The sequence below is a fragment of the Paramisgurnus dabryanus genome, chromosome 11 (genome assembly GCF_030506205.2).
Source record: "Paramisgurnus dabryanus chromosome 11, PD_genome_1.1, whole genome shotgun sequence".
NCBI lineage: Eukaryota > Metazoa > Chordata > Actinopteri > Cypriniformes > Cobitidae > Paramisgurnus > Paramisgurnus dabryanus.
The window spans coordinates 27,429,277-27,551,172 of NC_133347.1; the positions used below are offsets into that span (position 1 = coordinate 27,429,277).

The 121,896-nt window shown below is 36.5% G+C and overlaps 3 protein-coding genes across 3 annotated transcripts; all 3 read right to left on the minus strand.

The window, feature by feature from the left end:
* Window positions 1-33,918: 33,918 nt before the first annotated feature.
* On the minus strand, window positions 33,919-41,389 carry LOC135729938 (uncharacterized). The gene is made up of 12 exons (XM_065247844.1): window positions 41,194-41,389; window positions 39,156-39,326; window positions 38,691-38,794; window positions 37,013-37,964; window positions 36,747-36,847; window positions 36,519-36,569; window positions 36,014-36,398; window positions 35,789-35,926; window positions 35,336-35,465; window positions 35,103-35,229; window positions 34,880-34,969; window positions 33,919-34,257 (listed from the first exon to the last, which is right to left on the minus strand). Exons 1-10 carry the CDS (start codon window positions 41,387-41,389, stop codon window positions 35,208-35,210), a joined length of 2,250 nt encoding a protein of 749 aa, XP_065103916.1. The 3' UTR covers window positions 33,919-34,257; window positions 34,880-34,969; window positions 35,103-35,207.
* Window positions 41,390-63,483: 22,094 nt separating this feature from the next.
* On the minus strand, window positions 63,484-66,822 carry LOC135730177 (serine/threonine-protein kinase pim-2-like). Its single transcript, XM_065248011.1, has 9 exons — window positions 66,324-66,822; window positions 66,058-66,158; window positions 65,830-65,880; window positions 65,325-65,709; window positions 65,098-65,235; window positions 64,645-64,774; window positions 64,412-64,538; window positions 64,189-64,278; window positions 63,484-63,571 (listed from the first exon to the last, which is right to left on the minus strand). The coding sequence occupies exons 1-7, from the start codon at window positions 66,820-66,822 to the stop codon at window positions 64,517-64,519; spliced, it is 1,326 nt and encodes a 441-aa protein (XP_065104083.1). The 3' UTR covers window positions 63,484-63,571; window positions 64,189-64,278; window positions 64,412-64,516.
* An 8,280-nt stretch (window positions 66,823-75,102) lies between these two features.
* slc25a37 (solute carrier family 25 member 37) lies at window positions 75,103-118,148 on the minus strand. Its single transcript, XM_065247669.1, has 4 exons — window positions 117,843-118,148; window positions 86,265-86,493; window positions 83,055-83,111; window positions 75,103-81,387 (listed from the first exon to the last, which is right to left on the minus strand). The coding sequence occupies exons 1-4, from the start codon at window positions 118,032-118,034 to the stop codon at window positions 80,837-80,839; spliced, it is 1,029 nt and encodes a 342-aa protein (XP_065103741.1). The 5' UTR covers window positions 118,035-118,148; the 3' UTR covers window positions 75,103-80,836.
* Window positions 118,149-121,896: the final 3,748 nt, after the last annotated feature.

Consider the following 121,896-nt stretch of genomic DNA (forward strand, 5'->3'; position numbering starts at 1 on the left):
CTTTTGTGGATAATATGTTTGGTATTTTAGTTTATTGTTTCCCTTACTTTTTCTTGAGGAAGTAACTGCCATATAGGCCATTAATCACCTTTCTTTAAAGAGCTCTCAGGCATAACCGGACCTCTTTAGCTAAATCTACAAAGTGTAAGTATATGGCTTACATGAATAGAAGAAATGTTTGTTACGGAGCTGTTAAAGTGAGGTATGCATGAATATTTAAACTCACCTTAGTGTTATCGCTAGCTATATAGTTTTGAATATGATGTTATTTATGTGCAAGCATAAGCATGTAGATTCCTATTTGTCAGTCTGATTATAACAAACATTTGTCTTTTCAAATCAAAATTTTATAAATTGTGTTATGAGCAATTTTACTGCGAAGCAACAACAAAACAGCACAACTTATGTTGTTTGCTTGATATCGCTTTCATTTTTAGCATGTTACACGTGTCATTCTTCTTCTGTATGTGATTGATTCAAACCATTGTGATACTTTATGGATCAGTCAGATGAAAAGAAATTCACCACTTCCCATTTCAAATGAATTAAACCGGTTTCAGTTATTATCTTAAGCTCGAACCTGTCTGGTGAAGAGTGTGGTTTTGACATCAAACTTGTTCTTGATTCGGCCTCTTTCTTTCAGTTGAAGTGAGCTTACAGATCCACCCTTTTAAGGTATATCCACCCCGCATATTTCTATCTCCACAACAATGTCATGCCACTTAATAATAGTAATCTGTTTGACGACATTGTTTTGGTTTGAGAGATAAGAGCGGGCCGTGATATAGGGGCTCTTCGTAAAGAGCATGGGTTCATCTGGAATGCCACCCACTTGGCCTGGCTCCAGAGTTACTGTGGAATTTTGCGTGTTTATCCATTTCTTACTATTTAGACCAATAGTTTCACTTACAGAACGTTCATTCTTTTCATGAAGCAAAAATATTTGGGAAACACCCCATTTGATATTAAACTCTACTTTATATGCGTATGCACAGCGGAATTCATTGTGATGTTGTGTGAAAACGTATGGGATTGGCTGCAAAGCCAGTCCCTTAAATATGTCAAAGGTGATTAGTCAATTGACTAAGAGAGAGAATGAAATGCAGTCTGTCATCATTAATGTCTAGAGACAAAGTTAAATCGATTAAATCTTACAACATGTATTTATAAAATGTAAAAACTGAATTGACATTTTAAAAGGCATAAATTCTTGCATGCCAAAGATTATATCATTATCTATACAAGTCAGACCAAGCTCACATGCTGCTACTGTCTTTACAGAATAAAGCTAAAATTTCATGCAAAGCATTCTGGGAATCTAGAGGAAAAAAACTGAAAAGGTTAATGAAGATTTCTGGTTCTTTGCATGAGACTGTTATTTTGTAGTTTTATTCTGTAAAAACAAAGACTAATGTTCATTCAAACTGTTTCCAGTAATTTACATACATTTAAATCTACAGTAAGTAACTGGTAAACAGCTGCATAACTACAGCAAAAATTTGACAGTGCTGGCATTTGGGATTTTAGAGTCATGTTAAAGGAAAACACCACAGTTTTTCAATATTTTACTATGTTCTTACCTCAACTTAGATTAATTAATACATGCTTATATTTTTTCAATGCGTGCACTTAATCTTTGTACAGCGCGTTTTGAATGTGTTAGCATTTAGCCTATCCCCATTCATTCCTTAGGATCCAAACAGGGATGAATTTAGAAGCCACCAAACACTTCCATGTTTTCCTTATTTAAAGACTGTTACATGAGTAGTTACACCAGTAAGTATGGTGCCACAAAATAAAACTTTTGTTTGGAGCCATAGGAATGAATGGGGCTAGGCTAAATGCTAACACATTTAAGAAGCGGCTTACAAAGATTAAAAGTGCGTGCATTGAAAAAAGATATATGTTTTAATTATCCAAGTTGAAGTAAGAACATAGTAAAAAATTGAAAAACAGTGGCGTTTTCCTTTAACCTTTGACAGATTTGTTTACTCTGAACTTTCACTGCATGGAAAAACGTAAATTTAATTTTTTTTTTGCTCATTAAAAAATAGCATGCCAGTTATTCATGTATAAACTCTTCCTCTAATCTATAAGACAATAAAAGGGACCACAGCGCTTGCACGGGCTTGTGGCACTCGTGTCAGAGATAGCTGTTTTTCTCCAATGAACCTGTTGTCAAGCCACACCTTGATTATTTGTTTTGTCTGCTTGTCAAAGTGTATTATGTAAAATGATCTTACCCAGTAATTACCAAAGCACTTGCCTCTTTAATTTATTATCCTTTATCCTGTGCACGTTGAGTACCTGGTAATACTTGATTATTTGAGGCTTTAGCACTCAAAAGCAATGGTAATTTATCTGCGAACAAGCAAATAAAAGTATCAAAAAAGAAAATACGAGTAAATATTTATTTTATTAGTAGCCTGCATGTCTCAAATGAAATTCATTAGTGAACTGGTGTACAAGTGAATTGGATGAGAGGGATCGCTTGCTCTGTCAAGAGCTTTATCTGACACTTGACAGGTGGAGGTCACAGTGGGTGGAGCAGGTGACCCCCATAGGTGTGTGACGGAGAACGAACAAAGCTCTTGATAGTGACTCAGTCATGTTAACTTACAACTGCCAATCAAACTTGACTGCACTCTCACGCAAATACGGGTGGAGTTAACTGGTTAGATAAAACAAATTCAAGCAGATAATCAACCCACATGTTGGGCATTAAACTTTCAGGTTGAACAGCCTTGTTGCTTTGGTACGGCAAATCTGCATAAACATCTATCAAATTTTAAAGTTAAAAAGAGTCTATTTAATATTTATTGTAATGTTTATTAAAGTGCCAATATTATGCCCATTTTAACAAAATGTAATATAAGTCTTAGGTGTGCCTAGAATGTGTCTGAAGTTTCAGCTCAAAATACCCCACAGTCACAGATCATTTGTCCAAAATGCCCCTATTTGAGTGGGGGCAAAAAAAGTGGTGTATTCATGTGTGTACCTTTAAATGCAAATGAGCTACAGCTTTCAGTTACAAATATATCTAATTCATGTGAATACAGTCTGAGAAAATAGTAGCCTATGTTTAGTTGCATTAGTGCTACAACATGCTAACAAACACAATTGGGCGTTTTCAGACCTGTAGATCGATTGCTTTGTTTCGAAGTTTCGATTTCTTCCAGCTATTTGGGGTTGGAAAGAACCAATAAATAAAATAACCAAATATTTTTCTTTGAACATGGAGCAGTGTAATTGTCCACGTTTGTGTACAACAGGTTCCAGTTACACAGAATTAAGTATTATGGTGCAAACAACAACAAATGGGATGTCCACGTATGTGGAAACACCAGGTCTTAAGAGGTTAATTGGTCGGAGTGCATCTGTTTATTTTCTGATTCCACTCAAAGTTGTCAGACAGCAGCTTTGCCGGATTATTGTGTGGCTTTTTTGGTAACTGCAGTTATTACTTCATTACTGTGAGCAGGAATCAAAACTTTCAACATTCTTACCATTTACCTATTGCGGAGAAGAGCAATTAGCAGAATTTTAACGGTGCCCTTTGGTTTTGAATGGCGCTGAAATGCTCACCAGAACTCGTCACCAAATGGCCATCAGGTATGTCCATGGTTAAAAAAGCAATAAGATAGCCTTTTTGTTGGTCCGTTGGGTCGGATTGCTTCACCGGACTGCTCCAGAGTTCGTTTGCAGTCGGGCCAACACCACCATCTCGGAACGGTTGTTTTGGTGCGGATCCGAGCACGATTGCCGTGTTCACATGTGCCTAAACGAACCGAACCATCAGCTTCCATAACAAAGGCTCAGGTCTGAAAACACCCTTACAAAAGCTTTTGGGTAAAGTGAACCAGTCAGTCAGTCGCTGAGGGCAGGGCTTTATCAGTGTGACATCACATTAACAAGAGAATGAAAACAGAATGTCTAATAAGACTGCTTTGGTTAATGAGGTTTAAAAAAGGAGAGAGTGTTTTTAATTTTACTGTCAACACAGACCTAAAATCCTAATATGAGCTCTTTAACTACACACACTCATATATATATATATATAGAAGAGAAAAGTTTTGTCTAAACATGTTTACTATTATGTTATCATGTTTTTATTCTGTTTTATTGGGCTACTTAGCTGTATTTTTTAGTTATAAAAAGCTTAATTCAAAACAAACCAATTGCCGTTTGATTGATTGATATTAATTTGAATGCACAATCAAAAAACAAGATTTTTTTTTTTTTTAAAGGGCGCATTGCTGCTGGTCACACCTCCTCCAGCGCCCACAGGTCTGCAGGGTCATTAGCTGAACCACCATTCACCAAAGTAGATTGAGCAGATGAGGAAGCTGAGCCTTGCCTGCGGGATCTTCCACATGTCTGCCCGGGTGATGTTTCAGTTGACAACTTCCTCCTAAGTTGACAAGCTTGTCCCATAGTTTACCTCCATTCTTAACACCTCCGCCACCAGCATCTCCTTCCTCTCCTTGTGGTTGGCCTTGGCCCAGAATCTTGGTCGCTTCTGTTCCTCCAAGCTCTGCTTTTATATATTTAATATTATATTAAAACACTGTAAAAAGTTTTTCTGTGCCTTAGTAGATTTAACAAGAATAAAATAAGTAAACTGTATTAAAAAAAATTAATTCGTGCTTTTTAATCAAAATTTGAGTTTAAATAACATAAAAAGTTGAACAAATTGAGTATTTCTAATACTCTATTGAGTAAATTCAGCTTTATTTTATCATATAATCCACTTAAATTTGTAAGAAGGAAATTAACTTAATAATTTTGTGTTGAAACTACATGGGCCCTATTTTGATGATCTGAAACAAAAGTGCGAAGCGCAATGCGCAAGTGACTTTGTGGGCAGATCTTGGGCGCTGGTACTATTTTCCCGGTGGGAGAAATAATTCTTGCGCCAGGCGCAAATCAATAAGGGGTTGGTCTGAAGTAGGTTCATTATTCATAGGTGTGGTTTGGGCGTAACGTCAAATAAACCAATCAGAACGCTATCCAACATTCCCTTTAAACGCATGGGCGCAAGTTCCATGGCGGGTTGCTATTATTATGACGGATTTACCAGGCGCATGCCAGGAGCGGCTCACAGCCGAGGAGACCGCCGTTCTTGTAAGAGCAGTCAAAGACAGAGAAGTTGTTTTGTATGGGGATGGGAGAAACCCGCACAAATCAGCGTCGGTTAAACAGGCGTGAGAAGAAATAACCACAATTGTCTCATCAGCTGGCATCCCCATCGTTGCGGCAAGCGCTACAATGATGTCAGGAGACGGGGGAATCCCAAGCTTGCCAGCATAAATCGGGCACGCCGTGTAACGGGAGGTGAATCTGCCTCAGGACCTGACGCCAGCAGAGGACATCGCTGCGTCCACCCTCACCGCTGAAAGGGTTTGGGGGCTTTGAAATCGGACCCAAGAAGCGCAAGCAAGGTCCAACCCTAAAGTACATTTACAAATCAAGTTCATATACATTAAGGTTTCTTATGAAAATATTTTAATCGTTATTTGCATGAGAATTTTTTAACGCAGCCACACAATAAATAAAAACTATCACAACAATGCTCACCACTATGATTCCCCTTATCTCATGTGTTAAATATTTTTATTGTAACAATTTATGATTTGCAAAAATAACTGTTGCATCTGTGTAGATTAGATAAGCAAAGTGTGTGTGCGTTGTGCACGCTATACACTATGGTCAAGCATGCGCCCTTTAAATAGCATAATGAACAACGCGTAACGCGCCACTGACTTTAGACTAGTTTTTTTTGGTCAGTGGCGCAATTGTTTTTTGAAACTGCAAAATAGCATCAGGGATGGTTTGCGCCGCAACACGCCTCCTTTTTTGCGCTGAAGCGCCCAGAGAGCGCAAGTTCATTCCCTAGTTTGCCGACGTGCGTCTGTGGAGGGAAAAACCCTCTGTGCGCCGGTGCTAAATACGAATGATACATGCGTCACTGACAAAGTCAATTGCGCTGGGTGCAAGATAGGGCCCCATGAATGATTTTAGTAAACATAGCTAACTAGGCAATAGACTCGTAGTTCCCAGCATGCTTTGCATGGGACTGCATTTGGACATTGAAATTTAAATTTAAACGCTATTTTATGTGTTTTTAACTAAAAAGAAAGACTTTTTAGTGTTTAATGTTCATTCATTTTCGAGATTTAGAAGAGTTTTTGTTTCATCTTTGAATTTCGTAGTTACCATTGTTCAGAAAACTGGTAATTGTGCATAGACTGCATACTGAAGTATGTCACGCTTTAAAGCTGCCCAAAACTAAACTGGGTGGGCACGTTGATTGAATAAACAATTCGTGCCCTCATCTCACAGAAAGAGGAAGTCTAAATCAATGTTTATGGAAACAACAACAAACCATAAAAAAGTTACCTGGTGAAAAAAAGTGATACTACAACTATTAGTTAACTCAACTTAATTTTGTTGCGTTTGTATTAAGTAATATTACACTGTTTATTATACTTAAAAAAGGCTGCAAGTTGACTCAACTTAAAACATCCAATGCAGCCACTTGCCTCAATTTTAATAAGTCAGATTTAGGTATTACTTTTTACAGTGTATAGTTTCACAGCTTATTTAGGAAGGTAAACAAATCAAAATTACATTTTTGCCACATACACCACAGCATATATCCAAACATATCAGTCTCAATCAAATAAAATATGAATGTAGTTTTAAATAGCTTCTCTATGGCAGTAATAGGATTAAAAACAGACAATTGCTTTAAACTAGACTGTCTGATGTTTTTTCCAATAACTGTCTATTACGTGCTCTGTTGTTTGTTTATTGCTCACTATACTTTTTGTCTTCGTCCCTGACAGCCACATATACACCAAATAAAACCTTAAATCACCTAAAATTTACTTAAATCATCACTTCATTTTGTTGCATACCACTTAAATATCTACTGTCACTAGGGCTATACTCTTTTAGAAATTACACCTTAACACCTGAAGAGTCATATTTTGTGCTTCATATTTACATATTGATACAAATGTATACATATATGTACCAAATGGAACATATAAGGACCTTTTTAAAGGGTACTGCACCAGTGACAGATTGGGACAATTTTTTTTTCTTTGACAGTGTGACTCACTGATCCATTCCCTTTTGAATTAAACATGTTAAGCTTTAAAAATAATTGTGCATAGGATTTTACTTAAACAGATCATTCAGAGTAACGTTGAAAAGAACATATTAATATGGACCCAAAAGGTGTAATTTATAACTAGCCAACATCCAAAACTCTGTACAACCGAAAACGTAGCCACCTAACATTTCTTATTTATTCAACCAAAGCATTGATCTCTTTCTCCCTCATCTCAGTGTGGTGATTCTTTAAGCAACGCCCTTTGGGCCGGAAGATGCTGTAGTCTACGTTTAAGGATAAACAGGATTAAAACCTTTGCTTCTAACTGATCCGGTGTCTCAGTCACTTTGGCTCCATCATTAAAGGATTAAAAGAGTTAGAAATCCTGATAAAGCAGATTCATCTCTCTCTCTCTCTCTCTCTCTCTCTCTCTCTCTCTCTCTCTCTCTCTCTCTCTCTCTCTCTCTCTCTCTCTCTCTCTCTCTCTCTCTCTCTCTCTCTCTCTCTCTCTCTCTCTCTCTCTCTCATGTTTAAAGACAGTTATTATCAGAAGAGTGACATTGATTCTAGAGGGGAGTGTGGCCTGTTGTGAGTGGGGATTAAGTCGTGTTGTTGCTTCCGTTATTCACATCCGTGCAGGTTCACACTCTGAGTAATGTCTATTTGCTATACAATTGCAGACAAAGATAAAATCTCTGCACGGCGAAATGGTGGCAACTTGCAGTGTCAGCTTTGGAGAGTGCTAGAGCATTTAAAAATAAGGACGGTTAAGTTCTTACACTCTAAAAATTGCTGGGTTATTTTGCGGGTTCAAAAGGGGATGTACTCAGCCATTGCACTGTAAAAAACGTGGCTGCTATGCGTGGGTTGTTTTCCATACCCCATGTATTTTTAACTTTCTAATATGAAGTAGCCAGTTTAATTAAGGCTTTTTAAATTTTTCATTGAAGAAGAGTGCCTTGGATTCATCTTTTTGATATATTTATTTGGAATTCCCTATCCCAAAGAGCACCTTCAAATATTTGTTTTTTGAACTCCCTGAGCACCCTGGAAATTCTTTTTCTCTAAAATGACTTGTAAATCTGAGTTAATAAAACTTAAAAATGTAAGGCATGCAATACATTTTTTACAGTATGGGTTTAAACAACCCAACACAGGCAGTGACGTGTTTACTATTTTGGGGGCCTATGCAAAGTCCAAGAACCAAGCCCCCCCCCATGCCCCAGCATTGCCCAAGGTTTTTCAATTGAATTGCACAAAAATAATATTCAGTATAAAATTAAGTGATATATATATAAACCGGGTTTATTTTGTTTTACACTGCTTAAAATAACACTAAATTGTTACAGTTTGCATGACAAAAATTCTTGGTTTAAAAAAAATGTTTCGCGCCCCTCTCAGATATTTCTTTTGCTTGCAAATGTATTATAGGATGTGTTTAAAACAATGTAATTAATACTGCAACTTCAGTGTCTGACATCTTACTAAAAAAACTAAATGAGGAAAAAGAGGAAGCATTAGATTAAGATTCATACTGATCTAACAAACTGAACTAACAAACACCAGCAAACAACATTGTAAGTTGGTTACTGCTTGAATTTATGAATGGGAATCACATAACTCTCGTGTTCATATTGTAAAAACAAACTTACTGTGAGACTTACGCTTGTCCACGCGCGAATAGTGTTCTGCCCCCTCGTATAGTTTTTGTGCGCCCTACTTTTGGGTCTGATTAAACGCCATAGCCGCGCATATAATTGGTTCGCGCAGCGCAGATCACTCGAGTGGCGCCGTTTCGTCCTTCTTTTGATGAGTTCGGCTTCCCACATTATATGTGCCCTCGGGAGGATGCGCGCATATATTATTCTGCGTGCATACTTGCACATCTCTCACTCGCGCGTGCTTTATCCGTGCCTTAGATTTGGGTCCGAATAAACGTAACATACTTTCGCACACCTTGTGGCCAGTAGGGGGCCCCCCAAGCCCGCGAGGCCCTACGCAATTGCGTGGTTTGCGTGGTGGGTAAACACGCCACTGAACACAGGTCAAATTACAACAAAACCTTTTTGGCCCAAGGCTGGGTTAAAAAGAACCAGCCTGATCTCACAAGAATTTGTACATATTTTACAAGTTGGCTTATTTGTATGAATTGATACGAAGTTAATTGTGCAAAAACGTATAATTCTTATGAAAAAAACAAACGAAACCGAACCCTTAACCCCGCATCTAACCCCAACGATGCAGGGGTCAAGGCAAACTGCACAAAAACTCACGAATGTGGTCAGATGAATAAATACACTGTAAAAAATACTTTGCTGCCTTAAAAGTTTTTGTTAAATCAACTCAGATTTACAAGTCATGTCAACAGAAATGAGTTGTCACAACTTACAAAATATAGTTGAGAAAAGTCAACTTAATTTCATAAGTTATAACAACTCACCTGTAGTTATAACAACTTATCTCTAGTCAAGATAAATAATAGTAAGTTGAAATGACTTGTACTGTAAATCCGAGTTGATTCAACAAAAACTTTTAAGGCAGCAAAGTATTTTTTACAGTGTACGAATTAACCAAAATATGTACAAATTCTCATGAGATAGAGTTGAATTAACCCAGAATTTTTAAAGTGTATATTTCATATATTTACATTTAAATATAATATGCATGTTTAAATACAATGTAAATAATTGTTCTTTTTTATGTTACTTAAACTAATTAAACTAATTAAATTAAGGTAAACAAGTTCCACTTGTTTTTATAAGTTATGTCAACTTATCAAGTCAAAACTTAAAATAGTAGTTTGAATTAACTTGAATAACCAAGTTGTTTTAACTTTTTTTTATTACAGTGAAAGTTTTGCAACATTTCACTGTAAGAAAAATATCTTTGCCTTAAAATTTTTTGTTGAATCAACTCAGATTTACAAGTTATGTCAACTTACTATAATTATTCTTGACAAGAAATGAGTTTATAAAATATAGTTGAATTAATTTGATAAGTTATAACTCAAATTATTCATTCAGTTTACATTGTTTTGTTTTGTATTTCAATTTTTTTTTTTTAGCTTAAATAAATTGATTGTGACTTACCTTACTTACCACTTACCTTAAAAATAAATGAGTAAATTGAATGAATCATTATTTTCAGTGTATAAAAACTCATCTATAGCTACAACAACTCATCTCTAGTCAAGATAAATAATTTAATAAGTTGAAATTACTTGTAAATCTAAAAAAATTTAAGGCAGCAAATCATTTTTAACAGTGTTTAGGGCCACGACCACAATTGCTTGTACTTAGGGTTCGAGATTTTAAATTTCTAATCTATCAATACAATCACATGGCATTTCTTATGTATTTACGAGGTGGCTAATTCCTAAAAATTCAACTTATAAAAGTAAGTTACCTGGTTGTCTTTAAATTTTAAGTTCATTCCATTTAAAAATTTTAGTTGCCACAATAGGTAACTTACTTTTTTAGGTTGAACCAACAAATTCATACATTTTTGTATGGTTTCGCTTCTGTGACGTTGGGTGTTTGGGGTGGCGTATCATTATTGTTTTTCTTTTTATTAATTCTTAATATACAGCTTTCTGTTTAACTGCAGTGCATTATTAAATCATGCAGCATTGTTTAAGAGAACATTATGTCCTTAATATTTGTGGTAATTGTTTTAGAATAGCAATAAGACTCCAGGCCATGAAGGGATTGCAGACGTCATGCATAACAACGCCTTTCAGCTGTGACATTTATCACATAGTAGAGCCTCTCATAACTTATTGTTTAAATAAATGCAGTGTGTTTGAATGGGAATCATTTAGTTTCGTGGTTTACAACGTTGCATGTCATTATCATCTGATACTTTCTTTGCATCATGGTTTTTTCACTGTTTTAAATTTTCAAGGTAAGATATTTAGAATGGTTCAGTTGTATGGGTCTGAACCTATATCGGATCACTGAAACATCATTTGTAGGAATGATGTATGGGATTTTTGTGTAGGCTGACAAAAGAGACAGCCAGCATGTCGAGTCTGAAAGATTAAGACATAAACCTGTAAACAAACTGATAAGATAGGTGGGTCAGCGGCGTACGGTATTTGGTCAAGTTCAGGTAAATACATGTTTGGAATATACAGGCGTTATATTATTTATTTATTTGGCAAATAAATCTTTTAAGATTGATAGTTATTCTTATTACGGTGAGAAATTTCTCACCAATCTCAGCAATCTTATAATCTTAACAACATTGTTGTTTGTTATCTAGTATTTTCACACACCTCCAAAACAATTCACGAAGCACATCATGTGACTAACGCTGGTTTGACCCGCCTCATTATTGTTGCATGCTACTTTTAGCACACACACCCATTATAAAAACACTCCACCAGATTGACAAGTAACAGGGAATCCTTACCTCTAATGGAGATCTATTCAATGATTGGGTGAGGCATCATTCTTTCCATATTGATTATAAGATTTCATTCCAAGTAACCACACCTGACCAGACTATCAACATTGCGCACTTGTCCATTATCACCTGTACTGATGGAAGCCATGCTCAGAATCGTTTTTCTAAATGCATTCGAATGACAAAGACATATTTGCTAAAATGAGACACTTGTCACAACTGTCTGATAATATCTTGAGTACCATCTCAGCTGCAATTAGTTTTACATGTTTTCTGAAGATTTGCCTCAACGATACAATAGGGGTTAAGCTGTTCTGGATGGCTGTCTGTGCATGCTAAAGCTTAACGTTTATGCATCTGGCAAACGCTTTTACCCGAAGGGAATGCATTACAAGGCATGCGTTTTGCATTTATCCTACAAGTGATTCCTGCATTGTCAGAAAAAATATATATAATTGGTACCCCGACTGTCACTGAGGCTGTACCCTTTCAAAAAGTACAGCTTTGCACCTAAAGAGTTTATATTAGTACCACAGGGGTATGTATTGGGACCAAACAGAGTTTAATAGCATCTCAACATATCTGTACCCAATGGTACAACCTTTGAGCTGCTATGCAATGCTGTAACAACTGAGATAGGAACAGGTTTCTTGAATGTTCGGGCAGGTTGCTAGGTGGATTGCAAATCTAAAAAGCCTCTCCTACAACCTCAGTCATGCTTGTGACGCAAAAATATTAAGGGGTATACTCCCCTACTGGTTGGCTTAGCTCAAACTGATTTTGCCAAGCGGTTGATGTCCTCAGGGCAACATATTGTGTTGACCCAAGGACAACATTTTTCTAAATAAAACCTAAACCCACCCCAAACCCCAACCCTAACCATAATCAAACCCTAAAATCAGAGGAACTTGATAAATGGTCTAGAAACAGCTAATCTAAAAATAAGCTTAAAAAAACTGTAAACTTATTTCTAAAATCTGATTGGTTGATTGAAATGTTGTCCCAGGGTCAATATAATGTTGCCCTGAGGACATCAACCACTTGGCAAAATCAGGAGAGCCTTGGTTGCTCCGCAAACACTGAATTTCCAGCTTGATCTCACAAGAATTTGTACAGTGGCAAATTTGTATGAATTTGTGTGAAGTGGATCATACAAAAACAAACCCCTAACCCCAACATCACAGGGGCAAAAGCAAATCATATAAAAATGTACAAGCCACCTCGTAAACTATATACGAATTGCAATGAGATTGCAATGGAATTTCAGTTGTTTTTCCTCTGAGCAAGTGGCTGGTGCTCGATGATTTTAGATAGGTGATGTTTATCTCACTTAAAGCCAACACAAAAGATAGCAAAAATGTAATACTTCATGACCCACAAACTATGTCTCTCTTTCCATGTATTCACATTGTTAATCTTGCATACAATGGATGCATAAGAGCACATTCACGCAAAAGGAAGAAAGCACACATTCGTACGCTTATTTTTCATCTTCAGACAGAACGAATAGATGAAATTCCAGTAAGAAAAGTTTACAGCCAGTATTAAACCAAACAGACAAACGAGTGTATGACGTTACGTTTATATGGCTACGCGGTTGCGATTCCATGTGGCCCAACTGACCCTCTCAGTGAAGAGCATTCACAGGATCACAGTAACCCTGACCTATGACCCCGTCAAGAGTGACCAATCGTGCTCAGGCAGGGTCAGATAGCGGGGGGAAAGCAGACATGGGTCTCTGACTGTCAGTTTTATCATGACTAATTCTCATACTTTAACCAGCAGTCCTGTTACAGGCCATTTAGCAGCGCAGAAAAGACATGCGAATTAATCAGGCACATGACCGATACGCACAGCGTGGAATTTGAAAAAGATACAAAACAGAAAGATTCCTGTCGGATTTAAGATCGGAATGACTTAAAAGATGAAAATGGCTGCCGTAAAATGACTACATTCATTTTAGGTGATGTCACACTAATGGGACTGTAAACATTGAGTAATTGAGTTATTGTGGATTCATCGTGGTACATAATTTAGTTTCAACAATAGTTTCAAACAAAGTAAAATTGTGTGTCCCAAAACAACCCACTGCAAACAATGCTAATATCTAAACATATAAACATAAGCACTCTTGGAATGCCGCTATGCAATAAGATGAGAGTGCCGGAACTGACTATTATATAAGTTGTAATATAATATAAGATGATCATTTTAAATTCAATTTCTGCAGAGGTCATAAGGAGTTTTTCAAGCATCTGTAGGCTACTTTATCAGCATGTTCTCATTTAATACTTAATTACTGTACATAAAAAAAATCTAGTATCTTCAGTAATTACTTTTACTCAAGTAAATTAAAAAGTTTTTCTTAAGTATCAGCAAGAAAGTAGTTTTAAATGTAAAAAAATATTTTTTATGGAATGTTGTGAAGTGAAAAGCACAATAGCATGCATCAGAATGAAGTAAAAAGTTTGCCAAAGATAAATTTAGACTAAAGCAATATGCATGAATGAGTCATTTTCTGTTTTACATTATGATTTCATCTCATGAGTAAGACTTTAAAATTAGTGAACAACACTACAAACAAAGTATTAAATATTACACAACTTGTTATTGTTGATGAAGCTGTACTTATGTGACCCAGTCTAAAGTCATTTCTTGTGATTTATCATTTTTCAGATAATAAATATAACCTTGATATCTTTAACATTGAGCAGGGTTACACATTAACATGCAATATGTGCAATATGAATATATATATACACTAAATATTTAGTAGGCTATGTCAAATTTTTGTTCAAATGTTATGAGAAAAAAATGACCTGTCATTTAAATATTTTTTAAATAAATTCACTTTGTGTCGAGGTGTGTATGGCATCACTTCATATGCTGTCCTTTTTGACTGACTGACTGGCTGTCTATTTCTATAAACAAGCAGCATCTTGCTACAAATACACAATTAAAATAAGATATGCAAATGTGTCCAGTATACTGAATTGCATGTGTAGGGTTTTCATCAGATGTCATTTCTGTATCAACTTTCCTGACATTTATTGTTCAAGTATATGATATGATGTTGTGCTTTAAAAAATAAACAAGTACTCTGCCAACACCCTTAAAGTCTCTCACTCCACCCTTTTCTTGTTATTTAAATGTCGTAACTCTAAATACTTTATTGATGAGTGCACTTAGATGCCGTTCTCTCGGCAACCAACAAAGACAAAGTAATAAAAGAGAAGCCTGATTAACTCTCATTGTCTTTTAAAACGACTGTATAGGAGCGTCATTCTCAAAGACGTCGTCAAACTGGATCTTCAAATTATGGAATGTCACATCGGAATGATTTATTAAAGTGCATTCAGAAGGTCCTCTATGACTCAAACATGCAATGCTTATTTCTATCGCTTTTCATAATTTTGCGTTGTTGCAAAGAATCGTTACTGTAAATGCATAGCCTGTATTACAGCCAAACGAGGCATAAGAAAAAAAAGTACAGAAATAAGAAAAGAAAGAAAACAGGAGGAGGAGGATCAAATGAAACAGTCTGATCCAAAATACCAATGTGCATACAAAATGTGAACACGGTCAGAAAATGGTCCAAAAATGGTCCAGTGAGGGGAGTCAGTTTTAAAATAACATTGTAACAGCAGTATATTTTTTATGTTAAGAACCCCCCCCCCCAATTTCTTGTTTTGACATCCTTCAGAAAAGATTAAGCCTTCTTTAGTGGGGTCAGACCCCCCTGCCCCCCCCCCCCCCCATAAAATGCACCCTGCAATCCTAATATGTACCATTTAGGTACAGATATGTATACATTTAGGACCAATATGTAACTCTGAGGTACTAATATAAACTCTTTACATACAAATGTGTACTTTTTGAAAGGGTACTGCCCAAGTGACAGCTAGGGATCAATGTCTGACCAATTTTTCGGAGTATACCGAAGACCAGAAAGTTATGCTAATTGTACAAGACAATGTTATTTTCTTGAGGCTATTTGTTGGCAATAAAGTAACATTTTTATTCCATGGAAATGATGCTGTACTTTGACATTTTGTAACAATTTGCTCTATATGGGGCAAATTCTCACAGTGGAACCATAGCGTACCAATATAGCTTATTACCAGTGGCGGCCGGTGACTTCTTTTTTCGAGGGCACTCACTGTGAAGTTCGTCACAACATGTATGTTGCCCGTCATGTGTGTGGTACATAATTTAAAAATATGTGTTCTGTGCGTCGAGTGATCCTATGTGTATCACGTGTCTTGTCAAAATAAGTGCCTGCTGCAGACGCGTCTAAAGGGTTTATGATTAAAGAGGCGTTAAAGGAGTGTCTTGCGTGTATTTTGTGAACGCAAGGGTCTCTTTTTTCATAAACAGTTTTGACGCGTGTGCAGCAGGCACTTATTTTGACAAAACACGGATTGCACATGGTTCACATGACGCAACAAACACATATTTTGATAACACAAGCAACTCACATGACATTCTGTACTTTTATTTTGAATTAGCGCCCCTCGGATGAGCATTCACGAACTGCCAATGCTTATTACAAGCTTTTAGATAAAAATAGAAGTAATTAACAGCAAAACACTACATTTTATGAAACAATGACAATGTAATATACAAAAATATCAAACCGTTAATTTGGCAAACATATTTTTTTCCAATGATATTTATTTAAAAATTAGCTGTATGGTTTCATTGTATTCACTTATTTACCTAAGAATACGGGAAAATACTTTTATTTACAGATAGATGTCACAAAAACAAATTTCAAGGTTTAAGATGGGTTTGAACAGGTGACAAATGTTTCCTAATTATACTGTTTAGTGCATTTACACGTATTTTTACATATTAATCCACTATTTTGTATCGGTAATTAATTTTTAGTTATTAATATAAAAATAAAATGCATTTAAATATGTGTATCAATGTATACAAATGTAAAAATATTCTTTTAAATATATCATTTTGATTCTACATTTATAAAAATGTATTGATTATATTAAAATAGGCCTAGTTATCACAAAGTAATTACACTGAATGGTTTATATAATCAGAAAAATAAACATCCTTACTGTAAAAAATTTCCGTAGAAATTACAGTGTTGTTGCAGCTGGGTTGCCGGTAATTTACCGTAAATTTACATTTATGTTATTTACTGGCAAGAGTTTAATCAAAGTTTACTAAATTTTAAATATTAACAAGTCTTTATCTTTACAGAATAAAACTATACAATAACAGCCTCATGCAAAGCATTCTGGGAACCAGAAATCATCATCAACCTTTTTCTGTTTTTTGCTTCAGATTTTGTTTCCCAGAATGTTTAGCTTGATGCTGTTTCTTTAGTTTTACTCTGTAAAGACAAAGACTTGTAAATGTTTAATGTTCTTTTAACTTTGAGCGAAATGTTGTCAGCAAAAAACATAGATTTAAATCTACGGTAAGTTACCGGCAACCCAGCTGCAATTTCTATGGAATTTTTTACAGTGTACTAGGGATGCATAACGAAAAATATATATTTTTTTAAGAAAAAATATATATTTATATATTAAGTATTTATATTTATATATAATATAAAATATAAATAAATATACAAATGTATACATTATACATGTAAACATTTCTTAAATATATACATGCATGTGTGTGTGCATTTATCTATACAATGTTATTATAAACAGTTTACACACATTTATGATGTAAACAAAAACTTTTTTGTTTAGATTAATCGCGATTAATCGTTATGCATCCCTAATACAAACAATATTTTTCAGAATAATAAATACTGGCTGAACAGATTTTAACAAAGAGATGATGAAATAATGATACAAATGCTACCCTTAAAGGTCCAAATATGCACCATTTAGGTTCAGATATGTATCTTTGAAGTACCAATATGCACCCTTTAGGTACAAAGGTGTACTTTCTGAAATTGTATCGCCCCAGTGACAGCTTTCGTACCTTTTTTTAAGACAGTGTATTAAATAACCAAAATAAACTCCTAGTTTCTAGTTTATTTAGCTACCAAATTAGCAGGCCTGTTAATCTTATATATCCTGTATAAATGTCATGTAGCGTCAAAAATCTGAATTCACCACTACATGTATTTTTTGGCCATCGAGTTTTGGTTGAAATCAAATATATCATGACTCAAGATAGTTTGTTTCTGCGGGAACCCTGATCAAAATTGTATCTGATTGGCTCTTAAGATTGAGCACACAGTGTGGTCGCAGGACCGTTATGGCCTCCATTGAGGCATGGCAAAACAAACAGACTCTCCTCCGCTGTAGCGGCGGGCACGTCCCGACTCCTCCACAAAGAGCGGCATTGTCGGCCCTCCAATATGCCGTGACTGGGTAACAAATTCACCTATGCTGATAAGGCGATGCTTAACGGCACATCCTCGCAACGATTTGTAAAGTTAATCTGTACTGACAGAGAGAAACCAAGTCCACAGAAGGAACCGAAAACTGTACAAACAAAGCCTTGAAATTGGATGTATGTGATTCTTGACATCCTAAAGGTCTGAGATGAAGAAAAGAAAAAGATGACATTTCCGCATTATGTGCGTATAAGAACGTGGCTCTTGAGCAGCCTTATCTGTAATACAGTCAGGGACACAAAGTAGGGACAATTGTGTACAGATGAAGCGATTGGCGAGGGAAATATGAGGACATTTCAGCACAGGATTATGGAAGACTAGTTTTTTTACCGCCCAGATAAACACCCATCTCATCAGAAAACAACAAACAAAAGATAGGGCCGTGTGTGGGGGGTGTGTACGTGTTTTTGGACATGTTGTGTCACTGTTTCGGAGAACAGTTAGGATGTGAGGTTTTCATTGGACGAATAAATATTATTGTATAAGGTATTGTTTAATTCTGTATAGTCTGAGGAATCTAGGGAAACCAGATGCTTGACTTTATTACAATTATTCAACTTAGTTTCGGTCCGCTGACTTGATTGGCAGTGCGTACGTATTTTACCAGGTGGCTAATTCCCATTTATTCGTTTGACCACATTTGTATTTTTTGTACGATTTGCTTTTGCCCCATGTGCCGTTGGGGGAGGGATTTGGAGTGGGGTTTCATTATTGTTTTTTTTTAAGTATTTGAAAGGGAGATTGTAAATTGTATCTACTCTGAGCTTTTAAAGGGATTGTTCACCCAAAAATGAAATTTCTGTCATCATTTACTCACGCTCATGTTGTTACAAACCTGTATAAATTTCTTTGTTTTGATGAACACGAAGGAAGATATTTTGAGGAATGTTTATAAACGAACCATTCATGAGCCCCATTCACTACCATAGTATTCTCTTTTTTTAATATGGAAGTGAATGGGGCTCATGATTGGTTTGGGTACAATTACAAAAATTCCTCAAAATATCTTCCTTTGTGTTCATTACAACAAACAAATTTATACAGGTTTGTAACAACATAAAAGTGAGAAAATGATGACATAATTTTTATTTTTTGGGTGAACTATCCCTTTATTATTTATGCACACATACACCTTTAAATAAAAACATATTAACATTTCACTGGCCCTAAACTTTTAAACATTAGCATTTAAGAGATATTTGAAATATGTGTTTAAAACCAGCATTATTGGAAACTTGTATGTATAGCCCATGGATGTGACAACTAGCCCTAGTCATCTCTAACATAACTAAACCATTAAAGCTTACTAAAGTGCCTGCTGAGAAATGCTTTAATACACAAGCCTTGTCGTTTACATTTTTACATTTACATTGATGCATTTTGCAGAAGACTTTATCCAAAGTGACTTACAGTGTGTTACAAGGTATACATTTTATCATTAAAGAACCCATTCTTGGGAAGGACTGGCGTATCATATGCATGCAAAAGCGGAATTTGGCGTATCTATTGCACGATAATCACACTGCGTGTCATTTGTACGCATCTTGTGAGAATGGATAGGATTATATGTGTTCCCTGGGATCAAATCCATGACCTTATGTGCTGCTAATGCAATGCTTTACCAGTTGAGCTACGTTTTATTGGTCACGTGGTTTTGGTACAATTAACTGATTGAGAATAGACTGATGTAATGAAGGCTACACCTATCTACCAAATGCATTGATACAAAAGTAAACACAACAACTATATCGATAGTAATGCTTTAACTAAATATGATTATTAAAATGTATTTATTGGATAGAGTTTAACATTTAACATGAATGATTGGTAGTGACTTTAATCTTAAAAAAAACAAACAAGTGAAACCTCCAGCTTGTCATATCAAAATCGGTATCAAATTTGCAGCATTTTTGTCAAATCAACACATATTTTTATGTTACTTAACTTAAAAAAAAGTTAAACAATTTCAACTTGAATTTATAAGTTATGTTAACTTTTTAAAGCCAATTACAACAGCAGGTTTGAATTTAAAGCTGTTTTAACTTTGTGCTGCATTTTTTCCAGTGAAGTAATACATCTGCTCAATGACAAATATAAATGAAATGCTCAAATGATTGATGTTTTAATGAAGCATTAATAGATACCTGACAATTTTTTCATTGTATACAATGCTTTATAATTGCTACAGTATATCACTCCCATGCATTCTTACAATTGTCAAAAAACCAATCCCTTCTTTATTGTTCATTATATAAGAGAAACAATAGGACAGACCGTCCTACTAGAATAAACATTTTGTAACTACAGCGCCCTCTTCTGACAATATACCTTCAATGACATTTCTCAATAGGCACTTTGGTAAGCTTCAATGGTTTAGTCATGTTAAAGAGGACTAGGGCTAGTTGTTGCATGGGCTAGATGCAAGTTTATAATACTACGTTTATAAAGATCTAATAATGCTGGTTTTAAACAGATATTTCAAAATTCTCTTAAAGTAAGACACGCTAATGTTCGAATGTTTAGGGTCAGTAAAATGTTTACCTTACTTATGTTGAACAAAAAGTGTATATGCACATAAATGTCTGAAATTAATTTTGAAGATAGAAATAAAATTGAGCAAAAGTATAAAGAGAAGCAGCCATTAAGTGCCCAGAATAGATACAGCTGACCTCACAAGTTTATATCCCCCTTTCAAAAAATAAAGGGAATTACACAAATTATTTAATTCTCAGTTAAATGTCATATGTTTAACCTGCAAGTCTTTAAAGGGAACAGAGAATGAAAAACCATTTTTACCTTGTCTTTGTTGAATAATGGTAGTCTACCCACATTCACAAACATACAAAAAGTGCTAGTCATGCTTAACATCTCAGTCTCATAGAAATTCCTCTTTTAGAAATGTCAGCCAGAAAACAGCCCAATCTGAAAAACTGATGCTTAGACATCACAGGCATCTCACTGCCCCTCCACTTTAAAATAATTGGCTACATTTTTTGAGTGGCAGCAAAGTCAGCCAATCAGTAATGAGATTGCAAGTTAAGCCAGTAGGGGGAGCCAAATAGGTGCAAAACCACTTGTTTAAAATCCCCCACCCTAATAGAGCTATCTGAGAGAGGTTTTTAGGAAGCTTCTAAGGCATTACAGACCCAAATAAAAACATTTTTGTCTACATGTAACATCACAGAACAAGGATAAATACTCTGTTCAATCATTCTATGTCACCTTTAAGTTGTATGTTTGGATATCCTACATCTTCATCTCCTTCATCCTCCACCTAACGTATGTTGACAATAGCACTTAAAGTGTTTACTGCAGTGGTTCTCAAACTGGGGGCAGGGGCCCCTAGGGGGGCCACGAGATGGTGCCAGAGGGGCCGCAGTTTCATGACATTTTATAAAATAAATTAATTTATCATGAATTCTGTGCAATTAAACCTAAAAAATAAGACTTTTAACCAACAGTACCATAGTTAGAAGATTGTTTGTAGTTCACTATAACTTTAGCGATATGACAAATAATGCCACTGCTGTAAATGTTTTAAATTAATAGCACGGAGAAAACTTCATATGCTTGGATAGTCTCATATTGTCCCATCAATCGTCACGACAATATGAAGTGGCCGCGGCAAGTAACTTATGGGACATATTTAATTACCTTGTCCTGTCAGAAGGAGTTGATGGAGCAGCATTGAAAATTATTAAAGTACCGATGCCTACCAATATTTACATAGTGGGTCGTGTACACCGTAGCCGAACTACACGAACAACAGCTTGGATCCGTTTCATCATGGTGCCCATATAAGGGCATAGCCGCCCTGCTGCTAAAAACCTATGGCTAAAACATGCACATAAAGATGTTTTGATGGATTAAACAAGAAGACATTAAACGCAATTGGGATTATATATGGTGCATCTGTGTGTTTGATTTTGCAATCCATAGCCACGTCAGCTCACATATGATTATTTAAAACACTCGACTTCTGTCAGTTTGTAGCAAAACAAAAATTGAATCCCACCAGTTCTCCTGTTTTGATGGTGTGCTAAGCTAATACCTGCTAAGCTAACGTGCACCTGCTAACATTTAGATATGTAAACTAGGTTCTAGGAATGATTTCAAATGGTAAAGCTCATTGAATTTAACTTTTTGTAAGAAAGGCATTTGACACAAAGTCAAAAGAGGTGAAGACATTTAATCAAAGAAAAGAGGGATGAAAACACTGTTAATAAACCGTTGTCAGTAATTATAATAATAACAAAGAATGATAAACATTTATCCTTCTGACTGATAACGCTACCATTTTGCCTAGTTTTTATTTATAGACAGATTTAATGACAAACATTTGCATATGTAGTGGGATTGCCCCTTTAACAATAGTTGGCGTAGCCCTTTAAAAGAGCGGACAGATTGCACCAGGTGCGTGGTTGCGTACGTCAGGCAATCACGTAGCTATATAGGCACAGGTGATTTCGCTTTCTTCGTGCCATTGTACTGATGTGACCTGTGGCTGTATATCGGCATAGGTGATTTCGCTTTCTTCGTGCCAATTGTACTGATGTGACCTGTTGCTGTAGGTCTTGTATCTCCTTCACTCCTCGGTAAAGGTAGGTTTGGTTAAATTGGAGGGTATAGATGGGAGGGAATTATACAAATTAGAATACGGGTGTTCGTGGGGAAGTTTATTTAATTCACAGGTGTGATTAATGTGCTTGCTTGGTGTTATTTTAGATAAGTCGGGTATATCCAGGCATCCGTTGTGAGTATGTGAGTGTTATACACGCAAAAGGTAATTTTATTTTTCCCTACCCTTCTGGTGTGATTATAAATGGGAGAGGAGTGGGGAGGAAGAAGAAAAGCAAACGAATGTATGTCTAATGTTTTTCAGAGTGCCAGTTGCTGCTTTGCTGCGGTTAAATCGGCGTTCCCGTCTGAGAAGCGGGTTTGCAGTGCACGCTCGTGGTTGTATCGAGCGCTCGCAAGTTTATTGAACATTCTTAATGCCTGTACGAGGCTCATTGGAGCCGCTCTAAACCCGTAACTTGATTTTGGGATTTCATGGGGTTCGCCACCTCGCTGGCGCAATTTTATGTATGGTTTATTAACTTAGTTATTTAGAAATCTGGGGTATTGTATTTGGGTTGCTTCCTGCATATTGACACCGCTCATTTACGGAGCGGATTAATAGTGACGCAATTCTTTTGATTTTCATTTATTGCCGATTGTATTTTGTTGGGTATGTGTGTTTAACTGAAATTGTGTGGTTGTTTGGTTGTTTCTTTATTTTATTTTCGGTTGTTGAAATTATCAGCTATTATTATTTAGATTTGTTTATTAATTGATTTAGTCATTTCAGTTATTTTGGGGTTTGTTATTTCTTTTTGTCTTCTGTATGGATACCGCTAACGGAGCAGATCAAGTGTAGTCTTTTGACCTGTGTTTATTTGCTCATTGTATTTGTTCTGTGTGTACAATGAAGTTAACGTAAGATTGTGTTTTTCTTTTACTGACATTATCTGGTATTATTATTTAGGCCTGTCTATTTATTGATTTATTTTGGTTATTTTGGATTTTGGGGTTTGTGATATTTCTTGTTTTTTGTATTAATGCTGCTCATTTACGGAGCAGATTGATTGTGTTATAATCTTTTGGTTTGTGTGTATTTGTTGGTTGTATGTGTGTGGTGTGTGTGAGTTGTATTGAAATTTTGTCTTTGGTTGCTTTATTTTTCTTCATTATTAGTATAAGTATAATAGTTTTATTAGGCCTCGTTTTTTTGAATTGATTTAGTATTTTGGTTTTGCTATTCGAGTGGTATTATTTCTTTGATCTGCTTTACATTAAAACTGCTCAAGAATGTAGTGTAGTTATTGTGGGGATTGTGTTTTCTTATTTAATTTGTCTTATTTTGATTTATTTGGTTTGTGTTTGGTGGATTTACATAATTTTGTTCTTTATTTGGTTTGAAGTGTGTGTTTATTATTTGAGCAGTAAATTGTTTATTGCAATCAGAGAAAATAAACTAACTTGATTAGTTTATTCCTTTTTTCTTTTCCTCTTCCTGTAATTTTTGAATATGTTTGTGTTGGTCAGTGTATGGTGGACGGCCCATGTAAGCCAACCACAACAAAGCCTATTTTGTTGACCTGTTTCCATTGGTCAAAAGGGTCTTTTAAATTTTACTGTCTCGCTCCATGTGGTTTTAGTAATTTAATTGATTAATAAATTTGTTATCTGTGACTTTGTCTCTGCTTGTCCTTTTCATTTGGTTGAAAGCCTGAAGTGCGGGCCTTATTAGTATGATTTGACTGTAATCCAGTCACAAGTGGCGTAGTCGGCAGGGCCGAAGTGACAAGCAGAGACAGTCACAGAGAAGAATTGTATGGTTGTGTGTTGTTGTGTTTTTGGTGTTTTTTTAGCAAAGCAGCAGCTGGTACGAAGCAGCCAGGATTGTGATAGTGGAAGAGATTTGGGTTAAGTGGTAAGGTTTTCCTTTTTTTCTTTCTCTCTCTCTCTTTTTTTTTGGGGGGGGGAAGCTTGTAGATATGGAGGCTGAATTGGAGGAGTTGAGAAGGCAAGTGCAGTCATTGAGGGGAGAAAATGAGCCGTTGCACCAACAGCAAGCAGGCCAGGCTACTGGAGCGGCGGGCCCCTCAACTGTGAATGTCCTACCTGCCCCTAGCCCCGTAGTTGAACGAGTCGTTTACGTCCCTAGGGAACGGAGGGGTCGTATGTTTAGTGGTAGAGGGGAAGACAATGTGTTTGAATGGGTGGAGGAGATACAAGCCTGCTTGCGGGTTCGACATCTGCCTTCAGCTGAGGAGACATTATTTGTTATAGATCACTTAGAGGGTCCTGCCAAGAATGAGATTAAGTATAGGGCAAGAGGAGATAGGGAAACACCAGAACAGGTGTTCTCTATCTTGAAGGAACTTTATGGGTGCTCACAGTCCTATATTGCCCTGCAGCAAAACTTTTTTTCTCGTAAACAGCTTGAGGGCGAGTCCTTGCAGGAGTATTCCCATGCTCTTTTTGCATTAATGGATAAGGTGGTACAACATACCCCTGGAGGTATGACTAATTCAGTGGTTTTACTTCGAGACCAGTTTGTAGAGCATGTGCTGGATAGTGGTTTGCGGCGGGAGCTCAAACGTTTTGTTCGATTGGACCCTGATTCCACCCTTCTGGATGTTCGTAAAGAGGCAATTAGATGGGTGGATGAGGGATTTCATTCGGAGAGGAGAGAGAGGAGTCATTCGCTCCCAGCTTCCTCTGTTCTTCAGTATAGAGTACAGGGACAGATAGATTCCTCTAGTCCATCAGAGGTAAATGTTTCAGAGCTCACAGAACTGAAGAGAATGATGAGGGCCCAGCAAGAACAACTTAATGAACTGACTCAAAGTTTACGGCAACTGCAATCCCAGAGTGTAGGTAACCGTCCCAGGCAGCCTGGCCCTATCATTTGTAGGCGATGCAATCAGCCTGGGCATATTGCTCGTAATTGTACACTAGGACAGATTCAGTTTAGAGATCAACGGGCTCGTTTGTCACATGGGAATGTAGTGCCTCCTAATGGGCAGGCGGAAAACTGCAACCCTCTGAACTGATGAGCCACAGTTCGGAAGGGATAGGGCCTGGCTCAGGGGCCCCTGCCCCCACTGGTAGTGGACCCTCTACTTTGTTGGGTAAATGCCCCTCAGTTGTAGTTAATATGGGTGGGGTTAATGTTCCATGCTTATTGGATACAGGTTCCATGGTAACCACTGTCACAGAGAGCTTCTTCTTGGCTCATTTTGAGCCCTGGGGTAAGAAAAGGTTGAATGAATGTGGATGGTTGCAGCTTCGGGCCGCTAATGGTCTCTCTATTCCTTTTGTAGGATACCTGGAGTTGGATTTTGTTGTATTGGGTAGACGTATTCACAATAAGGGTGTCCTTGTTGTAAAGGATCCTCCTCAGGTTCTTTCTACATCAGGGTTGCCAGGTCTATTGGGGATGAATGTTATAGGTGAGTGCTTTCAGGAGCTGTTTAATCAACATGGCCCAGAGTTGTTTAATCTCCCTATAGTTAAAGAAGTTCCAGCGTGGACATCGGCACTTCAATGTTGCCAGACTGGTTGCTTTCAGGGGTCAGAATTTAGTGGGGGGCCTGTACGTGTCCGGGGTAAACATGTGGTCCGCATTCCAGCAAACTCCTTGCAGTTTGTCCCAGTTACTTGTGCTGTACAGTGTGGGTTACTTTCTATGGCCCTTTACGAGCCTTTAGACAATGGGAATCCACTTCCATCTGGCTTGTTGGCATCTGTATCCCTGGTTCCGGTGAGAGGTGGTATTACTAAAGTCCCTATGGTTAACATAGGTGAACTTGATGTCTTCCTGCAACCACGACAAGTGGTGGGGACATTGTGTCAGGTCCAGCCAATGAGCTGGCCAGGGGAGATTATTGCTACTCGTCCAGGTGTTGATTGCCAACAGGCTGTTGTTTCTTCGCAAGTTGGAAGTGTTGATGGCGTAGAAGAGGTAATCCAGCAGATGGATCTCTCGCACCTCTCTGAAGAAGAGCAGAGTCAGGTGAGGGGTCTGTTGGGTAAATATAGATCTGTATTTTCAACAGATGATTCTGATTTGGGGTGTACCAACTTGATCACACATGAGATCCCACTTTTGGATTCTGCTCCTATTCGGCAGAGGTATCGGCGAATTCCCCCTTCTGACTATGTTGCGGTTAAGGAACATGTGCAAAAATTGCTAGCGAGTCAGGTGATTAGGGAAAGTAGTAGCCCCTTTGCTTCCCCTATAGTTGTCGTTAAGAAAAAAGATGGCAACATACGGTTATGTGTCGATTACCGACAGTTAAATCAGAAGACTAGAAAGGACGCTTTTCCCTTGCCCCGCATCGAAGAGACCTTAGATGCACTTTCTGGGGCTCAGTGGTTTTCAACGGTTGATCTAGTAAGTGGCTATAATCAGGTTCCTGTGGCAGAGCAAGACAAGGGTAAGACCGCTTTTTGCACACCCTTTGGGCTTTTCGAATTTAATCGGATGCCCTTCGGGCTGTGCAATGCCCCAAGTACATTCCAACGGTTGATGGAACGTATGTTTGGAGATCAACGATTCCAAACCTTGTTGTTGTACTTGGATGATATTATTGTCTTTTCCACCAATGTTGCCCAACATCTTGCACGATTGGAGTTGGTTTTTAGCCGGTTACAGCAGGAGGGCTTAAAGGCCAAACTGGAGAAATGCTGTTTTTTCCGTCAGGAGGTTCATTACTTGGGGCATGTGGTTTCAAAGGAAGGAGTTTCTACCGATCCCAGTAAGATTAGTACGGTGGCAGAATGGAGGCGACCTAGTAACGTTGCAGAGTTGCGATCATTTTTGGGCTTTGTGAGTTATTATCGGCGTTTTGTAGAGGGGTTTGCCAAGTTGGCTGCCCCTCTGCATCGCCTGGTAGCAGAGTTGGGTGGGACAAAGAAAAAGAGGGGCTCCGGTAGACCCATAGAGAGCTGTTGGACCCCAGAGTGTGAGCAGGGATTCCAGTCTCTCAAAGGGAAATTGGTGGCAGCTCCGGTGTTGGCCTATGCTGACTTTGCGAAGCCTTTTGTGCTTGACATCGATGCTAGTCATTTGGGATTAGGAGCGGTGCTTAGTCAGGAGCAAGGTGGAAAGTTACGGCCAGTGGCCTATGCCAGCCGAGGGCTGAGGCCTACAGAAAAGAATATGGAAAATTACAGTTCCATGAAGCTTGAACTCCTCGCCCTTAAATGGGCGATGGCGGAAAAATTTAAGGATTATCTTCTGGGTCATCAGTGTACCGTTTATACAGATAACAACCCACTGAGCTACCTGAATTCAGCCAAGTTGGGGGCAACTGAGCAGCGGTGGGTGTCTCAGTTGGCAATTTTTGATTTTGAAGTCAAGTATCGCCCTGGTCGGGTTAATGGTAATGCCGATTCATTATCAAGGCAGTATTCCTCCTGCATTTCGACACAGTCCTTTGGTACACCATTGCCCCAGACACTCACTACAGTTGACATCCAACAGGAGGATGAAGGTGAGTTGGTAGGTGCAGAGCAACATGCCATTGTCGCCTTCCCATTTCGTTCTAAGGAAGAGCTCCAGCAGATGCAGTTAGAAGATCCAACATTGAGTGAGTTCCTTGCATTTTTTTCCAGAAATAAGTACCCTTCTAAGGTAGAGCGACAGTCAATGTCGAAATCTGGGCTGGAGCTTTTGCGACAATGGGGTCGATTGTTTGTTAAGGAGGGATTGTTGTACCGCCACCTCCAACTCCCTGATGGTGGGGAGGAGGTGGACCAATTGGTATTACCAGAGGTTTTATGGAACGAGGTATTTACGCAGTTGCACGATGGGCATGGCCATCAAGGCAGGGAACGGACGTATGAGCTAATTCGTAGGAGATGCTATTGGCCAAATATGAGCACCTATGTACAAGAGCATTGTCAGAACTGTCAACAGTGTACTATTTCAAAGCCCAGTTATCCAGTAGCTCGTGCTCCTATGGGACACTTGTTGGCATCCAAGCCCAACCAAATAGTGGCAGTTGACTTTACCACCCTAGAACCATCTAGTGATGGACGGGAAAGCGTCCTAATTATGACTGATGTATTTTCTAAATACACATTGGCTGCGCCAACTAGGGACCAGAGAGCGACCACCGTAGCCAATGTCCTGGTCCAGGAGTGGTTTTATAAGTTGGGTGTGCCAGCCAGACTTCACTCTGATCAGGGTCGAAACTTTGAGAGTGCAGTGATTGCCCAATTGTGTCATCTTTATGGGATTCAGAAAACTCACACAACTCCATACCATCCTCAGGGTAATGGACAGTGTGAACGGTTCAATCGAACTCTGCACGATCTCCTTCGTTCCCTTCCACCTGAACAGAAACGCTCCTGGACTCGGTACTTGGCACAGGTGGTCTTTACGTATAACACCACTTGCCATCAGACTACTGGTGAGTCTCCTCACTTTTTGATGTTTGGGCAAACTCCACGGCTGCCGGTAGATTTTCTGCTAGCAGGAATAGAGGATCCAGTTGGGGGTAGTGTGGAAGAATGGGTGGCTAGGCATCAGGAGGGACTAAGAGTAACATATGGACGTGTAAAAGCCCGTCTTGAAGCCGCTGCAGAACATAGGAAAACCTTGTATGATCAGACAGTAAGGGGTCAACCACTAATCGTGGGCCAGTTAGTACACTTGCGAGAGTGTGGAGTTCGGGGCCGTAACAAGATTCAGAATTTGTGGTCAACTGTTCTGTATCAAATAGTAAGAGCTCCGCAGGAAGGTGGTCAGGTGTATAGTATATCTTCATTGAATGAGCCCACTCGGGTAAAACACGTGCATAGGTCCCTGTTGAAGCTGGCTCCCGAAACTGTACAACAGGCTTATCATGTTGATTTAGGTTTACAGGGACAAGATTGTCAGGAATGGTTGCATGAGGGGGACTCTGTGATGGTGGTTATCGAACCTTTACCGCCTGCCGCTGTGGAGGTTGTTCCAAATGTGACATCTGAAGGGACCCTCCCCTTAGTTTCTGGTCTAAATTCGCCGTCTAGTGAGGTCTCTACTATGGGGGCACAGGGCGTACGGAGATCGACTAGGACAACGGCTGGGAAACATTCTAATCGTTATCATTTGCCCAGGACTGTAATTGGTGATGTATCCGCAAGCGTTTTATTGCCCGCTGAGAACTCCCTCCCGGGACCGGGAAGGGACTGTCATTTCCGCCCTTGGCTGTAGAAGGTTGAATCATTGGGACAATGATTGAAAATCCCGGGGTAGATTGTAGTGGGATTGCCCCTTTAACAATAGTTGGCGTAGCCCTTTAAAAGAGCGGACAGATTGCACCAGGTGCGTGGTTGCGTACGTCAGGCAATCACGTAGCTATATAGGCACAGGTGATTTCGCTTTCTTCGTGCCATTGTACTGATGTGACCTGTGGCTGTATATCGGCATAGGTGATTTCGCTTTCTTCGTGCCAATTGTACTGATGTGACCTGTTGCTGTAGGTCTTGTATCTCCTTCACTCCTCGGTAAAGGTAGGTTTGGTTAAATTGGAGGGTATAGATGGGAGGGAATTATACAAATTAGAATACGGGTGTTCGTGGGGAAGTTTATTTAATTCACAGGTGTGATTAATGTGCTTGCTTGGTGTTATTTTAGATAAGTCGGGTATATCCAGGCATCCGTTGTGAGTATGTGAGTGTTATACACGCAAAAGGTAATTTTATTTTTCCCTACCCTTCTGGTGTGATTATAAATGGGAGAGGAGTGGGGAGGAAGAAGAAAAGCAAACTAATGTATGTCTAATGTTTTTCAGAGTGCCAGTTGCTGCTTTGCTGCGGTTAAATCGGCGTTCCCGTCTGAGAAGCGGGTTTGCAGCATGGGCGTAGATTTAGGGTGGGACGCTAGGGACATGTCCCTAGCAATATTCAGGGAAGACTGAATTGTCCCTAGCAATAATTTCGACCAAACAATTAATCTGTATTTATATATAACCACTAATGTCCTTCTTATTCTTGTGTTTTCTATTTTTGACTTATTATATTTTTTTTCAGGAATCATTTAAATGAGACTAGAAATCTTTTGCAATCCCGTTCTGTAAAAATGACGCTCTATGTGGTACACAAACTTTCGTTCTCTGCAATGCCCGCCTCCGTAACTCACATCGCTAATATGATTGGCTTTGCATTTCTTGAGTCCCGCCTCTCTAATTTTATTGCTAATATGATTGGATTAGCATTTCTTGAGTCCCGCCTCTCTAATTCACATCACTTTATGGGCTTGTCTTTACTCGCTACGTGTGATAGGATGGTTTCACTTTGTACAACGCGCCAAAGTTCACTCAAGACGCGCGTGATTATTCGGGCTACAGGTAAGTGAGGAAGAAAGTATTATTATACCCACTGTAACTGTTTCATTCATAAAATACGGAACAAGTTGTGTCACATAATGATTCAAGGAAAGTATTTTCACCAATACACGACAATCCCATGTTAACCTGAGGAGTTGCAAACTTTTGTCAACCTTTTATAAATGGGGTAGCAAGGTTATTTAGGGGGTCCCTAATCCCTGAAACATCCCCAACATGGTAAAAACATGAATTCATGTCATGATTGCTGAATACTTTACATTACTGCACTGTGGTCATTACTTGCACAGATGTAGACATAATGTAAGGTTGCATTTTAAACTTAAAATTATTTTTTTTCACACTGATTAACTGTCTGTTAATGAAAAGAAGATTTAATGTGAACTACAGAAACGTTAATAAACGTTGTTCAGGAAACAGCATGATATACATACCATCTTCAACACTGGGACTTTTTTGGCAAATTTAAATTAAGAATTAAATATTAATTGCATATTCTTCAATGTTATAAAGTAAATATGGTTATATCTTACAATGTGATTTTCTTTTTTTTTTTTTGACAAAGACTTAAACAGTTACTGTTTATTAGGCTCTAGGACATAACGAATTGTTTATTATAAATTTGGGATGGCCGGGGGTGGCGAGTCAGATGTTACTGAGTAAAGTGCATACTGAGTTGTCTGTTGTTTGTGTCAAGTAAACGGTGATAAACAGTTTTTGCAATGCAACCATTTTATTTATGTCCCCACCAATGCCAGAATCAAACCTACGCCCTTGGTTTGCAGTGCACGCTCGTGGTTGTATCGAGCGCTCGCAAGTTTATTGAACATTCTTAATGCCTGTACGAGGCTCATTGGAGCCGCTCTAAACCCGTAACTTGATTTTGGGATTTCATGGGGTTCGCCACCTCGCTGGCGCAATTTTATGTATGGTTTATTAACTTAGTTATTTAGAAATCTGGGGTATTGTATTTGGGTTGCTTCCTGCATATTGACACCGCTCATTTACGGAGCGGATTAATAGTGACGCAATTCTTTTGATTTTCATTTATTGCCGATTGTATTTTGTTGGGTATGTGTGTTTAACTGAAATTGTGTGGTTGTTTGGTTGTTTCTTTATTTTATTTTCGGTTGTTGAAATTATCAGCTATTATTATTTAGATTTGTTTATTAATTGATTTAGTCATTTCAGTTATTTTGGGGTTTGTTATTTCTTTTTGTCTTCTGTATGGATACCGCTAACGGAGCAGATCAAGTGTAGTCTTTTGACCTGTGTTTATTTGCTCATTGTATTTGTTCTGTGTGTACAATGAAGTTAACGTAAGATTGTGTTTTTCTTTTACTGACATTATCTGGTATTATTATTTAGGCCTGTCTATTTATTGATTTATTTTGGTTATTTTGGATTTTGGGGTTTGTGATATTTCTTGTTTTTTGTATTAATGCTGCTCATTTACGGAGCAGATTGATTGTGTTATAATCTTTTGGTTTGTGTGTATTTGTTGGTTGTATGTGTGTGGTGTGTGTGAGTTGTATTGAAATTTTGTCTTTGGTTGCTTTATTTTTCTTCATTATTAGTATAAGTATAATAGTTTTATTAGGCCTCGTTTTTTTGAATTGATTTAGTATTTTGGTTTTGCTATTCGAGTGGTATTATTTCTTTGATCTGCTTTACATTAAAACTGCTCAAGAATGTAGTGTAGTTATTGTGGGGATTGTGTTTTCTTATTTAATTTGTCTTATTTTGATTTATTTGGTTTGTGTTTGGTGGATTTACATAATTTTGTTCTTTATTTGGTTTGAAGTGTGTGTTTATTATTTGAGCAGTAAATTGTTTATTGCAATCAGAGAAAATAAACTAACTTGATTAGTTTATTCCTTTTTTCTTTTCCTCTTCCTGTAATTTTTGAATATGTTTGTGTTGGTCAGTGTATGGTGGACGGCCCATGTAAGCCAACCACAACAAAGCCTATTTTGTTGACCTGTTTCCATTGGTCAAAAGGGTCTTTTAAATTTTACTGTCTCGCTCCTTGTGGTTTTAGTAATTTAATTGATTAATAAATTTGTTATCTGTGACTTTGTCTCTGCTTGTCCTTTTCATTTGGTTGAAAGCCTGAAGTGCGGGCCTTATTAGTATGATTTGACTGTAATCCAGTCACACATAATTAAAAGAGGAGTAAAAGTCTTAACGATGATCTGTTTGCCCTAAAAAAAACAGTTTGACTTAATGGCTTTAAGTTAAGTTAAATCAGTTATTTTTCCTAAAAACTTGTATTTTAAAAAAATCTTGCAAGTGTAAAAAGTGCAAAATGTTTGGAGTGAGATCTTGTTGCTTTTATGTTTTCCCCAGCAGGTGTTTCGAGCACTTCAATCATTTCTGTGGCTTTAGCTTAAGTTCATTCTAGATTCATTTAATTGCGATTATATTATCATAAATATTTATTACATGTATTTCATAAAGTAATGTACTTTTAATCAGCTCTTAACTTTACAACAAAAATAATAGTCAACAGTGATAACAGAAATAGCTGCAGAGTAGCAGTTTAATTTATGCATGACTGATGAAATGTTCAAATCCACAGATTTAAATAAAATAAGTTAATCAAAATGTCTTGATGATTGAGAGAAATCATGCAAATTAAACTAAAACACAGAGTAAAGAAGGGTATATTTTAAGGTTTAGGTCAAGTGTACTTATTTATTTGAGTTAAAACAGCATCAGGTTAAACATTAGGTGTGTTCGAGATCATTCGGCGCTGCGCAGAACGATCGGCGAGGTTTGCCGCTTGCAGTCGAGGGAGGAACTGAAGACGGAGCCGTCAAGCCGGACACCTGCTGCTTGCCGTAGTGACGCGTGCGCCGTGTTTCCTTGTTTTTAATCGCAAATGAAGAGAATTAGATGCTGAATTTGATAAAAACAAACCTTTTAATAAAAAGTTGCAACCAGAAACATTTTATATCGAATATTTAATTGCTGCTTATACTGTATACCCGAAAATAACGGGAAACAATATTATTAAAATACCAATAGAGTTCGTTATTTTATTTTTTTATTTTATTACAAGACACAATATAACATATTTAAGCATATTAAAGTGTTCATGTTTTAAAAGAAACCCAAGTTAATCAGTTTGATCAAACAAAAAAGATAAGAAAAGTCTTCCATATCAGTTCAATTTTATTTATATACTGTAGCACTTTTTACAATTGTTTAATTATTTCAAAGCAGCTTTACATTAATCAACCTGACACCCTAAACTCCTAGGAGAACAACAACCCTAGAGAGAGAGAGCCAGACACAGCTGATTCTATAGAGGATACACTATATATTAGAAACTACAACTTTAAAATATAAAAACATTTAAAAAAAAATGTTTTTAATGTGTTCAAGGATGAGACAGGATCTGCATCAGACGTTCAGCCAGCGGTCTGTGATCATGAAGTCTGAGGCTGAAATAAAACCTGAAGATGAGAAAGAAAGGAAATGTCAACATTTAATTTTTAGTCATCATATTTATAGTATATCTAGAACCTTAAAGGCACAATATCAGTGGCGGCTCCTGACTGCTCATCCGAGGGGCGCTAATTGAAAATAAGTGTTCGGAGTGTCGTGTGTTGCTTGCGTTTTTAAAATATTTGTTTGTTGCGTCATGTGAACCATGTGCATCACGTGTTTTGTCAAAATAAGTGCCTGCTGCACACGCGTCAAAACCGTTTATGATAAAAGAGACGCTCACGTTCACAAAATACATGCAAGACACTCCCTTAACAGTAAACTTTGATTCCGCATGAGATTATGTGAGTATCTGGCAAACGCAAGTGTCTCTTTTATCATAAACCCTTTAGACGCGTCTGCAGCAGGCACTTATTTTGACCATACATGTGATGCACATAGGATCTCTCGACATGCAGAACACATATTTTGAAATAACGAACCACACACATGACGGGCTACATACATGTTGTGACGAACATGAACTTCGCATCAAGCGCTTTCGGAAAAAAGAAGTCACCGGCCGCCAGTGCACAATTTGTATGATTTTTGTAATAAAATATACAAAGATAAATGCAGTTGTGTACTTACATTATGCAGAAAGTGTGCAAAAATGTGTTACTCCTGAGAAATTGTGGCCCTTTTAATGTCTGTGCTATTCTCGCTTTCTGGTTGTAGAAACTAGGGAGACACAAGAGGACAAATGCAGAAGTGTTGGTTAAACAACATCTAACACATAGCTGTTAGCTAATTCATTATGATGCCATAAAATAATGTGATCAAACGGATAGTTAAAAAAGCATTCATTTATTACCTTATTTATCCATAAACATGATTAGCAAACTCCATATGTCTCAGGATGATGAAAACAGCATCTCCAATCATTCCCCTATCCTTCAGTCATGCAGCTTCATCCTTTTTATTTTTGTGTGGATAGTGCCCTGTAGTGATGAAAAAGTACATTTAAACCAATCTTCCAATACAACTAACTACAGAAAATAAAAAGCATGTAATCTGCAAAATGTAGTTTCCTACTTGGTCTGTTACCTCATTTTGTATAGGAGTAGCTCTTCTTCGTCAGACTCAATTTTAAACCAGTCATGATCTAAGATCTTCTTGAGCGTCGGATGATCACTTCGATTCTTGGCCCGGCAACCTCTTAACAGATTGGAGATTTCTGTACAAGATTTAGGAGAGAGCTGGTTAGTCATCATGACGCACAAATAGCAATAATGATCATGGCATAAAGAGACGCTTTTGTTGTCATTTAATAATACTGCAAAAAAGTCTATAATCTAAAGGGACCCTGGTCACAGACAGACAGTACCTCAGGTTAAGATGATGGCACAGTGATGTAATACATTGGCGAGCCACTAAATGACTGTTTAGCTAAACACAATAAAATACATCTTGCCAGACAGACCGTATCCTCTGATAATATTTATTGTGGATTTGATCAGAGGCTTTGTGTGTGCATGTTGATCAGTCATTTTCACTCACCCTTTGATAAACGATTTCTCCTCCGATTCCTGGATTTCACGAAAGATCCATGCACCATATAGTACAGCACATCACCTAAGGCCCAGACGTTTTCTCGCACGGCCTGAATTTTTTCGATCTCAGCGCACCATGAAGCTCCTGTACACAAAACGTCATGTTGAGTCATTTTGTAAAAGAAACAGCAGGTTTCAATACTCCGCTATATATAAAAAAAAATCAGCTCACCCCTAAAGTCATAGGAATCATAGCCATCATCATGCGTCATATAAACTCCAGACCCAAAGTCAATTAACTTCAGGCTCATTGTTGATTGCTGCACCAAGAAGTTTCCGGTATGGATGTCGCCATGGAAAACTCCATTATCCAGACAGTGTTGCACTGCCAGTACCGCCTGACGCATGAGATGTCTTGCTGTATTTTCACTTAGTTTTTCTTCACGATTAACAAATTGCATCAAGGATTCGCTGTGCAGTGGGTACTCCAACACGAGCATATAAAAGTGTTTAGTCTCGTACCAGTCATACAACTGTATGACATTGGTGCATAAGGGGGCATCTCTTAACTTAAGCAGCAGCGCCACTTCTGTAATGAGCGGTTTGGGGTATCCAGGCTGGAGAAAAAATGGTCAACAAATTACAATTAGATAAAACAAATATCTCGTATTGGTGCGTAATCGCTATACTGTCTATTTTCTGTTTAGTTCACTTCATCAAATTTTATAACAACTTACAATCTGAATAGTGCTATGATTTATTTGTCTGCTTATTAGCTTGATGGCAACCTGTAAAGAGAAAAACAACAAAAGTTAATTTCTCTTGAGCTGACTGAAGCGGCTCACCTCACACTTCACACATAACTTTAAGGTTTGAGAATCTACAAGCTTTAAAACATGGTTTAGATCAAGTGGACATACAAATTTCAGCAAACATTGTGTTTGATATAAATACGAGTGCATTACCGGAGTGCCATCCGATTTACGGATCCCTTTGTACACTTTGCCATGGAAACCTTCCCCAAGCATTTCATCCTCCAAGAGTTGATATTTAGAATCAAAAGTGTCTGAAAAACACACAGAAAAATGATGAGGTGACAGTACATGTTAACATTCATATACTCACAGACGAAAGGTACAGCATACATTTCCAGGTACAGAAGAATATGATGAAGAAACCATTTCACATATTGGTGCAAACAAAGTAGGAATAATGAAGTCAGTACACTCACCTTTAGGCACTGAGGGATCAGCTGGTTTCTTCTCGCTTGGCGGTTCAAAAGCTTGTTGAACAACATCTTTAACTTTTGGCCTGACAACTTTAACATCTTCTGGTAAGGGATTTCTGGGATTTTCAAGGGCTTTTGCCCCAGGATTTCCATCTTCTTTTGACCCAGGATTTTTAGCTTTATTTGGGTCGGGATTTCCGCCACCTTTTAACCCAATATTCTCTGAAATGGCACCTATCTTCTGTAGCCTGGCATTAGCTGCAGCGATGCCACCAAAACTGGCCAGATCCGCACCACCCATGGCATCAGGAATAGCTGGATCGGCATCTTTTTTCACTTTACTCTTCCCTTTTTTTCTCCAAGGGTTGTGAAATGAGCGGCTCTTTGAAGCCTTTTGTTTGTGTTTCTTTAAGCCAACACTCTTCGATTGAGAATCTGCCAGATCAACAACTTCCCTGGCATCAGGGATAGCTGGATGGGCCTCAATCTGTGAAGTCGGCATCGACTCCACTTTGCCCCTCCGGAAGCATCCAAGCAAGCGTTGCTTCAATGTCATGCGTTTATCCGGACAAATCTTTGGTTTTGATTGGGGGCAGGCCAGATCAGGAACATCCATGCCAACAGGAATATCTGAAATGGCCTTGGGCTGTTGAGTTGGCACAACAGTCACTTTTTCTCCCTGGAGGTTAGATTTGCGGCTCTTTGAAGCCTTTTGTTTCTGTTTCTTCGGACCAACGTAGGTCTTTGACTGTGATGCAAGATCAACAACTTCCCTAACATCAGGGATAGCTGGATCCGCTTTAAGCAGGGGAGTCGGCACTGACTCCACCTTGCCCCTCCAGAGACAGTCAAAGAATGCCATTCGTTGTTTTTCCGGTTTGATCTTATTGTTTAATTCAGAGCTGGCCAGACCAGCATCATCCTTTAGATTAGGATTAGCTGAATCCGCATTAAGCTGTGGAGAAGACCAGAGGTGGGTCAGACAGACAGACAGATAAATGTTTCCAGCCATGTTTAGAAGCCATGTTTCCATCCAAGGCTTTTTAGCAAAAAATGCTTTAGCGCATAAACGCAATACCTCAAAAAATATAATTTTTTTAAATAGCTTTAACGCAAATAAATGTGATGTCACATGATAGATCTTCATCACACGCAACCTCTGAAGGGCATAACAGCAAACAATGGTCGCTCTTATTGCAGCCTGAGACTTTCTGTTTTGATTTGCAGAGTCGATCCTCCCTATACGCAGAGGGTACGCAAGCTGCACTGAACTTACTTCATGAAGTGCTGAAATGTCAATCACTTATCCATACAATGATTCATGTTTATTCTCCTTAATATTCAATTTTTTCTCCTCATAATCGGGTGCCTTTGGTGAAAGCACATTTATTTTAAATTACCAAGACCACAAACATCAGACTTGACCTGGCTAAGCTTTTATTGTAAGTGCATTAGAGAAATTAGGTAGATAATTTGCTCAAGGTCAGATTTTTTTGCGATACACCAAAACTTATGTGACAATTTGCTTACATCATTCGTGACATCACAACGGACACAATTTTAGCTCCATTTGAATAGAAAACCTTTTTTACACATATTCACTTGGTCGATAACAAAACCTGGATGGAAACATGTCTATAAATGGACAGATAGTTGTACTAAATGTAATGATGTAACAAACCTCTGAAGGAATCAGTGTTTCCACTTTATCATTATGAAGGAATGGGTGCCTTACATTCTTCCACGCCTTCTTTATTGATTTAAAGAATTTATTCTTGCATTTTTCTACACCAAAAAATAAAAACAAAAACAAATGATAAACTATTAGAACATTCATTATGACAAAAGTTGAACCGTTGTCAGTAATGATACTTAATAAACACATTTAACAAACTGTCCACCCAGATACTATTTGATCAAATATGTATATAAACACAGCAATGATTATTGCATTAATAATGCTGTTAAAATAAGAGTTTAAAACACACTAGTCAATGGTCTAAACTTAATTTCTTATTGTAAGATGCTTTATTTTACTGACTTTCATGTATTAAGATATCAGTATCTGCAAGGGCCAACAAAACTATTGAGGAACAAACATGATACAGATTTAAAGATTGTCAAGAACACAAAATTTCCATCTGACCTGTGGGGCTGTTCGCCTCCTCAAATGCAGGAGTAAACTCCTTTACTCCTCCTCGTGGATGTGAACTCCCGGCGCGTCTGTCTAACAAATGTCCGTTGTTCGGGACCATTTCAGGGACGGCACACGGAAGAACAAAATCCATTCCACCATCATCACATCTCCATCCCAACACTGCAATTCAATAAACAATGTTATGAAATGAATGCTTTAACTGAAGTGATCAATATGTGTCTAAAACTTGTCACTTATTTTAATGTATTATTTATTCAACTGTATAAAATAAATATCACATTTGCAATCATGCTGAGCAGAAACAATAAACATCAGAAAGTAACATATGGGATGCAAACAATGACATGATGTTGTGTATTGTGTTATTGTAAATCTGATGAGAAAAAATAAAACTTTTGTTAACTTGAGATAACGAGAAATTAAGTTGTGATCATGAGAAAACAAGCAAGCAAAAATAAAAATAGTACACAAGCTCGGCTTCCGTAAATAAACAAAACATTTGCAGTCTGGTATGCACTGCTAACTATTTATTAAAGCAATAAACCCCGAGAAGCAGTGGGTTACCAGTGCATTTTATAACTCCGCTTCGCGTCGTGCCTAACAACGCCCCTTAGCTGTTATAAAATGCACTGGTAACCCAACGCTTCAAGGGGTTTATTGCGTTTATAAAAATGTTACTTCATATGCATAACGTTAGAGGGATTTTATAAAATAAAACACTAATAAGTTGTAATTATATTAGTACAAATATTACTCTTCCGCCAAACAAAGTAGTTCCTCAGAATCAAGTGTGACTGAAACAGAGCGCAGTTCCCAACCAACACAGACGCAGCAAAGACACAATGAAAATATGATTAAGACTGTGGTGTTTATTTTATAAATCACCATTTATCTAATTTATACATTAACATTTATATTGTGCAACTGTTGAAGTGATCAAATATGCTTGGACGCATGCTGAACTCTTTCCCGTCAGCGTTTTTTTTAAGTTGCCACCCAGTTGTAGTTTAATGCTTGCAGAAAAATTATCTTCTTTAAATAAACATAAAATATCAAACGAAAGAACAGACCATCCGCTTTCAAAAAAAAAACAAAAAAAAAAAACGTTTCATTCATCCTACCTTCATTTGTTCTCTTATCACCTCTCAAATTTTTAGCTAAAAGCGGAGAAAATTCCATATTTGTGAAGAACTCATGTAAGAGATCAGATTCAGAGCCATCAAAACTTACACGCTGTGTTTTCAGTGTTGAGTGAATGCGTCAGTGTTTAAGTTGGGTAAGATCGCCCCCCAGTGGATAATAGCAGACATATGAACTTGAGTTATAAACTCTTCAGAGAACGTTTTCTCTTTATCGACGAGATGACTCAACAATATTTATTGACATTTATCTCGCCATTAATTGTGCAATTGTAGACAAATAAAAATATGATTATAGACTGTGGTGTTTATTTTCATAAATCAGTACGCAGCAACAGTGGCGCAGTGATACTTATGTAATGTGGTCTGAACCTTGAGGTTACCAGTGTATTTTATCACGGCTTAGAACGCGTTTCAACCAATCAAAATGAAGAACCAGAACTGCCCGTTTTATAATATGTTATACATCACTTATGAAAATTAAACATTCACATCCAACAAAACATGGTTAACGGTACTGTAGTTAAACCATTGTTACCACAAAATAACCATGGTTTTGCAAATAGAACCCAATACACCAATAAACATGGTTACTTTACCACATAAAAACCATTGTTAATTTCCGTGAGGGATATTAAAAAACAAGGCCTCATACGGCATAATTTATATCTTATATTGCGGGGATGTTTTATTCATTTTGGTCGCTTTTTGTTAAATTAATGGAGTCAAAATTTGTCTGCGTATTCTGCCGGTAAAAAAAACGGCGAGTAAAATGTCAAGTACACGAGCACCACCTGGTGTGTCTACATGTACACGTGCATTAACAACACAATAACTGTATGTAATCAGCATGACAGTCAGACTTTTTGCCTTAACTTGCATCTTACCTCTTTGGCGTTTCGCCTCATGTGTTGGATAAACATCCACCATCTCCTCCTCATCCTCCTCCTCTCCTCCACATGGATTTAAACAACCGGCAGCGCGCCCGACTTGTGACGAAAGTCCGATATCAAGGACATAGTCAAAGTTCAGCACAGCATTCGGCAGAAAAAAATCCATGTTCTCGACATCTGTTCCTTCCATGACCTTGTCGGACAATGGTGTTACAGGACGAAACATGATGTGAAAAGATAACTGAAAGACTTAACTGTGCTTAGACTCGGTTCACAGAGGGTTGAAATCTAAGTAAACTGTCTGTCTGTACACAGTGCGTCAAGCAGTTTAAAGCTGCGAACTTTTTGAAAGTCTGCAAATTCACTTGGCAATCTGTACAGTAGCGTTCGGAGTAAAACCAAAGGCAAGCGTTCAGATCAGTGAAATGATACCGGTCTCATCTGGCTGAGCCTTTTGTAACATTATGTGATGTCATAATGGTTCCATGACAACGCCGCGTTCTACAGTATGGTTGTCATGGAGTTCAATGACTCTGTTCTGTTTACGGTTCAACTGTGATGAGTTTTTTTATATATATATATATATATTTATGTCCCTTGTGTTGTTTCATTAAAACAATTTACAACTTTTGGACTTTTTATTGTAGATATATATATATATATATATATAATAATATATAAATATATATATATTTATATATTATATTTTATATATATATATATATATATATATATATATATATATAATATCAAAACTCTTTAATATGTCTTACTTAATGCTTATTACTACTTTTTAAAATGTATTTTACAATATGTATAGATGCTATTTTGTATTAATATATTTAGACCTATTGTGTTATTCATTTACAACCACTAGATGGCGCTATGTTAATTACCAGTAATGTTAAAAGAAAAAGAGTATTAGTCGATAGTAAAACACAGACATGCTCAGATTGTATGGAGATTTTATTTAAATCATTAAAAAGCATCAAAGGTCATATATTTTAATGCATGATACATACGAACGTTTTTTTCATTGCTCAACATCCTTCACACATATCAAATATTTAAACACTGGCAGTCAGTCAAAAACAGACATTAAGTTAGATAATAATCCCTCATCCCTTACAGCAGTTAAAGCATCAACAGAGTTACATATTGCTGGGTTTACTGCAGGGTTAAATTCACTAAACACTATACTTAATATTAACTCCCAAAAACATTAAAGGACATTTGACTGATGAAGAACACCACAGAGACTAAAGGGTCATGGTGGTGGACAAAATACTGTATGAGATGAGAGGAAAAGATCTTAAAAAATGTTTCCAATACCAAAATTATTTTTTCTGCCCCAAACCAATTTATGCAACAATCTCCTATCTTTGGTCAGATAACATGAAGCCTAAATTAACCTCCTAAGACCGAGCTTTGGTTTGTCTTTTTTTTCTGATTTCTACCAGCTATTTTTGGGAACCAATTAATATAATAACCAAATATTTTTCTATGAACATGAAGCAGTGTATTTGTCCATGTTTGTGTATAATAGGTTCCAGTTACACAGAATTAAGTATTACATATACATATAAGTATCCACATATGTGACATCCAGGTCTTAGGAGGTTAAATGTGGCATAATACAACTGTAAATAGAGATAGACCTTATTACAAAAATGTAACCTTATTAAAGATATCAAGATTATATTTTTACATTATAGATTTTATGTAGAAATCTCTCAAACTTGCTTCACTGATACTCTGAACTTTATTGAACTACATCTAAACACAGTTTAAGAATTATCTTCATTCAACTGTTATATTTACCTTTAAGCTAAAGAAGACTGTACCATTAATCTATATAAAGCACTGTACCATACCACCAAAAACATGTTGAAGTCATACTTTCTATTAATGCTATTCATTTTTATCACCACCGGGTGGCGACTGTAGATCAAACATGCAGTCACTGTTTCATTTCTCTGCAAAGGCTTCAGTGGAGATGAGCACGTGGACCTGTGTGATAATAATAAGAGATTATTCAAAGACAAATCACAATGATGATAACTTTGGTATAGGGATGAACATTCCCCTGTACATACCATCTTGTATATTGTCTTTTAAAAATATATATTTTCTTTTTTTAATCTATTTTTTGCATATTGTGTATTTTATTTATTCTAATTGTATTATTTTTATTGTCTGTATCCTGTCACACTTATTCTGTGCTGTAGAAGCTTCTTTCACCAAAACAAATTCCTTGTATGTGCAAACATACTTGGCAATAAAGCTCTGACTGATCCTGGTTCTCTTCTTGAAGAGCTGGAAGTCGCGGCAGGAAGAGTGGCATCTGGTGGAGGCTTCTGTGAATTACAGGAAAGTTTCAGCTTTGAGGACGCTAATGTTCGAATGTTTAAGGTCAGTAAAATGTTTACCTTACTTATGTTGAACAAAAAGTGTATATGCACATAAATGTCTGAAATTAATTTTGAAGATAGAAATAAAATTGAGCAAAAGTATAAAGAGAAGCAGCCATTAAGTGCCCAGAATAGATACAGCTGACCTCACCAGTTTACATCCCCCTTTCAAAAAATAAAGGGAATTACACAAATTATTTAATTCTCAGTTAAATGTCATATGTTTAACCTGCAAGTCTTTAAAGGGGAGAGAGAATGAAAAACCATTTTTACCTTGTCTTTGTTGAATAATGGTAGTCTACCCACATTCACAAACATACAAAAAGTGCTAAACATGCTAAACATCTCAGTCTCATAGAAATTCCTCTTTTAGAAATGTCAGCCAGAAAACGGCCCAATCTGAAAAACTGATGCTTATGACATCACAGGCATCTCACTGCCCCTCCACTTTAAAATAATTGGCTACATTTTTTGAGTGGCAGCAAAGTCAGCCAATCAGTAATGAGATTGCAATTTAAGCCAGTAGGGGGAGCCAAATAGGTGCAAAACCACTTGTTTAAAATCCCCTGCCCTAATAGAGCTATCTGAGAGAGGTTTTTAGGAAGCTTCTAAGCCAGTGGTTCTTAACGTTATTCCTCGAGGCCCATTGCTCTGCACATTTTGTATGTCTCTTTTATCTGACAGACTCAGTTCAGTTCATTGAGATCTCTTCTAATGAGCTGATGATTTGAATCAGGTGTGTTAAATAAGGGAGACACACAAAATGTGCAGGGCTGTGGGCCTCGAGGAATAACGTTAAGAACCACTGTTCTAAGGCATTACAGACCCAAACAAAAACATTTTTGTCTACATGTCACATCACAGAACAAGGATAAATACCCCGTTCAATCATTCTATGTCCCCTTTAAATTTTATTATCATTAAAGTTATATGTTTGGATATCCTACGTCTTCATCTCCTTCATCCTCCACCTAACGTATGCTGACAATAGCACTTAAAGTGCTGCAGTGGTTCTCAAACTGGGGGCCGGGGCCCCGAGATGGTGCCAGGTATCATAAACTCTTCGCAATTAAACCTTAAAAAATAAGACTACTAACCAACAGTACTACTTTGTATCATTTAATATGTTTTGTTTAATAAAAGTTGAGTTTTAGAACAGTTTCTTGTCATACATTTTCTTTTGGGGGGCCGCGAAGGAATGCGCCGTACACAAGGGGGGCGCACGCTGAAAAAGTTTAAGAACCACTGGTTTACTGGCTCGTAATCATAGGGGAACAATTTTTTGTGATAAACAGACCCTAAGTGGAACCAGTTTTTACCTTAAATCCATATTTCCACTTTTATCCACTAGGTGGCGATCTTATCCAACTTTAACACTGAAGCATGGTGCCTATTAGAGAGTCACGGAAAAGCTAAATAGAGAGGCTAAAACGAAAAGCAAATCGAATAGCAAAAAGAATAAGGAGAACCATCGGGAAAGTAAAATAAAAATGTTAAACGGAATTCCCTTTTAAGTGCCTAATTTAAACCTGTATTTGTAGTTCAATTTATAAATCCAGTTATTTATTTCTCTTTTTAAATCGCTTTATGAAATACATTTTGAAATTCCATTATTTAATTAAGAATTTATAAATGCAATTTAAAATGATGAACTTATTGAGTGTTTTATGTTGTTTTTGTAAATTGTTATATTACTTTGAACTATTTATTAGTGGATTAATATTTCATTTCTACGTTATTTTTATAATCTCACTTTTTATTGCCTAATAAAATGTTACATAATGATTTTTTTGTAACTTTGTCTATTTATTTATAGATTAATTAATGAATTTTTAATTTTTTTTATTAATTGCTATTTTATTGTCCAGGTAGTTATTAAATATTGAAGTTCTTTATTACATTTTGCATGAGTCTTGTGGTCCTCCATAAACAACGCCCCTTAACTGTTTTTAAAATGCACTTATTGCTTTATTTTATTTTTAGTCACAACATTATTTTATATCTTTGTACTACAGTGTATCGGTGAATTATATTCTCCAAACTAAAATTCCAGTAACTAAAAACACAATTGAACAGATTGACTTGTCTTATAGAGTAGGGTTTAATTTTATACACTTTATGAAATTCAATTTCTGTAAGTCAAAATTATGATTTCATAGTGTTGTATGCCACTTAAACTATGTGTTTAATGATATTTGCTTCATTAAAATTTAGCTAAAATGCTATTAAAGCAATGTAAATTCAATTTGTTTATGTTGTACCAGCCTGATCTTACGAGAACTCAAACATATTTTGTATGAATTCGTACAAAGTTAATAGTGCAAAAACTTACGATTATCATAAGAAAAAACATAATGAATCCCCAACCTTAACCACGCCCCAAACATCACGGGTCAAAATGTGGTATTTTCAATGTGGTCGTACCAAATAGAAATATACTGAAAAAAAACTTCTGGACATCGGTTGCACATTTCTTAAAATGAAATTAACATTAGTTAAAATAAATTTCATTTTATGAAAACTTAATTCAATCATGTTGAACTGGTGTACATTATTAAATTAGATAGATCAAACAATTTTTAAAGAAAAACAATTTTAAGAAAACTTAATTCAATCATGTGCAACCGGAGATTTAGCCACCTCCTAAAATCCGTACGAATTGCCATTGGGTTGGGATATTATGGTCCATACAACAACAAAATGTGATGTCCACATATGCGGACACAGGTCTTTTAAGAGGTTAAATAAATCATCAAATCAGCTAATTTCAGGTAACACAGGTACATAACCATCACAAATTTCATTTAATTAGAGAGCAGTAAGAAAAAATTATTTCATCATTGTTCATTTTATTTCAGCTCCAGTGTTACAAACTGTAGCAGCAGTTACACAAATCAAAGGTTATGTCTACAATTTTTCTTTCACCACTGTAAAAAAAATGAAATAATAAAAAAGTACTCTAGATGGCACTCTCTCACTTCTACAATGTGCGCAGAAAGCGGCCTAAACATTTTGTTGTTCATCATGTGTAGAGGAGTGACACCGCTGCACCTCTTGTGTTAAATGTCTGATACATCTCCTGTTTCTCCATGGATTGAGAGATCACTTTAAGGCAAAATCTACATACATTTGTTAACAATTTATTTAAGCAATAATGTTAACAATTTTGGCCATTCATATTTACTGTAAAACTGATTCAAATACAATATATATTTTTAAAAACAGCTGGTTTTGCAGCGCAATTACAGGTAGTGAGCATTTAAAAATGCTGGACCATGAAGAAGTAAACCCATAGGGTTCCCACCATAGCACAACATGAAGTCAAAAAGAAATGGACATTTTTCAGTGGTCATTCAAATTAAAGCTTAAACAAGCAACCTGCTTTGTATAGTCCTTGATAAAACTAAACCTTCAAACACAGCACTGTACACTTTAGTAAAAATTTCAACACTTTCAGTGCCAACAGCATTTTTAACAACTGGCAGGTCTGAAAGGTTGGTTACTATTGAAAAACTGTACATTATTACTTTTCTTTTTTTGGTTCCTCCTAGTTGGTAAAACAGCAGGACTGAAAATGCAAAGAAAAAATGAATCACTAAACATTTAATCAAAAAGAAACAAGCTCAAACTTAAGAACCTCACTGATTAAGAGATTCCGGAATAATTTTAGGGAATGTCAAACACTTTAGAGCTGGAAAATCATCAAGGGATGAGGAACTGAGAGAGGACACAGGAAAGACATTGCCGGCTGAACCAGTCAGCACTCAAGAAAAGCAGAAACTCTCTTTCTCTCTCTAACACAGTGCCGGGAATATCCCTGTCTGATGGGAATCTGCATAGATTACGAAGATGCAACGAATTCATCAATTACACAGAAACACTAAAAAATCCAAACTATGATAAAGCAATACTAAAATTAACTGAATATTTGCTAGCATATGGAAAAATAAAACTTATGTTTTCTATTAAAATACTTTCTCATGACCCAGATTAATATGCAGAAGGTAGAAACTATACAAACATGTTAATTTTGTTGAATAATGTAAATACTGCAGTGCTACTAAAGGGAAAATTCACCCTAAAATTTAAAATCTGTCATCATTTAGTCAACCGTATGTTGATCTAAACCTGTATGAGTTTCTTTATTCTGTTGAACACAAAAGAAGATATTTCGATAAATGATGAGTTGACGGTAGCCATTGATTCCATAGTAGGAAAAAAAATACTGTGAAAGTCTATGGGTACCGTCAACTTTAAAATTAAAAGATATTTTTTGTGTTCAACATAATAAACTCATACAGGCTTACAACATGCATGAGGTTGAGTAAACGATGACAGGTTTTTCGTTTTTAGGTGAACTTTTGTGTAAGCATCCTATCAGTGTGAGTTTGGGACAGGAAGAAACCAGTTTGAACGGTTAATTTTTGCAATTACATTTGCTGACACACAGTAGATATGACACTTCAGCTAGAAAACATAACAGCTTCTGTATTGTGTGTGTTTTTAATCTATCGGTCCAATAACAGGACCTCCTGCATACAAGAGGGTACCTCTTATCCAAGAGCTATAAATCTAAAATCAAAAACAAATAAAAGACCACAAAACTGTGCTTTTGTGAATAAAATACATTATTTACTATTTTATTCTGGCACTCTCTAAATTTCATGTGCGTAATTCCAGTGCAAATTCATCACAGTCCACTGTAAAAAAATGTTGTTATGCAGCTGTTTGCCAGTTACTTACTGTAGATTTAAATCCATGTTATTTATTAACAAGTCTTTATCTTTACAGAATAAAACTATAAAATAACCAGAAATCCTCATCAAACTTTTTCAGATTTTTGCTTCAGATTTTGGTTCCCAAAAGAATATGGCTTTGAATGAGGCTGCTATTTTATTTTATAGTTTTATTCTGTAATATTAATATATTTAATGTTCATTTAACTTTGAACAAACTGTTTGCCAGTATATTACATAATCTACAGTAAGTTACTGGCAAACAGCATTTGTTTAACGTGTAGTGTCAGCAATGTTTAATAGCTTAGCTAAAGGGATAAATGAAAATAGTTTTATCATTTACTCACCCTGACCGTATTGTTATAAACCTGTATGAGTTGCTTTCTTCTGTAAGTACCAGACAGTTGACAGCACCCATAGTATTTTTCCTACTATGGCAGCCCATGGGTTAGGGGTGCACGATTCAGAAAATTTCACGATTCGATTCCGATTTTTAGGCACGAGATTCGATTCAAAATCAATTTTCGATTCAAAAACGATTCTCGATTTTAAAAAACGATTCACAGTAGTTTGTAGTTTACTTTTTCCCATGTGACTGATTGTAGTAGATATACAATTTTAAAGAAAAGAAACACAACAAATAAAAAGTAGTTTGATATTACTTTATGTCTTTATGGAAAAATAAAAACTGTTATGAAGCAATTAGATGACCCCTTTAATCAAACTCTATTAAATACAATAATATAGTATATTAATGATAGACAGTGCAGGTCTGCAGATTAGAAATGTGACTGGTGTTATAATGGTTATTATTTCTATTAGATAGAGCAGAATTTTATTATAAAATATTAATGATTAATCGATAGTCGATAGTGGTTAGAAGATTGTTTGTAGTTCACTATAACTTTAGCGATATGACAAATAATGCCACTGCTGTAAATGTTTTAAATTAATAGCACGGAGAAAACTTCATACGATGCTTGGATAGTCTCATATTGTCCCATCAATCGTCACGACAATATGAAGTGGCCGCGGCAAGTAACTTATGGGACATATTTAATTACCTTGTCCTGTCAGAAGGAATTGATGGAGCAGCATTGAAAATTATTAAAGTACCGATGCCTACCAATATTTACATTGTGGGTCGTGTACACCGTAGCCGAACTACACGAACAACAGCTTGGATCCGTTTCATCATGGTGGCCATATAAGGGCATAGCCGCCCTGCTGTTAAAAACCTATGGCTAAAACATGCACATAAAGATGTTTTGATGGATAATACAAGAAGACATTAAACGCAATTGGGATTATATATGGTGCATCTGTGTGTTTGATTTTGCAATCCATAGCCACGTCAGCTCACATATGGTTATTTAAAACACTCGACTTCTGTCAGTTTGTAGCAAAACAAAAATTGAATCCCACCAGTTCTCCTGTTTTGATGGTGTGCTAAGCTAATACCTGCTATTAAGCTAACGTGCACCTGCTAACATTTAGATATGTAAAATAGGTTTTAGGAATGATTTCAAATGGTAAAGCTCATTGAATTTAACTTTTTGTAAGAAAGGCATTTGACACAAAGTCAAAAGAGGTAAAGACATTTAATCAAAGAAAAGAGGGATAAAAACACTGTTAATAGACCGTTGTCAGTAATTATAATATTAACAAAGAATGATAATTAGACGCCAAATCCAGTCTGAAGACTCCAATTTTGTGATAACTGTTTCGAAAATCCGATAGTTCACCAGTAGGGGGAGTTGATCACAAATGAGCAGTGTCTAATATGGTTTAGGTCAGGGATGTCCAATCCTGCTCCTGGAGGGCCTGCAGAGTTTTATTCCAACCCTAATCAAAGACACCTGATCCAGCTAATCAAGGTCTTACTGGGCAGACTAGATACTTTGAGGCAGGTGTTGTGAGGGGAGTTTTCAGGGGCGCCGCTAGCAATTTTGGGCCCTATGAAAGAATAGGGGGTCAGGCCCCCACCATACCCATTTCACACCAAACATCCAATCCAACCTACTGTAGCTATTCAAAATCTTTGTCTGTAATTTAATAATACAGAACTATTTATTTTGCTATTGTTATGACCACAATTATCAGTATTTATAGACACCTACAATGTCTGCAGCTAAGATAATTTATTGTTCAATGTAAATTTAATTGAAAAATACAGTACATTAATCGAATATTCAGAGAAAATGCAACATTCTTAAAGATTAAAGATAAATGTGACCATGCCTGTGAAAACCCAGCTGAAGTATTTATTTGTGATTTACTGTTTTCCACATAAAATCATCCTATATAATGTAAAGAACATTTTGTGAAAATATGAACTTGATATATTTAATGTTGACTGAGTAATGTCATGTCAGCGATTGAAATCATAGTGAAATTAATGCTTGAAATTAAACTGTGATGCTTTTTATCTCACAATAAGATTTGAGGCTTTAGTCTGATTTTCACATGCAGTCTCAGTGACATACTTGAGCTGTTACACACACCCCAGATAGCCACTGGACACTGTAACGGAACAGGACCGCAACCGCAAAACGATAGAGCCGGACTCGTTCCTGGGTCCAAACGCACAACGGGCCGAAGCCGTTTCTGGTCTGTTATTAGGGGTTGTTGCGGATATGTACCAGCGCCGATCCAGCACTGATTCAGCACCGCCTGATCATCAGTATCGGCTCAGATTCGAATTGCAGATCTGGACCAAATCAGTGTCAGACACAGCTAATGTCTTTCGGTTATCTTTGGGAAAAGTGATCTGGGCCAGATCTGTTAAAATGATATAAATACTGAACTGATGTTTAAGCTAAAACCTCTATCTGGCACGGATCTGGTTCACAATCAGAAAACGTCTCTGAGATAGAAACGGAGGCAAGGGGCTTAAAACGGATCCGGGCCAAATGTAATTGCTATCTGGGACGACATTGTAACATTTAAAAATGGCGAACAACAACAATGCATCTTTTCTATACCTTATGCCTCAAATAAGACTGGATCAAAAATGCTTGATCAAAGCCTGTATTATAATTATTAGCATTATTTATAAGGTAAAGAACAAGTTTCACACACCAGCAGCTTCAGTAAAGCAAAAATAACGACAGATCATTGAAACCGTGAACTTAAGAAAACAGCTATACTGTTATTAAATGATTCTTCAGACTCAGTGGCGGTTCTACACGGAGGCCAAGGGTGGCCCGTGCCTCTGTAGACATGTCCCTGGCCACCCCTGTGGCCACCCCGCGTTGACCAAATAAAAAAGTATACATTTATTTTGATTTTACACGCGAGCGCCAAAAGCGGAACTAATGCAACGCAACGTTCTACACGGGCAAATTAGAGCGGCGCACCCAACCACTGTAGATGGCTGCAGGTGCTGCTCGGCGAGTGTCTCAATTCGTTCCCAACCTCCCGATGTTGAGAATGTGTATGCAGGTTTGGGCACTGGTAGGGAGTCTAGCTCACTTCACATTGGGACACTGTTCACTTGTTCTCCTGTGACGTGGCTGCGTTAAGCGTGTTGTGATCATTTACAGCTGTTACTCATCAACAACCGGCAAAACCAACAACTCTCTAACTTTTAAAGTTTACACATTGTAAAAAGCGCTGTAATTATGCTCTTACATATACGTGCATAAAATTGGAGGAATATAAATAAAAATAAATATTATTTTACATGTTGATTAGATTGTGGTCCCTAACTGTCTAGCAATGTGTGTTTATATGTAAACTAAAACAAACGTTTGTCTTTATAAAAGTTTGCATTTCATAAAGTTTATTGAGTAGGCTTGCATGCTTTTCGGTTGGGGGGCTTTAGAAAAGAGCCCAGCTCCCCTTTTGCACCTGCACTTACTCTTGTATTAAATAAAAAAGTATATGATTGTAAAGTAAAATAAAGTTTAAGGGGTAGTTTCCCGGAAAGGGACTAGTTCTAGACTAAAATAAATCAATGTAAGGGGCTGTCCAAACTTAAAACAACTTGCAATGCCATATCTTAAAATACAGCTTTGTTTTCCTTCAAAATGCACACAAGTAATGTATAATGTATGTTAAAACTAGTTATATTTCCTAATTAAACTAAGGCCTAGTCCTATCTTAAACTAATTCCTGTAACCACCCCTATAATCTTTAAATATAATTTCTTGCCATTTTTTATGTGCCCCTCTGGTAAAACACTGGCCCCTCTTTGGCCCCCCTAGTGAAATTTGTCTAGAACCGCCACTGTTCAGACTGTTTATTAATCAACGGGGCTCTAAAATGAAATGAATGACAACTATAGCAGATTACAACATAGATTTCCATTGATTTCTTAAACCTGTTGCAAGGTGAGAAGCTTTAATATACATAACTGGACTAGTTTAGCCTTAGTTGCATTTCAGTTTTATCACAATCAACTCGATTCACGACTGCATAAAAATCCTTCTTTGGCATATTGCGTTGCAAAACATTGAAGTGTGTAACCGATCGCATTTCCAGTTTATGTTAATTAGCTTATATGGGCTACGTTAAATAAAACAGCTTATAAGGGCTGACTTCGCGTTAGAATCATAACACAAAACAGGGAACGTAAATCACCTTGTTTATTTTTAAACTGAGGTGAACAGAGCGAAGACTTTACAGTGGAAAGAAAACTGCATTGTATTGATCCAGCGTCACATTGTGTAAACTGCATTTTTAGTAAGGAAGTGCACATATTCAGATATCATAGGAAATAGCAGTAAATACACACACCTTGTTCTCTTCTGAAGTTCACGCGCACTGTGAGACCGTGGATTGAAGACGGCTGTCAGTACCCGATGCGTGCCGCCTGCCCGATCTGTATTGCGCATGCGCATAATTGCGTAGTAGAAAACGTCACCATTTCATTGTGCGATTGGTACCACGCATGTGTGAAACACTTTACGGCTAAGCATAACAACTGGCAGCGTATTTTTGTAGGCTACACTTTTGTGTAGTTAATAAAGACTCTTTTTAAACATATTTAAATGAAGACTTATTGGCAATTATCCAAAACCGCGTCCCAGCTAATACACAGCGGCTCATGGTTCATAATCGTTTAATCACTCTAACCTAAATGTCTTTCAACACAATAATAAACAATATACAATAGCAACTGCAAATTTATTAGTTTCAGTAAACAGAATAAATATACAAATCCATTTACATTTATCAGATGCATTTAACCAACGTGACTTACGAATAGAAACATTCAGCTTACACTTTTTTTCTGTCTCCATGCAAAAGTTTTCTATAATTTTTTACCATAATTTGCAGTAAAACCACGGTAAATATAAAATCAACCATGGTTTATTAATACATAAAAAAATAATCATGCTCTTAAACCAACATATAGTAGTGCATTTTAGTAACCACAAATTTACCATGATTTAAAATAATATGGTTACCACAGTTTCATTCCAGCATTTCAATATTGTTACTGTAGTAGAACCATGGTAACAAAACCTTGAAATAAGATCTGCAGTTTGACCATAGTAAAACCAATGCATGTTTCAAGGTTACAAAAAATCCCTTAATCAGTCCGGGGTAACAGTGACTCACTGAGGAGAATATTCTGGAAACAAAACAATATTAATATCACAATAGCTCTAAGATAATACAAGTCATGTGTTTAAAGTCATGTTCAGTTAAAAGACAATTATTATTATTATAGGGTAAGTTGGCAGAATTTCAACCCACTTTGTGTTGTTACAATGTCTGTAATTTGTAAATGAACCATTTGGATGATGCAAAACATAATTTTGGCAAAGTACTGTGGATAAAAAAAAAGGGAATAAATCAGCACAATTAACTCAAGAATAAAGAGGAAACATTTTCTGTTCAAATGTTAGCATCTATTGTATTTGTAACAATATAAAGTGGGTTAAAAATCTGCAAACTTGCGCTTTGGGGCAGTAATTACAATATTATATTTGGCAATTTTGTATGTCCATCTATAGTTGCCATCATCTAAAGTCTTTGTGAGTGTTGCTTCATCTATTGTTGCCATCGTCTTAAGTCTCTGTGAGTGTTGGCATCATCTGAAGTCTTCACAAATGAAGCTGGATCCAAAAAGGAGCTTCCGTAACCTCTAGTAATTTTAGGATGCGTATCCTGATGGGAAAAAAACAGGAAAGCAAAATTAGAAGGATTAGGATTGCTGCGGTTCATATTATTTCAAGCAAAAGTTTATGTGCACTTCTTATCATTTCATCACTGGAGAACAAGGTCATAAGATGTGTATGCGAATGCTTGGCTTAGAAGAGGTGCTTTTCTTGATTAAGACTGGTAGAGTTTAACTGTTTATGTAAAGTGCAACTATGGTCTGATTCACTTTTTTGCATTTCCTGGTGTGTAAGTGTGTATTAGTAAGTGTTAACGATATGCGAAAGGTACAAACCCCAAAGTAAAAGATGACACAAGTTATCGTCTCCAATGTAAATCTCTTTTCTTGGACAACAACAAACACACAGATTGTAGGCAACAGTTTACTTCCTGGGATTGGTGATGTAGACAAGACTGACAATATCATAATTCCTCCCACTTTGGCCTGTAAGTTTACTCCTGTTAGCATTGCATTGTGAGCGAATCTTTTAAACATGGTAAGGAGCGTCACAATGTACAGATTAGCTGGTCAATTAGGGACACAGAGCTTTTTAAATCACTGAGTTCTGTACAAAATCAATGCGTTTGAGGAAGGAGGGAAATCTAAACCTACAAAAATGTACGGTATGTGGAAAATAATGTTGTTTTTTTTACCAGAAACCACGCAAACACATTATATTATACCATATACACAAGATAACGTTGTTTTCAGCAATGAAATGGGTACATTTTAAATAAATAAAAACACAGCCATAAACCTTTGAATAGCAATGTATTAGTTTGAGGTTCTACTTACTAGTCATAGGATTCATAGCACCTTAGACATGTTTTCTGACAGGTCTGCTTCAACTATGCTGCATGGCCATCAGCATGGACAAATCTACAAACACAACATTTAATTTGTCACAAAGCAAACAATAGTATGCAGTGCGAGATTCATTAAATGGAAACAACCAAGAGCAGATGTAAAACACTGAAAAGAAAATAATAGTATACAAAAGATGATTGTCTGAAAAAGAGATGATTGATTAATTTATTGATTTACTGGTCTGTTTGTCTGTCTGTCCAATGTTATCTCAACTAACTTACCATCTACAACGAAGTGGTTGGCCACCCGCATGACTCTCTTCCAGTCAACCGCGACATCGACATCCCACTTAGTAGGTACTGCCGAAGGGCAGCATGAAATAAATACTGGTCCATGTTGGTCCTTTATACAAATTACTAAAAAAAAAGATATCTTGACTCACCATATGCTGCTACAATGTTAACACATAGATATAATGATGAAAGACTAAATCAAATTAAATCAACTTTATTTACATTGTACATTTTTAATGTGACATGCACAGACAATGAAAGGGATTAAAACAAAGATGACATGACGAAACAATAAAAATAAATTAGATAAACATAAAAAGATAGAGATTAAAACACAACCCTACTGGAAAATCCAGCTAAAACCAGCATAAGCTTTAAGGTGGCAGTAGCTGGTTTAAGCTGGTCCTCCCAGCCTGGCAAAGCTGGTGGGTCAGCTGTCTAACAGCCTGACCAGCTTAAACCAGCAAAAACAGCTGGCGGCGGTTGGCAACACTGGGTTGTGACTGAAGCTAGGATGGAAGGAAGTGGAGTGTCAGGAAGTGATCTAGATATGGAGGAAGAGGGTGATGGCGGGAGAAATGAAGTAAGCAAAAATAGTAAGTGGAAAGTAGTGGAAAAGAGGAAAAGGAGGAAAGATTGGAGCCAAACGTCAGGTACTGAAAGCGAGGGAGGAGATAATCAAAGTAAAAGAGGTAAGGAGGAATACAAGGTTATGGTGAAGTTTATGTCTGAGGCAGTAAATCAAATTAATCCATTGAAAATTACTAAGGCACTGAAAGAAACGATCGGTGTAATTGAAGGTGCTAAAATTTTGCGAGATGGAAAAATGATAGTGTTTTGTAAAGATAGTAAACAACAGAAAGCTGCTGCAGGGATTAAAACCCTTGATGGGCAAAAAGTGACGTGCAGTGTTATGGAAGGGAAAAAATGGACCCGAGGAGTAATATCGGGTATTCCCACTGATATTTCAGTGGATGTAATAAAGAGAAACATCTCAGGAGCAACGGTATTAGAAGCTAGGAGGTTGAAATACACTCGGAATAAAGAGAGACTGGATAGCCTTTCGGTAATGCTAAGATTCGATGAGGAGAAAATGCCAAGTAGAGTATTCCTTGGAGCAATGAGTTATGTGGTAAGACCGTATATTCCTCCTCCGTTGAGATGTTTTAAGTGCCAAAAGTATGGGCATGTAGCAGCGGTGTGTCGAGGTAAGCAACGTTGTGCGAGATGTGGGGGGGAACATGAATATGGGGAATGTGAAGACGGTGTAGAACCTAAATGCTGTAACTGCGGGGGAGATCACAGTGCAGGGTATGGAGGATGTCAAGTGAGAAAAAGTGCTGCTATGATTCAGAATGTCAAGGTATCGGAAGGAGTATCATATGCAGAGGCTATTAAACGAGTTAAGGATACAGAAAAAGCAACAGAAAAGATAGCAGTTCTGCCAAAGATAAGGAAAGAGAGTTCAAAAATGGAAAAGCAAAAGGAATGTGTGTTAATTGAAGACAGGCTGGCATTTCTAACTTTCATTGCTGAAGTGGTAAATTGTTCAGCTCAGACAGTAAGTAGGACTGAAAGAATTAAAATAATAATTAGAGCAGCAGACAAGTATCTAAGTATTGATGGGGTAACGGTAGAACAGGTAAATGAGAAATTAAGTGTGCGTGCTACTAATACACAGACAGAGCGTGGAGGGTCTTAATGGTAGTGACTGTCTTGCAGTGGAATGCAAGAAGTCTTATATCTAATGGACAGGAGTTTAAAAAACATGTTGATGATTTTAATGTGAAACCTCATATAATATGTGTACAGGAGACATGGTTAAAGCCTAACTTGATTTTTGTGGTTCAGGGATATTCAATAGTGCGTAAAGATAGAAATAAAGGAACTGGTGGAGGTGTGATAACTTTTATAAAGCAAGGTGTGGTCTTTAGGGAGGTAAATGTTATTGAAGAACTGGAGGCAGTGGTGGTAGAAGTGAAAGCTGAAAATCAAAATATTAGGATAATTAATTTTTATAATCCATGTAAGAGTCTAAATAAAGAGTTGTATAAAGATGTAGGAGGTGATGGGAATTGTAAGATAGTATGGTGCGGTGATTTTAATGCACATAGTACCTTATGGGGAAGCACAAATAATGATCCAAACGGGAATGTGGTAGAAGAAATTTTAGATGAAAATGATCTTGTATGTCTGAATGATGGCAGCGTTACAAGGATGGATGTAGTCAGAGGAAGGCATTCGGTATTAGACTTAACAATTGTATCTAGTGGTTTAGCAAGGAAATGTAAGTGGGAAGTATGTGATCAGAATAGTATGGGTAGTGATCATTATCCTATTAAATGTAGTATTGGGATGGAAGTAGATGAGTGTCATGAGGAGTATATTCAAAGGTGGAGATTTAAAAAAGCTAACTGGGAAGAGTTCAAAGAAATATGTGAAAGTAAAATGGCAGTTATGAAAGTAAATTTAGGAGATATAGAGGAAATGAATAATAAAATAAATAATATTCTGTGTGATACAGCTAACGAGGTTATAGGAAAAAATAAAGGTATTAGGGTTAAAAAGGCAGTACCTTGGTGGACAGATGAATGTAGTGAAGTAATTAAAATTCGTAACAAAGCGTTAAGAAAAGTGAAAAAAACATATTTATTTGATGACTTAATAGCATATAAGAGAGCACAGGCAGATGTAAGAAGAGTAATAAGGGTGAATAAAAAGAGGTATTGGAGGACTTTTTGTGATGAAATAGGTGAGAGTACAGATATCAGTGAAATGTGGAATATGATAAGAAAGATGGGAGGGATCCAAATGCATAAAGGTGTCCCAGTGTTAATCAAAGATGATAAATATATTATATCTAATGAAGAAAAGGCAGAGGAATTAGTAGAAGCTTTTGTCAAGGTTCACAGTGATAGTAACATATCAGATGATATGAGAATATATAGAGAGCAAATCATGAGTGAAAATCCCAATACAATGGTTCAAAGAGTGCCTGATGGTGATGTAATGGACGAAGGGTTTACCTTATATGAGTTAAAACAGGTACTACAAGGGGTCAGGCATACATCCCCAGGGAAGGACGATGTATGTTATGAAATGATAAAACATCTTTCAGATGTGTCCCTGAATTTTATTTTACTACTGTTCAATAAGATATGGGAAATGGGTAAACTTCCCTCTTCATGGAAACATGGTGTAATAATTCCAATTGCAAAACCTGGGAAGAATCATTCGTTAGCATCTAGTTATAGACCCATTGCTTTGACATCAAATATGTGTAAGTTAATGGAAAGAATGGTAATAGGCAGATTAAATCATGTTATAGAAAAGGGAAATCTTTTGTGCCCACATCAGAGCGGATTTAGAAAAGGACGTAGTACTATGGATTCAGTCATATGTTTAGAATCTGAAATCAGAAAGGCAATGGTAAATAAAGAAGTATTAATTGGAGTATTTTTTGATGTTGAAAAGGCTTACGACATGTTATGGAGAGAGGGACTTTTAATTAAATTAGAAAAGATGGGCATTAAAGGAAAAATATATAATTGGATAATGGATTTTCTGCTAAATAGGACCATTCAAGTAAGGGTTGGGACAAGTTACTCTAGGATTGTGTCAGTTGATAATGGCACACCACAAGGAAGTGTGTGTAGTCCAGTATTGTTCAATATCATGATTAATGATATCTTTTCCAAAGTTGGACAGGGTATTGGAAAATCTCTGTATGCAGATGACGGTGCATTGTGGAAACGGGGTAGAAATGTGGCATATGTGGAAAGATGTATGCAGAAAGCCATCATAGAAGTGGAAAAATGGGCTAATAGCTGGAGCTTTAGAATGTCTGTGGAAAAAACAAAAGTAATATGTTTTTCTAAGAAAAAGAAATTACCAAGCACTAAACTTAAGTTGTATGATAAGGCATTAGAACAGGTCTTAGAAATTAGGTTCCTTGGGATATGGATGGATTCTAGACTTACTTTTGCATTACACATCAAGAAAGTAGTGGAAAAATGTAAAAAGGGAGTTAATGTTCTCAGGTGTCTTGCAGGAGTAGACTGGGGGGCAACTCGGTATTCTTTAAAGAGAATTTACTGTGCAGTGATAAGGCCAATTATTGATTATGGTGGCATAGTATACAGTTCAGCAGCGCCTTCCATGCTAAAGAAAATAAATGGAGTACAATCCCAGGCACTGAGAATAGCATGTGGGGCATTTAGAACATCTCCAATTTCTGCTCTGCAGGTTGAAATGGCAGAAATGCCATTAGAAATTAGGAAAATTAAGCTGGAAATGGCATATTGGTGCTCCGTAAAGGGACATACAGATGCTCATCCAGTAAAAGATGTATTAAAAGAATGTTGGGAGCATGAGTATTCAAGTTTAAATAGTTTTGGATGGAGGGCTGATCAAGTTGCCAAAGATATTGGAATAGAGGGTATAGTTATGAGCCATACAGTAAGTCTACCAATTTTACCCCCTTGGCTGTACAGAATGCCGTTAGTGGATCTACAATTAAACATTATAAAGAATGAAAAGGATAGGTATGTACCTATGGATATAACAGTGGCAAATTATTTGAATCAAAACTATAATAATAGTGTTCAGATATTCACTGATGGGTCTAAAAATCCTCAATCTGGGTATACAGCAGCAGCAATATATATACCTCATATTGATCTGAGTACTGTTAAGAGGCTGTCGAATGACATATCAGTATTTACAACAGAACTCATGGCAATATTCATAGCAATTTTATGGGTGGAAGACTCTAATGTTAAGGATACAGTTATATGCTCTGATTCATTCTCAGCTTTGTGTAGCTTGAAAAGTGGAAAGTCAGATACAAGACAAGATATCTTACATGACATATTACAAATTTTGTACAGGATAAATCAAATAGACAAAAATATTACTTTTCTATGGGTACCAGCTCATGTTGGAGTTGAGGGAAATGAGATCGTGGATAAACTGGCAAAGACTGGATTAAATAAGGATGAAGTTGACATAAAGATTCCATTAAGTAAAGCTGAAGCTAAGTGTATTATAAGAAAATCTGTTATAAATATCTGGCAAGAAAACTGGAATAAGGAGTTAAAAGGGAGACACTTATATAATATTCAGGATACAGTTGGGAATGATAGGAGAAAATATGGATCCAGAAGAGAGGATACAATTATCTCGAGGTTACGCATTGGGCACACCAGGTTAAATTATTATTTACACATGTTAGGGAAAAGTGAGACAGATGGGTGCATCCACTGTGGAGTGGCAGAAACAGTGGAGCATGTGCTTGTTCACTGTCAAGGGTATAATAATGAACGAGTTCAACTTGTAGATGGACTAAAGAAACTGAAAGTAAAGTTAACAATAAAAGATTTATTTCAGAGTGCACAGGTACAGTCAAAAGTGTACCCTATATTATTTAAATATTTGAGAGATACACGGTTAATGCACAGGATTTAATGTGTTACAAAAAGAAGTGTTTAGTATTATTTAATATTATTTGTTTCATTTATATAAGTGTTATCAGTATTATTAATTTTTTTTTTTTTTTTTTTTTTTTTATATATATATATATATACATATAGTAGTTTATCCATTCCATCATCCTAGGTATTCACACTCCATCCCAGTAGGTGGCGGAAATGCACCAATAAGCTGGTTTGCCAACCGCCAATAAACTATAAAGAAGAAGAAGAAGAAGAAGCAAAAACAGCTACCAGCTTATGCTGGTTTTAGCTGGATTTTCAGTAGGGAAACCAAAAACTTGAAATTATGAAATGTAGTGGAGTAAAAATATGATAATATGCTTGGGAATGTATGTTTTCCAAAGTAAAACACTGATTAAAAAAGGAATACTTTTATGTAGAAAGTAAAATACTTAAGTAGTGTCCACCTCTGGTATCAACAAGGATTGTGGTTTACATGTCACATGAATATAGTCAGGGCCAATACACCATCAAATAAATGTAAGTTTAAACACTCAAAGTTTTCAGGTAACCGGACACACTGCATTTCATTGTAAGCCTAACCAGCCACCTAGGCTAGCTAACTACATGCTGATATGAAATACTGTATATTATGTCTTAGTGACCTTCTTGTTTATGCATAAAGAAGCCTGTATATCTGCATTAAAAACTTTTAAACGAACATTTCCGTCACTTACCTTAGCCTCCATATGTTCGCCGGTGTTGTTATATGACGCATTTCTTCACTATTTTTAAACTCCGGTTGTCGCGCATGCGTGGAACAGATCAGGTAGGGTCGTAAACTGTCGTAAAACACGTAGAGCTTCTGCGCATGCGCATAATTATGCGCATGCTCAAAACAGTTCGGGCAGGCGGCACGGATCGGGTACTGACAACGGCGCTAACACGCAGAGTAAAGACGGGGGCGGAGCTAAGAGGGCTCAGCTTAAGGGGGTTGCGTTTGCGGCACAGTCCTTGGCTGGGGCCCTCAAAAGTTAATGGGCCCTTAGAATCGTCCTAACTTTTCCCCCCTTTACGGCGCCCCTGGGAGTTTTAGCTTAACACTGCAGGACACCGACCGGCCCTCCAGGACCGACTTTGAACACCCCTGGTTTAGGTGAACTTTGGTCGGTTTTTACTTTTATAAGTTCATAAAACATTTATCCTTCTGACTGATAACGCTACCATTTTGCCTAGATTTATGTATAGACAGATTTAATGACAAACATTTGCATAATTAAAAGAGGGGTAAAAGTCTTAATGATGATCTGTTTGCCCTAAAAAAACAGTTTGACTTAATGGCTTTAAGTTAAGTTACATCAGTTATTTTTCCTAAAAACTTGTATTTTTAAAAAATCTTGCAATTGTTGTGTAAAAAGTGCAAAATGTTTGGAGTGAGATCTTGTTGCTTTTATGTTTTCCCCAGCAGGTGTTTCGAGCACTTCAATCATTTCTGTGGCTTTAGCTTAAGTTCATTCTAGATTCATTTAATTGCGATTATCATAAATATTTATTACATGTATTTCATAAAGTAATGTACTTTTAATCAGCTTTTAACTTTACAACAAAAATAATAGCCAACAGTGATAACAGAAATAGCTGCAGAGTAGCAGTTTAATTTATGCATGACTGATGAAATGTTCAATCCACAGATTTAAATAAAATAAGTTAATCAAAATGTCTTGATGATTGAGAGAAATCATGCAAATTAAACTAAAACACAGAGTAAAGAAGGGTATATTTTAAGGTTTAGGTAAAGTGTACTTATTTATTTGAGTTAAAACAGCATCAGGTTTAACATTAGGTGTGTTCGAGATCATTCGGCGCTCCGCAGACCGATCGGCGAGGTTTGCCGCTTGCAGTCGAGGGAGGAACTGAAGACGGAGCCGTCAAGCCGGACACCTGCTGCTTGCCGTAGTGACGCGTGCGCCGTGTTTCCTTGTTTTTAATCGCAAATGAAGTGAATTAGATGCTGAATTTGATAAAAACAAACCTTTTAATAAAAAGTTGCAACCAGAAACATTTTATATCGAATATTTAATTGCTGCTTATACTGTATACCCGAAAATAACGGGAAACAATATTATTAAAATACCAATAGTTTGTTATTTTATTTTTTATTTTATTACAAGACACAATATAACATATTTAAGCATATTAAAGTGTTCATGTTTTAAAAGAAACCCAAGTTATTCAGTTTGATCAAACAAAAAAGATAAGAAAAGTCTTCCATATCAGTTCAATTTTATTTATATACTGTAGCACTTTTTACAATTGTTTAATTATTTCAAAGCAGCTTTACATTAATCAACCTGACTCCCTAAACTCCTAGGAGAACAACAACCCTAGAGAGAGAGAGCCAGACATAGCTGATTCTATAGAGGATACACTATATATTAGAAACTATATTATACAACTTTAAAATATAAAAACATTAAGAATTTTAAAAAAAATTTTTTAATGTGTTCAAGGATGAGACAGGATCTGCATCAGACGTTCAGCCAGCGGTCTGTGATCATGAAGTCTGAGGCTGAAATAAAACCTGAAGATGAGAAAGAAAGGAAATGTCAACATTTAATTTTTATTCATCATATTTATAGTATATCTAGAACCTTAAAGGCACAATATCAGTGGCGGCTCGTGACTGCTCATTCGAGGGGCGCTAATTGAAAATAAGTGTTCGGAGTGTCATGTGTGTTGCTTGCGTTTTTAAAATATTTGTTTGTTGCGTCATGTGAACCATGTGCATCACGTGTTTTGTCAAAATAAGTGCCTGCTGCACACGCGTCAAAACCGTTTATGATAAAAGAGACGCTCACGTTCACAAAATACACGCAAGACACTACCTAAACTTTAATTTCGCATGAGATTATGCGAGTATCTGGCAAACGCAAGTGTCTCTTTTATCATAAACCCTTTAGACGCGTCTGCAGCAGGCACTTATTTTGACCATACATGTGATGCACATAGGATCTCTCGACATGCAGAACACATATTTTGAAATAACGAACCACACACATGACGGGCTACATACATGTTGTGACGAACTTGAACTTCGCATCAAGCGCTTTCGGAAAAAAGAAGTCACCGGCCGCCAGTGCACAATATGTATGATTTTTGTAATAAAATATACAAAGATAAATGCAGTTGTGTACTTACATTATGCAGAAAGTGTGCAAAAATGTGTTACTCCTGAGAAATTGTGGCCCTTTTAATGACTGTGCTATTCTCGCTTTCTGGTTGTAGAAACTAGGGAGACACAAGAGGACAAATGCAGAAGTGTTGGTTAAACAACATCTAACACATAGCTGTTAGCTAATTCATTATGATGCCATTAAATAATGTGATCAAACGGATAGTTAAAAAAGCATTCATTTATTACCTTATTTATCCATAAACATGATTAGCAAACTCCATATGTCTCAGGATGATGACAACAGCATCTCCAATCATCCCCCTCTCCTTCAGTCATGCAGCTTCATCCTTTTTATTTTTGTGTGGATAGTGCCCTGTAGTGATGAAAATGTACATTTAAACCAATCTTCCAATACAACTAACTACAGAAAATAAAAAGCATGTAATCTGCAAAATGTAGATTCCTACTTGGTCTGTTACCTCATTTTGTATACGAGTAGCTCTTCTTCGTCAGACTCAATTTTAAACCAGTCATGATCTAAGATCTTCTTGAGCGTCGGACGATCACTTGGATTCTTGGCCCGGCAACCTCTTAACAGATTGGAGATTTCTGTACAAGATTTAGGAGAGAGCTGGTTAGTCATCATGACACACAAATAGCAATAATGATCATGGCATAAAGAGACGCTTTTGTTGTCATTTAATAATACTGCAAAAAAGTCTATAATCTAAAGGGACCCTGGTCACAGACAGACAGTACCTCAGGTTAAGATGATGGCACAATGATGTAATACATTGGCGAGCCACTAAATGACTGTTTAGCTAAACACAATAAAATACATCTTGCCAGACAGACCGTATCCTCTGATAATATTTATTGTGGATTTGATCAGAGGCTTTGTGTGTGCATGTTGATCAGTCATTTTCACTCACCCTTTGATAAACGATTTCTCCTCCGATTCCTGGATTTCACGAAAGATCCATGCACCATATAGTACAGCACATCACCTAAGGCCCAGACGTTTTCTCGCACGGCCTGAATTTTTTCGATCTCAGCGCACCATGAAGCTCCTGTACACAAAACGTCATGTTGAGTCATTTTGTAAAAGAAACAGCAGGTTTCAATACTCCGCTATATATAAAAAAAAAAATCAGCTCACCCCTAAAGTCATAGGAATCATAGCCATCATCATGCGTCATATAAACTCCAGACCCAAAGTCAATTAACTTCAGGCTCATTGTTGATTGCTGCACCAAGAAGTTTCCGGTATGGATGTCGCCATGGAAAACTCCATTATCCAGACAGTGTTGCACTGCCAGTACCGCCTGACGCATGAGATGTCTTGCTGTATTTTCACTTAGTTTTTCTTCACGATTAACAAATTGCATCAAGGATTCGCTGTGCAGTGGGTACTCCAACACGAGCATATAAAAGTGTTTAGTCTCGTACCAGTCATACAACTGTATGACATTGGTGCATAAGGGGGCATCTCTTAACTTAAGCAGCAGCGCCACTTCTGTAATGAGCGGTTTGGGGTATCCAGGCTGGAGAAAAAATGGTCAACAAATTACAATTAGATAAAACAAATATCTCGTATTGGTGCGTAATCGCTATACTGTCTATTTTCTGTTTAGTTCACTTCATCAAATTTTATAACAACTTACAATCTGAATAGTGCTATGATTGATTTGTCTGCTTATTAGCTTGATGGCAACCTGTAAAGAGAAAAACAACAAAAGTTAATTTCTCTTGAGCTGACTGAAGCGGCTCACCTCACACTTCACACATAACTTTAAGGTTTGAGAATCTACAAGCTTTAAAACATGGTTTAGATCAAGTGGACATACAAATTTCAGCAAACATTGTGTTTGATATAAATACGAGTGCATTACCGGAGTGCCATCCGATTTACGGATCCCTTTGTACACTTTGCCATGGAAACCTTCCCCAAGCATTTCATCCTCCAAGAGTTGATATTTAGAATCAAAAGTGTCTGAAAAACACACAGAAAAATGATGAGGTGACAGTACATGTTAACATTCATATACTCACAGACGAAAGGTACAGCATACATTTCCAGGTACAGAAGAATATGATGAAGAAACCATTTCACATATTGGTGCAAACAAAGTAGGAGTAATGGAGTCAGTACACTCACCTTTAGGCACTGAGGGATCAGCTGGTTTCTTCTCGCTTGGCGGTTCAAAAGCTTGTTGAACAACATCTATAACTTTTGGCCTGACAACTTTAACATCTTCTGGTAAGGGATTTCTGGGATTTTCAAGGGCTTTTGCCCCAGGATTTCCATCTTCTTTTGACCCAGGATTTTTAGCTTTATTTGGGTCGGGATTTCCGCCACCTTTTAACCCAATATTCTCTGGAATGGCACCTATCTTCTGTAGCCTGGCATTAGCTGCAGCGATGCCACCAAAACTGGCCAGATCCGCACCACCCATGGCATCAGGAATAGCTGGATCGGCATCTATTTTCACTTTACTCTTCCCTTTTTTTCTCCAAGGGTTGTGAAATGAGCGGCTCTTTGAAGCCTTTTGTTTGTGTTTCTTTAAGCCAACACTCTTCGATTGAGAATCTGCCAGATCAACAACTTCCCTGGCATCAGGGATAGCTGGATCGGCCTCAATCTGTGAAGTCGGCATCGACTCCACTTTGCCCCTCCGGAAGCATCCAAGCAAGCGTTGCTTCAATGTCATGCGTTTATCCGGACAAATCTTTGGTTTTGATTGGGGGCAGGCCAGATCAGGAACATCCATGCCAACAGGAATATCTGAAATGGCCTTGGGCTGTTGAGTTGGCACAACAGTCACTTTTTCTCCCTGGAGGTTAGATTTGCGGCTCTTTGAAGCCTTTTGTTTCTGTTTCTTCGGACCAACGTAGGTCTTTGACTGTGATGCAAGATCAACAACTTCCCTAACATCAGGGATAGCTGGATCCGCTTTAAGCAGGGGAGTCGGCACTGACTCCACCTTGCCCCTCCAGAGACAGTCAAAGAATGCCATTCGTTGTTTTTCCGGTTTGATCTTATTGTTTAATTCAGAGCTGGCCAGACCAGCATCATCCTTTAGATTAGGATTAGCTGAATCCGCATTAAGCTGTGGAGAAGACCAGAGGTGGGTCAGACAGACAGACAGATAAATGTTTCCAGCCATGTTTAGAAGCCATGTTTCCATCCAAGGCTTTTTAGCAAAAAATGCTTTAGCGCATAAACGCAATACCTCAAAAAATATAAATTTTTTAAATAGCTTTAACGCAAATAAATGTGATGTCACATGATAGATCTTCATCACACGCAACCTCTGAAGGGCATAACAGCAAACAATGGTCGCTCTTATTGCAGCCTGAGACTTTCTGTTTTGATTTGCAGAGTCGATCCTCCCTATACGCAGAGGGTACGCAAGCTGCACTGAACTTACTTCATGAAGTGCTGAAATGTCAATCACTTATCCATACAATGATTCATGTTTATTCTCCTTAATATTCAATTTTTTCTCCTCATAATCGGGTGCCTTTGGTGAAAGCACATTTATTTTAAATTACCAAGACCACAAACATCAGACTTGACCTGGCTAAGCTTTTATTGTAAGTGCATTAGAGAAATTAGGTAGATAATTAGCTCAAGGTCAGATTTTTTTGCAATACACCAAAACTTATGTGACAATTTGCTTACATCATTCGTGACATCACAACGGACACAATTTTAGCTCCATTTGAATAGAAAACCTTTTTTACACATATTCACTTGGTCGATAACAAAACCTGGATGGAAACATGTCTATAAATGGACAGATAGTTGTACTAAATGTAATGATGTAACAAACCTCTGAAGGAATCAGTGTTTCCACTTTATCATTATGAAGGAATGGGTGCCTTACATTCTTCCACGCCTTCTTTATTGATTTAAAGAATTTATTCTTGCATTTTTCTACACCAAAAAACAAAAACAAATGATAAACTATTAGAAAATTCATTATGACAAAAGTTGAACCGTTGTCAGTAATGATACTTAATAAACACATTTAACAAACTGTCCACCCAGATACTATTTGATCAAATATGTATATGTAATTGAGTATCTAATTCTTTATAACAAATTCCTAAAAACACAGCAATGATTATTGCATTAATAATGCTGTTAAAATAAGAGTTTAAAACACACTAGCAATGGTCTAAACTTAATTTCTTATTGTAAGATGCTTTATTTTACTGACTTTCATGTAATAAGATATCAGTATCGGCAAGGGCCAACAAAACTATTGAGGAACAAACATGATACAGATTTAAAGATTGTCAAGAACACAAAATTTCCATCTGACCTGTGGGGCTGTTCGCCTCCTCAAATGCAGGAGTAAACTCCTTTACTCCTCCTCGTGGATGTGAACTCCCGGCGCGTCTGTCTAACAAATGTCCGTTGTTCGGGACAATTTCAGGGACAGCACACGGAAGAACAAAATCCATTCCACCATCATCACATCTCCATCCCAACACTGCAATTCAATAAACAATGTTATGAAATGAATGCTTTATCTGAAGTGATCAATATGTGTCTAAAACTTGTCACTTATTTTAATGTATTATTTATTCAACTGTATAAAATAAATATCACATTTGCAATCATGCTGAGCAGAAACAATAAACATCAGACAGTAACATACAGGGATGCAAACAATGACATGATGTTGTGTATTGTGTTATTGTAAATCTGATGAGAAAAAATACAACTTTTGGGTAACACTTTATTTTAGGACCCGCAAAGTACCGTGTAATTAAACCGAATTTACAGCGTACCTATTTGTAACAACAGGGTAGGTAACCTGTAGGTATAAGGGAATAATATTTTAAGTTTGGGGTAATAAGGGGGTAAGAATATGAAGAATTATAAATTATTTATACTCTAAGTATTTTATAACAACAGGGTACCTATTGTAATATTACGTGGTATGTATGACTTAGTCAAGTCTATGGGGAAATTATGTTTTATTTATTTTTTATTGTGAATTTTTCATATTGACTACTGAATGTTGTATACAGTCAATGTCTACGAGCCACATCGGCAAATAAATATAACAGCACATCACTTTTATTTTAGTAGCCTATATTACTTGCTTTTAATAATAAAAGTCCAGCTGATTTAATGTGGTTATCTTTTTTTAAGGTAAAGTTAAGTTAAGGAAAAGTTCGATTATCGTACCAATACCTAAAAAAGTTAAACCAACTTCCTTGAACGATTATCGTCCTATCGCCTTGACCTCTTTAGTTATGAAGGTTTTAGAGAAAGAAATCAAGAATTATATAATGACGGTCGCAGGACCACTTTTAGATACTTTGCAGTTTGCATATCGCGCTGGAAGAGGCGTAGATGATGCTAAACTGTTCTTGTTAAATACTTTGAGTCGTCACTTGGAAAATAGTGGATCTTTTGCCCGGCTTTTATTTGTGGATTTTTCATCCGCTTTTAATCTTGTGCAACCTGTTGTGTTAGGGAAAAAACTTATTAGTCAATTTAATCTTGATCAGGGATTGGTTTTATGGATCACAAATTTTTTATCAGATAGACAACAAAGGGTTAGGATCAATGAGGTGTTGTCAGATATTGTAAATATCTCCACAGGTACCCCACAAGGGTGTGTGCTATCTCCTATCTTGTTCATACTATATACAAATGACTGTCAGAGTCTGCAAGATAACAGTTTTCTTATAAAATACGCAGATGACACTGTGTTACTATCCTTGCTTACACATTCTGATCAGGAGTATGGTTTAGTTTTGAACAATTTCATCTCTTGGTGTGGAAATATGAAACTGGATTTGAATGTCTTAAAAACTAAAGAGATGATTGTTAATTTTGGCAGGAGAACACTATCACTTCAACCGATAGTAATTAATGGCACACATGTGGAGGTGGTAGAAAAATATAAGTACCTGGGCACGATCTTTGACAACAAGTTAAAGTTTGATCAGAATTCTGAGTTAATTCTCAAAAAATCGCATCAAAGATTGTTCGGGCTGAGAAAGCTAAATTCTTTTAATGTACAAAAAGCAGTTCTTATGTCATTTTATAATTCATTTGTTGAAAGTGTTTTGTCATTTTCTTTTATTTGTTGGTTTACATCACTGTCCTTAAAAAACCGAAATCAGTTGGAGGGCATTGTAAAGGTATGTTCGAAAATTATTGGTGTTCCCCTAAGAAGCCTTGCCTCCTATTATGAACAGCAAGTGCTGAGGATGGCACATAAAATATTAGGAGATTGTACCCATCCGTTGAATCAAGACTTTGAGTGGATGCCCTCACAGCGGTGCTTAAGAGCAATTAAATGCTCCACAAATCGATATAAATTTACTTTTGTACCTGAAGCAATAAGGTTATATAACAAATGTAAGTGATTTGTATTTTTTTATTTATTTATTTATTTTTATTTTTTATTTTTATTTTTTTGGTGTTTTTATTTTTTATTAGATGTTTAGTATATGTGTAAGTGTTTGTGTGGGGCACTATGTACGTAAGCTTAAACTAATTACCCCTCGGGGATTAATAAAGCTTTAAACTAAATAGCAACTTATTCCCTATTTACCAGGAAACTCCTACATTTGCGGACATATTTGAAGTGGTGCTTTGCAATTTATTTACTGTAAACACAAGTATTTTAGCCAAATATAATTTATGCAATGGCAAACCAGAATGAAACAACAGCAGATATCAGCTGCCGCTAAAGCAAAAGACGACTACATGCGTAGGCTACTGCGCAGGTGTAGAGCGCGCGGCCGTCTGCAGCAGGTTTGCTGGAACGCGATCCTGAGGTGAAATTTCTTTAAAAGGTTTTAAAAACGTTCTACACTGTGGTGTACGGCTGCGAGTGATGTCGGCAGGATCCGCAGTAGCAGTTTTAACATAAAGTGGCATGGCATCTTGTTTTGTGGCACTTCCGGGTTCCATTGGCTCGTACCAGTGGCTCGTCGAGTGGCACTTCCGGTGTCCAGTGGCTCATGCCACTCCGTTTGGTTGCTCGTACACTGACACATGTCAGTAAAACTTAGGTCTGTTTGATTGAGGCATGTGGCACTGATAGTCACTGATCGATCATTACAGATTCGAGCGTAACTTACGCGTGCTGCTGCTATGTTCATTTAATTGTGACACAATGATTTTGTGTGTCCTGTTTGACTCTGATGTTTCAGGTAACCGAATGCGTAAATTGAGTCGAGAGCTAAATATATCATCTTGACGCTCGTTCATAAAGGAATTGTATGATCACAATATTTAAAATGGAAATGCATAATATTTTGAGTGTTTTCATTTAATAAAGCACAGTATTTGTCTGAGCCATGGTCGTGTGAACATTGTGCCTTTTCTTAATATTTAATCAGTTTTTGTAAATCTTTTTTTTTTAAGTAGTATGCCTAATTTAGGTGAGTCTACTAGATACCCTTTAAATGAAAGACGAGATCGAAGAAAAAACCTGACCCCTTCTTAAAACATACTGTAGGAAAAACTGTGTTTGATTTAATCATTTGTAAAGTGTTTTGCTTAGTGTTTTGTAAATCTGTTTTGCTTTGAAATAATCCAACAATTTATTTAAAATAATTACTATCTCATAAATGTTGTGAAATAATAATTTGTTCAAACCCTTATTTCTTATAGACAACAATCTATATAGACTGTATAAAATGTAATTTTGAAGGGCACGTGACGTATCTGCACTGTCAACACCGTGTAAATATCAAGTTGTAAAAAAATAAAATAAATATCAAGTTGTAAAATATGTAATAGGACATTGTTTTTAAACATAAACATGGTTAGACTGACACCTACTGTTTTGGCGTGCATGTGTGTAAATGCGGTACTTGCAGAAAAAAATATTATAATATTCTGCGAGATTCTTATAAATGACACTTTTTATTAAATACAACACATTGGCACTGGTTACAAATAAAAACATGCCACTCACAGACTACTTCTCAAATAATACAATTAGAAAATTTATATTAAAAACTAACAGTATACAATATAGCTCAGGCATGTTGTGCTTTATTAAATATATAAAATATTTGCCTTCCCATTTTAAATATTTACATTTTTAATACTTAAATTGTGAATTATGATCATACAATTGTTGAACAATCATCAAGATGTCCTATTTAGCTCTCGATGCATTTCACGCATTCGGTTACCTGAAACACCAGACAGTCAAAAAGGACACACAAAATCATTGTGTCACAATTAAACATAGCAGCAGCACGCGTAAGTTACTCTCGGATCTGTAATGATCGATCAGTGAATATCAGTGCCACATGCCTCAATCCAACAGACCTAAGTTTTACTGACATGGAATGGTATGAGCCATTGGACATCGGAAGTGCCACTCGACGAGCCACCACTAAACAGTGACACGAGCCACTGGACAGCGGAAGTGCCACTCGACGAGCCACTGGTACGAGCCAATTGAAACCGGAAGTGCCACAAAACGTAGTGGCACGTGCCACTGGCTTCTGTGCGTAAGATGTCATGCCACTTAATGTTAAAACCCCTTCTCAGGATCCGCATGCTGGATAAGGTGACTGGTTTTGTTAATACATGACTCACGCATTTCAAACAATGTTTTTCAAGAAAGTTGCCAGCTAACGGTAGCAGGTTAGCTAGCACATAAGTTAGCCTAAAGTTATTAACGTAACTGGCTTAGAAAACTCTGTTTCTCTCAAGGCACAGTGAAGAAACATTTACTAAAGGCTTTCATTTATGTTTTTTGTTATGCAGAACAGCATTTGTGAGACGACATCAACTCATCATCCGAGTGGACAAGAACACCAACAGAGGAAGCCAAGCCGCAAAAACAATGAAAAATTGTCATGACTTTTTATTTTAAATAAAAGTTATGTGATAATAAACATTAAGTGTTGGCTTAATTATAATGTTTTAAAGATGTTTTGAAATAAGTTGTTTTAAAATAAAAATAACAATATTCTGTATGTTTATGGTATTTACCCTATAACATTTATAACAAGAGGTGAACAAAGCACCACTTTAGTTTACAGCCCGCAAATTTGTGAGTTACCTGGTACATACACAGAACAATCGGGGAATAAGCCTCACTTTAATTTACAGCCCGCAAATATGAGAGTTACCTGGTATATACACAGAACAATCGGGGAATAAGCCCTACTTTAGTTTACAGCCCGCAAATATGAGAGTTACCTGGTAACTCCTGTATACATATACAGATCAAAGAGGTACAAGTTGCTATTATTTTTATTGTGTGTTATATTTTATTTGCCGACGTGGCTTGTAGACATCAACTGTAGGCTATACAAAACACTTCATCAGGTAAGTAGCAAATATGAAAAAATAAAAAACATATTACACATAGACCATATTACCCATAGACGTAAGTCATACATACCACGTAATATTACAATAGGTACCCTGTAGTTATGAAATACTTAGAGAATAATTTTCCATATATTCTTACCCCCTTATTACCCCAAACTTAAAATATTGTTCCTTATACCTACAAGTACGTACTGTAGAGGTACTCTGTTGTTACAAATAGATACGCTGTAAATTCGGTTTAATTACGCGGTACTTTGCGGGTCGTAAAATAAAGTGTTACCCACAAGCTCGGCTTCCGTAAATAAACAAAACATTTGCAGTCTGGTATGCACTGCTTACTATTTATTATGTTATACATCACTTATGAAAATTAAACATTTACATCCAACAAAACATGGTTAACGGTACTGTAGTTAAACCATTACCACAAAATAACCATGGTTTTGCAAATAGCACTCAATATACCAATAAACATGGTTACTTTACCACATAAAAACCATTGTTAATTTCCGTGAGGGATATTAAAAAACAAGGCCTCATACGGCGTAATTCATATATTATATTGCGGGGATGTTTTATTCATTTTGGTCGCTTTTTGTTAAATTAATGGAGTCAAAATTTGTCTGCGTATTCTGCCGGTCAAGAAAAACGGCGAGTAAAATGTCAAGTACACGAGCACCACCTGGTGTGTCTACATGTACACGTGCATTAACAACACAATAACTGTATCAGCATGAAAGTCAGACTTTTTGCCTTAACTTGCATCTTACCTCTTTGGCGTTTCGCCTCATGTGTTGGATAAACATCCACCATCTCCTCCTCATCATCCTCCTCTCCTCCACATGGATTTAAACAACCGGCAGCGCGCCCGACTTGTGACGAAAGTCCGATATCAAGGACATAGTCAAAGTTCAGCACAGCATTCGGCAGAAAAAAATCCATGTTCTCGACATCTGTTCCTTCCATGACCTTGTCGGACAATGGTGTTACAGGACGAAACATGATGTGAAAAGATAACTGAAAGACTTAACTGTGCTTAGACTCGGTTCACAGAGGGTTGAAATCTAAGTAAACTGTCTGTCCGTACACAGTGCGTCAAGCAGTTTAAAGCTGCGGACTTTTTGAAAGTCTGCAAATTCACTTGGCAATCTGTACAGTAGCGTTCGGAGTAAAACCAAAGGCAAGCGTTCAGATCAGTCAAATGATACCGGTCTCATCTAGCTGAGCCTTTTGTAACATTATGTGACGTCATAATGGTTCCATGACAACGCCGCGTTCTACAGTATGGTTGTCATGGAGTTTAATGACTCTGTTCTGTTTACGGTTCAACTGTGATGAGTTTTTTTTTTTTTTTATATATATATATATATATATATATATATATATATATATATAATAGCAAAACTCTTTAATATGTCTTACTTAATGCTTATTACTACTTTTTAAAATGTATTTTACAATATGTATAGATGCTATTTTGTATTAATATATTTAGACCTATTGTGTTATTCATTTACAACCACTAGATGGCGCTATGTTAATTACCAGTAATGTTAAAAGAAAAAGAGTATTAGTCGATAGTAAAACACAGACATGCTCAGATTGTATGGAGATTTTATTTAAATCATTAAAAAGCATCAAAGGTCATATATTTTAATGCATGATACATACGAAAGGTTTTTTCATTGCTCAAAATCCTTCAGGCATATCAAAAAGTTAAACACTGGCAGTCAGTCAAAAACAGACATTAAGTTAGATAATAATCCCTCATCCCTTACAGCAGTTAAAGCATCAACAGAGTTACATATTGCTGGGTTTACTGCAGGGTTAAATTCACTAAACACTATACTTAATATTAATTCCCAAAAACATTAAAGGACATTTGACTGAAGAACCACCACAGAGACTAAAGGGTCATGGTGGTGGACAAAATACTGTATGAGATGAGAGGAAAAGATCTTAAAAAATGTTTCCAATACCAAAATTATTTTTTCTGCCCCAAACCAATTTATGCAACAATCTCCTATCTTTGGTCAGATAACATGAACCCTAAATTAACCTCCTAAGACCGAGCTTTGGTTTGTCTTTTATTTTTCAGATTTCTACCAGCTATTTTTGGGAACCAACTAATATAATAACCAAATATTTTTCTATGAACATGAAGCAGTGTATTTGTCCATGTTTGTGTATAATAGGTTCCAGTTACACAGAATTAAGTATTACATATACATATAAGTATCCACATATGTGACATCCAGGTCTTAGGAGGTTAAATGTGTCACAACATTATTTTATATCTTTGTACTATAGTGTATCGATAAATTACATTCTCCAAACTAAAATTCCAGTAACTAAAAACACAATTGAACAGATTGACTTGTCTTATAAAGTAGGGTTTAATTTTATACACTTTATGAAATTCAATTTCTGTAAGTCAAAATTATGATTTCATAGTGTTGTATGCCACTTAAACTATGTGTTTAATGATATTTGCTTCATTAAAATTTAGCTAAAATGCTATTAAAGCAATGTAAATTCAATTTGTTTATTTTGTACCAGCCTGATCTTACGAGAACTCAAACATATTTTGTATGAATTCGTACAAAGTTAATCGTGCAAAAACTTACGATTATCATAACAAAAAAAAAATTATGAATCCCCAACCTTAACCACGCCCCAAACATCACGGGTCAAAATGTGGTATTTTCAATGTGGTCGTACCAAATAGAAATATACTGAAAAAAAACTTCTGGACATCGGTTGCACATTTCTTAAAATGAAATTAACATTAGTTAAAATAAATTTCATTTTAAGAAAACTTAATTCAATCATGTTGAACTGGTCTACATAATTAAATTACATAGATCAACATTTTTTTAAGAAAAACTATTTTAAGAAAACTTAATTCAATCATGTGCAACCGGAGATTTAGCCACCTCCTAAAATCCGTATGAATTGCCATTGGGTTGGGATATTATGGTCCATACAACAAAAAAATGTGATGTCCACATATGCGGACACAGGTCTTTTAAGAGGTTAAATCAATCATCAAATCAGCTAATTTAAGGTAACACAGGTACATAACCATCACAAATTTCATTTAATTAGAGAGCAGTAAGAAAAAAATATTTCATCATTGTTCATTTTATTTCAGCTCCAGTGTTACAAACTGTAGCAGCACAAATCAAAGGTTATGTCTACAATTTTTCTTTCACCACTGTAAAAAAATGAAATAATAAAAAAGTACTCTAGATGGCACTCTCTCACTTCTACAATGTGCGCAGAAAGCGGCCTAAACATTTTGTTGTTCATCATGTGTAGAGGAGTGACACCGCTGCACCTCTTTTGTTAAATGTCTGATACATCTCCTGTTTCTCCATGGATTGAGAGATCACTTTAAGGCAACATCTACATACATTTGTTAACAATTTATTTAAGCAATAATGTTAACAATTTTGGCCATTCATATTTACTGTAAAACTGATTCAAATACAATATATATTTTTAAAAACAGCTGGTTTTGCAGAGCAATTACAGGTAGTGAGCTTTTAAAAATGCTGGACCATGAAAAAGTAAACCCATAGGGTTCCCACCATAGCACAACATGAAGTCAAAAAGAAATGGACATTTTTCAGTGGTCATTCAAATTAAAGCTTAAACAAGCAACCTGCTTTGTATAGTCCTTGATAAAACTAAACCTTCAAACACAGCAGTGTACACTTTAGTAAAAATTTCAACACTTTCAGTGCCAACAGCATTTTTACCCATCAGCTGACAACTGGCAGGTCTGAAAGGTTGGTTACTATTGAAAAACTGTACATTATTACTTTTCTTTTTTGGTTCCTAGTTGGTAAAACAGCAGGACTGAAAATGCAAAGAAAAAATGAATCACTAAACATTTAATCAAAAAGAAACAAGCTCAAACTTAAGAACCTCACTGATTAAGAGATTCCGGAATAATTTTAGGGAATGTCAAACACTTTAGAGCTGGAAAATCATCAAGGGATGAGGAACTGAGAGAGGACACAGGAAAGACATTGCCGGCTGAACCAGTCAGCACACAAAAAAAGCAGAAACTCTCTTTCTCTCTCTAACACAGTGCCTGGAATATCCCTGTCTGATGGGAATCTGCATAGATTACGAATTCATCAATTACACAGAAACACTGAAAATCAAAACTATGATAAAAAGCAATACTAAAATTAAGTGAACATTTGCTAGCATATGGAAAAATAAAACTTATGTTTTCTATTAAAATACTTTCTCATGACCCAGATTAATATGCAGAAGGTAGAAACTATACAAACATGTTAATTTTGTTGAATAATGTAAATACTGCAGTGCTACTAAAGGGAAAATTCACCCTTAAATTAAAAATCTGTCATCATTTAGTCAACCGTATGTTGATCTAAACCTGTATGAGTTTCTTTATTCTGTTGAACACAAAAGAAGATATTTCGATAAATGATGAGTTGACGGTAGCCATTGATTCCATAGTAGGAAAAAAAATACTGTGAAAGTCTATGGGTACCGTCAACTTTAAAATTAAAAGATATTTTTTGTGTTCAACATAATAAACTCATACAGGCTTACAACATGCATGAGGTTGAGTAAACGATGACAGGTTTTTCGTTTTTAGGTGAACTTTTGTGTAAGCATCCTATCAGTGTGAGTTTGGGACAGGAAGAAACCAGTTTGAACGGTTAATTTTTGCAATTGCATTTGCTGACACACAGTAGATATGACACTTCAGCTAGAAAACATAACAGCTTCTGTATTGTGTGTGTTTTTAATCTATCGGTCCAATAACAGGACCTCCTGCATACAAGAGGGTACCTCTTATCCAAGAGCTATAAATCTAAAATCAAAAACAAATAAAAGACCACAAAACTGTGTACTTTTGTGAATAAAATACATTATTTACAATTTTATTCTGGCACTCTCTAAATTTCATGTGCGTATTCCAGTGCAAATTCATCACAGTCCACTGTAAAAAATGTTGCTGTAGTTACTGTAGATTTAAATCCATGTTATTTATTAACAAGTCTTTATCTTTACAGAATAAAACTATAAAATAACCAGAAATCCTCATCAAACTTTTTCAGATTTTTCCTTCAGATTTTGGTTCCCAAAAGAATATGGCTTTGCATGAGGCTGCTATTTTATTTTATAGTTTTATTCTGTAATATGAATATATTTAATGTTCATTTAACTTTGAACAAACTGTTTGCCAGTATATTACATAATCTACAGTAAGTTACTGGCAAACAGCATTTGTTTAACGTGTAGTGTCAGTAAAGTTTAATAGGTTAGCTAAAGGGATAAATGAAAATAGTTTTATCATTTACTCACCCTGACCGTATTGTTATAAACCTGTATGAGTTGCTTTCTTCTGTAAGTACCAGACAGTTGACGGCACCCATAGTATTTTTCCTACTATGGCAGCCCATGGGTGTCATCAACTGCGTGGTTACAATCAAAATACACGATAAACTCATACCAGTTCACAACATTGGGGTGAGAGCAAATTAATTTTAATTTATTCGTGATCTCTTTAAACTATACAAATATAAATCTTGTCTATTTTTTAATGATTTTTACCCAAGTTGTCTAAAATGTATGAGTTTATAAATCAAATTCACAGAAATTTGTTTAGCTTATAAGGCACAATAGATCATACTGCTTTGCATTTGTTTTCACAGTCTTGTGTTAATGTAGCCGTCTCCTAAATCAAAATCTAAGATTCGATCAAAAATTAAAATTATGATTTACACTAAGGCGAAACTAACAAATTCAGATGCGTATTTGTAAACAGCTCAGAAGAGGAATGAATGGACTGTCAGCAGTTGTGTATTACTGTAAAGCCTTTTATGTACTCTGTGAATAAATTGTTTTATTGTGGGTTAAAGGGATAGTACACCCAAAAATCATTTACTCATCCTCGTGTTGTTCTAAACCTGTATGAATTTCTTTTTCTGATGAACACAAAAGAAGATATTTTGAGAAATGATGCTAAACACACAGCCGATTGATATCATTCACTTCCATAGTAGGAATAAAAAATATGATGGAATTCAATGGGTACCGTTAACTGTGTGCTTACCATCATTTATCACAATTCTTACATAATATTTTTTTCATACTATGGAACTCAATGGTCACTATCTGCTGTGTGCTAATCATCATTTCTCAAAATCTCATCTTTTTTTGTGTTCATCAGAAAAAATAAATTCATACAGGTTTAAAACAACAAGAGGATGAGTAAATGATGACAGAATTTTCATTTTAAAGTGAACTATTCCTTTAAAGATTTTAATGGGTCCACCAAACTTTAGTGCACATTTAAGTGTGCTTACGCGACTGCATAGATCACATCTTATCATAGCTATTTACATATATGAATTGTTTGGATATATATTATGTAACATCTATTCTAAAACAAATCAAAGCTATCGCACACAAAACTACCACTCACCGCTAAAGTGAACGACTTTTCGAATACACCAGCCGATGAATGATAAGTGCTTTAGTGTGCCTACTAAATCTGTACCACTGTCACAGTGAAATCAGGCAATTCAAATATTCGGATAGTAACGTCTGCCGTAAAAACTGAAAGCGTAAAATAATTTTGGGGGGGAATGAATGTATGAACATCTAAAGTCACACGTAACAATCTGCACATTTACTGAACGGTAATCCACAGACGCCAGTCACACCATATGCCATATTTATACGCCAATAAAAGATACTCACAACCCATACCTGCATCCTTCACCGCCTCAGTTATAAAACTTGGCAACTATGCGGACTTAATTTTTAATGTGGAAAAATTTAACAGGATTTAAAAAGTATAAGACACTTCAGGGTTTAAAATCATCAGTGCATTCATTTTAAAACGGGACCAAATTGCAGGGTTTAAAATCCAGTCAGCCTTTATATCAGATAAGGCATTAAAAAAACATTTGGCCTGTTTATTGCGAACTCCGAAATGTCTTTAACAGCACACATACATATACATATATCTATATGAATATGTATGCATGCACCACTATGGATTTAAACAGGACGTGAGTGTAATCCTCTCTTTCCATCAAGTTTTCACCAGAAATGTCATGTATTGTAGTGTGTAATGTCCAAACATCCCCATGTAATCCAGTAACAACAATAAACTTTTTCAATAAATTAGTATGTTACAAAACATTATAAGAGGCTATAGCGGCTGGAGTGTCGAAATTAGTGAATGCATTCCCGTCTCTTCCACATCCGAATATTAATTTACCCAAATCTTTGGATCGGTTGGACCTTTATAAGTGATTTACCCACGACAGGCTTCATGTAGTGCCGGTCTTCATAGAGTTCCTATGCAGTTCCTGGATGTTCGTTTGTTCGTGTCGAGTGAGAAAATACTTAAAGAACTCGTACACGGACCAGGCGATGGCCGTGGAAGGCATTTGATAAATCACTCGCGCTCGGGCGCCTTTAAAGAACGCCGGAAAGCCTCCCAGACGATAAACTGTCCTGAAGGTGTTGACCATGCCCGAGAGTTGTCCGCTGACGTGTGCCGAACTGAGCGCAACGTTCTCCTGCGTGTTTAGCAGAGTCTTGCAGACGTCTAACGGAGTGGTCACGGCAGCGGACACGGCCCCCGCCGCCGCACCGGACAAGATGTGCGTTTCGGGGCGGTACTGACGTTGGGGGTTTAAATGTTCCTGCATGAACTCATAGGTCATGAAGTGCACGGCCTGGAAAGGGATGTTCATGGTCAGCTGAGTGCTGTAGCTGCGGTAAAAGGCGGCCAGTCCTTCTGTACGACTGATGGTCACGACACAATCATATAGGCTGCGGTATGGAGAGTTATACATCTGCATCCTCTGCTTTACCACTGAGAGAGAGAGAGAGAGAGAGAGAGAGAGAAAATATACTTTTTTCTGCATTTGTATATATAGCGAAATAGTGCAACTGTATAATATCATTTATTTTACTAAATAATTTACAGAATAAAGTTCTTAAAAATGTTTATCCCTTTTCTTTTGCATGGTAAGGTTACAAATTCCTATTAGTAATCCTGAAACATCTTTTTTTTTTTTTTTTTATACTTTTTATTAAGTTTTACAGGTACAATTACATTACATTAACAACAACACATCCTACCCTTCCCTTCCCCCGCTTACACACGACTTTAAGAAAAAAAAAAAAAACAAAAAAAAAACACAAAAACAAAAAAATCCTGAAACATCTTAACCCCCTCTACCATACATTATGTATTAAATATTAATAAATCGGTAACACTTTACATTAAGGTTGTATTCATTAGTAAATGCATTAGCTAACATGAACTAACAATGAGCAATATAGTTTATCAGCATTTATTGGTCTTTGTTAAAGGGATAGTTGACCCAAAAATGAAAATTCTGTCATTATTTACTCATCCTCATGTTGTTACAAACCTGTATACAAGGGAGATATTTGTAATGAGGCAGGAAACAGAAGCACCATTGACTTCCACAGTAGATAAAAAAACTACTATAGCAGTCAATGGTGCTTCAAAATGGTTTGGTTACAAACACTGCTCAAAATATCAAATGAGGGTGAGTAAATTATGACAAATTTTGGGTGAACTATCCCTTTAAATGTTAGTTATGTTCATTGTGCATGTTAACAACTTTAATTTTATAAATGTATTAGTAAATGCTAAAATGAACATGAACTAAGATTAATAAATGCTGTACAAGTATTGTTCCTTGTTAGTTCAAGTTAGCTAATGCATTCCCTCATGTTAAAATAAATACAACCTTATTGGAAAGTGTAACAATTAAATCCATAAATCTGGTTTCTTAAAGGGACACTCCACTTTTTAAAAAAATATGCTAATTTTCCAGCTCCCCTTAAAGTTAAACATTTAATTTTTACCGTTTTGAAATCCATTCAGCTGATCTCTGGGGTTGGCCCTAGCACTTTAAGCATAGCTTAGCACAATCCATTGAATTTGATTTGGTCATTTTTGAGCGCGATGCTAATGGTCGAAGAGTTTTCCTATTTAAAACTTGACTCTTCTGTGGTTACATCGTGTACTAAAACAGAAAATAGTCCCCTTGGTAACGTTCATTAGATGATCTACTATTTTCGGGCACTGCGTAATATCACTGCACCTTCTGCAGCCATGTTACGACAGCAAAGTCCTTGATTATTACGCCAGTTTGAGAGTATAGTTCCTAGCCATATCTGCCTAGAAAATCACAACTTTTGATTTTTTTCTGTCTTAGTACACAATGTAACTCCAGAAGAGTCAAGTTTTAAATAGGAAAAATATTTTTTGTTATTTTTTTTTGTGTGATGCTAATGGTCTAATCAGATTCAATGGATTGTGCTAAGCTATGCTAAAAGTGCTAGCGCCAGACCCGGAGATCAGCTGAATGGATTCCAGAACGGTATCAAATCAAATGTTTAACTCTAGGGGAGCTGAAAAATGAGCATATTTTCAAAAAAAGTGGAGTGTCTCTTTAAAGACTACCAAAAATGTATGCTACAGTATCCACATGTGAGACATACCTTCTGCTGGGTTCATGACCGCATCATGGAGGACGGTGGCAACACTTCCTGCCACTCCTAAAATGTAGAAGACAACAAAAATTTAATTCACGAGATTTTGAATAGACACTTGTACTCATTTCCACTAGCCCAGTGGTTCCCAACCTGGGGTCTGGGCCCCCCCCCCAGAGTTCACAGGACGGGGATCTGATATGCTTTGCGCTCACATAAAGACGCATAACATTTTATATAAAAATATTTTGTAGTTTTGTAAAAATCTTATGCTTACAATGCCAAGATAAGGAAGTTAAATATTCTCTTGTGTAAACAATTATTTAATTTTGCTCACTAGATCTCAAAATGCTTGTCAGCGTATTGGCAAAATCAAACGATAGAGGTAGAGGCTTGGGGGCACAATACATGTATATGTACTTAGAGGAAAATGGTTGGGAACCACTGCACTAGTCAATGTATAAAGTCATTTCCTATAAACAGCACAAATACAAACAGATGTTTGCCACTTTGATGTAGAAAATATATTGCAATATGTAGCTAATATACTTACTGCTTTGTCCACACATTAGTTAAATGTGTTGAATAAATGCAATAAAATGCATTAAAAGGTTTCAACTTAAACTTAAAAGCCTAAAGTAGTAGTTCATCTGTTCGAGTTATAAATATTATGTATGGATGCTTCATAAACACCTTCTGTGCGGCTCACACATGCAGGGTGAGTGCTGTAACCTGTTAACATCAGCATTTAAAAATTAGTGCTGCAAACGCACAGTTTATGTATGTATTGTTTAAAACCAAACTTTGCAGTAATGTGTCTGAAACTGCCGAATGTAGCATCTATTTACATATATATCTATGGTCCGAGGTGGTGCGAAAGAGTGGAGGCGGGGACTAATTCACATATTCATAGATCCGCGGATACTTATGAGTAGTGATGCACCGATGTATCGGCAATAGCACGCGAAAGGCCGATACCGATTGTTTATTAATTAACTTCATAAAGAAATTCATTATATGTAAAAAAAAATGAGTTAATGTTGTTAATAAAATAAATGCTGAATAGCAAAAACCACCTTTGAAGGTTGTCATGTTGTCTTATTATATTTGTTTTAGCTTAATTTGTGCCTCTCTTATTATGTTGGTAAGTTGAATGTTAATTAAATCCAATCCATGTTCAGTAAAAATAATTTGATGCAGAAATAAACTAGCTAATAGACCAACTGTGTGGTATTGTATACGAGTGTTTAATATCGGTATCGGCCAGTTGTTGTCTGTTTAAATCGGTATCGCCCCCAAAAAAATCCTATCGGTGCATCCCTACTTATGAGGCAAGCGTGTAGTGTAGTTTAGAGGTCTTCACGTGTCCACTTAGATCCAAAAACCTGAGGTCTGACCCAAGAGGGTTCAGGTCTAAAAGTTTCACTTGTGCCTCAGTCACGGCTGGATATAATATTAAGGTCCTCAGTTAATTTAAAATGAATGAGTTTTTGCAAAACCAACCCGAAAAGACACAAACTGTCTCGTGTGTGTGAGAATCGATTCCTTTTCCAACCTTCCCTCTGTTTGCCAAGAGCGCTTGCGACATCGTGTGGCTGGCAAAAGGTTCATTTTCACTGAGATAGACCTGTCAATCAAGTTTAAATGCACACTTTAGGGGTCACCTTGGTGTCGTCTTCAGATAACAAATGAAAAAATATAGAGCAACTGGCCAAATTGGTTGCAAGGTTTCTTCCTGGTGTGTGCGGGTTGCCGTTTACGTTCGGGTTTATGTTTACGTTCGGGTTCAGTAGGGTAAAAAAAAATGTCACTGTGACAGGTCAGCCTCTGTATTTTGTTGGGTATTTCTCGGGTCAAGTCTTTCTTTAAAATTATTTATGCACGTTGGGTTTGGAGGTAAAAGAGGATTTGGGTCATTTCGGGTCAGGTACATTTCTTTGGACCCGAGAAGACCACTAGTATAGCTACATTTAAGCTGTTTTAAAGCAGGAAGAACTTTTATTTATGCTATTATGATGTTCAAAGATGAGTTTTAAATAATAACAGTTTTGACTACGGGGAGATTTTAAAAAACATTGGTAAACTGCAGTACACATCTAACTGTATTACTTTGCTGATAGACTCAGGGCCCCAGACTGCCACCAAATGGTGGCATTTTGCCACCAAAATTTGAGAGTGTGCCACTGAATTTTACATCCAGTTGCACATGTGCGACCAGTAAATTTGACATTTTTTTATGATGTGACACTGAATTTGAAAACAGCACATTGTACTTTCTGCATCTATCATTAAAGTATTTATTAGTAAAACAGTGTAAATTAGTAGAAATGTGAATATTTGGATATCATGTTGATTTACAGTGTGTGCCCCTAAATTTTCTGGTTGCGCCCCTAAAATTTTCAGTTGGGGGCCACTGTGCTCCTAGTGAAAAAAGTAAGTCTGGAACCCTTTAGATTGCATTGAAAATATTTTTAACAATGTCCTTGTATAAATAAAAATACTGAATGAATACCACTATCACTTTTGCCATAATTTAAAACAGCAACAAGTCATGTTGTACAAGTCACTTTGTGTCATGCCTGTAAACTACGAAAAGATTATTGCAGCTTATTGATTTATAACATCCCTGTGTTTGCACTGCCCAGCACCGACTGTGAATTTCACAAATAATTCATTGTTTTTTCTTTCATAATTGCCTACTTAACTGCCTGGTGTCTGTATGATCTCACAGCTTATTTCAAGTTTCTACAAGCCGTATTCATCCTCTGTTTAGTTATGTTAATGTGTCAGATGAGAACTGGCACTCCCAGCTGAGTCTGCAAGGTTATTTTTCTACTTAAAAATCATGGGAGTTTTGGTTCCTTTTCACTGTCGTATTTGCATTTACATTTTACAATTAAGCATTTGGGAGATATTTAAAGCGACTTACAGCATATGTGTTTCCTGGGTTAACCCATGACCTTTTGCGCTGCGAGAGGCGAGCTATACAGGATTTCTTTGGCTAGCTCACTGTGAGCTGACCCTACTGAAGTTTTTATACTTTGCTAGCTAATATCACTTTTCATTTACAGTAATGGTCCGACTATTGACATTAGTCATATGCATTTTACTATTTTTCTCTGAGTTATTAGTAATAATAACGTACATTTTACATACATTATACATTTTATGGCATTACTGCCAACATCTTTACACAATTTCCTTTTTTTATCTATTTACCATTAGCGATGTGACTGTTGCCTCCGTTTTGTATGACATCACTAAGGGAGAGTTTGATTTGCTCATAACATGCAAAATAGAGAGCGTGGGCGGGGCCGGCTCCCAGCACAGTGATATTGAGTCCCCTAAATGGCCGAAGGAGGCCCTCTGTCTGCACAATCCTCTTCAGTGCACCGTACACGCTCCTGTATTGAGCCTTTGGGTCTGGCTGCAAACTCTGCATTCGGGTCTGTGGACAGAATGAGAGCAGAAAAGTGAGACAGTAATAAATTGTCATAAAAGTTAAACCTGATCCAATCATAAATGTTAATTACTGTAGGTATGCACAATGTGAAACTGGACAGACTTTTGAGCACCACTGGGTTTTAATCAAGGGCTTCAGAAATAAAAGTGTGTGTGTTGAGGACTGTGGCCCTCCATGAGCACAGTTTAAACCCCTGATGTAACAGGATACAAACATTATCCATCCAGACAAAGTCACAGCCCTCAATGCCCCTGTGTGGGACGAATGACTTGGCATATCGTTTGTCATTTGGTGGAAGAGACAAAACGCAGCTTGCAACTAGGCAGGTCTAAGACACAGTCATTTAGGGCTGCATAACTAGTTTAGACATGTAAAGGTTTAACATTGCAAACTATTTTGTTGTATATCGATGATCATATTAGTAAAAGGTTGTAGCTCAGTAATGACTGTAGGGCTGCAAAACAACTAATCGCAACAAAAAAAACTGTTTACATCGCACGCGTGTGTGTGTGTGTGTGCATTACTATATTTATTTATACATTTATATAAAATTATAAATGCATGTGTGTACATTTATATATATACAAAATTATTATACTCAATACACACATAAACAAAAACGTTTATTCTTCAATCGAAGAATTCATTATCATTACTGAGCTTCAATCTTTTATACATACGACCATCGATATACAACACAATAGTTTGCCATGTTAAACCATTACATGTCTAAACTAGGGATGCATCGATACCGATACTGGTATCGGGTATCGGCCTCGATACCACATTTTCTAAAGTACTCGTACTCGTTAAAAGTCCCCCGATACCTTGAATCGATACCACGGTCTGAGAAATGTCTATGTTTGAGCGGCGTGTAAGGGGTTAATGCCTCTTGTGTTGTCCAAAGAGGCAGAGTTTACAACAAACTGGAAAACTAGTCCTTTGTTTTTTTGTTAAATTATATGACTAAAGCTGTAACCTGTAAATTTAAATCATGTTTTTTTATTAAGTACTCGGTATCGGTATCGGCAAGTACTGAAATGCAAGTACTTGTACTCGTACTCGTATTCCAAAAAAGTGGTATCGGTGCATCCCTAGTCTAAACTATAATGCTTTTCATAACATTTCCTACAAAATTCTTTATTTAACATTTATAAGTAGGGGTGTGACACTTAATTCACGAGAAGAACAGGACAAGATTTTTTACAATTTCTAAGAAATCCTAAATGACAAAATAAATGAACAGGAAACTTAAAATCACATTATTTTTAAATGTTTTAACTAATCTAGGACTGTCCCTAACCATTATTTTGCTAATTGATAATGAAGAAGTAAATTGACATTTTTTGGTAATAAAAATAGACCGAAGTGAGCAATAACCTTTAAAATTACATATTAATGACGATGCAATAATAATTGGCTCAAATAAAGTATCAAAACAAGTTAACACGTTACAGTAATATAGCCTTTGTAATATAAACAAGCATTATGTGTTATAACAAATGCCTGCAGGGGGCGCTAACGGACGCGCTTCTGTTATAAGCACCCACTTTAGATGTTTGTTTATTTTTTAGCCAAACAATGTTTAAATCCACTTAAATCTTTAATATTTGTCCAATTTTTTACAATAGAAATGATAAAGCCACTATTATTCTTCAGCAAGAACATGCAGAGATAAAATTCGAGTGAGGGTTTAATCTGGTAAAACACTTCACTGACACTGAAACACAACGGCGTCTTACGAACATTATTGGAAACCCAAACAAAAAAGCACATGCAGCAAAAGACAGAATATTACGGAAAAGGATTAGGGCCACTGGTGAAAAAAATATTTGAATTCTGACTTTAATCTCAGAATTCTGAGATTAAAGTCAGAATTCTGAGAATAAAGTCAGAATTCTGAGATTAAAGTCAGAATTCTGAGATTAAACTCAGAATTCAAAAAAAAATTTCACCAGTGGCCCTAATCCTCTTCCGTAGAATATAATGCATGCACATTACACTGGAAAAGGTTTAGCCAGAAACTTAACTTTATGCTGATAGACAGTGGCCATTTCTCAAACAGAAGGCTGCATCCTCCGGAGGTCGCATTTGAAGGCTGCATACATCATCAAGCCTGATTTATTTTTTATTTAACTGAGCAAGTCATAAGCATATTACAACCATTTACGATTAACTTAACATAATAGTAAACTTTATAATTGTTAATATTCTGTAATAAGACGTCTTTATGATGTATGCAGTCTACAAATGCAACCTCCTAAGGATGCAGCCTTTTGTTTGAAAAACGGCCAGCATTTCACCTCGACGAAAAATCTTGTGACCTAATTAATTTCGCGATCCATATTTAATCTCGCGAGATCTCGTCGCAACCTTATTTATAAGGGCAATTTTAAATGCACACATGCTGTCTTTAATATAAATAATTAGCATTTAATCAATTAGTTTAACAACCAATCATAATATTATTGACATATACACTGTAAAAAAAATCTGTAATTTTACGTAATTTTTACCGTTTTATTTTACAGATTTTCCACGTTTTTTTGAAATACAGATAAAAATGGTAAAACTACAGAAATATACTGCAAATTTACATATCTACTGTAAAATCACATGGAAAACACGTCAATGTGTATACAACTGTAAAAATCTGTAATTTTACATAATTTTTATCGTTTTATTTTACAGTTTTTCCACGTTTTTTTGAAATACAGATAAAAATGGTAAAACTACAGAAATATACTGCAAATTTACATATCTACTGTAAAATCACATGGAAAAACACATCAAGTGCATAACACCCCCATTTTTTTTTTTTTGAAGATTTTTTCATTAAAAATTATTTATATACATTATAACATTACAAATGAGCTTAATTTATCGACATAGAATGTTGAGGTTTCATCATTTATTCAATGTAATATCTTGATTTCTTAATGAAATCATAAACAGAGCTTCATTAACTCTTGAACTAAGCACCTGACTTAATGTCAGCTTAATTGTTTTTGGTTTATGAGATTGATATGTTGATTAAGATACGTTTATTTTTATATTATCAATAAAAATAACTTTTTGCATATGTATGTCATCGCGTGTTTGTGTAAAAGAACCGGTGAATCAGTGGTGAATGGATTTTTGAATCGGTTCGTTAAAACGTCCTATCCGAAAGAATCAATTTGAGCAGAATCATTTTCCATTACTACTGCTATTGACCACATCTCCTTCCGCTTATCAAGTAGTTCTGCTCCGTTTAGTTTTTTGTTACGCATTTATTCCCATACTATCGTTTTATAAAATGATATTATAACACAATGATATTTAAATGACAAATATAAAGATTTTAAATGTTCAAACTGTCCCGCCCAGGCGCAAGGATACTTTGCGTTCTTTAAGCACACAGTGAGGCTGCTGCGCGCGTGAATCATAGGCGTGAATCTGCGCGCCCAACAACTTTCAGCTTTCCCTTCAGTCCTGGATGTGAGGAGAAAATAAACAGGTAAATGTACATCTTATTTGGTCATTACTATGCTTCTTCTATTTAAGATTAAGCACTTGCAATGTTTACCTTTTTAAATCGTTAAACCACAGTGTGTGTGTTTTAAACTTGGGCGCTGACCAGTAAATGAAACGTTATAACCGTTATTACGTTATAATTTAAAATCTTAATCGTTTGAGGTTTCATTGGACGGTAAGTTAAAGTATAACGTTGGTGTTGTTCTTTTTGTAAGATTTCATCCGAGTCTTAACGTTGGTTTTGTTCTTTTTGTAATATTTTATCCGTGTTTTAACGTTGCTAAATGTAAAAGTTTGTTACCAAGTAAGTCAACGTTAACTGATTGGTTGTCCCTGAGGAAAAACCCAAACAGACGTCGACGCAGTAAGGTTGGCAAACAGTAACGTTAGACATTTATAAATGTACGTTATTTTCTCCATGGTTGGAAAAATTGGTTGTAGTTATTGATTCTGGAAATTGGAATAGTGAATATTGCCACCTAACGTTATATCAAACTTCGACGCATGGTGGCATATTTTTAGAAGATTTTATATACATCATCGTTTGCGTCGTCTACTGATTCCTTTTTTTTCTTATGCATTACAACAGGAAGTTCCCCTTTGACCGCAGAGAACTTTGTTTTCTGTCCACCAAATCATAGTTAACAGCCACATCACCATCTTCAGCGATGCTCTGAAGTTGATGTTTGCATCTTACTACTGCCTGAACATTTCATACCCAGGAGACCAAGGAGCAACGCTAGAGTTCATGCAAAGGTAAAAACAGCACACACAGAATCATACACTTAGGGTGGGTTGCACCAACAAGGATTAAATTAAGCAGAGTTTAGAGCTCATCTAGGGTTTGTTGATCTCAGTTTAATTTTAATTCGAATTGTGTTGCACCACTTAAATTTAAACACAGATTAACAAATCTTTGATTATAACTTTAAACTAAACCCTTCATCTGCGATTTATTTTGTCCACCATGTTAAATTTTCCGGTGTAATTAAACAGCAACAATGTTAACGTTGTCATTCAAAAAGGAAATAAACCGTTTATGCAAGCAAAGGTAATGTAATTTTTGTAGTATAAATCACCTACATACACCGGTAGGCTAATCTAAAGGTCTAATTCAAATAAAAACATTTGACAATCTTTTAAAACAATTGTATTGATTAACAGATCAGAAAATATTGTGACAGGAAAAATCACAAAACTCAGATTAAGTAAGGGATAATGTAGAGGCAGCCGGTAGTTATTGGGAAATAAGCCCCGACATTGTGATCAGGACCCGACGCGAAGCGGAGGGTCTTGTATCACACTGAAGGGGCTTATTTCCCAATAACTACCGGCTGCTTCTACATTATCCCGCTTATTACACGGCTACTTGCCACATAAGAAAAAAAACTGGACATGAATATGAATTTGAAACATTTTATTGGCATATTTGTTTTAAATTAACATTTTTATCCTTCCGTGAAACTTTGCACAGATGCATAAAATGATCGTAATACCTTATTAAGATCCTCTGCTTCATACTTGTCTGTCTCCATTTTTTCTCTTTTAGCCAGTCTTTGAGAAGTTTTAATCACAATATTTTTGTGTGTGTTGGCTTCGTAGCTGTCATGCTCTATTTTGTCAAGTTCAGTCTCAGTAAGCCGTCTGTCTCTTGTCGTGGTTGTCGAGTGTTTGTCACAAGATGGCGCCAAACAGACAGTAATCTTTATTGATCTTTATTGGCGCGGAGCGATTTTACTCGTGCAAGTAGTCCGGCTATGCGTTATTAATTTGGAGCGGTTATTATTTGAAAAGAACGAACCTGCAAATGTCTCAACTGACCAATCAGAATCAAGCATTCCAGAGAACCGTGTAATAATGTGATATAATGAACAAAATGTGTGGACGCATTTGTCATGAAGCGCCACCGTGTGTCCGTTCATTCACTGTCCTTCGTCTGACTGGAGCGCGCGTGACAGAGGAGAAGCACATACGAGCATCGGTAGCTCTAACCGGTGCTGTTAATAATCTTTTTGAGCCGGCAAACTCACTTTGTTGAGATGTTATAATAAACGCATCTTTGAATAGCGCCACCACGCTCGCGGTATGTGTTTCTAATCATTTAGCCAGACATTTAATTGTAAAAAAACATATTTAAACTCCTCATATGCAAGTTTAAAGTTAATCCCTCATTGAGATTTAAAACAGAGTTTCAAGTAATGGAGCAACAGGATTAAAGATAATCTAGGTTTAAAATAATGATAATGAAAGCTTGATTATTTTAAAACAGGTTTAAAGTTTGGTGCAACAGAATTATTAAATAAGCTTTGATTTAAACCAGATTTAGGCCGAATCCTGGTTGGTGCAACCCACCCCTACTCTTACACACACATTCTCACTCTCACATACACTCAATTTCATGCATTTTCACATACAGTCTCTCACACACATCCTTGCTCTCACATACACTCACTTTCACATACACTCACTCTCACAAACACTTACTTTCACAGACACTTTTTCAACACACTCACACATGCATACACTCACTCCCACATATCACACATCTTCACTCTCATATACACACACTTTCACACACACACACACACATCTTGACTCTCATATACACACACTTTCACACATACACATCTTAGCTCTAACATACACACTTTCACACACACATCTTCACTCTAACATACACACTTTCAAACACACATCTTCACTATCATATACACACTTTCACACACACATCTTCACTCTCATATACACACTTTCAAACACACATGTTGACTCTCATATACACACTTTCACAAACATCTCTTCACTGTCATATACACACTTTCACACACACATCTTGACTCTCATATACACACTTTCACACACATCTCTTCACTCTCATATACACACTTTCAAACACACATCTTGACTCTTATATACACACTTTTCCACACACATCTCTTCACTGTCATATACACACTTTCAAACACACATCTTGACTCTCATATACACACTTTCACACACACATCTTGACTCTCATATACACACTTTTCCACACACATCTCTTCACTGTCATATACACACTTTCAAACACACATCTTGACTCTCATATACACACTTTCAAACACACATCTTGACTCTCATATACACACACTTTCACACATACACATCTTAACTCTAACATACACACTTTCACACACACATCTTCACTGTAACATACAGACTTTCAAACACACATCTTCACTATCATATACACACTTTCACACACACATCTTCACTCTCATATACACACTTTCAAACACACATGTTGACTCTCATATACACACTTTCAAACACACATCTTGACTCTTATATACACACTTTTCCACACACATATCTTCACTCTCATATACACACTTTCACACACACACACCTTGACTCTCATATACACACTTTTCCACACACATCTCTTCACTGTCATATACACACTTTCACACACACACACCTTGACTCTCATATACACACTTTTCCACACACATATCTTCACTCTCATATACACACTTTCACACACACACACCTTGACTCTCATATACACACTTTTCCACACACATATCTTCACTCTCATATACACACTTTCACACACACACACACCTTGACTCTCATATACACACTTTCACACACACATCTTCACTGTAACATACACACACTTTCACACACACATCTTCACTGTAACATACACACTTTCAAACACACATCTTGACTCTCATATACACACTTTCACACACACATCTTGACTCTCATATACACACTTTTCCACACACATCTCTTCACTGTCATATACACACTTTCAAACACACATCTTGACTCTCATCTACACACTTTCAAACACACATCTTGACTCTCATATACACACACTTTCACACATACACATCTTAACTCTAACATACACACTTTCACACACACATCTTCACTGTAACATACAGACTTTCAAACACACATCTTCACTATCATATACACACTTTCACACACACATCTTCACTCTCATATACACACTTTCAAACACACATGTTGACTCTCATATACACACTTTCACAAACATCTCTTCACTGTCATATACACACTTTCACACACACATCTTGACTCTCATATACACACTTTCACACACATCTCTTCACTCTCATATACACACTTTCAAACACACATCTTGACTCTCATATACACACTTTCACACACATCTCTTCACTCTCATATACACACTTTCAAACACACATCTTGACTCTCATATACACACTTTCACACACATCTCTTCACTCTCATATACACACTTTCAAACACACATCTTGACTCTCATATACACACTTTCACACACATCTCTTCACTCTCATATACACACTTTCAAACACACATCTTGACTCTTATATACACACTTTCACACACACATCTTCACTGTAACATACACACTTTCAAACACACATCTTCACTATCATATACACACTTTCACACACACATCTTGACTCTCATATACACACTTTCACAAACATCTCTTCACTGTCATATACACACTTTCAAACACACATCTTGACTCTCATATACACACTTTCACAAACATCTCTTCACTGTCATATACACACTTTCAAACACACATCTTGACTCTCATATACACACACTTTCACACATACACATCTTAACTCTAACATACACACTTTCACACACACATCTTCACTGTAACATACACACTTTCAAACACACATCTTCACTATCATATACACACTTTCACACACACATCTTGACTCTCATATACACACTTTCACACACACATCTTCACTATCATATACACACTTTCACACACACATCTTGACTCTCATATACACACACTTTCACACATACACATCTTAACTCTAACATACACACTTTCACACACACATCTTCACTGTAACATACACACTTTCAAACACACATCTTCACTATCATATACACACTTTCACACACACATCTTGACTCTCATATACACACTTTCAAACACACATGTTGACTCTCATATACACACTTTCACAAACATCTCTTCACTCTCATATACACACTTTCACACACACATCTTGACTCTCATATACACACTTTCACACACACATCTTCACTATCATATACACACTTTCAAACACACATCTTCACTATCATATACACACTTTCACACACACATCTTGACTCTCATATACACACTTTCAAACACACATCTTCACTATCATATACACACTTTCACACACACATCTTGACTCTCATATACACACTTTCAAACACACATGTTGACTCTCATATACACACTTTCAAACACACATCTTCACTATCATATACACACTTTCACACACACATCTTGACTCTCATATACACACTTTCAAACACACATGTTGACTCTCATATACACACTTTCACACACATCTCTTCACTCTCATATACACACTTTCAAACACACATCTTGTACTCTTATATACACACTTTTCCACACACATCTCTTCACTCTCATATACACACTTTCACACACACATCTTGACTCTCACATACACACTTTCACACACATCTCTTCACTCTCATATACACACTTTCAAACACACATCTTGACTCTCATATACACACTTTTCCACACACATCTCTTCACTGTCATATACACACTTTCAAACACACATCTTGACTCTCATATACACACTTTTCCACACACATCTCTTCACTGTCATATACACACTTTCAAACACACATCTTGACTCTCATATACACACTTTCAAACACACATCTTGACTCTCATATACACACTTTTCCACACACATCTCTTCACTGTCATATACACACTTTCAAACACACATCTTGACTCTCATATACACACTTTCACAAACATCTCTTCACTGTCATATACACACTTTCAAACACACATCTTGACTCTCATATACACACTTTTCCACACACATCTCTTCACTGTCATATACACACTTTCAAACACACATCTTGACTCTCATATACACACTTTCAAACACACATCTTGACTCTCATATACACACTTTTCCACACACATCTCTTCACTGTCATATACACACTTTCACACACACATCTTGACTCTCATATACACACTTTCACACACATCTCTTCACTCTCATATACACACTTTCAAACACACATCTTGACTCTTATATACACACTTTTCCACACACATCTCTTCACTGTCATATACACACTTTCAAACACACATCTTGACTCTCATATACACACTTTCACACACACATCTTGACTCTCATATACACACTTTTCCACACACATCTCTTCACTGTCATATACACACTTTCAAACACACATCTTGACTCTCATATACACACTTTCAAACACACATCTTGACTCTCATATACACACTTTCAAACACACATCTTGACTCTCATATACACACACTTTCACACATACACATCTTAACTCTAACATACACACTTTCACACACACATCTTCACTGTAACATACAGACTTTCAAACACACATCTTCACTATCATATACACACTTTCACACACACATCTTCACTCTCATATACACACTTTCAAACACACATGTTGACTCTCATATACACACTTTCAAACACACATCTTGACTCTTATATACACACTTTTCCACACACATATCTTCACTCTCATATACACACTTTCACACACACACACCTTGACTCTCATATACACACTTTTCCACACACATCTCTTCACTGTCATATACACACTTTCACACACACACACCTTGACTCTCATATACACACTTTTCCACACACATATCTTCACTCTCATATACACACTTTCACACACACACACCTTGACTCTCATATACACACTTTTCCACACACATATCTTCACTCTCATATACACACTTTCACACACACACACACCTTGACTCTCATATACACACTTTCACACACACATCTTCACTGTAACATACACACACTTTCACACACACATCTTCACTGTAACATACACACTTTCAAACACACATCTTGACTCTCATATACACACTTTCACACACACATCTTGACTCTCATATACACACTTTTCCACACACATCTCTTCACTGTCATATACACACTTTCAAACACACATCTTGACTCTCATCTACACACTTTCAAACACACATCTTGACTCTCATATACACACACTTTCACACATACACATCTTAACTCTAACATACACACTTTCACACACACATCTTCACTGTAACATACAGACTTTCAAACACACATCTTCACTATCATATACACACTTTCACACACACATCTTCACTCTCATATACACACTTTCAAACACACATGTTGACTCTCATATACACACTTTCACAAACATCTCTTCACTGTCATATACACACTTTCACACACACATCTTGACTCTCATATACACACTTTCACACACATCTCTTCACTCTCATATACACACTTTCAAACACACATCTTGACTCTCATATACACACTTTCACACACATCTCTTCACTCTCATATACACACTTTCAAACACACATCTTGACTCTCATATACACACTTTCACACACATCTCTTCACTCTCATATACACACTTTCAAACACACATCTTGACTCTCATATACACACTTTCACACACATCTCTTCACTCTCATATACACACTTTCAAACACACATCTTGACTCTTATATACACACTTTCACACACACATCTTCACTGTAACATACACACTTTCAAACACACATCTTCACTATCATATACACACTTTCACACACACATCTTGACTCTCATATACACACTTTCACAAACATCTCTTCACTGTCATATACACACTTTCAAACACACATCTTGACTCTCATATACACACTTTCACAAACATCTCTTCACTGTCATATACACACTTTCAAACACACATCTTGACTCTCATATACACACACTTTCACACATACACATCTTAACTCTAACATACACACTTTCACACACACATCTTCACTGTAACATACACACTTTCAAACACACATCTTCACTATCATATACACACTTTCACACACACATCTTGACTCTCATATACACACTTTCACACACACATCTTCACTATCATATACACACTTTCACACACACATCTTGACTCTCATATACACACACTTTCACACATACACATTGTAATGGAAATTTATTCTTTATGCATTTATATTATTTTTGTATTCTTCATTGTATGATTTATGTCAGTCATGACATTTTCATCTGCGTGGGGTGAAGTCTAGGACAGGAAGTCTAGCTCGATAGAGCTCGGGATAGGAAGTATGGCAAGGTGCAAGTGTGGTTTTTTGTTTGTGTGATGATGTGCTTAAAGAACCTATGTATCGTCTGCCTGGATACAAGTAGAGTAAATATAACCACCCAGAAGTGTCTAAACTACACCTAATAAGGAGTTGTTTTGATCGAATAGCATGGGGGGGTGGTACAAACTCAATGTCAGTATATAATGAAGGAAGGATTTGAGATTCTTCACTTCTTCACATATCGTTTCACTGTCGTTATGTGTTGAGTCCTTGTACAAGTAAATAAATCATCTCTGATGGACAGATCCTACGTATTAGTATTATTTTTCCACGACAATTTGGCGACGAGGATGGCATTCCAATAACCTGAGGGCAGGTCAACGGTCTGATCAACTCACCATAGATAGGAGGTGACCCAAACCCCCAACTGAAGGGACGCGGGCGTTGGCTCTGATCCTAAGGTGACGGAATCCAGACGAACCAGTGGCTATAATACGGTAAATACCAATTATTATCTAAAGTGACGTAAACAGTTTGAGAGCGGGTCTCTCCTGAAATTGAAGAGTGGGTCTCTTCCGAAATTACAGTAAAGTGACGTAAACAGTTTGAGAGCGGGTCTCTCCTGAAATTGAAGAGTGGGTCTCTTCCGAAATTACAGTAAAGTGACGTAAACAGTTTGAGAGCGGGTCTCTCCTGAAATTGAAGAGTGGGTCTCTTCCGAAATTACAGTAAAGTGACGTAAACAGTTTGAGAGTGGGTCTCTCCTGAAATTGAAGAGTGGGTCTCTTCTAAAATTACTTACGGAATTGTATCCGCCTGTAGATAATGGAAAACACGGGAAGTAGCGCTCCCCGTCCGAAATGGAACACGGAAAGTGGATTGTCTGTCGGAGATGAAACCGGTTTAATAAGAACTTATGGGAGAGGATGGATAGAAACCATACCTCTGATACAAAAATATGGGGAAATAAGTTTCAGTGTAACTAAAAATAAAGAGCTCAGAGACAAAATAATACAGAAAGATCATTCTAAGAATAAAGGTAGATTGTTAACAGTAATGGATATGTTCATTAGAGAATCTGAAGAAAGATTGAATAAGCAGTATTTTAAAATAATGCCTTATAGTGACTCTTCTTCTTTTTCCTCCTGTGATGTATGTGACCTGAGTGGACCTGGCAATGTGGGTCGCACTTCCAGTCTCCTGTACACCCAAACCCTCTCCGAAAACAATCAATTACCTCCGAAGCCGGCATCACCCCCATACGATGAACAGCAAAATGGAGCAGTCGGAGGAGCCCCGTGCTGCCAACTACACCGATACCCCCTGCCGATCTCTATGTCAACGCTGTGGCTGCACGGGACTCCTACGTGCAAACAACAAGATGGAGAGACCGTGAGTAATTTCCTGGCAAGATTAGAAAAAGACTTTGAGAGACATTCTGGCATAACTGCAAAAATGCCCAATAATGAACCCCACCCAGCGTACAGTATGCACTTACCAATGTACTTCATGAGAAATCTAGATATTGAACTGTCTGAACCTATCAAAGCTACCCTGGACGGGGGGAAAACGGCCACATTGGAGGAAGTGGTGAGACATGCGGAACACCACGGGAAGAGACTTAAACAAGAACGCCTCAAAAAGAACAGGGAGGCACAAGATATGAATTTCACCATGATGCAATGCACCCTTAACGATCGACAACCACAGGATCGTAACTCCGGTTTTCCAACACTTAACCCGCAGGGGAGAGGCGGCCACAGAGGAAGGGGCAGGGGTAAAGGCAGAGGACGGGGACGAGGGAACGGCCGGTGGAATCAACGCGGATGTTTCAACTGTGATTCAATGGATCATTGGAAAGATCAATGCCCCGAACTAAAAGTTCAAAAACCTCATGCAGACTGAAATGTGCTAAATAGCGGGGAGGGGGCCGGTGGAGAGGAGACTGAAGTAGGTTCTTTTATGCTCTGTCGCAATGAAGAATGCTTGGCCGGGGTAAGAAGTATTTTTCCTACTTTACTCTGTGATACTAAATAATCTTTCGCAAGAAAACCATTTGAAAGTTTACAATATGTTTTATTGTCTATCTCAGGCAAAAAGATTCTTTTTATTGTAGATTCAGGGGCCCCCACTTCAATATTGCTGATTATATGCCCAAATCTGTACAGATGATAAAAAAAAATTGAAAAATGTTCCCTCAGTGCCACAGGGCATGTTGTTAAAGAAACTTTTTCTCAACCTTTACAATGTATATATGAACATAATCAAACTTCTTTTTTTTACCTCTTTTCTAATTAGCAGAACTTGCCCATATAACTTGCTCGGTAGAGACATCATGTGTAAACTGCACATGACGGTATGGTGTGATGAAGTGACTGGGTTGAATGTGACTCTGTGTAAGGAAGTGTGCCTCAGTGTGTTTGTGGGGGAGAGGCCTGAGAGTGATGCTGGTTTGAAAACACACTAATGTACACGCCCATCCTCAGATTTTATGTCACCAGAAGATTTGCACTGCACAGCTCATGTCACCTGGGAAATCGAAGCAGATTACCAAGCGGCGTGGGCACAGCAGTCTGGTGATCAGTTGACCACAAATTGGTTGTACTGGAATGGGGCCTGGGCTGCATTGAGTGTGATGCTTCCTAAATGTGCTTCTATGTTGTATGATGTTGCAAATGCTGGTCCTTACATATCACTGGCCAAAGCTACTGATATGAAAGGGAGTATGTGGGCCCTATAGTAAGTGCATGCACAAATGCCGCAAATTGGCATATGTAAAATGATGACATGTCTTATTTTCCATCCTTAGGTGTGCGGAGAACCGCATACCAGAGCTATTCTCTGCGAAAGCGCAGGGAATAGCAGCGCAGCGACAGTTGGCAGCACACATGGGGTGGATCGGTCCACGATGCCACTCCATCAGTGGGCCACAGATAAGTATAATGTGGGTCTCATTAAATCATGTGCGTCCGTAAAGATCACACCAAAGAGTGATTTTCGCCAGTGAAAACCATAAGATCCTCTCAAAAAAGAAGCAGAGGACTGTATCAAACCTGTTTTTGATTCGTTGTTCGCAAAAGGAATTATTATTCCATGCTCGTAGTAACCGGAAAATACACCAATATTTCCGGTAAAGAAAATTAGAGGAAAAGTTGAGCCCACTTAGTGGAGATTTGTACAAGATCTACAGGCAGTAAAGGCGGCTGTAGAAGCAAGGGCTCCGAACGTGCCCAACCCTTATACCACCCTGTTACAAATATCACAGAGCACCGCATTTTACATGACCGTGGACATTTCCAATGTGTTTTATTCAGTGCCAGTACATCTGGACAGCCAGTTTCGGGTTGCGTTAATGTTCGCCAGCCGCAGATTCATGTTCACTAACCTTTGCCGGGGCTATCGTGAGTACTATAATATACCACTAAGCCCTGGCAAAAAGCCTGTCCACCCTAAACCTCCCAGATGGGTTGACTTTGCTACAATATGTTGGTAAAGGTAAAGCTCAGAACACAATCTGTAAAATCAAAAAGTATACCTTACTATGAAAATGCTGTTTACTTATTTTTAATTAAAATGTTGAGGTTGCTTAAAATCGCTACTTGTTGTTTATAGGTTAAAACGTAAAGTTCACACAACTGAACCAATTTAAGTAAAATGACACAAAATAGCCAAAATGTTCTATTGAGCATGCGCATTCGAGGGCAATTCCCTTCCTCCACACCTGTTTCTAATTTTTTTATTTCTATGAGTATTTTCCTGGAGGGCGTGGAACTGTATGTAGATCATCCTTTCAATTCCATGTTAAAAAAGTGGTTCCGTAAATGGAGTGTGTAGATTTCATATGTGTTGTTGTCAATAGGTGTAATGATTGCTATTTTGAATTGGTGTGGATGTTGTTGCATACCATTTATTAAGAGGTCTCATCGAGAAAACAATTGATAAAGGTATGACTAAAATGATGTACCAACGGGTCGAACAGGAGGAAATTGAGAATAAAATTGAGGAGCAAAATGAGGATGATAGTTGTGGGAGGGCTCTGCAAATGAGGAGGTGCTAGTGGAACCTCGCCCCTCACACGACCCTCTACGGCTAAAGATGGGCTGCCTGGGTTGAAGAGGATCTGCATGCTTACACAATTTTACACATACACATATAGGAATATAATTAACCATGTTTAGCTCACTAGTGATTTGCATAACATACTCACAGTGAGATTGCTCAAATGCTGATTCATGATATAGAAATGTTTACACTGGCCAGCCTGTAAGCTTTGGTGTGTTGATGTTTCATTTTATCTTTAATGTTGTTTTTTAGAAATCTATGTTTTTTTGATGTGTGGTTTGTCACTTGTGTTATTGCATTAATAATGTGTTGAAAACCTAAGGCAAGCTCACAAGGGATGAGTAAATTGCTATTTTAAAAATGTTGTTTTAAAGTGCATTAACAATCTGATAACAACCAAGGTGATCGCTTTTTATGGTAATTATGACTGTAAATTAGAGGAAGAGGATCAAATGGGGAAGGATGATTTTGAACTGGCTGAGTTCCTTAAAGTATTACAATCAATGTTTAAACAAAGGGCTTCTGAGAGCAGCGTAAAAGCCTGCAGGGAAGTCTGGATAAAAATGTCATTTGGACATTGGGGTGGAATTGTAATGGAAATTTATTCTTTATGCATTTATATTATTTTTGTATTCTTCATTGTATGATTTATGTCAGTCATGACATTTTCATCTGCGTGGGGTGAAGTCTAGGACAGGAAGTCTAGCTCGATAGAGCTCGGGATAGGAAGTATGGCAAGGTGCAAGTGTGGTTTTTTGTTTGTGTGATGATGTGCTTAAAGAACCTATGTATCGTCTGCCTGGATACAAGTAGAGTAAATATAACCACCCAGAAGTGTCTAAACTACACCTAATAAGGAGTTGTTTTGATCGAATAGCATGGGGGGGTGGTACAAACTCAATGTCAGTATATAATGAAGGAAGGATTTGAGATTCTTCACTTCTTCACATATCGTTTCACTGTCGTTATGTGTTGAGTCCTTGTACAAGTAAATAAATCATCTCTGATGGACAGATCCTACGTATTAGTATTATTTTTCCACGACAACATCTTAACTCTAACATACACACTTTCACACACACATCTTCACTGTAACATACACACTTTCAAACACACATCTTCACTATCATATACACACTTTCACACACACATCTTGACTCTCATATACACACTTTCACAAACATCTCTTCACTCTCATATACACACTTTCACACACACATCTTGACTCTCATATACACACTTTCACACACACATCTTCACTATCATATACACACTTTCAAACACACATCTTCACTATCATATACACACTTTCACACACACATCTTGACTCTCATATACACACTTTCAAACACACATCTTCACTATCATATACACACTTTCACACACACATCTTGACTCTCATATACACACTTTCAAACACACATGTTGACTCTCATATACACACTTTCAAACACACATCTTCACTATCATATACACACTTTCACACACACATCTTGACTCTCATATACACACTTTCAAACACACATGTTGACTCTCATATACACACTTTCACACACATCTCTTCACTCTCATATACACACTTTCAAACACACATCTTGTACTCTTATATACACACTTTTCCACACACATCTCTTCACTCTCATATACACACTTTCACACACACATCTTGACTCTCACATACACACTTTCACACACATCTCTTCACTCTCATATACACACTTTCAAACACACATCTTGACTCTCATATACACACTTTTCCACACACATCTCTTCACTGTCATATACACACTTTCAAACACACATCTTGACTCTCATATACACACTTTTCCACACACATCTCTTCACTGTCATATACACACTTTCAAACACACATCTTGACTCTCATATACACACTTTCAAACACACATCTTGACTCTCATATACACACTTTTCCACACACATCTCTTCACTGTCATATACACACTTTCAAACACACATCTTGACTCTCATATACACACTTTCACACACACATCTTGACTCTCATATACACACTTTTCCACACACATCTCTTCACTGTCATATACACACTTTCAAACACACATCTTGACTCTCATATACACACTTTCAAACACACATCTTGACTCTCATATACACACTTTTCCACACACATCTCTTCACTGTCATATACACACTTTCAAACACACATCTTGACTCTCATATACACACTTTCACACACACATCTTGACTCTCATATACACACTTTTCCACACACATCTCTTCACTGTCATATACACACTTTCAAACACACATCTTGACTCTCATATACACACTTTCAAACACACATCTTGACTCTTATATACACACTTTCAAACACACATCTTGACTCTCATATACACACTTTCAAACACACATCTTGACTCTTATATACACACTTTTCCACACACATCTCTTCACTGTCATATACACACTTTCAAACACACATCTCTTCACTGTCATATACACACTTTCAAACACACATCTTGACTCTCATATACACACTTTCAAACACACATCTTGACTCTTATATACACACTTTTTCACACACATCTCTTCACTCTCATATACACACTTTCAAACACACATCTTGACTCTCATATACACACTTTTCCACACACATCTCTTCACTGTCATATACACACTTTCAAACACACATCTTGACTCTCATATACACACTTTCAAACACACATCTTGACTCTCATATACACACTTTCACACACATCTCTTCACTCTCATATACACACTTTCAAACACACATCTCTTCACTCTAACATACACACTTTCACACACACATCTTCACTGTAACATACACACTTTCACACACACATCTTCACTGTAACATACACACTTTCAAACACACATCTTCACTATCGTATACACACTTTCACACACACATCTTCACTCTCATATACACACTTTCAAACACACATCTCTTCACTGTCATATACACACTTTCAAACACACATCTTGACTCTCATATACACACTTTCACAAACATCTCTTCACTGTCATATACACACTTTCAAACACACATCTTGACTCTCATATACACACTTTCACACACACATCTTGACTCTCATATACACACTTTCACACACACATCTTGACTCTCATATACACACTTTCACAAACATCTCTTCACTGTCATATACACACTTTCAAACACACATCTTGACTCTCATATACACACTTTTCCACACACATCTCTTCACTCTCATATACACACTTTCAAACACACATCTTCACTATCATATACACACTTTCAAACACACATCTCTTCACTGTCATATACCCACTTTCACACACACATCTTGACTCTCATATACACACTTTTTCACACACATCTCTTCACTGTCATATACACACTTTCACACACACATCTTGACTCTCATATACACACTTTCAAACACACATCTTGACTCTCATATACACACTTTCACACACACATCTTGACTCTCATATACACACTTTCACACACACATCTTGACTCTCATATACACACTTTCAAACACACATCTTGACTCTCATATACACACTTTCACACACACATCTTGACTCTCATATACACACTTTCACACACACATCTTGACTCTCATATACACACTTTCACACACACATCTTCACTCTCATATACACACTTTCAAACACACATGTTGACTCTCATATACACACTTTCACACACACATCTTCACTGTAACATACACACACTTTCACACACACATCTTCACTGTAACATACACACTTTCAAACACACATCTTCACTATCGTATACACACTTTCACACACACATCTTCACTCTCATATACACACTTTCAAACACACATCTCTTCACTGTCATATACACACTTTCAAACACACATCTTGACTCTCATATACACACTTTCAAACACACATCTTGACTCTCATATACACACTTTTCCACATACATCTCTTCACTCTCATATACACACTTTCAAACACACATCTTCACTATCATATACACACGATCAAACACACATCTCTTCACTGTCATATACCCACTTTCACACACACATCTTGACTCTCATATACACACTTTTTCACACACATCTCTTCACTGTCATATACACACTTTCACACACACATCTTGACTCTCATATACACACTTTCAAACACACATCTTGACTCTCATATACACACTTTCAAACACACATCTTGACTCTCATATACACACTTTCACACACACATCTTGACTCTCATATACACACTTTCAAACACACATCTTGACTCTCATATACACACTTTCACACACACATCTTGACTCTCATATACACACTTTCACACACACATCTTGACTCTCATATACACACTTTCAAACACACATCTTGACTCTCATATACACACTTTCACACACACATCTTGACTCTCATATACACACTTTCACACACACATCTTGACTCTCATATACACACTTTCACACACACATCTTCACTCTCATATACACACTTTCAAACACACATGTTGACTCTCATATACACACTTTCACACACACATCTTCACTGTAACATACACACACTTTCACACACACATCTTCACTGTAACATACACACTTTCAAACACACATCTTCACTATCGTATACACACTTTCACACACACATCTTCACTCTCATATACACACTTTCAAACACACATCTCTTCACTGTCATATACACACTTTCAAACACACATCTTGACTCTCATATACACACTTTCAAACACACATCTTGACTCTCATATACACACTTTTCCACATACATCTCTTCACTCTCATATACACACTTTCAAACACACATCTTCACTATCATATACACACGATCAAACACACATCTCTTCACTGTCATATACCCACTTTCACACACACATCTTGACTCTCATATACACACTTTTTCACACACATCTCTTCACTGTCATATACACACTTTCACACACACATCTTGACTCTCATATACACACTTTCAAACACACATCTTGACTCTCATATACACACTTTCAAACACACATCTTGACTCTCATATACACACTTTCACACACACATCTTGACTCTCATATACACACTTTCAAACACACATCTTGACTCTCATATACACACTTTCACACACACATCTTGACTCTCATATACACACTTTCACACACACATCTTGACTCTCATATACACACTTTCAAACACACATCTTGACTCTCATATACACACTTTCACACACACATCTTGACTCTCATATACACACTTTCACACACACATCTTGACTCTCATATACACACTTTCACACACACATCTTCACTCTCATATACACACTTTCACACACACATCTTGACTCTCATATACACACTTTCACACACACATCTTGACTCTCATATACACACTTTCACACACACATCTTGACTCTCATATACACACTTTCAAACACACATCTTGACTCTCATATACACACTTTCACACACACATCTTGACTCTCATATACACACTTTCACACACACACATCTTGACTCTCATATACACACTTTCACACACACATCTTCACTCTCATATACACACTTTCAAACACACATGTTGACTCTCATATACACACTTTCACACACACATCTTCACTGTAACATACACACACTTTCACACACACATCTTCACTGTAACATACACACTTTCAAACACACATCTTCACTATCGTATACACACTTTCACACACACATCTTCACTCTCATATACACACTTTCAAACACACATCTCTTCACTGTCATATACACACTTTCAAACACACATCTTGACTCTCATATACACACTTTCAAACACACATCTTGACTCTCATATACACACTTTTCCACATACATCTCTTCACTCTCATATACACACTTTCAAACACACATCTTCACTATCATATACACACGATCAAACACACATCTCTTCACTGTCATATACCCACTTTCACACACACATCTTGACTCTCATATACACACTTTTTCACACACATCTCTTCACTGTCATATACACACTTTCACACACACATCTTGACTCTCATATACACACTTTCAAACACACATCTTGACTCTCATATACACACTTTCACACACACATCTTGACTCTCATATACACACTTTCACACACACATCTTGACTCTCATATACACACTTTCAAACACACATCTTGACTCTCATATACACACTTTCACACACACATCTTGACTCTCATATACACACTTTCACACACACATCTTGACTCTCATATACACACTTTCACACACACATCTTGACTCTCATATACACACTTTCACACACACATCTTGACTCTCATATACACACTTTCACACACATCTTGACTCTCATATACACACTTTTTCACACGCACACATACCCACTCTAACACACATGCACACATACACACTCTAACATAATCTCTCTCTCTCTCGCACACGCACACACATCCTCTCTCACGCACGCACACACCCAATCTTACATTCACACAGATACACACATCCTCATTCTCAAATACACTCCCTCCCTCCCTCCCTCACTCACTCACTCACTCACTCACTCACTCACTCAGCTTCATATACACACCCAAACACAAACAACATTCTTACACTATCACAATCTTCTCATACTATTTCAAACACAACATCCTCTCACAAACATCTCTATGTAGCAAAAGTCCACTATAAGCATGTCATGTGCAAATTCTTATTATTCTGCTTAATTTACTTTAAAATTTAAAGCATATGTTATAGTCCATGTTTTATCACTAACAATTATTTCAATTCAACAGATGCATTTTTAAGATGAACCCCGATAAGGGGTCAAAAGTGGAAAAGACCTCATCAAAAAAGCAACCGTCAGTGAGTCCAAAGGTTCTTTCACTTATTAAAGGACAAGTTCGGTATTTTACACTTAAAGCCCTGTTTTCAGATTGTTTATGATGAAATAAAACGGTTTCGACTGAAACTTAGACATATGCGGCTGCCCCGAGAATTTTCGGGTGTTTGTTGTTTCACCTCCCACCTCTATAATGGGTTTATAGGTGCACTGGAACAATCCTTCCTAAAATGCATTAAACTTTCGTTTACAAAGACGTGAAACTAACCGAGTGGTCAGGGGTGTTCCAAAATATATATATATATATATATATATATATATATATATCTGTATCGGCGTATAAGCCGCAGATATGCAGCCGATATGAAGTTCCTTACAGAAAACATTAAATGCTTTTGAAAGATGTAAGTACTTGTTTGTCCAGCAGAGCACAACATTTTACACCTGGTATTAAGACGCCCTTTGGTCGATTGGATTATAAGTGGGCGAGAGAGACACATTCCCGTTTAGATTTGGTGTTTTTAATCCGTCTCTTTTGTCAACTTGCGAGTTGTTTAAAACGCAAGCGGGAGAAATAACGCGAAAGGACGCGTTTAAACTGACGCGCAGTCTGTCCAAGTACAGCTGCTTCTGCTGTTACTAAACATGCTCATTTCAAAACGATTGATTAAATAAGCTCGCGCAACTTTACACCCTTGCTAAATAAAAGGCGTGGAGAGCAGACGCTTTAGTTTTATAAAAGTTTAAAGTCCCAGCAGAACACTGTGGGTTCGCGTCATAAAAACGTTGTGCAGTACATTAAACATAACCCTACATCAGTATGTTGTCAGTAAGTCAAGGATTGTCGTCTTAACGGTAAGTTTCTAATTAATTTGTGAAGTACATAACTTACTGTAAAGCTAATAAACAATGACTTTATAAGTTTCCATTTTAAAAAAAAAATAAGCCCAATATAACATTATTCTCATCAAAACTGACAATGATTTAAGTTATATGTATTTTGTTTTGTTTGTGTTTTAAAGTTATTTATAATAAGTCAAGTTTACTGTTTTGGGCACTTATATCAGAATCATTTTGGATAATAAAGTTTATTGTTAACTTGTAAATCACACCTGCCTATATTACATATCTTTGTCACGTCATTTTAAGTGTTTGATCACCACATTTGTGGTGTGATCATAGAGTGATCATTGCAAAAAAGTATGTATATATAGTATATTCTGTTAATGTATATAGTGTATTATATGTACAGTAGGCTACTGTAGTATAATATACTGTAGTATATGTGTACTGTACTATAATATGCACATAAAGATTATTGGCCGATATATTGTTATCGGTCTTTTTTACTCCCTAATATCTGTATCGGCATCAGCCCCAAAAATTGCATATCGGTCGGGCTCTACTATAAACCCATTATAGAGGTGGGAGGTGATACAAGAAACACCCAAGAATTCTCGGGCCAGCATCATATGTCCAAATTTCAGTCAAAACTGTTGTATTTCATCATAGACAATCTGAAAACAGGGCTTTAAGTGTAAAATACCGAACTTGTCCTTTAACAAAATTGCAGACTTAAAATGAATGGAGTAAAACTTGTCCGATCTTTATCCAATTATTATTATTATTGTTATTATTATTATTTCATGTTTCATCGGTTGTCATGATGAATTATTCTATTCACTGTTCAGTTTTAAAGGACATTTTAATAATTACTTGTTTACCAAACTGCTATATTGTTGTAGTTTTAAATGTAATTGAATTTTAACTTTAAGACATTTTCTTATTAAAATTTAATACCACTGCAGTTATGAACAATTATTTGAAGAGTTTGGTTCCAAAACGCAATAAATCCATTTTGACAAATTTCGGTAAACACGTGTTTTCTATACCAAGAAAGTGACAAGATGAAAACCACTATTTTTTGTTACAAACTTTCACATAGCATCTTTAGGTTATAAAAACATAAAAAATTCAAATCCATAACTTGATTTTCAAAGATTTATTATAAAAAATATTATTTAATAATTATATTTTCCACAAAATGCAATAAATCCATGACAAGTTTTTATTCAAAATGCTATACATCTATTGAATCAATCGCCTATATAAATGTGCATTCATCTTTGCCATGTTATATTTATTTAGTTGACTAGTTGTACACACTAATTAAAAATATAAACATTAATGTCATTAATCAAAACACTTACTTTGTCATATTAAGAACACTGCGGTTATACTTGACGTCGTCGCTTAACGTTTTTCACAGCGATCAGCTGTAAAATGTTATGGTCCTGCTTAATTTTCGTTGACTTTGAGTAAAATTATGAGTTTTTCATAAGATCCCCTGGGGTCAATGTGTTAGCATGACAGAAACTTGATGCTGTCGGCCCGGGCAAACAAGCACCCGTCTCCCGAGTGCCTCTTGCGTAAATTATTAGATGTTGATGGCTTACGTTTCTTTCCCGTCACAGAAAACCATCACAGGTTTATCAATGCTAAGTATTATTTTGTTTTCGTTTGTTTGTTGGTGATCACAAAGTACACAGTAGATGAGGAAAACTAGGATTTCGTGTACTCAACGCGCCGCCATTGTTTGTTTACATTGCGTGGAATGGTGCGCTGTAATCTGTGGAGTGGAGTTATGGCTTTTTGTAGAAAAGAGGAGCGGCATTTATTGCATTTTGGGGAAAAAAGGCAGAAAAGATGACAGAATAACACGGCGGATATCGAATTTTGCGTAAAATTAAGAATTTACTTTTTAATACTGACCTGATATAATACTGATTCTGGCAGTAACTTATTTTTTTCAAAAATGGCGTTTATTGCGTTTTGGAACCAAACTCTTCATTTGTTATATTGTAATATATATTTGTAATATTGTAATATTGTTGTGGTTGTAATGAATGTTTAATTGTTATACAGTTATGAGCAAACTGTTGCTACTGCCTACAATCTTTATACCTGTATATTGTTGCATTTTTGAACAACTTTTATTGGTATATTTTTGCAGATGGTTAATAAATTTTTGAAATACATTTTGCATTTATGGCTGATTTATTCAAATTACAGCAGTGTTTACACTTTTTAGGGTTTTTACTTAACTTAACACAATATTCAAGTAAAGTTCATTATTGAACATATTGAACACAAAACATTAAAAATACAGAAAATTAATGTAAAATGACAGAAAAATTCTGTAATTTAATGTGCCTGTTTTTTTACGGATCTTTTTTACAGTGTAATGTAAAATGACAGAAAAAAAACTGTTTTTGGATTACGGAAAATTTCTGTAATTTATTGTGCCTGTTATTTAACGGTATTTTTCCGGCACCCCAGCTGCCGGAATTTTACCGTTTTTTTACGGATTTTTCGTTTACATTATAATGTAAAATTACAGAAAAAAACTGTATTTTTGTATTACGGAAAATGTCTGTAATTTATTATGCCCGTTATTTTACGGTATTTTTCCGGCACCCCAGCTGCCGGAATTTTACCGTTTTTTTACGGATTTTTTTTTTACAGTGTAGGGTGTTGCTTTGGGGAGCATTCTTGTTCATCTTTAAGCTCCTATTAATTTCTGATCTTTGTGGATACTGGCACATGCAAGCACAGCATCACTCTTCACACCCAGCCATATACTTCTGCTCTGTTAAACCTGACTGTGCTGCGTTTTCATGTCTACAAATAATATTTCAGAAACAAAAGAGAGAAAATAAGTACTGTAATCTAAGTCATGCCACAGCAGCCCTTGTAAAGCAGGTTTAAGCCATAACCACTTCACTTGATCAATTTTAATCATTACTGCTTCTCCTCTAATCCTTTAACACTCGACACACTTTTACTATGATGGTATGTGAGCATTAAGCATTTACTATGGAAAGACTAGGAAAAGAGAGCAAAATCACAAGGGTTTGAAAAGCTCAAGAAAATTACACAAACAAGACGACTTGTTATAATTGGCCCATAACTATCATTATAAAATCCCTGGCAACAAAGAGCTGCAATTACTTTAAGTATGCCAGGATATATGAGATCACGCTAAAAACATCAATCGGAAAGAACAAATATTTTTACAAATATACGCTTGTCAAGAATACATTCATGTGTGTACTAAAGGGTTTAGCCGGTAAAAGAATAAAGGTACTCCAAACCTCAAACGGTTACACTTCCAGTGTGATAAAACACAGTTCCCTCTATAGACATAACACATTTCTAGGTGTCAAATGAATAGTTCATACATTTGATTTATTTAATAAAAGTTTATTAACAAAAAATACATCTAAGTGATTAAACCTTTTGCCACACCTGCCAATGCTGACAACACCCTTAACGCTCTGCCAAGAATTTATAAAAATATCACCAGCCAACTGGTGATTCACACACTGTAAAAAATCAACATAAGTTTTTGTTTTACTTTAACATAACAAATTAAGTTAAATAAATTCATCTCGTTTATAAGTTATGTCAACTATATACTAGTCAAAAATGTAAAATAGAACATTTTGCATAACCAATTAAATTAAACATGCATTTTTTTACAGTGTATACTCGAGTCGCCAGTGCTGATTTTTAATCGCATTTGGTGCTTGGCAATTGTTAATTTAGACCCTGTTTATGGGTATTAGATGCAAATAACAAGCATGTGATCCACAGTCTCTGTGTATGCTTTGGCTTAACGGGTTGAGTGGCTTTCCAGGGTGCTTGAGTTTACCACAGATGACCTACCAACACAGTAAACATGCAAAGAGACTCACAAGATGGGCATGAGAATGGCATGAGATTAATCGTGCAGCCCTAATACTGAAAGCGATGCTTTAATTTCACCATCATGACAGAATGCAAAGTTTACAGCTTTTCACTATCATGGGTAAAACTGAATGCAACACTATATAATAAACACTTGAAAAGGAACTGAAATGGTTCATGTCTGCAGCAACAGGACACGACGGGAATGTCCGTATACAGTGTGTGTGTCTGTGCCAGCTAATCAGCTTCAAATAGTCACACCCCGAGAGACTCCCACACCCTTCTGGATGTGTGTGATTAGGACATCTTCCTAGCCCATCCAACTACCCTAACCCAACCCGTCCATTCTACCAACTGATTATTGGTTATTTCATTCAAGCTTAGGTCCAAGCATTTGGATAGAGCTGTAAATCTCTAAAGCAGAATAATCGTATATCACCGTAATTTCAATATTAATCTCAAACTATAATAATATGATGTACAGTAACACACAAACACACATGTATATACTATAAGAAATAAATCTGTAACAGCAGCTCATAACATAATTACAGCTTTTTACAGAAAAAAAAGTAATCTGTATAGTATGACCTAAGAAGTGGTTTAATGGAAATGCCATTCTTATATCATTTTGGTTTATTGTACTCAATTTCTATGAGGTCAATGTGATTTGTTGAGAAAAAAATGTCATCATTCATCCTATTGCTTTATTCTGAATCTTCTGCTATTGCTGCATTACTCTGAATCACCGCTTACTCTTACTAATGCATCAAAATGTTAAATACACCACTCCAGAACAAGATTATGCCTGCAGAAAATATTTAGGTATGTGAAATATAACTAAAAAGGTCAGCAATGTCAATTTTATGTACATAAAAACGAAAGTAGTGCTTTGGTGGATTATAAATAAAAGACCAATTAAAAATGGAGTCATTTCAAACCGGTTTCGTTAGTTAAAAGCATGCACTCTAACCTTTATCTACGAGTATGAGAATGATCCCAGAAGGAGGTGAGGAGTGAGTATAAAGGTCACTTATAGTAAAGCATATAGGGGCAGTTTCCCTAGACTAGTCCTAGATTAAATTAAATGTAAGAGCTGTCCAAACTGAAAACAACTGGCACTGACATATCTTAAAATACATCAGGGCCGTTTGTTTAGCCTCAAAATGCACGCAAGTAATGTTTTTAGTCAGGCATGTTTGTTAAAACTAGTTATATTTCATAATTAAACTAAGGCCTAGTCCAGGTTTAAGCTAATCCCTGTCTGGGAAACCACCCCATTGAGTGCATTGGCTAGGTGTCCTGAAACGGAGAGGGGTTTCTCGGAAGTGACACAAACCTGCAACAGTTGGCAAGCCGGCCACAATTTCCCATTCACTAGAAATTCCCAATTATTGCACAGTACTAAGTAAATTTCGACACATGTATTTCAACATTTAAACACATTTACAGCCACAACACAACAATGCAAATTTCGACACCGTACATAAAACTTTAGCTTTAATCTGCATGTACTGTTTAGTTTTAGTTTGTTATTAAAGATAAATGTATTCAACAGACTTGAATGAGAAAGTTTGAAGAAAACAATGAAAACCTTAACTCAGTAACTCTAAACATTGACTAATACCAAACGTTTTACTGTAGCTCATGAATAAACAACATGAATGATTATTGTAACACATTTCATTTTTATAATGCGAGTGAACTGTAGGGTGGGACATATATAATGCAGTGGAATATTAAATGAATGTCATGAAATAGCAGACTATCATTTCATTGGTTAATATTTTCCCCATTCAATAAAAAACGACTCTGACAGTCTTCACAAACATTATCCCTTACTTTTATCCTATTAAAACTTCCTATATGTCTCTGAACCAGCTGTGTCTTCCACTGTCAAACCTAAACAAACACATAACCCTGTTTCCTTTCAATGTAAATTTAGGCATCAGTATGTCAGCAGCTATGTGCTCTCCTGACACGTAGTACGCGTCTCTCAATCGCGTAACACTACGGTGACGGGTGAACGAGCAAATCTGGCAGCCGCTGAGGAAACGGTGACAATAGCCTATGCAAGTCTCACAGAACAGATGCAGAGACCAATCTGGCACAGTTTCAAATCACTTTCATTACACAAATACATAAACTTTCTTTACAGAGTCCTGATGCTAAACTTGACTTTTGTCTCACCAGAACAAACTATGAGTACCAGATATGAGAAAAGATAAAGCTAGACTTCTAACAATAGGGCATTGGACCCAAAGGACTGTTTTGTTCAGTGAACTAGCCGGCAAGCTTGTGTGTGTGTGTGTGAGTGAGTGAATGAATGAATGAAGTGTTGTTTTAAATCCTGGAGCGAGGTTAGCCCTAAGATTAGTGATGCTCGAACACAAAATCACCCGGGTCTGGCATTTCCATTCAACATCACGGGACCACCGTTTCACTTCAGATAAAATAACACAGAAAAAGCATAAATAACCCTTTGTTCCTCTACAGAGAAGATTAAAGCCACATAACTTTTGATAAATAATTTGATCAAGAAAAAAACATGCCGAGTTGAAAACTTTCACCATGAATTGCATTTTTGGTTGTTGTTAATGTAGTTTCTTGGGCTAATACAATGTTGCTTAAACCCCAGTAAAAGGTTATCCATAAACTATCACTATTACGGCCTTGACCACCTTAACCCCAGTTAACTCAAGGTTGGACTATTCTTGTAATAAGTATACATCAAGTCTGAACACTCCCTTCTTTTCAATTTTTTATTATCGTGAAAAAACGTCAACCAGGGTTGCAAAATTCTGGGAATTTTCAAGGTTGGAAACTTTCCATGGGAATTAACTGGAATATATGGGAATTAATAATAAAGTGAGAATTAAAAAAAGGCCTATAATAGGCACCTTAAATGTAGTTCTTGCAGCATAATTTTATTTAAAACAACAAGATTTAATGCAATTTCAGTTTAATTTCTACCCTACACATTCACATGCACACAGCACACTGCTTACTGTAAGGCCATTGAGGCCACACCCCCTGCATGCATGCATGTACTTGCATTCTTCCATAACATGCACAGATCATTTCATGAATAGCAAGCCAATAAATCAGATATCTAAATGTAAGCTAGCACTATTATAATAACTATAATTATGTTTATTATCTGTTTGTGTTACTCAATGAAAGAATCAATTCAAGTTCTACAATTAAAGCAGTCAAGAGATCATATTTAAAATGTGTATTATCTTGCATATTTGTTTATGGCCAAACAAAATGTTTATTAATGTTTGCATATGATATAGTATATGTAAGTTTGCAAATAATTCCCATAAATTCCTGTTAAGTTTCCAAATTGGCCAGATTAAGTTCCCATACAATTTTCCTGGAAACTTTCCGACGTTTGCAACCCTAACAATACAAAAAAATGACTATGGACAACAAATCCAGCTGCATTTATATAATCAGCATGTACAATGTTATTCAGATAAAACGCTTAGATATTTAGATAATGTTACAACCAAGAATGCTGTGTGTATGAAAACATGCTATGAAAACAAGATATGGGTTTGTTGTTAAGTTTTAATTCTGAACAATTCTAATACGAGTAAGGACAGTCTTGTCATTTCATTAACTTATAATACTGTGCTATTTGTACTTCATGACAATTTAAACCCTAAAATCTAGTGAGACAGGTCAGGATCAGACCAGAAGGTCCTATGGGTCAGCTGTCAATGAGCAGTCTGTCTGATGTGTTACACACTAGGTCATGTGTTATTGCATCTGAAGCATGCTGTAAGAAAACTACAAAACTTATTATGAATGACCGATTGTGTAACTTGAGTTTTGTGAAAAACTTAATTTGCAAGTTTATCTAACTTTTTATACAAGTAGGGTAGAAGGCAACGTTGCATAAGGCTGGATCAGAAAGCAAACAGCACATTTGACACTTTACAGAAGATGTTTGGTTGTCTTGACTTACCTTGACTGAATCCACGGGGTACATGACTGTGTGCTCCAGGACCCCGGCCACTGCGCCCGCTGTCATGTGCGTGTACAAGGACGCGTGCGCGGGTAAACTCTCGTAATCATCGTCGCCTTCCGCCGATCCGCCGTCGCTTTTCACCTCTGACATCTCCAGACTCGCTATGACCGGGTCCGCGCGATACTCCATGCGTGACGGGCGGTGCTGGGCGCGAGGGGTTTAAACGCACGGCTGATTCGCGGCGTTATGAAACGACAGCACGAGCGAACACATACCTACTGCCGTCGTTAGCGTCATTTCAGCGACGACGTGACGTCACCATGACGCGGCGGTCCTGCGCCAGGCGGTGAGTGAGGGCGGGGCTTAAAACTGACGTGACCAATTAGAAACAAGCATGGTGACGCTGAAATGAGAAAAGTTTTTGGTGTCTGGAATTTTACCAACTAGTACTGATACTAAAATTTCAAAAAGTTTATGTTTATTAAGTCTATTATTCTGATTTATTTATTTATTCAAGTACCCAAAACTTTGTTATTATAATTATGCTCTCCTTCTGATTTAACACTAAAATTTAACATTTAATTCACCTCAGCCAGATACACAAACATAAAAATACATACAAACTGGTACAACAAGGTACACTTATAGTAAATAAATAATAATAAAATCCTTTATTGTCATTAGGCTTGTTCGACTTCATGCAGCGCCACCATAACTGAAAGGCGGATGACGTCAAATTACCGCGAGAGCAATACGAAATGACACTTCTCCGTATGATTTCTCAAACGCTCTCGCGGCACCTTGACGTCATCCTCCTGTCAGTTCTTGCAACGCCGCTTGAAGTCGAATAAGCCTATTGTACAGCTTTGGATACAACGAAATTGGGAGTGCTGCTCCTGGGGTGTATTCCAGAAAGCGGGTTTAACTTACCATCAGCAAAACTCTGAACTGTCGGTTAATTAAAACAAAACCTGCTAACGCTGATCAAAACCCAGGTTGGTTCTAAAACACCTGATAAGAGAATCAAAAGTTCAATTAACTTCCTACTGGTAACCGAGAGTTAATGCGCGCACAAGGGGGATACATAAAGACATTTTAAAATTTCAAACATAGTATGTTCCATAGCCAGCTTTCTGGAATACCCTCCTGACTGATAACAAATAAAAAAAAAATGAGACTATAAAATGAGCATAAATTAAGTATACATAAATGTATATGTAAGTACAAAATATATCCATATGGCAAAAATATATATTTTCAAAATAACATTTTATATTATATTTAAAAATATACAAAAATGTAAAACAAAAATATAACAATTAAAAACATAACAAAACATAAACATAACAAAAACAACTACAAAAAATATACTTATACATTTATATTTTATATATACTTATACATTTTATACTTAAAGTTTATACAAACTATATTTATTATTTTTTTGGCCTGGGAAAATATATTTTTTACTGTATGGGTTGTAAAATTAGAAATGTATTTGTTGCCCCTGAAATACATTTTGAAATATATGTTAATATATCAATGTTAAAACTAAATATATTTTCAAATTCAAAAAATATGTTTAATTATGCTTTTCTTTCTACAAAATGTATTTAGAATATATTAAAAACATATTTTTGCCCAAATAAATTTTTGTTTTTTTTGCCGTGTGGGTAGCTCAATAAAGTGAGCAAATGATTATATTACTTATTTGTGCTTCGCAGCAAAGTAAACAGGGGTATAGATTGAAATGAAGTGATTATAGCTTAGTAAAGTGATAACAATAATGCACATTGACATTGCACATTTGAAATAATACAGCAAGAATAGACAGAAGTACAGATATAACTAATGAATAGAACAACAAATGCAAACAAACCTAGGTTTATATATAAGTATTCTGTATTAGGGTGTTTAGTTATTGTGATCCTTTGCATACTATAGATGTTTTAGGCCTTATACATCTGCAGGAGCATGATAATTTAGGTGTGGTGTTTCTTAGAATAGATCTTAAGATCAATTCACAAGTCTTCACTTTATCGTGCAACGTATGACAGAAAATCTTGCTTTCACCAGATGACTCCCTAACCACACCCTGCATGCATTCAAACATATAAAACATTTCAAAACTGCAGATCCTTTTGTGCTGCTTTGCACGTCAGAATGAGTTTATTTAAAGCATACAGAAAAGATAGTTCAGCATCCATCTTAATATTCTCCCACACTCCCTTTTCAGAGTTTTAGTCAAAAGATGCAAATAAAGGCATTAAATGCATTTGTTATATTTCTGCTGACATCTGAGCAGCCTTAAGGGGCATTATAGTTACACAGTTATTACCATATTTGACCTCTGTTAATCCTCATCACACCCCATGTGAGCAAATCAAATGATTCGGCCAGACAAGCAGTGCATTTTAACACGAGACATAGCGTTAAAAGCAGAGAACAAGATTATGTGTACAGTATGTGGCTTGTGTATGCCTTACACAACATTAAAATATTGTACACTGCTGTTTAAAAATATGCTAAATCCATCAATTAGGCGATGTTGCATTTATTGTATATAGTTGAAATTTCACTTAGAGATGCTTAAATGAATTTTGATGCTATGCAATGACTCTTTATAATGCTCTCTCAAATAAGGACTGAGATGTCGTCACAAAGTAACACGTTCGTAGACAGAGTTATTAAATTAGCCCATAAATAACAAATACTTTAACACTTAAAATAGTTTACTTGTATTCACTAACTATTTTAAAAGCATACATGCATTACAGGAGAATTATTGATATACTGATCATGTTATTTACACCCCATCTTAAATCAGATATTGTGATTACAATTACATTTTAAACATTTTTGGACTTTCAATAATTAATTTCAAAACTAGACATGTACACATCCTAAATGCACACAGGAATGCATTTACACTTTTGTATAAGTTCCATGAACTTGCTTAAAGTTTACATAACTTGTTTTATTGGAAGGAAGTAGGCTACATTAGGTTCTGGAATATTTACCTTCCAGAGAATATATTTATATATAATTAGAGATAATTAGATCTAAATAAAGGTTGTTGTTACAGTTTTACCACTCACTCATCATTATGCTTTTTGACAGAAATACTTGTCACTATCAGACCACTGTATGTCATGAAAGTGACAAATTAGTATTTCAATATGATAGAGAAAATAAGTATTGTATCTCTACATATGCATGATAAGTGAATCTTAACCCAGCCTCACCCATCAATGGCCATATGAAAACAACAGTATTAAATGATTAATTAAAATAATAGCTGTATTTAAATGAATAACCATTCGAAGCACAATTATTATAACTTTTACTTTAACAGTTATTTAATACATGCATTAATATAAAAAATTTCTATTGGCAGTAGTTTTTCATTCATCAGTTAAACATACAATCTCAGTTGTTTTGAAATTGTCATATTTTACATCCAAGTTTACTCAAAGTTCTAGAGAAATTGTAGTAAAGCACATATTACACTATTGGGAAACAATTGAGCAGGACCATACACTAAAAAACGATTTGTTGTTTTAATATATAAAGGTAAAAGTGTTTGTGCTGCCTTAAAATTTTAGGTTAAATCAGCTTAAAAATATTAGCCTAGTTAATTCAAAAACGGTCAAATCATATTGTCATAAATGTCAATTAAAATTTGAAAGCAAAATGAACACTTACTTTTTTAAGTTGAAACAACAAATCTTTATATGTTTGCCTTAGAGATGCACCAGTTTATCAGTGGCGGCTCGTGAATGCTCATCTGAGGGGCGCAAATTCAAAATATGTGTTTCGGAGTTGACATGTGCGTTGCTTCTGTTGTCAAAATATGTGTTTGTGGCGTCATGTGAACAATGTGCATTACGTGTTTAGTCAAAATAAGTGCCTGCTGCACACGCGTCAAAACCGTTTATGATAAAAGAGACGCTCATGTTCACAAAATACACACAAGACACACCATTCATAACAGTAAACTCTGATTACGCATGAGATTATTTAAGTATCTGGGAAACGCGAGCGTCTCTTT

What these genes read in the sequence shown, in the direction of transcription:
- LOC135729938 (XM_065247844.1), bottom strand. Translation starts at nt 41,389, where the DNA reads ATGGAAGGAACAGATGTCGAGAACATGGATTTTTTTCTGCCGAATGCT. An exon ending in TGAGGCGAAACGCCAAAGAG is followed by an intron (nt 39,327 to 41,193) that starts GTAAGATGCAAG and finishes ATTGAATTGCAG; the next exon opens with TGTTGGGATGGAGATGTGAT. An exon ending in AAACACTGATTCCTTCAGAG is followed by an intron (nt 37,965 to 38,690) that starts GTTTGTTACATC and finishes TCTTCTCCACAG; the next exon opens with CTTAATGCGGATTCAGCTAA.
- LOC135730177 (XM_065248011.1), bottom strand. Translation starts at nt 66,822, where the DNA reads ATGCCGACTTCACAGATTGAGGCCGATCCAGCTATCCCTGATGCCAGG. An exon ending in ATCATAGCACTATTCAGATT is followed by an intron (nt 65,710 to 65,829) that starts GTAAGTTGTTAT and finishes TTTTTTCTCCAG; the next exon opens with CCTGGATACCCCAAACCGCT. An exon ending in CTACTCGTATACAAAATGAG is followed by an intron (nt 64,539 to 64,644) that starts GTAACAGACCAA and finishes TCATCACTACAG; the next exon opens with GGCACTATCCACACAAAAAT.
- slc25a37 (XM_065247669.1), bottom strand. Translation starts at nt 118,034, where the DNA reads ATGGAGTATCGCGCGGACCCGGTCATAGCGAGTCTGGAGATGTCAGAG. An exon ending in ACCCCGTGGATTCAGTCAAG is followed by an intron (nt 86,494 to 117,842) that starts GTAAGTCAAGAC and finishes TTCTGTCCACAG; the next exon opens with ACCCGAATGCAGAGTTTGCA. An exon ending in GGTCATGAACCCAGCAGAAG is followed by an intron (nt 81,388 to 83,054) that starts GTATGTCTCACA and finishes TCTCTCTCTCAG; the next exon opens with TGGTAAAGCAGAGGATGCAG.